We start from the raw sequence: 144,179 nt of genomic DNA on the forward strand, positions 1-144,179 counted from the left end.
ACAAACAGACGTTACCAGCTTGAAGAAAATTCTAAAAAAAATCATCGCTTTCGATGTACTAGCGACGTCTGTTGAACACATTGCACAAAATGGAATCCTTGCAATCATATCAAGTAATTTTTTTTCAACTGAAGCCCCAATACAACTACGGCTGTAAACCTAGGGGCAGATCACTTTCAGAATGTATTACAAATTTGCTTCAAATTAGAAAAAAATGCATTTAATTTCCATTTTTGCAACAACTTTGCACTCCTTCGCACAAAAGATTGTTTAACAATCGTCCTTTGCTGATGTTTTGTTGAATGTAGGGCTAGTTTTTTGTAGGGTTTTGACGTCTTACTTGCAACGCAAAATGCATTATGAATTTCTATTTTGATGGAAAGAAATGCATTTAATTTCGCTGATGCGTCACAAGTGCCCACCCTGCATGCCAAATGCAAGATAATAAATGAATGGCGGGACTATTTTACAGTTGTAAAATTTAAAGAACGAAATAGAAAAATTGTCGATGTCGCATACTACGACTTCGCATGAAATAATGATTGCAATGGACAAATTTAAAGAATGCAGAGTAACGACTGTATTTCAATAACCCATAATAATTATTTATAGTTCTATGTTTGGGAAATTAAAACGGTAAAATAGTTTTTGTTTTGTTTGAGGAAATTAATTCTTGTTGTCGTTTCATTGTTTTTTGTTTCATTTTAGTCTTCTTTACCGTCGCTCTTTAAGAATCCCACAGATTACCCCCCCCCCCCCCTAACACGAGGCGTTACTAATGGCATTACTGCGCAGAAATGTCACTTTTAATGGTCATGTAAGGACCTTTTACTTCATTTTCCTGGTTGGCATTTACTTTTACTTCTTGTAAGTACAAAATAACGCATACGATTCCGTGACACCACATTTTCTTTCAACTTAAGGTTTGCTTCTATCTAGAGTGCAAAGTATGCTCGATGTGCTGGAGTCATACAGATCTACACCATAACGAAACCTAAATATACAGTTACTATCATTCATAATAATTCCACGACTTGATGTTGGGTTGAAACTGATTACTAAACAAGTCTGATTGAAAATGGTCTGAGCGTATCTCTAGTTTTCGTAGTACCTGCACTCCGCCAATTGCTCCAGCAGATCCGGGGACCAACAAATTCGAATCCATTGCATACACCTAGTCAGATTCGATACATCGAATCAATTAAATTACTAACATCCTATTAAGTGCTTACTCGGCGATCGGCATCGTGTTGTAACTTAAGAAATAATTGTGAAAAACTCCCGCCTTGGGCACTTCGACAAGAATGAATTTCACATTTCCGGCCCATTTTGTTTGTTTTGGTTTGCATGAGATTAAAAAGACGGCAACGTTTTTGGGTGGGTGCGGAAACTAATGTGGTTTTCGTTTGAAGCGAAACTGAGTCAGTTCCTAACCCCAACTGCTGTCAAAATGTATGAACTGACAGCAGTTGGGGTTAGAACCTGACTCAGTTTCAGGTTCAAGCGAAATCGCCATAAGTAACTCATTTAGCTCTGTGTCAAAATCTCTTCACTACCACCACGCTCGCCGATATGGCGCATTTTTTGTAATTTAAAACGACCGTTTTTTCTACGAGTGATGAAAATTCATCTCGTGTTACGTCTTTTTTGTTTGTGATACCGGGTTGATGCAACTGACACTGAAAATCTTTCCTGAGTGGGACTAGATCACACGATGAATAATTTTTGAGACCAGAAATCTTACCCTCTGCATCGCCTCGGCGATCGGCATCGTGTTGTAACTTAAGAAATAATTGTGAAAACTCCCGCTTTGGGCACTTCGACAAGAATGAATTTCACATTTCCGGCCAATTTTGTTTGTTTTGGTTTGCATGAGATTAAAAAGACGGTAACGTTTTTGGGTGGGTGCGGAAACTAAGTAACGCATTTAGCTCTGTGTCAAAATCTCTTCACTAACACCACGCTCGCCGATATGGCGCATTTTTTGTAATGTAAAACGACCGTTTTTTCTACGAGTGATGAAAATTTATCTCGTGTTACGTCTTTTTTGTCTGTGATACCGGGTTGATGCAACTGACACTGAAAATCTTTCCTGAGTGGGGCTAGATCACACGATGAATAATTTATGAGACCAGAAATCTTACCCTCTACATCGCCACATCAGTGCACCAGCGTCGCGAAAAGTCAAGATTATTCTGTCCAACTATTCTTCGAGAAATTTTTTTTAAAATAGGTCACGATTCAATCAATGACAAGTAAACCTCGCATTGAAAATAATTTTTGTGTTTTCAAAAAACTAGTTCGCGCAAAAAATATGGCATTATACTCAAATGTCTGAATATGCTTAATATTTTTATGATTCTAGTTCATAACTTGATGATACATTAATTTGTATTAACTTTATTGACTAAAAAAGTCAAGAATTGAATGATGTGCAACGATTTTCGTAAATTCTCTTCGTGTTAACGTGATATTTTAGCCTTGAGTTTATCGTCGGATTTTTTACACAGAGTCACGTGTCTTATAGTTTTCTTAATTATTTCACGGATTTGAATTGTGGCTAAGTAATGTATTTTTGATGCTTAGCGCAGTTTCATTTAATTCCGAACATTACACTGAATCTTAACAAAAGAATAACAGGGTTACAGGTCCTGGTAGTTTCCTTGTATCTAATGCTCGCGCCTATGAGACTGGTTGCTAGCATTTGTACACAATATCTCACATAGAAATTTCAAAACCAAAGAGCATAGCGAATAATCCATGAATAATAGTCTGAGTTCCTTAAAATTGTTTTCGTAAGTATATTAAGATTATGTGGAAAATTAATTACTTCATGAACTATATCATGAACAGTTTCACGAGCTCGACGGGTAATCGTGTCTAGCATACTATCATGAATCGGTTAAAAAATCGATGAATAATACACTGTATTCCAGTGAAATTGATTACGTGCAAAGATTAAGATCAGGCAAATTATCGTAAATTTCATTACTTATATCTTGAAAGTGGAAGTGTTTTTTTTTTAATTTGTGGACATTTCCACGCGCACGAATGGTGAATTGTAACTTATATGCTCGCAATCATAACCAGTTGACGAAGCAAGAATGGATCCATGAATTGTATTCCGAGTGTCGTGTAATGATTTGCGAGAAAATATCAAGACTTTGTTAATGTTGTGATCTAATTCACAACCACTAATACCAAATAAACATCAATATATGATTAATCATGAATCAGTTAACGTCGTATATTCGGACCATAGACAATGTTTCTAGATTTGTGATTAAAATTTTGAGCCAACGATTGTCGAGTTCGCGAATTGTCGGCGTGGGAAAAAAGCATCGGCGGCGCGCCGCCGGTCTACCTTTCGGCGTCGGCGTTTGTTAAAATTTACCGGCGGCGGCGGCGTGGCGTGGCGGCGCACAGGTCTAATTGGAACAGTTTTTAAATTCAAGATGGCGACTTCCGGTTGAGCAATATCCTCGATAACCTTAACAATATGGGTATTTTTGGAACGGGCTTGACAAGTAGATACTGAAAATGGACAATTGGAACCTTTTCGAAATTCAAGATGGCGACTTCCGGTTGAGCAATATTCTCGATAACCCTAACAATATGGGTATTTTAGGAACGGGCTACAAGTAGATGCTGAAAATGGACAATTGGAACCGTTTTTAAATTCAAGATGGCGACTTCCGGTTGAGTTCTCGATAACCCTAACAATAAGGGTATTTTTGGAACGGGCTTGACAAGTAGATACTGAAAATGGACAATTGGAACCTTTTCGAAATTCAAGATGGCGACTTCCGGTTGAGCAATATTCTCGATAACCCTAACAATATGTGTATTTTTGGAACGGGCTTGACAAGTAGACGCTGAAAATGGACAATTGGAACCGTTTTTAAATTCAAGATGGCGACTTCCGGTTGAGCAATATTCTCGATAACCCTAACAATATGGGTATTTTTGGAACGAGCTTGACAAGTAGATGCTGAAAATGGACAATTAGAACAGTTTTTAAATTCAAGATGGCGATTTCCGGTTGAGCAATATCCTCGATAACCTTAACAATATGGGTATTTTTGGAACGGGCTTGACAAGTAGATACTGAAAATGGACAATTGGAACCTTTTCGAAATTCAAGATGGCGACTTCCGGTTGAGCAATATTCTCGATAACCCTAACAATATGGGTATTTTTGGAACGGGCTTGACAAGTAGATGCTGAAAATGGACAATTGGAACCGTTTTTAAATTCAAGATTGCGACTTCCGGTTGAGCAATATTCTCGATAACCCTAACAATATGGGTATTTTTGGAACGAGCTTGACAAGTAGATGCTGAAAATGGACAATTGGAACAGTTTTTAAATTCAAGATGGCGACTTCCAGTTGAGCAATATCCTCGATAACCTTAACAATCTGAGTATTTTTGGAACGGGCTTGATAAGTAGATACTGAAAATGGACAATTGGAACCTTTTCGAAATTCAAGATGGCGACTTCCGGTTGAGCAATATTCTCGATAACCCTAACAATATGGGTATTTTTGGAACGGGCTTGACAAGTAGATGCTGAAAATGGACAATTGGAACCGTTTTTAAATTCAAGATTGCGACTTCCGGTTGAGCAATATTCTCGATAACCCTAACAATATGGGTATTTTTGGAACGAGCTTGACAAGTAGATGCTGAAAATGGACAATTGGAACAGTTTTTAAATTCAAGATGGCGACTTCCGGTTGAGCAATATCCTCGATAACCTTAACAATATGGGTATTTTTGGAACGGGCTTGACAAGTAGATACTGAAAATGGACAATTGGAACCTTTTCGAAATTCAAGATGGCGACTTCCGGTTGAGCAATATTCTCGATAACCCTAACAATATGTGTATTTTTGGAACGGGCTTGACAAGTAGATGCTGAAAATGGACAATTTTGAGATTAAAGATGGCGACTTCCGGTTGAGCAATATTCTCGATAACCCTAACAATATGGGTATTTTTGGAACGAGCTTGACAAGTAGATGCTGAAAATGGACAATTGGAACCGTTTTGAGATTAAAGATGGCGACTTGCGGTTGAGCAATATTCTCCATAACCCTAACAATATGGGTATTTTTGGAACGGGCTTGACAAGTAGACGCTGAAAATGGACAATTGGAACCGTTTTGAAATCCAAGATAGTGACTTCCGGTTGAGCAATATTCTCGATAACCCTAACAATATGGATACTTTTGGAACGGGCTTGAGAAGTAGATGCTGAAAATGGACAATTGGAACCGTTTTGAAATCTAAGATGGCGACTTCCGGTTGAGCAATATTCTCGATAACCCTAACAATAAGAGTATTTTTAGAACGGACTTGACAAGTAGATACTGAAAATGGACAATTGGAACATTTTCGAAATCCAAGATGGCGACTTCCGGTTGAGCAATATTTTCGATAACCCTAACAATATGGGTATTTTTGGAATGGGCTTGCCAAGTAGATGCTGAAAATGGATAATTGGAAACTTTTCCAAGTTCAATATGACGATTGCCGGTTGAGCATTATTCTTGATAACGAACAATATGGGTTCTATTTCCGTCATGCACTCGTCAACCCTATCCCGAAAATACCCATATTGTTGAGGTTATAGATAATTGGATTCCAAAATAGTTCAATACATCGATTTCCGTCATGCACTCGTCAACCCCATTCTTAAAATACCCATATTGCTGAGGTTATAGAGAATTTATCTAAACCGGAAGTCGCCATCTTGGATTCCAAAATGGCTCAAGACATCTAATTTCCGTCATGCACTTGTCAACCCCATTCCTAAAATACCCATATTGTTGAGGTTATAGAGAATTTATCTAAACCGGAAGTCGCCATCTTGGATTCCAAAATGGCTCAAGACATCGATTTCCGTCATGCACTCGTCAACCCCATTCCGAAAATACCCATATTGTTGAGGTTGTAGAGAATTTATCTGAACCGGAAGTCGCCATCTTGGATTCCAAAATTGCTCAAGACATCGATTTCCGTCATGCACTCGTCAACCCCATTCCGAAAATACCCAACTTATATTAGTAACAATTAACTAAGAATACATAAGTATACTACTTCATGCTGAAATATACAAACTCAAACTTTCCAAAAAGAGTTCGTTATTTCGAATTTAGTTCGTAAAAAGAGTTACGTAAATCGAATATTACGTAAAAAAAAGAGTTCGTAAATGGAGGTTTCAGTGTACTAACTAAAAGTGTAATCTACTACCCTGAAATTTTTCATTGAAAACCGACATTTGCATCGGAAACAATGTCACCCACACCTGTGACCCAGAATTGGACACGCCTCTCGTAGCTCATAGAAATTTAAACCCTAACGCCCCGGTTGAGCTTGTGATTCGGCGCAAACATTCCACTGACATTGAATCAACAGCAGATGGGACGATGTTCGCTGCAAATGGTGGGAAATACTCCGACCAAAAGACACAATTGGGCATGCTTGAAACCTTCCGAACCATGCGTAAAATAGCTCTTATCATTCCACCCAGCTGCGGTCGGAAAGAATTCCCGAAAAATCAACCCACACGCACTCGAGACTTTGAGTAGCATTTTACCGGGCAATCGAAATTCCACTGTCCAGTTTAATGATGCTGATCAAGACGAGAGATGCTGGTGATGGTAATGAACCTAACCTAGCAGCCATGGCTGCTGCTGACTGCCGTAGTAGATGGAATCAAATGGGAAATTGATCCGCAGCGGATCCGAAACCATACGCAAGCAAAGAAGAGGGAATTAAAAACCTATTTACCATCCCGGGGTAATCCACGAGAGAAGTTCAACAACAAAATTTTATCATTATCCGCCTCGGCACTCAATGCCTCTTCCCGCGCGCATTCCCGCAACCGGTGGGGATTTATTAGGTGGATCGGATGTGGGAATGGAAGGTTTTTTTCAGATTCGTGCAGAATGAGAAGCTGATTATTTTTCTGTATTTTTCCTACAATCTCTTCCGCAGCTGTGAGTTTTTCGATCGATTCTAATTTCTATTCCAGCAGCGGTGAGGTTTCTAGCACTTCACGCCGCATTCCGCCGGAGCGATCGATCGATGGAGCTTATCGATGGGAATCCGATGGCTGTCGGGTTTAGTCGATGGGCTGCGAGAGATATATTATTCAACCACCTGTTTTTGAGCGTGCAATACTTGTTTGTTGGTTTTTTTTCTCCCATACAAACTTCAAAATAAGCTCGGCACGTAAGTATTCATCAGTTTGCACTCAAATTGTACAGATAAATTAAAAGGAAACGGTACGCTGCTAAAATTTAATAGTTGGGTTTCCTAGTACGCGGACTCCTACTACGCTTCTGAAGTAGAATACTTCTAACGTTTTAATACAAGGATTTCAAAAATGTCTGCTAGGAGAAGTTTTCGAATGCGTGTTCATGATAAAAGATTCACTACTATTAGCATCTGCACCGAAATTCAAAGGTTGAAGATCCACTCCGTCGACCATGTGTTCTTCAGAAAGTTTCTTCAAATTGGCTATCCCTAAATGGTCAAACGATGATGCCAAATCTTTAAATCATTTGTTGCTTTGCCGACATGCGCTTTTAAATCTATAAGTGTTCTTAATACTAACGTCACCATTTTCAAAATCAGCGAACTCAATTCGAGCAAACCGAAAGGTTTGATTGTAATTCTGAAATGTGGAGAAAAAATAAGGTAAAAACTCGGGCGAATGACCACCCGGTTAAAGCCCTCAATAAACAAAATTACAAAGGTAAAAACATTTTTTTTCTCTACTGAGGAGAAAATTATTTAAAACCATTTTTGCGCGTGAAGAGCACAAATTAGTTATGAATTTCCGTTTCTACTTCGTCTCATCAGAATTCGGCACCAACTTAGCGACAGAATTAAGTTAGCGCCGGATTAATGCTAGCTCCAAAAAACGAAAACACCATTTGTGTTTCTGAGCAAATCCCTAATGCTGCGTGATGCCCCACAAGAAAAGGAGTTCTGGTTGAGCTGAGGAGAATTAATGAAATCGAAACTTGGTTTGGCTTAGCATTACCAAGCCAGTGCAATACGCCCTATTCTATACATCTCATTAGTGGAGAAAAATCAATATAAAAACTATTTTTTCTCCACTAAGGCTAAAATTGTTTAAAACGATTTTTGCGCGAGAAGAGCATAAAACCAGTATCTAAATTAATTGAATTTGCGTTTCGACTTCGTCTCATAAGAATCCGTCACTAATTTAGTGACATGACTAAGCTAGTGCTGGATTGACCTTAACACCAACAAACGAAAATACCATTACTGTTTCTAGGTTCATCAGCTTAATCAGAACTCTTTTTCTTGCAGAACATCACGCAGAACTAGGGGTTTGCTCATCAGCACAATTAGTGTTTTCGTTTTTTTTGGAGTTACCCTCAATCAGGCTCTAGCTCAGTTCTGTCACGGATGCCGGATTCTAATGAGGAGAAGTCGAAACGCAAATTACATAAATAATTTGGTTTCTGTCGTGTATTTCCAAAAACCCGTCCCATATACCTATACAATGTCAACCAAGCTGAACATTTTATCTCAGCTCTATTTTTTGCTATACGTATAGTGACATCATCTATGTTCCACATATCATGAAATGCCCTAGCATCACAAAACATATTCCACATAGCTCCAGCATTCTGTACATTGGAAGACGACGAGTTCTGGCATTTACCCGAACCTTCCTAATCGCGTTGATACTGTCCAAGTGTAGCTTATTCAACAGAACACGTACCATGAAATGAGCAAGCCTTCCGATCACTTTTAACATTGTACCTGATGTACGCTGGTTTTCATTCTGAATGACCTGCTCAGGGATGCGAACGGTACCGGAAAACTACATTTTTTCCGGTACATTTACATTTGCACAAGCCGTACAGCCCGCTACAGCGACGCATCATTACTGCTCTTGGCAGAACGGTAGCCAAACCGAGTACACTGTTCCGTACAGCAGTAAAATACATTTTTGTTTTGCTGCCGTACCCCGACTGCTCGGTGAGAGAGTGGCGTAGTAAAGTTTGTTCTCTCACTTTGTACACTTTTCTCTGCATAGTCAAAGGGAGAGGCCCGCACACGAAAGCGTTGATGCCGGTAGTGGCGTAAATGAACCACATTCATTGTCGTAGTTTCCCGGGCCCCGTGATGGTGGAGGAACGCTATGTGGGAAGCTGAGCTGCAAGCAACCGGGCGGGTCATATGTGGTGGATAATGCTTAGTCGCGATAGCAACTAGTTGTGATTCGCGACCCGAACCAGTAGCGGGGGCTGACTGCGGGTGTGGTAGGACGAGGTACACAGCAAAAAAAATCATGTAACTTCACGTCTTGCCAGATGCACATAAAAGGAGCGTCCTAATTCACATAAATTTACATTTTATTACATGTAAAAATGTGAGGTGTTCGGCTTTTTCTATGTCATTCAGTCTGAGTTTTACATCAAAAGAGTCACAATATTCAATTTTACATATCATAGCATGTAAAATCTTATTATCGGACAGAAAAATACGTCGCTGCGTTGTTTACGTGAAATGTAATTTTCATTTTTTCTAAGAGTGTAGTGGGCCCTACACGTTCTAGGCCTAAATACCACATGCCCTAAAGCAGCTCTGATAAGGCGAGCCAGCGCCGCCTTTAAATAAGCGCTTAGCCCAAATCTCTCTCCTCCCGTGATCCTTCAGCGTTACTGCAAGGCCTAGCTAGACGCCCATAAAAATAGCATGCTCAGGAAGATCAACAAGAAATTTCGGATGGACAAAATTGGCACAGACGTACGCAACGGAAACGGACAAGAGACTGGAAACTTGGGACATGGAACTGCAGGTCGCTTAACTTTATCGGGAGCACTCGCATACTTGCCAATATAGTGAAAGACCGCAAGTTCGACATTGTGGCACTGCAGGAGGTGTGTTGGAAGGGACCTTCGGTGCGGGTCTTTCGCGGGAACCACACCATCTGCCAGAGCTGCGGCAATACACACGAGCTGGGAACAGCTTTTATGGTGGTGGGGGAGATGCAAAAGCGTGTGATCGGATGGTGGCCGGTCAGCGACAGAATGTGCAGATTGAGGATCAAGGGCCGGTTCTTCAACATCAGTATAATTAACGTGCATAGTCCCCACCTCGGAAGTAGCGATGACGACAAGGACGAATTCTACGCGCAACTGGAGCGTGAATACGATCGCTTTCCAAGACATGATCTCAAGATCGTCATCGGTGACCTTAATGCTCAGGTTGGACAGAAGGTGGAATACAGACCGGTTATTGGAAAGTTCAGTGCCCACCAGCAGACGAACGAGAACGGCCTAAGACTAATCGATTTCGCCACCTCCAAAAACATGGCCATAAGGAGCACCTTCTTCCAGCACCGCCTCCTGCACCGATACATCTGGAGATCACCGCAACAAACAGAGACGAAAATTGATCATGTTCTGATTGATGGACGGCACTTCTCGGACATTATCGACGTAAGAACCTATCGGGACGCTAACATTGACTCGGACCACTATCTGGTGATGGTTAAACTGCATCCAAAACTATCCGTAGTGAACAGTGTAAGATAGCGGCGCCCGCCGCCGTATAACCTGAACCGACTGAGGGAAACCAACATCGCGACAACGTACGCGCAGCATCTTGAAGCAGCGCTGCCACCGGAGGAGGAGCTCATCGATGCTCCCCTTGAGGACTGCTGGACCAGGACTAAAGCAGCCATAAGCTGAGAGCGTCCTGGGATACGTACAGAGGAGTCGACGGAACGATTGGTTCGATGGCGAGTGCCAAGAATAGACGAGAAGAATGCAGCACGCGCAGCGATGTTGCTTCAAGCCACTCGTCAGAACGTGGAGTCATATCGACGGAAGCGCAAACAGCAGATTCGTCTTTTTCAGGACAAAAAGCGCCGCCAGGAAGAGCCTGAGAGAGAGGAGATGGAGCTGCTGTATCGCTTTCAGGAAATGCGGGCGTTCTTCAAGAAGCTGAATGACTCTGGCAACGGTTTTGTCCCGCTGGCCGAAATGTGTATAGACGAGGAAGGTGGCATCTTGACGGACGAACGTGAGGTGGTCAAAAAGTGAAGGCAGTACTACAATGAACATCTGAATGGTGCCGACAATCGGGCGTTCGAGAAGGACGATTATGTCAGTGTCGCAGCTGACGGGGATGTACTGGCCCACTATGAATGAGGTTAACGAGGCTATTCAACAGCTCAAGAACAACAAGGCAGCTGGTAAGGATGGTCTAGGAGCGGAACTCGTCAAGGTGGGTCCGGAGAAACTGACGGAATGCATGCACCGAATAATCGAAAGAATCTGGGACAGGGAACAGCTACCGGAGAAGTGGAAGGAGGGGGTCATCACTCCGATATTCAAGAAAGGCGACAAATTGGACTGTAAAAACTACAGAGCGATCCCAATGACAAATGCCGCTTATAAAGTGCTATGTTCCGGCACCTACCACCGCTGGTAAATGGATTTGTCGGGAGTTATAAGGCCGGTTTCATCAACGGCAGGTCAACAAACAACCAAATCTTTACTATACGGCAAATCCTCTAAAAATACCGTGAATACCAGGTCCCGACACATCACCTGTTAATCGACTTTAAAGCCGCATATGACACAGTAGACCGTGTAGAGCTATGGAAAATGATGGATGAGCTTCCCTGGGAAGCTGACAAGACTGATTAAGGCTACGTTGGATGGTGTAAGGTGTTGTGTCAAAATTTCGGGCGGCCTATCGGGTCCGTTTGAAACACGCAGGGGACTAAGACAAGGCGATGGGTTGTCCTGCCTCCTGTTCAATATAGCGCTGGACGGTGTAATGCGAAGAGTGGGGTTCAACATGCGGGGCACGATTTTTACGAGGTCCGGGCAGTTCGTGTGCTTCGCTGACAACGTGGACATAATCGGTAGAAACAAGGAGACGGTAGCAGATCTCAATACCCGACTGAAGCGTGAAGCAGCACGAGTAGAACTAAAGATAAATGTGTCTAAGACGAAGTACATGCTGACTGGCGGAAACGATCGCGATAGGGAACGCTTGGGCAGTCGTATTACGATCGACGGCGAAAAGTTCAAGGTAGTTCAAGTTCATCTATCTAGGCTCATTGGTGACTGCGGACAATAACACCAGCCGGGAGATCAGAAGGCGTATTATCTGTGGAAGTCGTGCTTACTACGGGCTCTACAAATCTTTGAGATCCAGGAAGCTTCACCACCGCAGGAAATGCGTTATGTACAACACAATGCTAGAGGAGGATCTGCAAGCACTCGAAGTCTTCGAAAGAAGGGTGCTGAGAACGATCTTCGGTGGTGTGCAGAAGGATGGCGTGTGGAGGAGAAGGATGAACCACGAACTTGCGCGACTCTATGGTGAGCCAAGTATCCGGAAAGTAGCTCAAGCCGGAAGAAGGGCGGGGCATGTTGTGAGGATGCCGGACAACAACCCTACCAAATTGGTTTTCATCTCCAACCTGGCAGGTACAAGACGAAGAGGAGCGCAGCGTTCCCGGTGGCTGGATCAATGGGAGCAGAACATGGCGAGTATCGGACACCTGGGAAGTTGGAGACAAGCAGCAACTGACCGAGTGACGTGGCGGAATATTGTGGAACAGATTAAATCATGTTAATATGATGTATAATCAGGAAATAATAACATTGTCGTAGTTTGTGATTAAAAATATTAAATAGATTAAAAATATTAAAAATTGTAAAATAAGGAAAGAGAAGCTGTACCGCTCGCGTCTAGTGGCTGTACTGGGGGCAGTATTTTTGTCATGTTACTGCTTTGCTTACAGGCTGCCGTACAGCGCTGGGCGTCCTGCCCTAGCGAACGACAGCAGTGTCGTATGAGAAAGGAGAATGTAGGCAGACAAATTACAATTTTGCATCCTTGGACCTGCTTCACGCACACTCATAAATCGCCTGGATTACGAGCGGTGATTGGTTTCACCACCTCCACCACGTTTGAAGCAACACTCGACAACTTTCTTTCTTCGTTCGGTTCTTAGTAGAACCACAGGTTGAAATGATGACCCGAACTGGCAGCTTTCTCTGCGTCCAGGAATAACCGTGGAACGGCCTCAACCGACATTTCTTCCAACCCCTGATTTCTCAACACGGAGAAGACGATAATAGCGTGTTCTAACTTCAGTTTGGGTTAGCAACAAACAAGATATAAACTACTTCTCCCATAGTTTCGCATTGACGAATTAGTTCTTGATGACAAGGAAACACCTCTTTCAGCGATGCATATCTCGTATTACCCAAAGTGTAAAATTTTGAGCAAAGGCCAATCATAGTCACCCCTTGGCTGATAAATCTGTTGTAGCTAGTCCATAATATTCCTGGCTTTCTGGCATTGAAGAACATGCCACAGGGGTTCTTCTTTCAATGCCATCCAAAGTTTATTCACCGCAGCATCATCGCCCTTCAGCCTTTTATCCAATGAGGCTTTTCGCCCTATTTCTTCCGAGCAGCAGTCACCGGCTGACCAAAATCTTCTTCCATTGAAATCTTGTTCATAGTATGCAGCTTGCCTCTTTTTTCAACATGAAAATTAATTCCTTTCTCCTTTGAACAAAGGGACAACCACTCTATGCATACGATTCTTATTTTCTTTAGGAACAAAAAGAACAAAAACAAATTGCAATATAATTATTAACTCAATTATCTCAAAGAAAACCACCTTCAGAGCCCATAACCTATTCAAACCTATTCGCAAGTGATGTTTAATATTTTACCTTAACACATCGTTACATGCCATTTTGTACAGCATCTTAGCATATATAGACAATGACACTATTGAAGTAAAGCTACACGACCTGGCATCGCTTACTAATGCTGATGTCAATGATATTTGGAGAAACTTCTTACCTTGCCTTCGCAAAGACGTTCGTGTGGTAAGTAGTAAGCCATGCCTAATTTTAATCGTAGTAAACCATGCCTAATTTTAATTTTTATCAGGTTTGTGGAGAATTAAGTTCACGTTATGGGGTTTCCGAACACTATGCAGTCGTTGATGCAGCGGTGTCTTTTGATGACTCCTTCTCGATAACAAACATTTACCCAATTTGTTGAACTGAGTCGTTTGGTTCACAAGACTAGGTTCAGGCCTCTGAAAAAATCTTCAAAGTTTGAGGGTTTCTGCACGTTTCATTTAAAATACACATTAAAAAATCAAAACCCCCATTGAGAATTTTCTACCCATGGGCCTGGGTACACCTGACTGTCTATCCCTCTATTTGCTGTTGGTGTAGGCTCATTTTACCGTGAGCAATCATGGGTATAATAGTGAATCAATAATCACTCAATTTGTTGAACTTTGTTGGTTTTTTTTCTATATTATACCGAATGGAAGGAAGTAGAACAAATTGCACTAGAGGGGTATTATAGTAATTTCTATCGATAATTTAGGGTATAATAAGCTTTCTGCTAAAGTGCGGTAGCGAAGTGAAGTTGCCGAATGTTCGATCGGATATTCGCAGACTGGGACGAGATAGCTCAATCGTTACGAGGGTTTAATCCAGAAAAAAAACTCCAGAATAAAGTACATTCCTACCAGATAGCCTCAGGCCAGTGGAATGGATCTACCATGTTCCGTGACATCATCTTATTTGTGAGTCTAATTCATAAAGTTCGTGTTTGAACTGCTTCATAAAATCAGCAGAGCGAATCTCCTGGTTTGATTTGATATAACATTCTCCCTTCTTTTCGTTATTACGTATTTCATGCTTATGTACCCTACGGTTGGAAATCTAAAGATGTAATCTGCTGTTTGGTAACAGAAAAATTGTCTACGGGATTATTAGATCCACGAACATATGGAAAATATAGCACTAACCAGTTGCATTAACACTCCGAGCACCAAACCGGAACGCTAATTTGAATTGCCATAACTCTACACATACTAAAAATTATTACACTTGTGGATAACCCCAAGTTTGTAGATGTGTTTAGATGCCCTATGATAAAAAATCGGTTAATTTTACGAAATGAAAATTCAATTTTCCCGTGACAGATTTTTTTACTTTCTAAATGTACTGCATGTATGCAATGCACAACGCATTTTTCCAGCATTGCTAAAGTCCTAAAGAAACATGAACAGTGCATACATACAATACATTTTTTGTGTAAAAAAAAACTTTTTACAAGAAAATATAATTCTTATTTCGTAGAATTAACCGATTTTTAATTAAGAACAATCCAACAATCCAGAGTTGCGTCGAAAATGTTCGGTTCTATTGGAGAGCAGTGGAAATATAGGAAATCAAAATAGCGTCACGACTAGTTTTGTGGCTTGGGGTTAGGAGTGTTAGCAATGCTAGGAAAATGCGTTGGGCGTTGCATACATACAGGAAATTTTGCGGGTGAAAAACCATGTCTCGGGACAATTGAATTTTCGTATCGTAATGCTCATTTTAATCCTTGTGGCATCTTAACGCTTCTACAAACTTGGGTCTATTCATGGTTGTAAAAATATCAAGGATCTTTTGAAAAGCAGTGGAAATATAACAACTTAAAGTTAGCGTTCCGACTACTTTTGAATCTTTGGACTCCACATAACTTTTTCGGGCTCGTTGTCGGAGGCGTTCTTATGTTGCAACCCCGACCTTGAAGGGTTCTTTTAGTGTCAGAAGGGGCTGCAATTGTCTAGTACACTGAGTATCGATTACTAAAGTCTATTGAAGCAGATGACGAAAATTGCGCAAACCGTTTGTGGTGCCCAAGCTTTTTTCACTGCACGTGTAAGGACTTTATGGCAGAGACGAATTTTAATTTTTGTATCGTAAAGAACGCAAGCAATACAAAACGTTGCCGAACCAGTAAAACAGACACGAACAATAAGCAACATAAGCTAAGCAAAGCTTTTCAACGTGTGCTTTATGTTACTATAAAGTAAAATAATGGGATTATGGATAAAGCCAAGGTAAAGCTTTAGCGATCAGTATTATGCCCGGCGGGCATTCTTTGAACCGTTTGACAGCGTCATTCAGAAAACCGACTCACATCTATAAATATTCGAAACGTCACTTTGACAGCAATAGCATCATTTTCGAAGATCGACTGCAGAAAAAACAATAAACATTCCAAAAACAAACCCCTTCGAAGGGGGGTGGTGCCATGGTGGTGAAGCAATCGCTTGGTATTGGTATTTTTTTCAGCCAGCCCTGCCTGTTAGATCGGCGGTTGATTTCAGTCTAATGGTGCGTTTCGAAAGTAGTATACGGTTTCGCGAGTGGTTTTAGTATATAGACGCGTCCTAGTGCATTTTCCAGTCAGCAGCTATCTACATCACAAGTTCACCCTACCAGGTTGGACGGCTCACGTGTAGAAAACAGTAGGCTGATCTCAGCAGTGGCGCGTGGAAAACTGATTGTTGGTACTCTTTGCGGATGCCAAATTTTTCCTTCCATTGTTTCTACTGGATGTTTTCGTTTGATTATCTCACCCGCACGGGTGACTGGAGTGTTTGCGAGTGTGAAATCGTAATGTGTTCTCCAGTAAAAGTGCAAATTTTGTAGTGTGCCATGGAAAAAGAAAATTGCTAAGTCTAACCGTAAATATCGAGCGAAAGAAAGTTCCGTGAAAATAAATCAAGCGGATTTTTTCCGTTCCCAACAAAACGCACAACAATCTGGAACAATGTCGCCTGCATTCCTGGCGGTGATTGCCGTCATTCTATGTATTTTGTTCCGAATATTGAATGTCAGCAGTCAGCCGCAGATTCCACATCTATTCTGCCGGGATGGTCAGTTCATGGAGTGTTTCAACAAAATCGCACCGATGCTGAGAGAGCCGTAAGTATCAACCGGTGTGAATTGGATTGTTTGCTTTTTCCTGATTTCTTTTCGTCGGCGTTTATCATGTCGTATAGCTGGATCGAGGTCGCGAAGAAGCACACCAGCAACACGAATGTGCAAAACGACAATCATTGTGTGGCGTGACTCACAAAAGTTTGCTTATTTCAGAAGCCAAACAATCCAAGACATAAAAGTAACGCTTTTTTTTGCAACATATGGTGTACCAATCGTGGGTGTAGGTTTTGTTTTCTATTTTCGTTACCTATATTATCCATGCGATTCGATAACTCGCATACAAACAAACGAACGGCTTGAGGAAGTATGATAATGGTATAGGCAATCAAATGGAATTCGTAGATGGTATCATGAAGGTGATAGTAAAAATGATGCGAATGGAAGTTATTTTTGGTAAAAACCTAGCATCAGATCTGTTTTTGTATTTTTGTTCTGCGATTGCAATAAATCTTGTTCAAATTAATCTCTTTGCATCTTCTTTTTCTTTATTCGGCTGGTTATGTTTCCTTTTATTACCTTATCTTAAATTAGATTTATACTAATACAACCAACTACATGTTCTCTCATCTACACTCAATCTTTCCCATTCTAAATTTTCAAACGCTCGTGGCATTCGCGATAACACAAACCTGGTCCCAAACGTGACTATGCAATTTTGATCATCATATCCACGATCTCACCAACATTAAACAGTTCGTAACTAAGTGAACATCTTAGCACCTATAAATTTACAAAACCGGTCTCAAGCATTAAAGCATATATTGATTCTTCAATTCAATTCCTCATCCAACTAATGCCGCTGAAGACGGTGCTTCTAATCTTCTGTTTCCGCTTCATTATCGCCTAATGCTTCATAATGGGACGTAACTGGGGACAATTTGGTAACTTCTGCTTTGGGATGAACTGGACTCCATTGTCGTATAATTGTAATACAGCCTTGTTGTAACGACAGCTGACTAAGTCTGTTCAAAACGTAACGGGATCGTCTAAATGAAGAGTAACATCCATTTGTTGAGGCACCTTCTTTACTTTCGAATTCATAGTGTTATCTGTCAAAAAAACGCTGTTGTTCATGCCACATTAACAAATCTCTTACTAATTTTTTTTTAACTTATCCACGATAAATTTGAACCGCGGAATTTGCGCTAAATCGGCTATCGCATAGGTTTCATTGTCAATCAAAACACATCCATCAAATGTTTAGCATTTTTTTAACCCAATCATATCCGAATGACCGCAATTGACGATACACGGTTCCATTCCAAGGCTTGATTTGCAACGTTCTCAACGCCGACAGCACAATTGAACGGGCGGCTGATCCGATCCAAAATACAATCGTTGATGCAACAATTATAACATTTTGTCGAAAATATTTTTGGAGGTAATATTTCAAAATAAATCTGGAGGCTAGGAATATTTTCAAACAAGACACGATTTGTATTTTATAAATAAAAGATTCAGGTGGACAATATATGAGAAGTTTCCCAGAATTTTCGAAGAAAAAACATTGGTATATTTATTTGGTTTTTCTACCGGGTAGATATTTATTTTGTCGTCTTCTGTAACAACCCTGAATGTTTTAGCATTCGTAAACTCACAAACTAGGTCTAAAGCGGGAACATACAGACGCAGTTGTTCGCACAATACTGCATCGGTCACGTCTGATAATCTCTTTCTTCGGTCTTGGTAGCCAAGGTCCATGCCTTCAATTGGCCCAATAAAAAAAATTACGCTCATTTTTACTAGACAACAATCAACATTGCTGTCCGCTCACGATCATTCAAGAGCATGCGAAATGCCATACGATAATAAAATCTAATTCATGCACGCAAAGTTACATACACGCCAGCGCAAGCGACCAACACGTTAAAATACCAACGCTGGAGCCCTTCGCGATCATCCACGCACACTTACGTCCCCCAAATGTACGATAACATCCTGGTGACTAAGTGAATGTTTTAGCACTTCTAAATTAGCAAACGCATTCTCAAGAGTGCGCCTACAAACGCCCGTGTTTACGCAATCATGAATCGGTTACGTCCGGAAAGCCTAACTCTCGGCTCTAGCAGCCTAGGTCCATGCCTTCAGTTGGACCAATAAAAAATGACGTCTATGCCCACAAAACAACACTTTCTGTGGTGACATAACCGTAAACTTTAGTGATGTGGTAGAAATCTATCCTAGCATCTGAACCGTACACCGAAATTAAGTATCAGATTCACGGTCCGCGCAAGATTATCCAAGAATACACGCAAATATGCGAATGTACACACGGCTATAAAAGCTAAGTAACATATACGCTATAACACGTTAACGCACAAACGCTCGAGCCCTTACCGATGATACACAAGATCGTGAAGTTCCTATGCCCGCACATATCTGAACCGTACAATGAATATCACATTCAGAATCAATGCAATGATTTTTTTTTCAATTTTGAACAGCACAATGCTCAATTTTTTGGTCAACATGTTTTTTTTGTAAAAAAAAAGAAAGTTCCCCTGCCCACGGTTGAGGGGTTTGACGGTATTGCAAACATCGTCAGGCATATTGCGTGCATCAGTGCTAAAGAATAACTGCTTTAAGATGGTTATTGCATTACGCCTTGATATTGGTGCATCGAGGAGACCGAGAGGGCATTTGCGCCTTTTTTATGTTCTATGTTTCTTCATACATTGCACCTGCGCATACAAACGCTCAACCACTGGTCTGTGCGTGGTAATGTGGCCGACTGGCGGGTCGTCGTGCATTGACTTTTACTGTGTGCCGTGTTTGCAAATATTGTTCCACGATTTGATGGCAGTATTCGTGGACGGGGCTCACAGTGGGAGCCAGCGATGTCAGATCTACGGAAATCTCCGTAGATCTACGGATTTGGAGGTTTTCTACGGATCTACGGATCCGTAGATAAAATCTACGGAAATGCATTTTTTTTCTACGGAAATCTACGGATTTATCTCAGTGTACTTTTGAAGAAGGTTGCCAATGATCGACAGTTATTTTTTCTGTTGGAAAATTATCTTAACAAAATGGAGAATCCGCAAAATCACGTTGTACGATAATAAATACCAGCGATCGAAAATTCAACTCGAGAATATACAACCTGCTTTATAAAACGCCTTCCAAAAATTATACCGCATTTCGCCGATAATGAGTCGGGGAAATTATATGTAGTTCAAATCAATAAATCCAGTAAAAGTCGTATTGAATAAAATTTAATTTATTGTCTCATCTACAAATGATAAATTGTTTATTTCAAGCAACGTTTTCTCCTCTCTGTTGATGAATCGATATCTTGGATCCTGATAACTGTTTTAATTCGTATATTTGATTCGTGCACGTAGCTTGACAGCTGATTTGTCGATCGATTGGCGCTGGTTCAGGTAAAAGCAAAAACGACACTGAGCATCGTGACAGGTGTCTTTGATAGTTGGAAATATTGGTTGACCAACCTCGGCGCGGCCCGATGTAAATATGAATATCTGTAGCACTTTTTAAGACGAAATGCTATTAAGAAGCACAACTGGAAATCCCGAATGGCAAGCTGGGTATTTCTCCGATGTCATTGATGTCAGGACCTTCTGAGAAACGAACGTCGCCTCTGACCATGTTCTGGTGGTGTGTGGGATTTGTACTTGACCAAACTAGAAGGCGAATGCTTACAGCAGTTATACGTAAAAAAAGGAGCGATATGGTCGTCCACATCGTACGAATGAGGGTACAACAAAAATGAGGAAAGCTTTGCCATGAATGACACATGACAGCGATCAACAACACGAGAAGGAAAAACTTTTATTACTAAAGCAATTAGAGTTATCTAAATCTGTCCAGCAACCATCGTCACGTTAAAAGTGAATATGTGTATTGCCAGATATGACGTTAATCTCATTCAGCTTCAACATGTTCGAAATTTGGCTCTGGTATGCATAGCTCGTACCTCACTAGATCAATTTATCTACAGTAACAGCATGACACATCTTTATGAACAGGATTAAGTTAAGATTAAGGTCCCCGCCTACAAGGAGGGCGGTGCAATCGACGGAAGACTACATGATTTGTCTCCTGATGGCGTTATCCGTAGATTCATGTCGCAAGACGACGAAGTTGTCGCCGATAAAGACGTATTCAGGTATTTGTACCCCATTTCCAACGCTGTCCGGGTTGTGAGAATGCGGATAGAACACTCCATTCCTTTCTTCGTGACCCTAGAAAATGGAACCAACTTGCACATATAACCAACAAGCTGTTACGTTTCAATTCTACGAACAACTATGGAAAACACTGGCATAAAATCTTTCTTTTGTTGCCCATTTCTGCTGCATTAACCGCAACCAGGATTCAGTTTCAACGCCTTATTCATTCTTTAATCTGCATCTTGACTGAAGTTTAAAGCAGAGTCTAAAGCCTTCAGCTCGGAGGCAATATTAATGCATTCACCCACCAAAACATTCATGTGTTATAAATGAGCTCTGTGAAATTAAAAGCAGAAGGTGGCATCTGATACATTTTCGAAAAAAAGTGAATTGTGTAATCTATGAAGTTGAATTTGAATCGAAAATAACTGAATGAACGCGCTGCCTCAAACGAAGTAAGTGGTCCAACCAGCAACGACAGCTAAACCAGAATCTTATATTAAATCATCAACGATTACATCCAGTACTTTTATAGCAACAAATAGCACCGCCAAACAAGATGCAAATGGTAGATAAAGATTCATCAAATTGCATCATGAAAAAAACGCTACACACAACAACACATCGGGATGTTTTCTCTTGAAAATGTGGGAAAAAGTAGTTTAGAAAGTATTTATTACATTGTGTTTTATCGCTGTCAGAACGACGCTGAATCCCTCTGGATAAAGACTCGTCACGTCAATCGTTTGTTTACCATTTATCTGTCAGTGTCATTCCAATCGAGCAGAAGACTTGTCAAATGTTGCATCTGATGAATGAATTTTGAAATCTATTGTGATAGTGAGTTAAAGTATTTGGAATAAATTTCTGAATCGAATCTCTAAGGCAAGATAAAACATATAACTTTTATCATTACGGTGCCTACTAAAAGCTGCTTTAACCATTGCAGCTATCCGTTATGTTGTAATTTTCTGGTAAATCACAGAACCGAACCCATTCCGCATGAAGGTTATAGTTTACCGGGAAGCGAAAAAAAGCCAATATTTTTAAATTATCGACGTTGCAACTTTGCGGTAACTGTAGTATACAAGTCAACTAAAGCTAACGCTGTGACAGTGGTGCTAGTTTGCAGAAAACCATTTTATTTAGTTGGGATAAGATGGCGAGGCTTTATTCAGTAATTCAGCGTCTTTAGCTGTCAGTTTTTCGAAAATTGGAACGAAAAGCAACGTCGCGAATTCATTTTGCGACACTCATCGGGACATCGGAAAACAATTGGGAATCGTGCAATCAACCGTGAGTCGTATGATTAAAAGGTACTACTAAACTGTGAGCATCGAATGGAAGGAGAAATGCAGGCAGAATGGATGTTCTATTAGTGGTCAGGATCACAAGCGTGTGGTGAAAGAGTTTAAGCGTAATCCAATGCTTCGGTCAGGGGTGTGCCTAAAAAGTTGAATCTGTCCAAGTCTTTGGTTCAGAGAGCCAAAGGCCGGGAGGAACAAAGTACAAAGTGCAGAAGGCTCCAAATCGTGACGAACGGAAAAATATGGTGGGAAAGTCCTGGACGTGAAAACTGTACACCCAGATGCTGACGAAGCCTCATTATCTCATCATGGATGATAAGACTTGCGTCAAGGCGGCCATTCTGTAGCTTCCGGGGCAACTATTCTTCACCACCCAGTCTGTTTCCTCTGTTGAAATAACCCGAGGGTCCTGCGATCTTCTGGCCGGATCTAGCTTCGAGCCACTATTCAAATGTTGTCCTGGAATGGTACGAAGCCAACGGGGCTACTTTCGTATCCAAAGAAATGAACCGGAACTAAGGCACATCGAAAAATACAGCAGGCACTACGGAAGCATCCCAAGGAGGTCAAATCTGAGGAAGACATGAAGAAAAAATGGGTTTCCGTACAGGAGAAGCTGAAGCTAGATGTTGTACAGAAACTAATGAGGGGAGCTAAGCGTAATGTGCGAGCGTAAAGTTGTGGTGTTGTAGTTGAATAAAATAAATATGCCAAAAACTTACTAATGGGTTATATTGAATTGTCTGAGAGTTTGAAAAGAATCGGACAAACTTGGTAATTTTTTACAGCGTTTTTTCCGTGGTGCAATTTGATGTGGGACATTTCGGAAGGTTTCACGACTGTAGTCAGCAAATCGAAGAAGCATACAAAGCCAACCGACCGTTAAATTCAAGGCAACTGCTGCGTTGTTAGCATGGACGAAGTGACGACCAAAGAAGCAGACTGAATGACCGTCAGGCATTGCTACAAATGCCCCCCACAAAAAAGCTCTGCGCGCAATAGTTAATTGCGCGCGAGGGAAATACTACTAGCCTATTGAAAAAATCTTTATCTTTATTTGTTGTAAATACATAAAAGGCAATGGCTCCGCATTGAATAGCGTCATATAAACGAACAATATAAAAAAAAATTGGGATAGCACAATCACCAATAAGTATTAAGAATAAGTACCCAGATGGCAATAACAGAATCCCGTTCGAACATCCAAAAGTCGGGAGTGACAAGCAGGACGAAGCATTCCACTGCATGATCCTCAATATCGCATAACAGTCCTCAATATCGCCTATGAATACCCTGTTCTGTTTAAGAGACTGCGCCCGTTGGCTGAATCGGGTGACGGTGAATACCAAAACAGACGACTTACGATGGACCAGACGTTTACTCTGCAATATATCTTGGACAAATTTCGAAAATACGACAAGCGGACTCACCATCCGATTGTGAATTTTCAGGCAGCGTACGATTAAGTGAAACGAAACGAAAAGGGCAGATAACGATGGTTAAAAAAGAATAACCAGAGAGATATCTCACGTTAAATCGGTTGAAACCAAGCGATGGGATTTCAAATTTGTTGTTCCATATAACGCTCGAAGGTGCGCAAAGTTGTGCAAAGGAACGGAGCTAATATCACGATATCTCACAATTACTGGCATAAAAAATATTTTGAAAACTTGTATTCTTACTGTAGAACTAACAAGAATGGTTCCTGAACGAACAACATGAGCGACGTTAGAACCCTCGACTAGACTAAACAATTCTATAGATATTGTCATATATAATTTGAAGCTTTGCAAGGACAATGTGGACTAAAAAAATACTTTTCATCCATTGTGTAATATAATTTTAAGAAATTTTTCAGCATTGCTAATTTTTAGTTTACAAATAGGCCTTAACAGTGCGTCTTGAATAAGTCGGTTGGATTGCTATTTTAAAATGCTTTTCACTGCTGTTGTGTATTGAAAATGCTGCCTAAATATCAATTCATTAATGAATATAATTTTAACTTGGAATTGAGTTTGGGCACACAATCCTTAAATGGGGTGAAAAATACTATTGAGTTCTGCAAGATGACGACACGAATGAACTCTTGCTGAATGGAGTTCACGTTTGACAATTCTCGGTGGTTTGTTTACTTTGTTAGTTGCGTGAGTTCGAGTGCAACGGGTGCTCATCTGTCACATTCGAACTCACGTAACTCCTATGTAAACAAACCACCGAGAATTGTCAAACGAAGTTCATCATTTTGTGGGGTTATGCCGGTTGGTGTAAAACCTAATTTGGAATACTTTTGTTTCTTTGTTGAGTGCAGAGCAAATCTACGGATTTAATGTCGCGAGAATCTGGCATCGCTGGTGGGAGCCATTGTGTGTCCATTTATCGGACGAATTCGTCATCGTGCATATACTAATTAAATTAATTTAATAATTAAACCTATTAGTTGTCGCTTTGTAATAATCGTAGTTTTTCGTACTAGTTCCCAATTGTTATGTGCTAGTGGTATGTCTATCTATACATGTGTTCGTCTAAGTATTTGTGACAGTTGGGCCAGGGAATGGATGCAGAAAGAATTGGCGTATATGATAGAATAGTGGCTAATATTTCTGGTGATCAATTTGTACATGTGGTTCTATTCATTCGGGAAAGTCGGATTGGATAAATTAGGATACAATGAATTTACCTACGCACGTGAGTCATCCATTCCCGGCCAGCATAGCATGATGAAAGTCTAACAGCATGCAATTGACGTTAATGGTAAATATACAACATTTGCTGCATTTAGACGAGTTTGATTGCATGTTACATGTGTGTTTCTATTTTACTTCATTAGTCATTAGTCAAACATCTATTAGTTTGCTTTTCCATTACTGATGCATACCAAAATAGTATCGGTAAATTTATACACTTCTAATCAAGCTCTTTGCATTTTTTTTCTTTATGCCGAATGTTATGATTCCTTTTATTGGTGTATATCTACTATACGCTATCTATACTCAGATAGGTACAAACGCTCGTGGCCCGCGCGCTAACACAAACCTGGCCACAAACGCTACCACGCAATTGCAAAAATACACACTTATTTACGCCTGCGATTTCGCCTACATGAAAAAACCCCTGCAGTTAAGTAAACGTAGCATCTTTAAACTCCCAAACGCGGTCTCCAACATTAACCCACCACTCGCGCGATCATAAAACGGTCACGTCCGGAAGTCTTACCGGGGTCCTAGCAGTCTGGACTAATGTCTTCAGTTGAACCAATCCAAAAAGTGACGCTCATATTCACTAAACAACACGTTCCATGGTGACATAACCTGAAATTCTAGCGATATGGGAAACGGACTCCCTTCTACCATCTGTACCATACACTAAACGCGCGCGATCAAACAAGAATACACGCTACATCAATATAAAATCGAAATTATACACGCGAAATCACATACACGTGACAAACACGCTAATATACAAATTCTTGAGCCCTTCGCGACCATCCACGGCTCCTACACCCGCGATCTCGTAAACATCCCGGTGCTGAAGTGAATGTCTCAGCTCCTATAAATTTTCAAACACGGTCTCAAGCGTGCACTTAAAAACTGCCGCGGTTGCACGATCATGAATCGGTCGCTTCCGGATGTTTCTATCCTTGATATCAGCAGACTGGGTCCATGCCTACAATTGGACCAATAAAAAAAGAAAGCTCTCATATCCACTGGACAACACGTTCCATGGCGACATCACCGGGAACTCTAGTGATATGGAAGATCTCACTTTCTTTTAGCATCTGAGCCGCACACCAAAAATAAAGAATTAGATTCACGGTCCGTGCGCTATTATCTAAGAACACACGCGAATATGCGAAAGGCACACGGTTATAAAATAGAATTTATACACGCGAAGTTACATTCACGTTAGCAACACGTTAACGTACAAATGCTCGAGCCCTTCGCGATGACACACGCGATCGCGAGTCCCTACGCCCGAACATACCTGAACCGTACAATGAATATCACATTCAGAATCACGGCCCGCTACAATTGGCCTAAAGCAGTGTTTTAGTGGGCGCCATTGCCTGTCTCGTCTGCAAATTGTAGTATGTTATTCTGACGGGGATCCCTTCCGAGAACTTAGCTCTACAGCTCCAGTAGGACTCGAAAAAAAGCATACCACAATACATTTTTCTTCAATAATCTTTTTAGTTTTGGATTTCAGTTGAGCGGTTCGGCTTGGAGAGCGTTTACCGCAAACCTCTGCCAAAAAAACTCGCTTCGGGGGAAAGGCCCTAACTCCGACAACCTTTCAATCCAACTTGCTTTTTTATCTTCGATAGTGCTACCAAAGAACGGTCTTTTACTTTTTCGATGTGACATTTCCTGTCTTGGCTGCAATTGTAGTAAGTGATTCTGACGAGGAGCCTGCCGAAACCCTAGTTCTACAGCTCCAAAAGGACAAATCTCAGAAAAATACAAATGTGCCAAATACGCGGTGGAAAACCGAGTATATCACGACTGTGTTCCGATTTTATTCCACAGGCAAAAACGCTATGCGTGTAAAGTACATTGTTGATTTACTTAGAAAACACACGCGATAAGCTAATGCTATCACATAGAAAGTCGTTCATTTTGATACATGAGGATGATTTTTAAAAAAGTCGAAAGTTTGGTTTATAAGCGGACCAAGCAATAACGTTGAAGATAGACTTCAGCGAAGTTATTGGCAAAAGTATGCTTTACAGCTTTGCCAAAGACATTATTTTAGTAGGTATATTAACTTGGCAAATTTTACTTTTGGGTAAATTAATCAATAGTATCACAACAAATATAAATTTGTGTCACTTTCATAATAAAGTATTTAAGTTATTTTATAAAAAAAATGCATAAAAAATATTCCCTTTTCCACCAAATTTGCCATATTTTAAAACTACCTATTAGAATGCTGATTTTGTACCCTTTAGTCAACCATCAAGATTTTTATTCCAAGTTCATTTTTCAAACCACTGCTACTAGTTGCTCACTTACGAGGGCTTCTATAAACATCAGTTTAAATGTTGACAACTTACCACTGTTCATAGTAGACCTCGAATGGCTTCCTACTTTTCCTCAGTTCCGTAAATATTTTCGATAACAAAATATACGTAGAATTAAAAATTTCCTTCTTCCAGTATTTGCAGCTGACATCCATTGTTCATCAGAACTGGTATAACTTGCAATCGATTGGTGTAAGAAATTCTGTAGGTAACCGCAATGAATTCAAAGTTATTTGCCGGAAAAATAAAATTTCTGTATTTCTACGAATTATTGGAATTTATTAAAAACATTTTGTGCTACCATAAATTGTAGCTGATATCAATTACAGTCGACTTTTGTATTAAAATGTATAGGTTATCACAATGATCCCAAAGTTTTTTTTTACAAATTAAGTGAAATGTCTGTATTTTCACGTGATTTTGTGATAGTTTTAAAGCATATAATTTTTTCTTCTAAAGATTATAGCTTGTATCAATTGTAATCCATTTGTGTATAAATGTATGTATGTTTGGCATCGCATTGAATTTAAAGATATATGATAAATAATCAAAATTTATGCACTTTTACGAAGTTATTTATTTTACAAATATCGCTTCTTCCAGAAGCTGAAATGAAATAAAAAGGATAGGTGAGTAATGCAAATCCCAAATTATACACAGAATTGTTCAAATAATCTAGTTAATGTCGCTCTTTAATCGGACTACGGATAAGCGAGTCATTTTCTACGGATAATCGAGACTACGGATAGAACATATTATGTGACGTCATGCTCGATTACCTCCGGCATTTGACATGTTCAATTGGCTCCGTTCAGTGTCTCCGCCTAACTATACTGTGTAGGTGAAAATACGGAACAGTGGCGTAGCCAGGGGGGGGGGGAGGGGGGTTGGTGGTTAAAACCCCCCAAACCAAAATTAATGGAGTCGAAAAAAAATTATTGGTGGTATAAACTGGTCAAATCTTTTTTTTTAATATTTAAATAATTTTGGAAATACTACGATGAGATGCATATGAAAAACGGAATGCGGAGACGGCGTATGAGCAACGAATTGCAACAGTAGCTTGGAGAACCACCCATTGTTCGCTCAGCGAAGTTTAGGCGGCTGCATTTTTTCAGAATGGTGAACAACTCAGTAAAATTGTTCTAGAAACTAATCGTTCTCAACACGTTGCATTCAAAATCACTAAGCGTGCGTTGATCTCCCACCAGCATGCTCCAGGTCTAATGAGCGATTTGTAGAAGATTAACTTCATCCGGTGTCGTACATTCGTCGATCGAAGGGTTTTTCGAAGCCCAAGGTAACAATGTTCACCTGCTAGAATACGTTTCTCTGTTGGTGTCATTATTGGCTGTCCTTGGTGAGCTCAAATAAACTAGCTCACCCAGTAAACGAAGTGGCGGCTAAGCGGGTTAAAACATGGCGACAAGCGGTAGGAAACATTTTTCTAGGCAACCCGATGTAACTCGCCAACAATCCGCCCTAATTGTGTGGGTATCAACCAACGTGATCATTGCCATCGGTTCAACCGTCAGTCGGATGTACATTCCCACCATCGTCTCAAGATTGTGTGCAATAATATTGACGTTACCGACGAAGCTTAAAAGCTGAGCAGACTTCCGGAATGTGAATCCTAGCTCTTATTATCACACCTTACCGTAGCCCTTTCCGAGTTTCAAAAGGATTCGAAAGTATTTCTAATACTCATTACATATCACTCGATCTATTTTCGCTGGTCCGGAAATCCGTATTTGGGCATTATATGCCAGTTTTCTCAACGAACTCGCTTGCAAACGGTGGTTAGCGGTGAAAAGAAACCTTCAGCTATATGATTTCTCGATAACTATTTGCAGTAATCCCGCTTAACACCCTTTTTAAAAATCGGACATACTACTTCCTCCATCCAATCTTCCGGTAAAATCTGTGGAGTGCTCTATACAACGCCTCTCTTCCGTGTTTCAGCAGCTCACATGGCAGTTGATCATTGCCAGCGGCTTTATCAGTCCTCAACCCGATGATCACCTCATGAATCTTCGGTGGATCTTGCGCTGGGAATCTGTCATCGGCTGCGCATGTCCCCCGACTGATTCTTAAGATACTCTCGTCGTCTACTGATATTTCGATGTTCGTCATAATACACTTATCGATCAGTTCACACTCGGTCGTGAGAGAGTCTCCATTGGTATCTCTTTATATGTCAGCCTGTGGCACATAGCCTTGACTTGAGCGATTTACCTACTCGTAGAATTTTCATAACTCTGTACAGATGCTCCATCGCCTCGGTATCCCGATCTTCCTGTAGGCGATTTCGAATCTATGGATGGAACGCACATTTGTGATGCTGGAGAAAAATTTTCCGATCATTAGAACGTGGTCGATTTGGTTCTCAGTTTTTTAATCAGGTCATCTCAAAGGCGGGGTTCATATCGCTGATGAGGAGCATCACAATCTGCCGCGGGCTCCAAATGCGCGTAAAATGCATCTTTCTCATTCTCGGGTCACGCTTCGTGAGGGCAGTGCACGTTATCGATGCTATAGTTGTATAAATGGCCTTTGATTCTTTCTCTGATCATCTGGTACTTGATTACGCGTTGGCGCATCTTGCCCAGCACTACAAAGCTGATTCCCAACTTGTTTGTTGTGTCGTCGCTCTAATAGAATGTAACCGCGCGATGTCCGCTTTGCCACACATTCTGTCTTGCCAAGCAAAGTTCCTACAATGATATGTCCTTGAAGTTGCGAGTTGTCAGCTCATTGTGTAGGATTCGTTCGAACCCAGGGAAGCAAAAAGATTTACTGTTCGATATGCCAAGTTTACAATCGTAGTCCTGTTTTTGTTACAATCGTAGTCCTGTTTTTGTTCTCCGAAACGTGGTGTTTTCCGGATAGCTTGTTGGGTTTGACGCAACCTCCTGTGTCCTCGGACAGCCGCGCGGGGTTTCTTTGCCACCTCACGTATTCAGTTCTGTCTACGGTAGAGTTATAGCGCACACGCTCACTCGCACCTTCTCATTTTGCTTCTACTGCACAAGACGGTAGTACCCAGTCGATGCCGGGCTACAGATTAAATGTCATCAATGGACGCACAGGAAATCATGAGATAGGAGCTTGTTAACACTGGGAAGTATTCACCATTTGATGATCAACCTTCGAAGTTGATGGTTTCGAAATCCGTATGATATATTCCATTTCAAAATTCTATGAAGATATGAAAGGAATTCTTTTTTTTTTCTTATTTTTAAAATGGAATGGTAACCGCTGAACTGTTTTCAATATTTTATCAAATTTACATTATATTGAACCATTTTCGAAAAATCAACGAAACCAAATTTCTGGTTACGCCACTGGTACGGAATTTACTGAATTAATGATACATAACCTGGATTGCACAAAAGAGAAAAGTATAAAAATCGCGGTTTTGACCTTTTTCACACATATTGCTATCACTTTGCAAATTTTTAACCAATTTGAAAAAAAAATCAAATGGATTCAAAAAGTTGAAAGAATGGTCTAGAAACGGCATAAAATAGAATTACGATGTTTTTGAAAAGTGCAAATATTTGGAAGAGTGAAAGTTGAAAAATCGGGTTTTGGAAAATCATTATGAACAAACACAATTACAGTGAATCGCAACTCTCTCAAAAGAATCGTGGGTTCACTCGCCGACTCTTTTTATCGATTCTTGAATGCATCGTACATCTCTAGATGGAAATAGCTGCACCATTTCCTACCTCTGCTAAATACGGATGAATACGTCACGAGCACGACTTTTTACCACAAATCATATGACAAGTTATCAGTTTTTAAATTTATCGGTACGATGTTGCTACAGTGTCCTTTCATGTGTTCACCCTTTGCGTTTTAGGAACTAGATACTGGTCTAACCTCAATAAGGCATCTCCACGACTGTTTCGAGGTCGCATTTTCATATTTCTGTCTATTGCCTTTACCAGAAAACCGCACCTCGTTCGTACGAACGAACGGCAACGGAGGCGATGCAATAACAGAACCCTAGCGAGGTTATTTGAGTTGGTTTCACAAGAATGAAATAATTGTAGGAGTGCACTGAAGGTGATTCATGATCGTGCGTTTTAGTGGTATTTGCAATTGGCAATATGGTGCCATCACATTAGAAAAGAATATTTTTCTTCCACCTCGCAGTTATAACAGTAAATGGAGTCATTATCTATAGTTGCACTCAATTTATATAGTATAATTTAGTATAAAACGGCATACACTTTTAAAATTGTCACCCCAGATATTTGTACCTTCAAATGCGAAAACTAATTAGATACCTTACATGTTATGAATGTTATGGAAAATATACCACGGTGTGTATAAAATCATTATTAACAAAAGAATGACCATGAATTTGACATACGGCATTCGAAAGATACAGTATCCAAGCATCTACTCAATGAATTTCAAAATTATCCATCGAGAGATTCGAGAGATATGGCAATTTGAAGTTTTATGACACGTTCATAAGGCTACCAGCAAACACCCACGGGTTTGGTCCTATCTTTATAAACACTGTTTACTTATTTGGAAATTGGCATTCGAAAGATATACTAATCAAGTATATCACCTGAAAGTTTGAAAATATTTCATTGACGGAATCGAAAGTAATAACGATTTGAATGTGGTATGCGGCCATAGATGGGTTTTCTACCAGACTTCAAGCATGAAGCCATGTTTGTCCATTGACTATTTAGATCGTTTATACGTGTCTCTGTTTTAAAGAAAAACCTTACCATTTAATTACACAAATATAATGTACAAAGGTGTTATTTATATGCTGCGCTAAAAAAATATGAAAATAGGGTTGTCTACCTAACGTTAACTATAACGTGTAAAAAAATTAATAAAAGTTGGAAAGTTTACTTAAAAAGGCCATATTTCAGTGATTTGTTGACCGATTCTAACATTTTTTTCATTATTGAACAGGTGGACGTTTCATCACTCATTTTCATTAAGAAAAATATAAAATAGAGTTGCCTAACTCAAACAACAGTCAACATAATAATTCTCAACTATATGTATTATCATTATTTAGTCAATATTTTTATATTCAAATCGATGACCTATCGATTTCTGTATATTGGATCAGTGCAACGAATGCAAACTACAAATTATGGAAAATTAAAATCATAAATTCAATACATATATTCAAAAATATGAATGTATTTGCTGATTCACATCAATTTGTTTTATGGTACAGTTTTTGTTGAAAAATTTGTACATTCGTGATTCGCTGGCTGGGTTGACAGATGTCAAAAATTGGTCAAAGGGGATGTTATCAATACAATTGTATCTGTTTACATCTCTAACTATTATCAGTTTTATTGTCTAAATGAATTTAATGAGAGAATGTAACATTCAGATGCTTTTTAGTTCGACAATGGACCAACTAGCGGAGTCCAACTAAAAGCGGCCTCTGTTAAAAATTGTGCAACCAGCGAATCACGACTGTGTTAGTTTCAACATTTCATATATTCACAATTTGTAGTATACAGCAATTGCAGTCAACCTGTGAATAAAAATGGACAGGCCGTCATTTTTAATACAAAAATACTTACTAAATAATGATAATACACATAGTAGAGATCAATTATATTGTCTATTATTTGTGGTAGCCAACTCTATTTTATATTCTTCTGAAGGAAAAGTTGTTGATAAAATATCTACCAGTTAAGTAATGAAAAAAAAACAATTAGAGTCAGTCAACAAACCACTGAGATATGGCCTTTTTAATTAAAGATTTTAACTTTTATTCTATTTTTCTAATTTACACGTTATAGTTAACTTTAGGTAGGCAACCTTATTTTCATATTTTTCCAGCGCAGCATACTTTACCTTTTGTACATTATATTTGAATAATTAAATGGTATGATTTTCTTTAAAACAGCGACACGTATAAACGAACTAAATAGTCTATGGACAAACATGGCTTCATGCTTGAAGTCTGGGATAAAACCCATCTTTGGCCGCATACCACATTCAAACCTTTATATCTTTCGATTCCGTCAATGAAATATTTTTGAATTTTCAGGGGATATTCTTGATTACTATATCTTTCGAATGCCGATTACCAAATAAGTAGACAAATAATTTTTTTGTTTCTAAAGATAGGACCAAACCCGTGAGTGTTTGCTGGTAGCATTATGAAACGTGTCATAAAACTTCAAATCGCCATATCTCTCGAAATTCTCGATGGATCAGTTTGAAATTCACTGAGAAGATGCTTGGATACTGTATCTTTCAAATGCCGTATGTCATTTATGGTCATTTTTTGTTAATAATGGTTTTAGACACACCGTGATACTTTTAGAAAAATTCCACCAGAATTCTGAGAAGCTTTTCTTCAGAATCCTGCACTGGAGCTAGGGTTGCCACCCCTCCGGGTTTGACCCGGAGACTCCGGTTTTCGGGAGCGATCTCCGGACCTCCGGGTTTTACATCAATTTTTCCGGGTTTGGTGGAAGAAGAATAATTTCATTTTTTTGGAATTAATTGATTCTTTACAAAATATTTAAAAAGTCTAAGTTAATTATTACTCTGGTTCAGATTTATTTTGCCCGACTTACCTCGTTTCAAGGTGGAGAAGATGAGTTCATCAAATATTGCTGATTTCTTTCACAAAGCAATGAATATGAAAAACATCAAATTTACTACAAATTAAGAAAAGTAATATTTTGCTATATGCTACAATTCAAATGTAGCATCCCAGTAAGTCACTTAAAGTGATGTATAAAAGTCATTTTGCTGCAATTTTACCAAATCATTTCACTGTTAGTGGCGCTTATCACCAGCTGCACCAAGGTAGGGCAGATTTGTTCTCATCCAACTTACTAGGTCAACATCAAACGAGTTTTTTCCTTGTTGTTGCTACTCCTGCAGCGACCCTTAACTGTTGGCTAGGGGGCGAGTTTTGCCTCTTTGCGCCCCCGACCTCTGGTGATGAATAACCGACACCACATAGTGCTTCTCATGTGATGCCGCAGTCCCCTTTGCTCTCCTTTTCCTGTTAGTTATGAAGGAGATCAATGCTCGTTCGACTTATCCTCCACAGCGAGAGTAGCTGGTGCTTTTATTTTTTTGGTATTTAGTAGGGGAAGTGAAATACTACATCAGATTAAACCGACAAAACCGTTCTCAAATGTGAAAAATTTACAACTTTACTGTAATGTAGTAATAAAAAGCGATTAAAGTGCTCTAAACTGCCGAGCAATCGTTTTGATGCCAATTTCCGTCTAGTTCCACTCAAAATCCACCACCCCCGCCCCCAATTCAGTGAAAATCTCCGGGTCACAAGCTCTCCAGAGGTGGCAACCCTAACTGGAGCACTTAGCAGACAAACGCAAATATAGGGATAAGGATTTCACCAAACTGCTGAGATATTGAAATGCTTAGATAAATTCGATCGTCGGTTCCCCTACTCAAAGACTTACAAAATAGTTCGTAAATGAATTTTAAAATAAGTTCAAAACATTTCCCAGCCGCTCTGTCGGTAGTACATAAGAACTCATACTTCAAATTCAGGACTCAGGTGAAATCGAAGAGGACGAAATAAGTGGTGTAGTATAGGGGGAGTGTTCTGAGGACAACCCCCTCCTGGCCCCGAAATATTTTATGTATTGAAAAATTTAGTATGTTCGTCGAAAATGTGCATAATGTTTTAAATAAATCGATTGCCTTGTACGCAGCTTACCTGGGTTCCATTCCCAATTTCCAAAGACATTTTTCTAACCTGAAAAAAGCGAATCACAATTTCAAAACACTACAGGTTCTATAATCGAAATAAAAAAGCTCTAAGTTTCTTTTTAAAAACTACTCTTCTAAGAGTCGACTTCTTCACCCTCGCTTAACGTTTAAGTCCGGTTTAAAGTACTGGTGAACCTGATTTGAAAGTTATGAAAGTTGATATGAGAGCACACCCCTCCCCCGAATGTCTATTTTGATAGTTCCGTGAAGGACAGAAGAGGAGTAATGAGTGTTTTTAGTGGTTAGGCTCATAAGTGAATCCCACACAATTTCAAAACGGGGGTGGGCGTAGCGCAATTGGTAAATCGATTGCCTTGTACGCAGCGCACCTGCGTTCGAGTCCCGACCCCGCATATAGGGTTAGAAATTTTTCATAAGAGATTTTTCTAACCCGAAGAGGCGAATGACTTTAAGGTTAAAACCTCTATAATCGAAATAAAAAAAAAATTCAAAACACTACAGGCCAGCCGACATAAATAGCTTCTCAATCATAGCACAGCAACTCTTGAGGTAGTCGAAAACAGAAATGTAGTTACTGTAGAGCCGTATCGTGCACCTCTCGATAAAGGTAACAGGGCGATGGATAGTTCAGGGATGCCGAAAATCCAAGGGATCGGCGGTTTTTCCTATCAAAGAGGTGGTGGATAGCCCACACGAAGGCATCGTGATCGCCAGAATCAACAGCGCATTCATATGTAGCTGTTATGCTCCCTAACGCCATAGCAGTACAATTGGATGCTGGACGTACAAATTGTACTACACACCTAGAAAAAATCGTGTAAATTTACGTCTCCTGACCATGACATATAAGAGCATAAAAAATGACATAGTTTTACGCTTGATTTGAATTTTACATGTCGTTGAATTTTGCGAGACACGTAATTTTACTCCACATATGGCGTTTGTTTACAATGTTGAAGGATGTAATTTTATGACACTGCGCATGGAAAGCACATCTTTCATGTAAAATTAAACAGAACACTGTTATATTTCGTCACTTCGTCAATTACGGCTTATTAGATTGTGGCAAGTTTAGAATTACGTCAACGATATAATTCAGATTTTTTTGGTGTGTACTATGGTGACCTCGTTAGTCGGACGAACGCCGATTGTTATAGGAAAACGATTGGACCGTGGAGTGGGCTAGCTGGCTGACCAACGAAAGAGGTTTCAGCCAGGCTTGCGAACCGTTAACATCAAATTCGACTGGCACCGAATTGCATACAATCACAAACAGCCACAGGCACTGCTGCCACATGCTGCTGTAACATATCAGTGGCTTAATGAGTGCTGCGGGTTACCGCGAGAGGTATGACACACACGAGCGTTAAGCGGAACTCTTCACTTCGTTGCGTTCACCAACAGTAGCCGAAGACATTGCTGTTTCTGAGTGGTGCAGTGTATTAATGAACTTACACGGTATTGCCCAATTCGTTTTGAACTTGTTCTTCGGGAATGTTATGATTTCGAGATGTCATGACCGCCCAAGAGCGGAGCTGTTTCATAGCTATAACAGCGATGTCATAACATTTTCCTTCCGACAGCTGGGAGAGAACGTATTGGTTTTGCCATTAGCAGGACGTAAGGAGGACGGGCGCTAAAGTATAGTGAGAGACTGGTCACCTAATATAATATTCTTTTTATTCTCACTAAACATTTGGTTTTTTGGATGCATTACGTATGCTTATCGGGCTGGAAAATATCTAAGCTTATTTTCTGAAAATTCCATTTCTATTGGATAGGAGGCAAACCGTTCTAGAAATCGTGTTGCATCCTTGGCTGAAGTCCAAAATGAATCCACCAGGATATAAAAAAAAATTCATTATAGAACAATGTTTTTCAACCGGGGGTGAATTAACCCCCAGGGGTACGTGGGATTATGAATTATTCCGGGTAAATTTCAATTTGTTATCCTAATATTTCCATCGAATTATTGACTCTATGATATAGAGACAATAATTCGATGGAAATGTTAGTATAAGTCGAAATTTACCCGGAATAATTTATAATCTGACGTACCCCTGGGGGTGAATTCACCCCCAGTTGAAAAAACACTGTTAAGGACGACTCAGACGATACATCAGCTTCCGTCAACGTCAACGGAACGTCACCGTTCCGTCAGGATAAGTTACATGCAGTTAAATGGAGGCATTCACACACAACATCAACGGCACGGAACGTTTTGACGTATGGCACGTGTGAACGGGCGCAAGAGAAACGTATTTAACTTATCCTGACGGAACGGTGACGTTCCGTTGACGTTGACGGAAGCTGATGTATCGTCTGAATCGCGCTTTATAGAAAGCACGTCAAGTCGTGTGACTGGAAAGCTTTAAGCGCGATTCAGACGATACATCAGTTTCCGTCAACGTCAACGGAACGTCACCGTTCCGTCAAGATATGTTAAATACTTTTCTTTTGCGCCCGTTCACACGTGCCGCATGCCAAAACGTTCCGTGCCGTTGATGATATGTGTGAATGCCCCCATTTAACTGCATGTAACTTATCCTGACGGAACGGTGACGTTCCGTTGACGTTGACGGAAGCTGATGTATCGTCTGAATCGTCCATTAATGTTACATCATTTTAATTCTCTAAATAGTGCATTCAGGTAAAGATAAAATTATAAAATATTTTTTCAATGCAGTGTTTCTTGTATGTTCATAGACTCACCGCAATTATCAAGCCACTTTTTTATCAATCTTTTTCTTATAAGCGAAGCAAAGAGATTCATTAAACTGTAGTAATTTATGAAATATATAAATCCCTTCGGATTCATGACACAGAGCCACAAAATAAAAAAATTAATGTATTATGTAAGTGATCTAATAACGGTTGTTGGTTTGGTCCAATACAACACAAAATCACAATATTTGATCAATTTAATATATCCTCGAAATCTTTATTCAAAACCAAAAAACTATTTTTGGAACTTTCGGCACTAAAAAAACTACGCTTTTCAACTGATCCTAAATTTTTTGATTGTTCTTGAAGGACGAATAGACCTTTATAACGGTGTTATGTTATTTTGGGACAACAATATAAAAATTACCATTATTTTACGATTTTTTCATGAAAAATGTGAAAATTGCCCAACATTTTTACAAACAAGCGTCTTTGCTTCAATAAAAGTTAGAAAGAACATTTAAATCCGCATATGACAACCTTTTTATCACCAAAATCAGTTGGCAAAGTGACAGAGTTATTATTTTTTTCCTAAATTAGAAACTTTCTCGACTTTTTTTACAGCAACAACATGACATAATGCAAGATTATCTCGAGATAGACAATAAGATTTTGAGATATTGTTCCTATTTATGAAAGGTAGCTGTGGTAGCTTCCATAAAACGACGAATGCCATTTTCATGTACATATTTGAGTTCAGATATTAAAATCTAAATCTTGTTCAATAACAGTGACACCAACTGTAGATGACGCTAAATCAGTAAATTTAACTAGTTGATTTTCACTTCAGATGTTGGGGCGCCTGAAAAATATATGTTCCAAAATTTTTGGGCGCGGAATTTCAAATATATGTTTATTCTACATTTTATTGCATTAAATTGTTGATTTATTGGCCTAATCCTTTATAAATAAATAAATAAGGGTCTTCGTCCAGAAAAAAACAGCTTTTTAATGAAAATTTACATTAGGTACTCTTGATTCGCATCATTTGCAGTATCTGACACTATTAATCGGTCGAAAATATTTTCTTCGTGAGCAAATTATATTATATTTTATTAAATGTTGGACAATCCAGCTAAACAGTACTGCACAGTTGGGCAGGAACGAAAATTAACAAGACAAAATATCTAGCGCTTTGGGAGTGCATTTCTTTTAGTTGTTATGTTCAGCAAAGTATCTTGGTTTAAATCGATGCTATAAATATCAAAATGTAAACACTTTTACCTTTCAACATTTAATGGAATCTCAGTTCTGCAGTTTTGATATTTAGCAAAAATGTGTATAGTAATATAGTAGCTATTGTCTTAGAAAGTTTCAAAAGAGAGGAACTGTAAATTTCTGCAGTTGTCTCTCTTTATAAATTCTACTTATAAATAAAAGTCATGTTCGACTTTTAGAATAGTTTGCATGAACTGAGTATTTCGCCAATAGTAAAACTCATTATATGTCTATAAATTAGAGAAGGAATAATTATACGTTTCATCGACACGTGGCACGAAGACTAAAGTTCATTCAGTACAAGAATATTGATCAATTTTCAAGCTAGCTAAACATAAATACTTAAAAAACGGAGTATTTCATAACATTTGATTTCATTGCTTGAACTGTTCATATATTCAAAGGAAATGTATTCTACATAAGCATGTACAATCCATATTACTTTGAGATAGAATACATATATCGGCTCTCGATGGGTACTTGCGCATATAAATTCAATCAACTGTTCCAAACGGCTTACGAACTTGCACTGATAGACTAAATGCGTAGAATGCTGAGCTACTGTACGGTGTCAGCCTACCGAGAGGCAGCAGGAAGCGAAAATAAAGAAAACGAAAATTTCCGATGCACAGCGAAACGGGAATATATTATTGAGTGTTCTGTATGGGGTGAGTACCGATAGCAATAATTTCACTGAGCGCCTAGCGAAAACCGAACTGTGTAGCTCACCGGTCACAGCATGAAGAAAGGGTAGCTGTTTACCACAGCATGTCGGTCTTGGATTCGGAAGAAAAAGAGAAGTTATAGAAAAGAACGAACATAACATTCCGGAATGAAAATGTGATGAGATCCTTGACATTTTCAGTCGTAGCTGTTATAGCAATTTGCGTTCGGCAGCTGCCGGCAGTTATACTGCATGACTGTCTGCTGATTCGTGTCATTCTCCAGTACATTTCGCAAGCCTGGTTTCAGCTTGTTGGAAGCCCTGGCGAAGCTGGATGTAAGGCTGTGCAACGAAGGTTCCGCTAGCACATGCCTTAAAGGCGATCGGTGATCCATCATCGACGTAACATTCTGCAGTTCATCGCTGATGCATACTATACCATTGGTCGGTGGAACTGTACTGTAAGGCGTAGGACTTAGACAAGGCCCGAAGCAATTCGTACAAACAGCAACGCATCAGTTCCGAACGCCGGTAATTGGAGCCGAGGAACTACCGGCATCTAACGTGTTGGTGATACAAAAGGCTTTATACCCTCCGTGTTGCCTGCCTAAAAGCCAGAAGACGCATTCATATTGCAAAATCTGATCAGTTAGAGAAGAGCGTGAGAGTATATTCCGGGCGATCAGAACCACTTTTAACCCTAGAACGTTGCACTTGCGTTTTCCACTCTAGAACGTTGCACTGGGGTACAAAAGTACCCCACGTGTTTGATCGCAATTTTCGCAGGTAAAAATGCAAACAAAAGAAATGTATAATACATCATTTTATTAGTTTTTTAATTACGAAAACAGCTGTGTAAGTTAAAGTACGGAATTTATTGAATCAATGGTACATAAATTGGTTTGAACAAAAAAAGTGAAAAAATCGCGGCTTGGACGTTTTTCACAAAAATTACTATAACTTTGCGAATTATTTGGAACAGTGAAAGTTTGAAAATCGGGTTTTGGAAAATACCACGAAATGGGGTGGGAAAAAAATCTCTGACCAATAATACATTGATAATACACAACGTTTCCATTACAGCAGTTACTGTGCGCAAATTATACTTGCGAGCCATTTTTTTGTAAACCTATAAAAAATAAACAATAAAACAATACAAATCTGCAAAAATGAGAACGAATTTTTTCTTCCTAAAAATTAAATTAATTTAATGAATTATTAAAAACTGTTTTATAGCACTAATTGTTATTTACGTAGTAAAACAACCAGTATTCAAACTGGTATTGTCACGAGTCACATTTCCACTCACAACGCGAAACCTGACGAAACGCTAACAGATTGAAGACTATCATGGAGGGTCTCTTACTGAATCCCAACCGCATTCACGTCGATGCAGATAGTGGAAATGTTGTTGACATCCGGGTCTCCAACGACCGGTTCCTTGCAGTGAACAAAGCACATTAAGCAAAGAAAGCTCCCGGTCCGGTCAGTATTCCCTACGTAATACTGAAGACCGCGATCCTGGTGTTTCCAGACATACTCGGGACAGTACTGCACAATTGCCATAAAAAATCCAACGTGCCGTGACCGGTGGACCCTCAAAAAATTGAAAAAAAAATATTTTTGTTGATTTTTGTATGGAAAAGTAAAAAACATGATAAAATAAGCTTCATAAGGTTCTAGAGTTCCACGCACCAAACCTTACCTTTATTGTGCATAGTTTAAACAGTGAAAAAATGCCTGTTCGTGCATTTTGGTTTGCACCTTTCTTTCTTATACGTAGTCGAAGTTTGTGTAAAAAATGCAAAAATCTTCAATGACTTTGAAACGAATGAGTTTTTTACATAAAGTCTTCGACAATATTATGTAGTTTTGATACATACACATTGTGGGGAATATTCATACGTACAATTCCTCCAAAGACACCCTGTGAATGTATTCGATGGTTTGGCCTCGAGTGAATTAAGTTCACGTGTTTGGCGTTTCCGACCACTGTGCGTCGGAGGCCAAATGCGACACTGCCGGGATATATATATATCGTTATATAAGTGTAAACTAGGCTTACCACCAACCGCTCCCGTATGGCAGATGCAGCTATTCAAACAGGGTTGCTATGATTAATAATAAAATCCACTTGTTTTGAAGTCTTGCTGCTTCTTTAGTTAATAACTAATTGGTACTATAGACATTCAAAAAATACTAAAAGTGAGAATCTGATGAACAATTTCATTGTCTACAACTTCGTAGAATGCTATAAATCGACATAAAATCACCCGAGAAAGTTATTAAAATTTTATCAGTTTTTAGGTGTGTGCGGGGCCTATGGGTTAAGAAATCGATTACAAGGACTTACAAAAAAATGTCGGGTTTAAATGAACAGTAAATTCAGATAAATTTCAATATATACAAAGTCCCATTCTCAGCAGAAAAAATATATTTTCAGATTCCTCCGGGTCTTGGGCGAAAGTGACACATTATAAACAGGGAGGTGTGGAAAGGTGTTGTCCAAATTTATTCGATAATCGTATACCTTGTCAAGATGTTGATTGATGTCACTGATTTTATCATGCCTTTTTCATTTATTTTCTCGCTCTAGGAGATAGCTAATGTAAACTAGAATGACCCTTCTTCCTGATCCTATCCTGTCTGGTAAAATACAATAAGCTTAAATTCAAAGCTTTATATTTGAATGAACTAAAGTGAACAGTTCAAGTCAATGTAATAAACGGATTTTATTGCAATTTTGGGTTGAGAATCCTGTTTGTCCTTATCAACATTAAAAGAAAAATGGTTGAAAGAGAAAAAAAGGTCTTCGAGTTTTGGATCCATGTTTGTTTTCTTTTTCATTTCATCAGAATTTATAGATGTAGAGTTTTACTTGTCCTCAAATTTTATTTCCAAATCAAACACGCTTCACACAATCTTAGAAAAAAAAGAACAAAGCCATATTTCATAATTTCCTTTAAGAAAAAATTCCGAAGTCGTTAAACGTTGAACACGGATCACAAAAAAACGAACAAGAAAATATCAGTAAATTCTCAAAGTAATACAAGTCTGTTTATTGAAGATTTTCCTCATAACATGGGATAAGAGCAAAGACAACATATCAAGAAGACAGAGTTGCCAGTTCAGTTCTGAATCTGGAGACATTAACAGCAACACGTCTTTCGGGTAAAGGTGATACTTTCTATATCTACTTTTATATTGAGATCGCTATCTTCGTACAATAGACAAAACCTTTATTTCTCATTTACTCTTACGATATCTGTTCAATGTACAGCGATTCCCAAAAGTTAACAAACTTGAACATAAATCTCATCGAATTATTTTTTTTTGTCATTCATGAAACTGTCAATCAGGATTCTCAATCGAAATCAAATCAAATGACTGAATATCTAATCGAGTTGATCAAATATAAAGTTAAAATTTAGGCCAAATATATCCCACAAGATGCTAACGAGCAAAAAGGTTGATTCAAAATTATATCAAGCATGCTTCAGAATAAGTGAAGAAATAAAGAAAAAACGGTTTCATTTTGCTGCATTACCCAGCATCTTTCAAAAGTGTCTTAATTTCGTTCAAATTTTATCTACTCTTCTCTATATCTCCTTGCTCCTAAAATATCATTGATGCGCATAAAACGGTGGAATCTGGAATTATATTTTTTCCGCTTAAAGGTGGGACTTTGCTATCATTCAGGTTCTTCTGAGCACACTGTTAAAATAAGGCAATCCATTTTTTTCACAAACGAAAATGTTTTTGGAATAAAGCTTCTTTACCAATAGGCCCGTGCGAATTTAGAAACTTTGATAAAAATTTAATAGCTTTCTCTGATGATTTTAGATCGGGATGTAGTTTTCTACAAAGTTGTACACAATGAAATTGTCCATCAGATTCCCACTTTTGGTAATGTATTTGAACGTCAAAAGTACTACCTAGGGGCAAAAATGTGAAACAGTTTCATTGAAAAACCAAACAAAAAAACTTTAAAATAAAAAGTTGTTCGGGAACCCCCGACAGAATATTTTAATTTTACTTTAAAATGAAAGAGAAAAGCCGATTCTATTACATGCTGAAGTTTTAGCGATGCCGATTTTTTTCGAATAAAATTGTTCTACCAAACACACCGTATTCTACGAATGTGTTCAGTAGAAAAATACCTTTAGAAATATATAGTGTTCTCACGAATTAATTGATAAGGTGATTTTTTAAGAATTTATTTTCAATTTTAACCGATTCTCCATACTAATTTCCATATAAACTTTGAAATTTTTGGAGGGTCCGTAGACGCACCCGATTGCTATCAAAATTTGCACAATTACTAAGGGCCATAAAAGGAATCAGTAGAGCTTGGTGGAGCTAAAAGTCAAAAATTGAACCAGTCTAATATATACATCGTCTATATATATCGTCTAGCTGGCAGCAAATTGGTGTCAGTTACTGACAGGTGGAACACGAAACATTAAAATCCAACTTTTCAATGCCAATTATGTATTATGCCTATCTTGTTACAACGGCAGTTATTCGTGTTTATAACTTTGGAAACTACTCCTATCGATAGCTCAGAACCGGAACCGTTATCTTGAGACATTAGTAGTTTTATACTTCAAAAGTATACGGAATTAGATTACATCAAGTTTGACCAGAGTTGGAGTTTTATAAATTTCAACCATTTCCGCGAGACTAATTTGGAATGCCGTATCGAACAAATAGGATATTTTGCAGTAGTCCTACTCAAATATGTACAAACAAACACTGAAATTTTCATCGAAATTGATAAACATCACTACTTGTAGGGACAAACTTATTCAAATCTGGCTCGTTGTACTTCATATGAAAACCACATAATTCCATAAGTTCGTAAACAAACCTGTAGTTCGTTCGAGTAACAACAATAAAGATGCGGTTTTGGAAGATGGATGAAATATTCCGCAAATAAATGTGTTAGTGTATCTGTCTATCTCTCAGCAGTAGAAGCTAAAACAATCATATTATCAACTACATTGAAAACACTCTTAATAACAAATTTTGTGTCCAAGGTTTACCTTCGTTTGAAACAAACAACACAATTCAAGACAGCTGAAAGTGATTTGTTTCGAATTTCAGTTGGAAGCCTTTTGAGCAAACAGGTGTAATAATTTTGTGTTATTTTCCAAAATACGCACCAGGAAATCGATTCGTTAACTATGCGATCCCAATCGATGCCGGCAGTATAGTTTAATGCGCGGTACAAAAATGTTCATGAGACAAATATCGGGATATTAATTACTTGGTTGCGAGGAAGTAGGGTTTGATAATAACTTGTTTTTTAACTACGCACATCGTATTTTCTGTTTCCGTAGTAAAGTAGTAAAGTAAAGCATAATTTTTACGGATGCTTTTATTTATAAGAAAAAAAAGCATTCCTCATTCTACAATCCATAAAATGCACTACTTTTCACCTTTCGTTTGCGAGTTTCCCTTGTCACATCTGATGATGATGATTTGTTTGAATAATATATATCTCTTACTGTCGAATGAGATCAATGACCATTGCGGATCACCGCGGGAACCCAATCAAGTTTGTAGCGACCAAACAATACACGGTTTGATGGGTCCAACCAACTGAAGCTGAATCGTGAATAAGTCCATTAAGTCTCACTCTAGGAAAGCCGATGTTGATAGATACTAGCCATCATTTATTGAGGGAGTTATATCGAAGCGAAAGTAGTCATTTGGTTCGGCTAGCATGTGCATAGATTGATCAATGCTGTCACGGTAGCATGTGTTTAGCTACAATGTTGCCACGGTGCCAGCAGTATTTGCTTTCGTCGAGTGCTGGATGTGAAAGTGCTCGGCTGAACGATATTAATTATTAACTCTAGCGACAGAGGCTCACTTTTTTAACCTCACACGAAACATAGGAGTTTGGTGCTAGCTTAAAGGTTTCCCTTTCCTTTGTACATCCAATTAGGATGATTGTATGCCAAGGGAAATCAATTTTCAATTGGATGTATAGTATCAAAATTTAAATTGGACGAGTGTTACTCACGAGATTCTCTTCGTTTACTATCTGTTTTGTTGATATCTTGATCGTTTTAATATTTGCCTCTTAACTTTGCCTAATATAAGTTTAAATCAGTTCTGGATAATTAGTGGGAAGTTTTATGATGGTGCAGAATTATCAACAAGAAAAAAGTAAACAAAATAGACTCTTACATTTCTATGTTAAGACAAAGACAGAATCTTTCCTCTATTTGAGGAGACTATACCACTGCAGTCACTCTTATCTTTCTTGCTGCCTCTGTTAGTTGATCACGTTAATGTTAATTCCTCGGATTTATTATACGTTTGAAGTTAGTTGTATATTTGGTCTCATATGTCGTGTCGGCCATGTACTACATTATTAACCTATTGGAACAGGTATGTCATACCTTGATAGGATGCCTTTTGAAGTATCGTTGCCATTGGCAGAGAACATCTTCCAAGCTCTAGTAGGTTGTAGGCAGTAGCAATAGTTCGAGAATCACAAATGTTCTCAATCACTACACTTTTAATCTTTTTTCTACCAATACTGTCACTACGTTCTAAGTATTTTAACCCTCAAAGGGGCAAACTAAAATTGTGACTTTAAGAAGCATCGCTCTTAAGACCCAATGAAATCAATAGGTTCTTTTTTCATTTTATCAGTGAGAGAATCGAAAGCCCGAAAACTCTCGATTATTTCAAATTAAAAGTTCATTGATACTAGCGAAGACTGCATATCAAGAAGACTGGCAATCTGTCCAGAATCTGGAGACAGTAACAGCCACTTGCGGGTAAAGGTGGTACTTCCCATAGTGATGCACACACATATATACTTTTACATAAGGCTTCCTACCTTCCTCTAATAGAGGCGCTGTAATCTCTGTCGCTTCTCGTTTCTATGGAAGAAGGAAAGAGATATCAGTATTCTTAATATATAGTCTTCGAAACTAGAGAACTGTAACTAGCCAGGCTTCTGAGACCCCTTGCCTTTTTGAGGGTTAAAACCAATAGGGACAGAGTTTAAATCATTTCAATATTTTGCTAGTGTCGATTTATGATGAACCATACTATATGTGCCAGCATTTGATAACATATCCTACCGGAACGGAAAATCTGATCGAGATAAAACACGGTAACAACCAATTGTATTTTTAATTAAAGACAAAATGTGTGCACACTGATTCGGCTATGTTCAGAAGATTTTTGATCAAATCAGCATATATGTACAATACAGTGGTACGTACAATAAATATACCAATAAAACGTTGATTAAACGGTTCTGTTCCAGACCATATGCGTAATGTTAGAAATATTTTTGATTATTTCAAATATCTTTCTCTTTTCCCTTGAATCACTAAATAATCAAAATTACGCACTTGATTCGCTGTTCCCTAGAACAACTTATTCCATTTTCTCTGTTCCGAATTATCAGTTCAAGGAAATCGACTGTATTCGGCAATTAGGCCGACACTTTCGTCCATAATCACATTAAGTGCTACGAGCTTCACGATGAGTAAGCACGGTTTCCGTGCTATATACTATTTAATTACACTTTCTGTCGATTGATTCCATTATTGTTCTCTTCATCAAGTCTCGTGGAAGATTCATTGCAGTAGTGAAGCAACGAAAAGTGTCAAGTTTCTTCAATTACTTTTTTGATTCCGCTTTCCTATTTGAACACGTGTCAGTGATGGCGAAACGAGCCCCATTGTGGCCGCTTCGAACAATAGTTGAATTAAAATATAAAAGAATAGTTTTAAAGAATTCAGAAACTGAATTGATATTAGAAGAATATTTAGTAACATATAGAACGCAGAAACACTTTTTCCAACAACTAGTAATATCAAAAATTTCTAGGGTCGTCATACGGTGAGATAATATAGTCTTCACTAAAGGGATTGGAATGGTAAGGAGACGCCATGTTCCGTTTGGAGTTTCAATTCAGCTGTAGAAGCTTATAGTTCTTGAGTTCGGATTCAGGGCGGAGCATGTCGTTTCTTTGTTTTTTAATCTCTATAGTTCTGAAAAGTCTCCTATCTCGTGCCTCCACGCGAGTCTAAGTCTATTGATGACATTTGGCCTGCGTTAAGCCAAACCGAGCTAAGCGCAGGCACGTAGCCAGAGGGGGGGCTAGGGGGCTAAAGCCCCCCCCCGAAATTTTTCAAAAATAAATTTAAAAAACCGGTGACTTTTAACAAAACTTGTTGCTTATTTGGTTTGAACAAATTATTGAGAAAAAGTTAAAGAAGGCTATTTCTAACCACCGAAGGCAATGGTCACGAAATTCAGTGTGCTTTATGCTTTTGCTCGAGCCAGTGCGAAGCGAACAACAAAAAAGTAACTTTTATATTGTGTGCCTTGTCTAAAAAATACAAGAGACTGTTACTTTAATTGTAGCTGTAATAATCTGTCGAGATTAGTGATTAGCAGAAGCAAGAATTGGTGCTCCAGCCAAATGCGGTGATTATAAAATTATTGATCATTCGCATCCTGAAGGTGTAAATAGAGATTAGACTTTCGGAAACCGGCTCTATCCAGTTCTACCATGGCAGGCATTTAGCGCTCAACAAATTAGTGCAGACGAAACCATTCATTTCGCACAACTTAAAGCACAAGGTTGTGTGTGACAATGCTATAATTAAGATCCTTCTGTATATGGACTATGAGAAAATGAATGTTCCGCTACAAGATCGGATACCGCTTACTCGCAGATTAATGTCACATTTGGGAGAAATGGAATCTATTTGGAAGGGCAATTATTGAGGGCGAAAAGCAAGGAAGATATTCGCGAACATAAAGGCAGCAACTACGATGATGACACGGAAATGTACAATAGCGAGATAGAAATGAACTACTCCCCCCCAAGACATAGTTGGTGAGGAAAAAAATATTTCCTCGCCTCGTAAACAGGTTTCCACGTGCAATGGCTGTAGGACAACCACATAAACTCGTTATATTATTTTTATTGTTTACATAAGTCGTAGAGAAACTGCAAGAGCCTTATTCATCTCTGATCTTCTGTCAGGACGCATCGATTCTCCAGATTTACTAGAGCGAGTTAACATCCAAGCAAGGTCCAGAACGTTACGCGGAAACGTTCTTCTGAGAGTGCCGTTTCGACGAACTATTCAAACAGCTAATGCCGCTATCACGGGACTACAACGCCTCTTCAATCGTGTGTCGCACTTGTTCGACTTTCATTTGTCTCGAATATCATTGAGAAATCGATTCCTGCAGTTTTTTAGATGTAATTAGTTTAAGTTTCCATCATTGGGGCCGAGTACGGCCTGTTGATGTGCGTGATAAATAAATAAATAAATAAAAAAAGGAAATATATAAAAGACCCACGACCCAGTCTGTTATTTTTAAATGATAAGTTTTTGAATTGCACACAATTTTGAATTTCTGTATTAGGTCAGTGCACACTGTACACTCTGTTCTCTGTACACTACTCTGCGCTACACAAAAAGTATTTCAATTTATCTGAGAACGATTGAGCCGAGAATAGAATTTTCATTTCGCGTCATTTTAACGCAATACCATTTTTATTAACGCTTCATTTCATTGTTACGAGTAATTCGTTCCGTACTAATACACTGTTAATCCGTAAATCCGTGATATCTTCGACAAACGTGCAAAAAAAAATTCTTTTAAAAGTGGACCGGGCAAAAAGTGGTAAAATAATAGGCAATCACGAAGAGGGACTAAAATGTTGGGACTGATTGAATCTATAAGTCAATAAGTTGGGATAACAGTTTCGATTTCATGTCTTAAGTATGTGACAGTCTTTCGTTCCGTTTTTGCTCGTCATGGAATAAAATGAGAGAGATAATCTTAAATAAGAGAGCAAAGAGAGGAAAAAATCAACCAATCTAAATCGACTCAAGATCACTCTTCTATCTTTACTATACACTCAACACGAGTTCTTTCCGAATTGCGCTCTGATCTTCTCATTTCGTCTTCGTTGCGTTAGGTGCAACAACTTTAATTGAAACTTTTTCCCAAATAGTGATAAAACAAACATGTAATCAGACAAACATTACAACTTTCTTCAAGAAATCATACATCTCTTCCAATCTTGATGATGATTGAAAAAAATCAAGAGCTAATTATTTTTGTTCACAAACAAACCTATTACTAAACAGATTAGTGTTCATATTTGTTTAATGAATTGGCAAAGAGTTTTGCAAAAGTTTTACAGGAAACGGATAATTTGCTGTAATTTAAAACAGACAACTCTAAAAGAAAGCCTCGGCAAATTAGGTGCAAGTGCGATGTGTTCTCTTCCATGTGTCGGAAGCAAGTGATGCTGAAATTATTATCTATGTTTATAGTCTCTAGTTATTTTGGTGGTGTAATCAATGTTATATTTACCAAATTTTATGTAAATTAGAAGCATTGAGTAATCAGTGCTAAGTAATTTTCTTTCGATTTGTGAATAGATTCTGAGCAGTTTCGCTCAGTAGATTAAATTCTGGGTAGTTTCCATTAGTAGATTAAATCATTGAAATATATATTTGACATTGTCCAAAACCCCACGAATTCCGAAATAAAACCTTCAAATAAATAAATAAAACCAAAATGTTCAAATATAATATTTACTTAATCTAGGTAATCTTCTCAAGTTACAACGGTTTTGCAAGATTGTCAAAAGTCAATAGAGCTAAGGCATTCTTGCTTTGTAGTGAAATCAGTAGTTTTTGCACTCACTTTACATTTTGACTTTTACTATAGTTTTAGGGATCTAGGCAAATCAGTCTACGATATTTTTAATTCATAAGTACAATGATATAAAAAGTACCTAAAAAGAATCAACTTAAATAGATAAAAAGATAGTTATTCTGAGTTGCCTGATAATGTTGTCGAAGATAGTCTTTAACCCATTACCTATGAGAGTCAAATGAAAAAACATGTGTTTTTTTCAGGATTGTTTTGATTACGACATGATCAGTATCATTTAAATTGAAAATTTCATAAAGTCGAGTTAACGCAAACTTCGGATGAAGTCAAAGAGCTAGTAATAGTAGAAAGAAACCTGATCATGAAAATAGGAGTTGAACCTATTTTCTGCATCTACAAATCGCCTGCCTTATCAGAAGATTTGAAGCAAATTTCGACATTCACTTTGTTCGGACATTCTTTGCAACGGTAAACTTTGATTTCACACTGATATATTCCTATTCATGGGGACAACCTTGACGTTGGTTTCGTTCTTCTGATTAGCAAATGCGTGTAAAGTTTCATGAGACGGGTTTTTGGATATTTTTCTACTCATTCCAATTTAGCGTCTTCTACAAATTGTAAAGGTGTATCGAATGTGTAGCATTTTCAAGCAGCGTAGCATGCAGCGTAGCATTTTCAAGCAGCCCTTAATACTTTGAGCTCTTGACTATTCATTTTTGTAACTAGAGAAATTTCTAACTTGTAAATCAAAAATAATCAAATTTAATTCGTCGATGCACTATAGCCTTTCTTGTAACAGGCAACATATTATTAGAGTTTTTAGTGTCTATTGTCTTATTTTTGGAATTGTTTTCACTAAGAACTTTTCATAATTACGTTCAGTTTCCAGTGATTGTTTCAAGTCATCAGAATTAATACATTTATGCAATAATTTTTAAGCCCCTCCCGAAACAAAATCCTGGCTACGGGCCTGGCTAAGCGCCATAATTTTTTTCGTGTATTTTTCGTACCAAAATTAATTTTTCGATAACTTATCATTTACATAGAAAGTTAAAGAACACTGGCTTGCTTTCGTTTGCTATTTGGGTTCCCAAAACATAACAGATATTAGAGTTCCTGGTGCTACATTGGATGCTGGAGCGATTTTAGATAAAGTACCTCAAAATGGCGCTTGGTCCTCTTTGGCTTAACACAGGCCATTTGGTCCTTAGACCGGCGACGACTGTGTGCTATCATCCTTCTGCCGATAGTAGAAGAATGGAAGGGTGCGAACAGATCTAATCAAGAAAACACTACCATTAAAATGAATATCTGATCGGAAATCAGCCGCAACAAGACTTTAATCTGACTAGTGTCGACGATTGCGGATCAATACAACTGAAAATTCACCGCGTCGGTTTTCATTAATCTAATTTCATGTTCCGTTATTGCTAACCAGCCCGTGTATCAAGCTAACAATTCTTTATATTTCTCTTCAATGCTCGTTATTATCGCTCGTATACGTGTATTTTACAAATCATTCGATATGTAAAATAGGAAATACATACCTTGATTTAAAACATCTCGCGCTATCATAACTCTTTGTCTGTATAACGTGTTAACACTCGGTAGTTTTCAACCAAATAAATATATCGTAGAGAAGAAGTAGCGAATTCTGTCTAAATACCGTGATCCAGCCCATTACGCATATAAGATTAGCTTTTGTAGGCAATACTCACACGGTCGGCTGTGTGGAGTTCAAATTGCTTTTGTATAGGGAACATAGGATACTCTCGGTAGCAGGCTACCCAGAGTTTAAAAAGAACCTAAAACTAAAAATCTTTTTTTTTCGAGTGATTGTGTACTCGAATACTAACTAAACAGCTACATAATAAAATATTCTTTACAGGTCGCTTGCTTGGAGCGGATCCTAGACCTTATACTCTTCCAAATCACCAACTCCGCGACACCTATGGAAGAGTCTAATGAATCGTCGTCCTTCCGTTAAGTAGGTGGAGCATCAACACTTCCCGTCTACCTTATCCTTTATCCTTCTCCGTGAACGATGGAGATGGGGGCGGCCTGCAATGATGGCTATCATGTGTTGAAGTTTTAATATGGGTCGGATTGGTATGAATTCCTACTTACCACTTCCTAAGCAACTCTTATTAGATAATCAGCAGTCATACATGATAAAGTCAGTGTGCAATCCGCCAAAATCATCGTCACAACGTAACGCAACGCTTCTAGTAATATCAAAAAATTTCTAATTATTTTCAATTTTTTTATTATATTAGGTCTAAATCGAATAAATCGATCCTAGCGTATTTTGTTTAACAGTAGTTTCATGTTTTAAGTTTTGTAGTCAAGCAGGAGGGATTAGATCTTTCGACCCGTATCCAAACTGAACCAATTTTTCCTGACGTAAAATCAAATTAAAGCAACACTATTCTCATAGCGTGCTATTAAATTACAATGTAGACTTGATGAAGACGTTCGCCTAAAAAGGCTCCTTATAATCTGATACCATCATGACACCTAATGCCTGTTAAAATATGTATCAAATCATATGGAAATTCAGTGGAATTGCACGAGGAATTTCTAGTAAAATTTCACACAAATTTCAAATGAAATTTCAAGTGAAATTCCACGTAAAATTCCAAGTGATGCTCAGAATGAATTCCGCGTGAAATATCCGCGCAAGATTTCATGTGAAATTCCGTATGAAATTTCGCCTTAGATCCCACGTGACATTCTACGTGAAACTCAACATGAAATTTCGCGTGGAATTCCGAATGCCCAAAAGCTCAAAATAAATTCCCAAAAAAACCACGTCAAATTACACGCGAAATTTCACATAGAATTTCACGTGTAATTCCACGAGAAATTTCTCATGAAATTCAACGCAACCTTCGAGTGAAATTCCACGTGAAATTTAACGTGGAATTGTGCTGTAAATTTCGCGTGAAATTCTGCATGAACTATCGCGTAAAATTCTCCATAATATGTGAAACTCCATGTGATATTCCAAAATAACATTCCATGTTAAAATTTACCTTAAACTATGGGTAAAATACCGCGAGAAATACCACGAAAAATTCCGCGTGAGTTTCACGGCATATTTCAACGAGATTTCACAATTCCACATGAAATGCCGCGTGAAATTCCAATTGAAATCCTACTTTAAATTCAACGCGAAATTTCACTTGAAATCCCGCATGAAATTCTACTTAAAATTCAACGTGTAACTCCACGTGAAATTCCACATGAAATTCCGCGTGAAATTTTACACGAAATTCCGCGCGAAATTCTATGTGATATTCCGTGTACAACTTCACTTGAAATTTTACATTTTACACAATAAATCTCACGTGTAATTTCACGCGAAATATTACGTGGAATTTCACGAGAAACTGCATGTGGATTTTTTCGCGGGATTTCTCGTGGAAATCAGCGCAAAATTTCACATACCGAAATTTTACGAGAAATTCTACTTGGAATTCTACACAAAATTCTACGTGAAATCTAACGCGAAATACCATGCGAAAGCCGCGTGAAATTTATTATCATGAAATTCTGCTTGAAATTTCACGTGAAATTCCGCTAAAATCCTGCGCGAAATACCACGTTAAATTCTACGGACGTGTAGCTCAACGCGGAATTTCACGCGAAGATCCACGTGAGATTCGGCTTGACATTCCTCGTAAAATTGCACGTAAAAATCCCACGAGAAAATCCACTGAAATTTTGAGTAAAGCTCCGCTCGAAATTCTACGGAAAATGTCGAGAGAAATTGCGCGTGGAATCTCGCTTGAAATTTTACGTGAAATTCCAGGTGAAATTATAAGTGAAATTCCGCGTGAATGTTACGCAAAATTTTACCTGAAATGTCATGCGATGTTCAACGCGGAATTTCATGTGAAAACGTAGAATTTCACAAGGAATTTCACGCGAAATTTCACAAGAAAATTCACGTAGAATTTTGTCCTGAATTTCACGTGAATATACATCTGGAATTTTTTCGGAATTGCGATTTCACTTGGATTTTTTTGCGAAATTCCACACAGAATTTCACGTTGGGGTGAAATATTCCGCCGCCAAAAATACCGTTAGGACTACCCAGAAGAAGCTTCTGGTGTTATTAGGTGTAACGGGCTCCGGATAGCCGTGGAACTGACCAATTCAAGAACCTTGTCATAGAACTCTGAGATTTTTTCGAAAATATTTTTTGGAATATCATTCACATAAATTCGTACTTGTGACTGGGGTGGGGGCCCAATTGATAACGTAGTGACCTTTAATTTTTTTTTCATTATTTTAAATTGCAAAGAAATCGTATTTCTGGCCGGAACAAAGACCATTGGTTTCGCAGAAACATTTCGGAAGATCCGCAAAAAACTTCAGAGCTCTATGACTAGATTCATGAGTTGAGCAGTTATACGGATGTTCCGGTTCTTCCGGACGGATGATTTTCACGTTAAATCCAGGATCAGCATTTCAATGAGAGTATCAAAATCATTTTAGATGCGATTTTATATTAGCTTTCAAGACATTATCGCTTGTTCAATATTATAAGAAATATTATACCGCCGGAATCGGTATCGGAATTGTAATCCAGAACATCCGAGATCCATCGTATCATGTACAAATTTGATATATACATTCTCATTTTAATTTTGTTTGTGTTTATTATTAGTATTCCGTCAATAAACCAGTGATTTATGATGACGATTCTGCATACATCTATGTATGCCAAACATGACCCCATTCGGCACCGATTCCCACGAGCCAACCAGGTCAAAAACGGTAATATTTACCAGAAACTGAAAATTGAAACTCCAACAATTTGGGTACATGTTCATATAGATTTGGCTTAAAAACTGAGTTCGGAATCGGGGTCAATATGACACGCTAACACCTTATTCATTACACAAAAGTAACACCTAAAGAATGTTAAAGCTAACACTTTTAGAAGTTCCCAAGGATTATATTTATTTCTCATGAGTGGCGCCGTGCAGGCCCGATGAGAGGGGGAGGCCGCCAGGGCAACTGCACTGGGGCCCGGGTCGTATTTGGGGGCCCGCGGTTTGATCCGGAAGAAGGAAGAAGGAGTGAATACCCGTTTTTATCAGCCCCTTGGCGAATTTTAAGCTGATAAAATAGGGACATTGATAAAATCGGGACGCATATTTTTCTGTCATTTTAATAAACCGAAGCTCTTAAAATATTTGATTCTTAGATATAGCCTCGCAACCTTTTATGATTATTTTCTTTAAGTTCCCCTTAACGGGTCTGACAGCGCAAAATTTAAAAAAAAATTGACATTTTTATTTTTGCATTTTTCGGATCTCAAGATAAGAAATATATGCCCAAGAAAGGATTTACTCGAATTCAACTTGGTTCGTCTGCTAGAGCCCATAAAACTACCAACTATCAATTTTCATATGAAGCTGATAAAATCGGGTCAAAAAGCTGATAAAATCGTGGGTAGATAAAATCGGGGGTAGATAAAATCGTGGGCTGATAAAATTGGGTGCTGATAAAATCGGGTCTTCCCTGTAGTAATTTCTTTATAATCATTCGCTTTATTAAATTGTTATATGATAAAAGTATAAAAAATGCAAACTTTATTTGATAGTTGACATTTGTTAAAACAAACATTTTTGAAGGATTTGCCTACTTTGTGTACAAGTTAAAAAACGAGTTTTATTGCTTGAGTTGATGGAATACACTACAAAATATTGAAAAGCTAATTCAAAGTATTTTCGAAGAAAGCACTAGAGCGTCAAACAAAAATGCGAGCGTACGGACAAACGCATCCGTCCTCTTCTACGTTCGCTTCTTTGCTGGTGGTGCCGATTATTGGCTTAGAGACACTGGTCGTGATTGTTTTTGAGTGACTATTTGTTCGTGTCAGATCCATAGATATTGGTTTTGCAGCAGTTTGTAGTTTGGCATAAGATAACGGTGTGCTGTCTTCGGTTATAATAGGTGGGCTGTTCTTAGCTGGTTTTGCACAAAGTTTTCCGTGGTGCAGTGTCTTTTTGTAGAATTCGCGCATAGGAATCTACCATGGTTGCATAACCAGTATTGTCTGATGAAACGTCCCATTTTCGGTTGATCCGCATGAAATGGTTACGTATGAAAAAGTTGGATTTTGCCGTGCATCTATAGCGGAACGATTTTTAGTTTCTACGCTGGGCGAGATGAGAAGGTAGACTGACCTTAATTAACCGGTGATTAAAATGGATAATTGTTGTATTTTTATAGCACGTTCAAGGAATTTTCTTCTAAAAGTGTGAGAAAAAACGGTGACTTGGGGCTCGCCCAAGTAACCACGAAGCATTATGTAATGGCTTTAGATATGTTCTAAATTTTCATACAAAAGATATGCTTTACGGCTTCATAGTTCTATAGCGATGATTAAAGCACACTTAGTGTGCCAGAATAGAGCTAGTTCAGAAGCACCTTAATGGCTGTCAATGTTAATGTAGAGCCGTTTAAAAATAACTTTTCCTTCTTTATCGATGCATCAAAAGAAAATATAAACTTTCCATAACACACTCACCCTTCCGCTCTTCTTTCGTTTGATGTGCCGACTATTTAAATTGACGATTTAGAGCCTATAAAAAAGTGGTTCAATCCCCAGTCGAAAAGCTCGTCTCAATGTTGTATACGTGTTTGATCACTGATCTGGGCGAAGATTTGCTTGAATATTCGGTTTATTCCAAACTCTACCTAGACGTTTAGTTGATTTTTTTTCAAAGAATCGTGCAGAATTTGCATTTTGATTTTACGTTATTTACGTATTTTTTACAGACACAAAATGAGAGTGTACAGAGATTTTGATAAAATAGTGCAGTGACGCCACTCGTAGTCCAATTCTAAATGTCTAATTTAAACGTTAATTACAAAGAGTGGGTCTAACAGCCCTACTGATAAATGATAGTGTGACAGCTAGATTGCTTAGCATGAACAAAACGACAACAGAACACACAAAAATTCTCGTTTCCTTGAAAGAGATCCAATAAGGACCGAAACATTGGAGAAAGAGAGCAACGAGTGTTCTTGATTTTTGTTGACTGAAACGCCGATCTTCAAATCATAAATTGTCACAATAACAGTCGAAAGTACACTAATTTACGTTTATTGCATTATCATTTATTACAGGAATGCATACGACTTTAGGTGATTATTGAAATGCATAGGTATATTTGTTATTGTTCGGTGTCTCAAAGCACTATAAGAAGATTATATATTTGCACTTAGTTTTCTATAAAAGTTTCATAGCATTTATCTTCAAAAGCTTTTTAGTGCGATGTGTATGTTCTGTATGTCGATATAGTGCTAGGTTTAATGCTTCAAATTTTAGGTGCATTGAAGCATTAAAAATACTTGCATACGGCTAGTTAGCAATAGGAATGCTAACTTAGAGTCAATCTAGAGCTTTAAATTAGTGCTTATGGTTACTTGGGTGATCAAACGCGTATACCAAATTGAGACGAGGTTTTCGACTACGGATGGAATCCCATCCCAGGCACTAAATCGTCAATTTAATCAGTCGGCATGTCAAAGAAAAGAAAGAAATGAAAAGAAGAAGGGTGGGTACGTGTCGATAAAGAAGAAGGGTTGCTGTGTCGATAAAGAAGCGAAATTATTTTAAAAAAAGCACAGCTCTATTTTAACATTGCTGATAGCCATTAAGGTGCTTCTGAATTAGCTCTATTCTGGCACATTCTTTCGTCTTTTCCGACACTAAGTGTGCTTTAATGAGCTTTATAGAATTTTGAAGCCGCAAAGAATATGTTTTTTATGCGAATATAGAACATATCTAAAGCCATTAAATAATGCTTCGTGGTCTCTTGGGTATATTCCTTACCACTAACCTTACCGCTTCCCCAATCCTTCCCATCAGGAAAATCATGCAAAGACGATTCATGGCAAGGAACAAATCTCCGATCAACATGGGGAACGTGCTATTTGAGCTAGAGGCTACTGATTTCTGTTTCCTAGGAACAGGAAGCTGTCGAAATTCACCTGTCTGGCACGCTATCTGTGGATGTGGCAATATGAGTCAACCAAAGACTAATAGAAACTACGGACTCACGAGTTTCTCATGGCTGAAGAGGTACTAACTCATACTGAACTAGAGGGCTTAGATTGTAAAGGGCCCGGCAGTAATACAAGCCTTGGGGCCCGACGCGGCTGTCGACGGCCCTGGCACCGTGTCATAACGTCCGACGCACCATGCTGCGTCATAACATCCGAAAAGGAATGCCATATTGTCCCAATGGTGTACTTTATGACGCAGTGCCTGTGCGTCAAAATATCCTAATCAATGAATGTGTCATATTATCCCCGACTTTATGACACAATACCTCTGCATCATAGCATCCAAATATCAGTGTGCGTCATAAGATACCGGACATTATGACGCAGGACTACTTACGGACGTTGTAACACAAGAATGATTTCGCGCGCCCGGAAATTTTACGACGCTGCTAACAAAAAAAACCGGTGCTGTGTCATTAATGATGAATTTTCAAAGCAAATTTCAAATTGTTACCAAGATAGGAATACTTCACGAGTAAGGACAGGTTTGCTGTGGATGACCATTAAAACGGAAAAAGTTTCCGAAATTCGCTTGGAGGTACCTGATTTGGCAGGCCTATGCACTTATGGCATTCGTGACCAATGGCACCATGAACGGTGAGATTTACACAACTGAGTACTTCCAAAAACAGCTTTAACTGTATTTGGGATATGACGATCAAAACCCATGGTTTCGGTCTGATTTGGTGTCATGCCACTATTCGCAATCCGTACAGGAGTAGTAAGCGATAAATTCGGTGGATTTTGTGCCGAAAGGCATGAACCCACCAAACTGTCCTCAACTTCATCCTATCCGATTGGGACATAATGAAACACGAACGTTGGAAGACCAAAGGAGTGGTGAAAGACGAAAAGGAAATTGTTAGGAAGTGAAAAAACAGAGGAAAACGAACCAGAAAGAACTGTACAGACTCTGATCGAGGGCGTTCATTTCAAATGTAGAGCATTTTACTCAAACTTTTTCTAAAGCTTGACCAACGTATGAAAGTTGAAATAAACACATATACGGAACTATTGTAGAGCTTTGATTCAATTTCAATAACTATAGCTGATTTACCAGTCAATCTAAACAGTTGCAATAATCGTGCTATTATCCGTATTTAGTGATTTTGAGGGGTGTAACACAGAAAACTTCATAAATATCCAATAATATCAACATACAGATATATAGTCTTTCCAGTAAAGTTATTTTTTTTACATACTCCACCTTTTTTTAAATAAATGAAACTAAAACTCAAAGGGGTATTAATCACCAAATATCGCTATAAAATGGAAAACATTCCATGAACCAAATTTTCTGAAAATCCCTATATTAAAATTGAAATGTTTGGTACAAGACACGATTAGGGTGCTATCACAGCGCAACAGTTTTTTTGCGATAAAACAACGCAATCCGCGAACAATTTTACCCAATAAAAACTTTTCTTCCGAATCTACGTAGCCCTGAAATAAGAATTTAGCGATATGGTTGTGTCTTACAGTTACCAAATTCTATTCGATCGTTAGGTTCACGTTGCTAAACGACAACCTCGGGGTTTTTTTTACTTGCCGTCGTTTAACGTCCGCTTCCATTAATTGCTGGTGCGAAGTTAAGCCGTTCCGCCTTATGGATTATTGGCACAAGCAACGTGCTGTTACATAGCGTTCAATGGAAGCACCAGCCAGCAGTTTTACATCATCTGTTCACTGTTGAAAAAAATGGGGGGCAAAAGCTTATCACATTCCGGTGGATGCGTGAGTTGAATGATAATATAGTACGCTCGTGTCTGGTATTAAATATTTAATACAACGAATTTGATTATTTTGCTATATATTCGACAAAACTGTGCGAAAGTTTGATGTAATGCAGTGCTTGCATTTTGCACGTTTAACCCTCTAAAAGGCAAGGGGTCCGGCTAGTTACAGTTCGTTAGTTTCAATGAATTTATAATTTGAAATACAAATGATTTTGGCTTTCGGTTCTCTCACTGATAAAACGACAAAAAGAAGCTTTTGATTTCATTGGGTCTTAGGAGCGATGTTTCTTGAAGTCACAATTTTAGCTTGCCTTTTTGAGAGTTAACATTCGAGCTAGGTTTGGCATTACTGCCAATCAATCATAATTGACGGCAAATACTAGCAATTTGGAAGTAACCAAAGGCTTCGAGAAACTAAAACAAATTAACATAGTGTAAGCAAAGTTTATTCGTTCAGTTGTTGCTGGTATAATTGCATAAAAGTCCGTTAAAAACATAAAATGCTAAAGTTCGGGCGATTAAACGTTAGTAACTTCGATTTATTCATATTTCGTTCAGGATCTATGGTCTAAATAGTGATAAACTAGATCCAAACTTCAGCCGTAATTTCTGCTTCTGATTCTCCCTGTTTAAAAGGTAGGGTTAGCGCCTTCTGAGCCATAGATTTTTTAACTATATTTTTCAAGCTAAAATGATGCAGAGCTAATTTAAAAAAAAAATAAATTCCTTGAAATTGTTAATGACTATCTGGTAAATCTGCTCAAAGTCTCTATGAACACATTAACCATCGTAGGAGATTCCGAGTGACCTGAGCCAAGTTTCGAAATTATATTTACAACAGCTTCACTGAGATAGTTGACTCGATGCTTACAAATTTAGTATCCTGTATCCTGTGTAGTATCCTTATTGATTGTTACCGATTTTCGCTGTACTGGTTCCGGAGTTATGACCAAACGACCTGAACAATTTGGCTCTCTCATACAGAAAGAATATGAAATAACTTGAAAAACTTTCCATTAGAGGCGTGGAGTTCCGAAAGTCGTATAGCATTAGACTCAGTTCATCGAGTTCGCAAAATGCGCACAGCGGTCTCCCGGAACTAGCTGAACCGATTTTTTTTCAAAAACGTTCTCAAAGAAAATATGTTTGCATTGGTTGCTATTGAATTTCATTCAGGTCGGACTTCCAATCCGGACTTACAGGTAGATGAGTACGGTCAGATTGAAAACCAACACAGGTTTCACGGAGAAAATTGAACCAATTTTTCCTGACGCAAAATCAAATTAAAGCAACAACATTCTCATAGCCCGGTATTAATTTACAATGTAATCCTGATGAAGACGTTCATCTGAAAAGGCTCTATATATTCTGATACCATCATGACACCTAATTCCTGTTAAAATATGTATTAAATCATATGGAATTTCAGGAATTGTACGAGGAATTTCTAGTAAAATTTCACGCGAATTTCCCATGAAATTTCAAGTGAATGATTTCCGCGTGAAATTTCCGCGCAAGATTTCACGTGAAATTTCATATGAAATTTCGCGTTAGATCCCGCATGATATTCCTCGTGAAACTCAACGTGAAATTTATCCGCATGAAATTCCGCTTGAAATTTTACGTGAACTATTCCGCGTGAAATCCTATTTGAAATGCCGCGTGGAATTCTACGCGAAATAGTGCGAGACATTCCACGTGAAGTTCGTGAAGTGGAACTATACATTAACGTGAAGTACGTTAATGTATCACGATGTCTTTGGTAGAATATATTTAAACAAAAAAATCAGTATCGCTAAAATTCTCACTAATCGAAAGCTTAGATGCTCCTCTTTCATCTAAGCATAACTTTGAAATGTTCTATCAGGGGGTCTAGGGCATTTATTCTTTTTACATTTTGACGATCAATTTTTTAAGTAATTTTTCAATTTATAGCTCAAAACAGATATCTCCCTTTTGGGAGGTTTAATCAGTTAACACACACTGTCAGAGAAACGGATTTGTAACGTTAATGAAAACCTTCGGAGACACCATTTAGCCAGTTTCGCGTTGGTAATTAAATTTTTGAAATTCGCAAAACAAATCTTCAATTTACTTTTCTTCGAAATATACTTTTGCTCGGGGTTACTATGTAACTGATGTTACATTCAAAATTTTATCATTGTTTTGTTTTCGTTTTTAGTTTCGTTGAAACCCGAGTAACAATTGAAGTTTTATAGCATGCTACAAGTGCAATCTAAGTTTTATCAGTGGCTATAAAACTACCATAAAACTTCAATTGTTACTAGGGAAATTACGAGTTTAAAACACGATCGAAAGACTCTCCCTTTAGAAACACATCAGATCAGTGGTCCACATATTAGTCAAAAATAGTATTTTTCGCAAAATCATTTCATGTTCTGTTTTGTAGTCAGCAAAAAAATGTTTGGAAGCAGCAGGGTGTTATCTGTTTTTAAGAATTGTATATTTGTTCAAAGTAGCAATTCTATTATAGGAGATATAAGAAAGTTGAAATTTTAAAGTGCACTTTATCAAGTACTTCCCGATGATTAATCGACGAAACAAAGGATTTAAATACATCAAAGAATGGTCAAATGGTCAGAGAAATCTGAAAATTATATAATTTTGAATAAGAAAAGGGTCTGAAAAAGAATCCCGAGCAAAAAACTCTAATAACATAAAATATAAACAAAAGAGTATTGTTTTGCGGATTTGAAGAATTTCTAAAAAGTTCTGATAACAGGCTCATAACTCTATGTTGGCCCAAAAACTCATCTGTTCACGTTTTTTTCACAGCTCGATAGATGCAAAAAATTGTAACGTTTTTGAATAGTAGCATTTTCAAGCTAAAATATAATAATATTTTAGTGCGTTGATCGCAAATCCAAAGAGAAAGTATTCAAAATTTCAACCAATTTCGGAAGGATAATTCACAAAGATCTTTTATCTCACTTACCATTGAAGCAGGAAGCAGATATTAGGAAGTAGGAAGCAAATACTAGGCCAATGTTCTTATAACATATGTACTAACAAACACTGTAATCATTGAAGTTGACATACATATACATGACTTCTCGACCAAAGGGATGCTCGTTTGTGAAATAAGTTTTCTGAATTTAAATATCAAACAATACACATAACTATGTAATTGAATTCAACGAACACAATAAAAATGCATCATAAAATGAAAATTTATTTTCTGATATCAATTATTCATAGAGGTTAAAATGTTAGTTTTTTAGATCGACTCGACGTACAAATAAGTAATAGTATCCATATTATATAAACATAGATATTTAGTTTTCTAAAATAAAAAAGTTTCGTACCCTTAGGAAAAACAATTCAAAACTTATCTCGTTTAAAAGAGAACTAAGTCTCCGGATAGTGAGTACATCAGTGATATTGATTTGTTTGTAGTAATATTGTTCTACCAGAGACAAAAATATACCGGGTAAAAATATTATTCAAATTTGAAATGTGAATTAGCGCGAAGGTATTTATTAACGTAACAAGTCCCTCCTTCTGATACTGAATGTCTAAAGATTGATCCTTCTAAAAGTGAGATATCTTCAGAGAGCTATTCATTGAAACGCAGTCTTCAAAAATAATCTTCAAAACATTAAAAAATATAATTGTTCTAGACCCCCCGATAGAACATTTAAAATTTAGTCTCAGATGAAAGAGGAGTATCTAAGCTTTCGATAAGTGAATACATTCAGGTTTTTTTACGCGGTTTTTTTGGGCGGTATTTTTACGCGTTTTTTACGCGGATCTTGAAATTTGCGCGGTTATCATTTACGCGGTTTTTGAAATTTACGCAGTTTTCATTTACGTGGATTTTTTTTATTTACGCGGTATCCATTAACGAGGTTCCCATTAACGCGGATTCTTAAATTTACACGGTCTTCACTTACGCGGATTTTGAAATTTACGCGGTTTTCATTTAAGCGGATTATGAAATTTACGCGGTTTTCAATTACGCGGATTTTGAAATTTACTCGGTTTTCATTTACGCGGTTTTCAATTACGCGGCCTGTATCCCCGTGTAAAAAAACCTGAGTGTACTTCAGCAATACTGATTTTTTGTATAAATATTGTTCTACCAGAGGCACCGTGGTATAGTTCCACATGAAATTGCACATAAATCCCGCGTAAATTCAGCATGAAATTCAACTTGAATTCCCACGTTAAATTCCACGTGCAATCCCGCATTAAATTCAACGTGCCATTCCACATGAATTTCACGTGAAATTCCACATTCAATTTCACATGAAATATTACTTGATTTCCGCGTTAAATTCCACGTAAATTTCTGCGTGGGACTCCACGTGTAAGGCAACGTCAACTCCCGTGTTGCATTCGACGTGAAATTTGTTGTGAAATTCTACTTGTAACTTTTCGTGAAATTCCACGTGTAACTCTACGTGAAATTCCATCTCATATTCTGCGTAAAAGCCCAAATGAATGTCCACGCAAAAATCCACGTCAAATTCCACGCGAAATTTCATATAGAATTTTACGTTTAATTCCACGTGAAATTGCTCATGAAATTCAACGAAAATTCGAACGAAATTCCGCGTGAAATTCAACGTGGAATTGAGCGGTAAATTTCGCGTGAAATTCTGCATGAAATTCCACGTAAAATTTTGCACAACATGTGAAGTTACGTAAAATTTTACGCGAAATGGCATGCGATGTTTTACGCGGAATTTCATATCAAAACGTAGAATTTCATGAGGAATTTCACGCGAAATTTCACTAGAAAATTTACTTAGAAATTTGTGCAGAATTTCACGTGGATATTCATTTGGATTTTTCTCAGAATTGCGATTTCACTTGGAATTTTTTTGCGAAATTACACACAGAATTTCACGTTAGGGTGGAATATTCCGCCTTAAATTTTACGTAAAATTTGGCGTTAATTTCCTCGTGAAATTCCACGCGAAGCATCACGCGGAATTTTACGCCGAATTTCGCGCCGATTTTCATGTGGTATTTCACGTGGAATTTCAGCCGGATTTTCACGTAACATTTCAGCCAGAATTTTACGCGCAATTTCAGCCGGAATTTCACGAAGAACACACTTAAAACATGAAAACAAACGGCCAATAAATTGCTTGAAGCCGACTGTCAAAAGTAAAGTGCTATATGCCTTACGATCAAAATGAAGAACCAATAATCGTTTTGTCTTTCTCATATAGAAAAATTATGCAATCACTTAGAATTTCGACTTTTCAACAAAGGCCCGGAGGACCGTGTAGCGTGCGACATTCGATTCAAAATGTTTGTATGTGTGTCTGTGTCAAATGATCGCATTTATTTTTCTCAGGTTGCTATTGAATGTTATTTGAATCGGTGCACAGAGGAGTAACTGGGGTCAATTCCTGGCCAAAATTCTTTGTTACTGCTATTGCTTTTATTATGCCTTAATATGAACAAAAAATAGACTAAAATTGGTTTTTGGAACAATTTGACATCTATTCACCTACCAGTGCAGAGGTCATTTTTCTATATCCTGTTGAATACTAATAATTTCGAGATGATCTTTGTGAATACATTTGGTTTTCCAGTTACAAAAACAGTTGATCAGTTGAAAAAGGGTAAGAAAAGGGACGCCTGTGCATATTTTCATAGAGATACATTTTGAAAAACATAGTCCTTGGCCCTACAGCATTTCGGTGTACCTCAAATTACCAAAAATTTAAATATTTTCAAATCGGTTGGAATCTGTGGATCGGACAAGATCGGAAGAGTTCGAATGTTTTTCAGATAGCTGAAATCTACTTTTATAATACTGCTTCAACAACTTTGCCGGATCTCACCGTATAATGTACTTTCTTATCATTCAAATTTGGAATATAATGTTTAAAAAACTATTTTTTTAAAGTTGATGCAATGAACAACAACACTACTATTTTCAGTTGGTTTTAGCCTAAAGTTATACAAAAGGCTGTGTTCTTCTACGTTTGTAATAATATTGTCTTACTTAATACAGTGATCATCACTAGAAAGCGATATTGCTGGACATATAATTAAAATGACTAAAAAGCCCCTTAATCTATCACCACTTTGCATCTAAGCAAAAAATCTTTAACAATTTTTGAAATACTCCAAATTTTGCCACGTTATTCAGCAGGCGTTTAGGTATGTAAAAAAATAAAACGAAATAGAAAATCGAAAAAAAAAAATATTTTGGTTATTGGCCAGGAATTTGTTCTAGTTACTCCTCTGTGGTTCCGGAGTTAAGAGTTAAAGAGTACGGCAACACTTCAAATTACAACATTACGGGTCGACACAGCACTTGTGTAAGCTGTTGGACTTATTTCGACTAAACTGTAACGCTAGATGGATTATAACATTTTTTGTATGACCCAATCAAACGATAACTTACACTTGAACTATTTCAAGTTATTTGTTCTTATCGATCTCTGCACTTCGTCGGACGGGTTCAACAAACAAAATGTTCCGTCACTGAAGCAGGATCACACTCGATTGAATTATAAAGCCATATACTATTCTTATCCGATGTAGCTGACGTTAATGACACAGAGTCGAATTTTTTGGACAGTAAAGTGATAAAGCAATTTTTTATGAAATTGAATGAATAAAGCTACACCATTCATTTGACCATCTTGATCCCCATCCTTTTGCGGGGTTAGCAATCGAAACTGCTAACCCATGTGGCCAAATCTCTTGTCAAGGACAACCGATAGTATTAAACAACGTTGTGTTTATGCTTTCGAAGAAATTCAAAGAGGAATGGTTCTGAATTTTTAAAAGAAGAAAAATCATTGCTATATTGAGAAAACTGAGCAGTGAGCCTTTTTGGTTTATGTAATCAAGGAATAATCATTTAAAGACCCAATGTGGAATCTGTCAAAGCCCTGACAACATCACTTCACTCGCCACAGAAAGCAACCCGTGGTTTGACAGAATTTTCATAATAGGCTTTGAACCTCCGCCAGTCACGGAACATTTTGTTTCGCTCTTAAATCTTTTGTTTCTTGCAAGAAAACGACCGGATTCACGTGGTTGTGAGCCCTTTACTTTTTTACTCGATTAACACAAATAATCTATAAATCCCCAAAATAATCGAAAAATCAATAATCCATTATAAGCTTTCGGTATAATCGAGTAAATCGATTAGCAGATATGAATTAATCGACAGCATAATTCATGAAGCGTGTGCTACGCTAAATATGAAACCCACAGAACGAAAAATGACAATTTTAAAAATGTGTTTTGTTGACGACCTACATTTTTTTACCTAATCGAATATTGATCTTAATCGATTATCTTGGTCGAATCAATTAATCAATCTCTCAAATATTACTCGATTAACGATTATTTGCAAAACTCAGACATCACTAGCGACTACTTCGATCCGAGATTCTATATCTACTTATTGAACAAAGCACAGATAAATGCGATGCGTCATAGAAAGACAAATACTACAATTTCTACGCATCAACACAACCATGCGCGTGCACACTCGGACGCTGACGGTTATGCATTGCATTCCCAATAAATTGCCGGTCTATCTATTTGCAGACCGTGAGTGGTCTATTGGGTGGCTTTGGGGCAATGGCGTAAACAGTTCCCCGCCGAAAGTATAGCACTAAAATATTGAACCGCTGCTGTACCGGGGCGCACGCCTCTCAAATAAATCACGATGATAATGTAATGAACAAATCGGACATTTCGATAAATCTTTATCGCGTAATATATGAGATTGTGTGGCAAACGGGGGTAAGATTAAATTATTGTGAAATGTTTTGTGTTAGTCTTTTCATATCTACAGCACACTTTCCGCGTGGTAACAAGAAAAATGGCAGGAATTTTGCTACAGCACTGATTGTGAGGTTTTCGCAGTACGTCGTGCTGATTGAGCACAATTTCGGTGCTCTATGCTAAATATTTGTAATTGTACTCAATTTGTCCCCCATAATGGCAAGAGAACTGAATAGTTCTAGAATTCTTTCTAGTCAATATTTTCTTACAGTTGTTTTTAGGAGTGTGTCACCGTAAGGACTCGATTCACACTCATGTGAGTGTTAATGATGTTTTACTTCACAAATCTTTTCTGCAAGCGATAGCATGCAAGAATATTACTATTCTAGTCAAAAATTTTATTGATAGTCTCTCTATGTTTACTTTCTCCTTTTATTATTACGACGCAGTCCAGGAGTATGCGTTTTGACTTCGTTTGTTCAGAGCAATAGTACTTGACTACTGTATTAGACCGATACTAGTCCAAAATTGGGGAATTGCTCATTAGATCACATTTTTGGCACGATATAGTCGGAAAGTTATTTGCGGTATGGATTTAAAACTGAAGTAGTCTTCAGACAAATTGTTTTAAGGCGAATAATTTGTTTCATGGCACCACATATCAAACTATTTTCGCTGAAAAGGTATGATCATTTTTTCGCCAAAAATGAGTTTTCGGGTACAACAATATCACTCAATGGGGCAAACAAAACATAATACTTTTTCAACTATAAATATGTTCATGAAAAGAGTTATAATTAAGCAATAAATGTCTAATACGATTTTTTTTACATTTTATAAAATTGATTTCTATTCTATTCTATATATCTAAATAATCTATTTTTGATATATTAATTACTTATATCTTTTCAATAATAGAAGCTAGAGCTTTGGTGTGTTACAAAAAATATTCGTCTTCAAAAACTCTGAAAAGCATCTGAAGGATAGATTAGGAAAAAAGAAAACTGAAAAAGTTATATTGAAAATTGGGGTTTTCGTGAATTGACCCTTTGTAATATGTTTAAATTACTTTCACGGTGGACAATATATAAAATATCCTTTCATTTTTATGATAAAATTTTACACTTTACACACTTTTCTATTATTTTAAGTAGTTTGTAGGGTGGTTCTATTTTTATTAAAATCAGGAAATTAATTTTTTAATGGTTCGAGATGTGTGGCGCCTTCCTGAAAATTGAAGAAAATAAAGTTAAAAAAACTTTGTCGAAGACACTGGAACTTTATGACGCGTACTTTTCATTTTACAAAAAAAAATTACCAAGAAAATTGAGTGTTTCTTAAAAATTGTTTTATTTATATAACTCTTGCAGTTTTAATTTTTTCATTAAGATTACTTTGGAAATATTTGCAGATATTTTGAAAAAGAACAATTTGTCACAAACACCAAACCTCTAGTTTCTATTATTAGAAAGTTATATATACTTTTTACTGAAAATAATTTTTTTTAGGTAATATTGTGAGATATAAAAAAACATCGTATTTACCATTGTTTAGCGATTTTTGGGGATTTTCATTTTAAGTGCTTTAATCGAAGATAATGCTATTTGAAAAAATTGTATTTCTTATATAAAAGTTTTCAAAACTTTGAAACGAAAAAGGTTATTAGTTGGTGTTTTAAAGCAAATTATGCGCCCTAAAACATTCTTCAAGTTGTCCGAAGGGTACTTTAGTTTAAAATAAAAATGCAAAATTTATAGAAATATAACCGTTTTTCAAGAAACACCCTAAAGCTTACATTTGGTTTTCCTGTGCAATGACTAGTACAAAAGTTAGAGCTTGCGTATCTTCAGCAAATTGGTCTAAATTGTATTCTTCGACAACTTCATCGAAGACAGTAGAGCTCTATTTCGAACCGTTAAAAGTTTAATTTTAAATATTGCTAAAATGAAAACCACACTAGCTTCTGTTTAAACAACAAGAAGGGCCTTGCCAAGTACAACAACTTTACCAAACATATTATACGGCTAAGAAATTATTTTTAGCAAGAAGATAAAATTTCTGCTAAATTTACATTCTAGATCTCTGTGCGATTGTGCATTGGTTGGCGCTATCGCATGGCGGGGCGCAAAGCTCGCGGAGAGTCGTGAACCACTATTAGCGCTGTTGGTAGGATAAGGTTTACCATACCGTATTTGGGACCAGCGGTGGATTATCTTCGCCTGCTGGTCACCTCCTCTCGGCTGGAGTAATCCACCGCCAGGGACCAGTTGAGTAGTACGCGATGCAGTACCGAGTTCGAGTCATCGGAGCGCCAGTGAAACGGAAGCCAGACTCCACTGGAATCGGCGGACCGACCTCGACACCCTACCGGGTAGCTCGTGAGCAGGCTAGATCCACCGCCAGGTACAAGATCGAGTAGATCGCGTCGAACAGCCGGGAGCTGGTCATTGGGGCGCTAGTGAACCGGAAGCTACGCATTACCCTGAATCGCTGGACAGACTTCGAAGCCTACGGGCTGGTCCATTGAGTAGGCTAGGTCCACCGCCGAGGACTAGTTCTCGATAAAGCTCAATGGCTCAAGGAAGCAGATATGGGTATCGGGAGAAATTCCTCCGTCGGCGAACTCTCAGTCGGAGTAGGGTTAATTCACCACCGGACTATCCAAGTGGATCGCGATAAGGCTGAAATCTGAATGACTCTCGGAAACAGGAGTTAAATGGCTCACTGAGAATCCGAAATGGTTGCGGGAAAATCGTAAGCAACAGAAAAAGGTGTGATGAAAGCATTTACGGATTTCAACGACTGTATACCATACGATCAGCCGTCGGTCGTGAAACTAAACCTCAACTGACATTAGTCATCATTTTGACATCAGCAATGAGAACTGTTGAATTTCAGTGGTTGGTATACTGGTTGAAACGGTTTTGTAACGACTTACGAGATTTTATCCAGGCTGGAAAAACGTTACAAGCTAAGACAGGCGTTTCAAGCTTAGACCCAAGCTAGCGTTTCAAGTTTTGTGCCCAGGCTGAGGCTGACAAAACACCAGCACTAGATTATTGCTTTCAACAAAAAATCAGTAGACCCGATTATGAGCTAGACGAAATTAAAAAATCTACTACTTTTTTAGTTGAAATTATGATGTATCGGTATTCCATGTAGAAACGCTGAAATTGACGACGAATCATCGATAACCTAAGACAAAAATTGATACAATTATCAAATATAGCGATTAGTTTTCTATATAGTTTCCAAGTTCTTGCTCCAATTGTCAAGTAGATTGAAAAAATCTCTGCATCAATAATCACTTAACTGCAAAACTAAATTACATCTTAATAGTAATCGCATTCATGTAAACAGTACAAATGGCAAATTACCGCTTGTACCTGAACTCTTAGACTAGATCCATCGTAATAGTCTGTATTTTAGTCAGATTTAAGTACAAGCGCCAATTACATATATTATTGAATAAAGGAAGATTGGAGACTAAAATGCATAGTCGGCATTTGGTAGTAAACTCTGCTAGAATGATCATGAATTTTATGTAAATAAGATCAAAAACCTGTTTTAATCCAGTTGGAACGTTTGTTTAAGTTGGAACGAAAATCGAAAAAAAATTTTTTTGAATATTCTGAAAGTACATACTTTTGAAAATATCTGTGCGAAATTTCATCTAGATCGAAACACTAAATTTTAAACTACAGACGTTCGCAGCGCGATGGTTCTTCCGCGTATGAAGTTAACACAAAACTTTAAACGCAATTATCTCGGAACTAAGTTGTTTGAAAAGTACCTTTGCGGTGAACGTAATATCGCAAAAACCATTCGTGTACTTGAAAGGTTCCTTTTTCATCCAAAAATTTGTGATTCAGCCTGTTTATACGATATGAATTGTCATGAATTTTTATTTAAAATTTTGAACGCCACAAAACTCAATTTTTTGGTTAACATGTTTTTTACAGGAAATTTTTTTATTGGTGAACCGATCCGTTCAAGTACACCACAATACATTTTTCTTCAATAATCTTTTTACTTTTTTGATTTCAGTTGAGCTCCAAGCTCGGCTTGGAGAGCGTTCACCGTAAACCTCTACCAAAAAAACTCGCTACGGGGGATGGGCCATAACTCCGCCAACCTTCAATATTTTGTTTAATTCAACTTGTTTTTTCGAACTTCGATAACCCAAAAAAATTCTGAACGGGATTAAGTTGGTCATGTTCAGAGTGATTGCATATCCTTTCTATATGAGAAAGGCAAAAATGTGCTAAAGTAAAAAAAAAAATCAATGCTTGTCAAAAAATTATTTTTTTCATTTTTATATCAAATCTCGACGTTTCATGCATTCTAAATACATTTGGCATCAAAAATACAAATTCGATTTCGAAATTTTCCTTTAGTCCCCCGTTTGAGCATTTTTCCGGAACCGGAAGTCCAATCAATAAAAAAATAATAGCAGCCGATGGGAAGATTGTACCTTTCATTTGAGTTTCATTTAAGTTTGTGCAAATCGGTCCACATTTTTTTCCACATACACAGATACACACACATACATACACAAACAGACATTGTCCGATCTCGACGAACTGAGTCGAATGGTATACGGGCTCCGGGCTGGGATTAAGTTGTTCATGTTCAGAGTGATTGCATAACCTTTCTATATGAGAAAGGCAAAAAGAGTCTGAGTACTTCCGAAGTGTCAACGCAATTATGCACAATGCTCACATTAAATTTCCCTTGATAGTTTTGAACTTTTTCATCTAGTATACCATGTCGCATAACGAAAAGAAAAACTGCTCATTATTTTCCATTCCCATGGGTGGCATCTCACATAATGACCGTCTCTATCAACACACTTGCTAGTAATTTTTTTCCATTTAATGATTAGAGTGTCTGGCCGTTGTTTGCGCTGTATCATCGTCAAAGTCACTTGTGAAAACTATATACCTACCTAGAAATAAAGGCCGAAATAAAACTGGCTGACTCATTTGAAAACAGAAAGCAATTGTCTCTGTCGAATAACGATGGCAATTTATGTACACTATCTACTATCGAGTAACCACTCAAAGCCCAACTTCGAGAATTTGTATTATATTTATCGTGTATAAATGTTTTTAAGTTGATTACCTGTAATCAACACCTAAACTACAAATTAAAAATCTCAAGACAACTTCTAAAACCGTTAGAAAAATATGAAAATCTCGTAAAGCCATCATTCAAAAAGCTGTTCAATATTTAGTTCAACAGACTTAAGAAACAAGCAGAATTAAATTGATTCAAGTGATACAAATTTAAGCAGTTGGTCCTTAATGGGTCGAAAAAGGTTGTAGCATGAACAAGAGCATCGTTTTATCGCCGTCGTTGCTTGAAAAAGCAGTGTGGAAAGTATTTACCGAAAGTAGGCAAAAACAATAAACATCAGGTTCAGAGCATTGCAATTATAGATATAATGCATTCGGATCCGGTCTAACTCGACGAATAAGAAAGAGGTTTTTGCGATAAAGACAGAGGTCTCTGGAAGCCGATCTAGGCGTACTCTGATAGGTAATGTACTTAGGCTTCACCCAATGGTTTATGCAAATTTTGGAATCAGATAAGTCAGTTCTCTCAGGTTTTTCGAACTAGAAATGTTATTTTCTGTAACAATTGGGAACCATTTTTAAACTGTCAAACCAATGGCCATGAACTATAATTCAGAGTTATGGTTTATGTTGATGACACATTTCTTATCTGTTCAACCGACATTCAAATCCATTGTATTTATAGGGACACCATGATCACGTATGCTTCAATTATCGCCGTTTTTTATCCAATCTGGGCGAGTTTACGTTCCGTGCGGGCATGCCGTTGGCAGCGCCATACAACGCTAACCTTTTAACTATGCACTTGGTTCGTAATAGGTTGTACTATAAACTATGGATCACAAACCCATTAGTTTGTGTCACCAGCACCAATCTGGATTGCTTGATGCACAAGCATGACGATAGAAAGTTTAATCTCGTGACGACAGCTTCTTTTGTGAACAATGCCGGCAGTGGGGTCAAACGTGCAATCCACCCCAGGAAATGGCCCTGGTGGAATGGATGAGTGTTTTCCCAAGACTGTGTAGTGGAGGAATTAATTTATACGATAATGCAAATTCAATCTCGTCTGACCTTTGCTGGAACGAATCATGGAAGTCTTTCTAACAATGTGGTTCGGTGTTAATATACGTTCTGGTTTATCATTCCATCAAAAGAAAAATGCATACCTAGTCGTAGATTCTATCAACGAACAGTCAGCTCAACAAAACACATTAGAGCACGTGCTTGGTAGTTTTGAGCGGCCTGAACCACACGAATCCTTAAAACCGAGATTGTGATCTCATTCGTCAATAGAACAAACAAACCTCACTTCATCTATAGAAAAAGAATCTCACCACATTTACTTGTAAATCTTCCAGTCGTTTAACATGAACCAATTTCTCCCCTTTACTTCGCAGGTACATTCCAACACGCCTATGGGGCTTCAGCGGTCACATCCAAACAATAATCCACAGCATCGTAGGCCGTGTGAAGTGTCCCTGGCCACTAGGAGAACGAGTTTACCTCGCCCTCGCAGACGGATCGACGCTTACCTACGATTTGTATCAGCCGCTAATAAACACTGCCGAAGGTAAGACAATAATTGTGTTCTAAACAATTTGGCCCTCCAATTAACTGTTTTCTTTTTTAAATTCATTTAATACAGATGATATTACGGTTGCCATCTGTCCTGGGATCGGCAACTCTTCCGAATCAGTATACATACGGACTTTCGTCCATTACGCACAATGTCACGGTTACCGATGTGCCGTGCTGAATCACATCGGAGTTCTGGACAGTGTTCAGGTCACTTCTAGTCGTATTTTTACTTACGGTGAGTAGAGTCCGAATCTAACATATATTGTACAATGTACAGTCATAGAAACTAGTGTTTATCAACGAGATCACAATCAGTCCCATAGAACGTGGAAGAAACATGAGGTAAAGCGTATATGGTATATTGGATTTTGCTTGTGAAATCCAAGAACCATCCCCGCCCCTAACAGCAATTGTTTTCATCCAGGAAAATACTATCGATTAGTTTCCCTAGTGATTTTTTATCAAGATAAACTTCATTCACACGCCAAGCATGCTGGTTCAAGGACACCAACAACATTGTTTTGAAATTCTAGGCATGAGTCAACTCTTGTCCTTGTATTTTGTCTCATATACCGACATAGAAGCTCGACTGCCTCGCATAGACGATAAGATCACATTGCTGGGGGCCGTTTTTGATTTGAAGTGTTTAACGAAACATTTTGTCTCAAGCTAAGCACAATGTTTCGCTTATTCGAAATTTGTATAAAGTGTTTGCAATTCGAATACGTACACCTCTAGGTTATTAGTTCTATAGCTTTCGAGATATTTGGAATTTAAAACGGTGGAATGACGAATTTCAGTACCGGTGCCTCACACAACCAATCAGTTTTCCAGTACGTATCAACCTCGGATCTGTTCATATGTCAGAAAATTCAGTCGATTCCTATTATAGTATTAATATCGGAATTTTGGTGGATTTCTGTCGGAATTCAGGCTGAAGCCTGCCCCGTTATTGACAGAAATCAACCGGAATGCCTAATTTTTTACTGGGTAGGTTAGATAGGGAAATGAAAAAATTAGAATCGATACGATGCTTTGTACCGGTTCTGATCTATGCCCAAACCCCGAGTCCGAGATAAACCACGGATCCGAACCAGTTCATAGATCCGAACTATCAAACTTTTTACCAATTTTCTTTAAACGGTTATAGTCTAAAAATAACAAATCCTACAAAAAAATGTAGTAGGAGTGATTTTCACAAAATTAGTCAAATTTTTGAATGAAAATATTGAAAAAATTCTTAATCGACTCCTGCTTTAAAAAAAATTGATCATAAATCATTGATTTGGATGAAATTTTGTTTCAAGATAGGTAATTAGGTTCCCTATCTACCGTCAAAAATTCAAGTTGGGCACTTTCAAGGAAAAAAAGTTATTTGAAAAAAAACTTCCTTGTCCAAACTAAATTTTTTCAGTGTATCGAAAACCAAACCAACAAAAGAGGAATTCCACGAAGATCCGTCCGAAAATCTTTAAAATCGTGACCGACCATCTTAGATTCCAATGAAACTTTACACGTTTCACCGTCATGCAAGACTAAATATTTTCCACAGGTAATAAGATTATTTTGACTCAAGAGCAACTTTTCAAAAGGGCGTAAACGTTTCTACGTGCATGAATTTCAAAATTTTTTTGTTCGATTACTGTATTTTATACAGCAAAACTATCTGAGAACAAGTTACAGGGAATGAATACTTCTGTCTGAAAAAAAATATACACTGAAAAAAATGTTTATGATAAAAATTTAAATTGCGAAAGAACCCATTTTCTTATATTTTTTTTTTTTTGTTACCAAAAACCTAAAGAGAAAAGAAACATTTTGAATGTGATTGCATGATGGAGAAAAAATCGGTAAAAAAGTTTTCCTAACAATAACTTCGTACATGTTTTTAAATTTCATACTAATAGACATACAAAATTGTAATTCTATTACAGAATATAATTCTAAGCACCATTTAAAATCAAAATGCATATAACAAAAATCTTCCAAAATGCGATAGTTCTCGAGATATTTGAAACTTTGCTCCTTCAAAAACAATTAATTCGTGTAATTATGCTCTTTTTAAAAGTTATTCGCGTTACCCCAGCAAAAAATGTCAAAAATTTAATGTTTATCGTTTTAAAGACGTAAAAGTAACTTTTTTAGTGTATTTGGATCCTGGAGAAGCTTTCAATAAAAAAGTTTTCCTAACAACAACTTTTGACATTTTTTTATAATTCTTACTATTTGCAGTCAAAAATACAATTTTCTTTTTGAATATGATTCTAAACGCCATTTTAAATCGAAATGCTCTTAACAAAAATTTTCTAAAATGTAGTAGTTCTCGAGATATTTTAACTTTTGTTTTAACAACACAATTATTTTGTTTTATTACGACCTTTTCATAAGTTAGTCGCGCAGTCTACTTTCTACTTCTGCCGCAGTCAGTAAACAACAGGCCTCTCGATCTAGTGTGCATTGTCTCGAGAACAAAGTAAACATCGGACTATTCTTGTCATCATGAGTAAAGTTGACGAAAAAACTCTACTCCGACCCAACGCTGCGGTCGTTGACTTTAAATTTTGTTTAAAACGACCGAGTTTTAGTGAAGATATAAATGCAACTTAGACTTACGGAAGTGTTGTACCTTCAGTATCATCATCTTCGCAGTGCAGTGTTAATATCATTTAACACGTTCGCACAAGCCGAGCGTTTCGTTTTGAAGAACAACTTAAAACACGTGGTTGAAAGTGACAACGTTGGAATTAAGATTCCCGTATATATTGAGAATGATTATTTAGATGTAAGGTTACATGACCTATCGCCTCGTACCCCTCCTGAGCCAATTGCAAAATGCATGTCGCAATACGGGGAAGTAAAATCCGTTACACCTGATACTTGGAGAAACTTCTTCCCGGGTACTCCTAACGGCGTTTTTGTAGTAAGGATGCGGGTTGAAAGGCCTATACCCTCCTACTTGACAATAAAACTCAAAACTCACGGAACTACAATTATGCAAACTACGCTATGCACCCATGAGGGGCAAACTCCTACGTGCAAGTATTGTAATCAGACAGCTCATCATGGACAACCTTGCGCGGAAGATGCAGAGGAAGATGCATCTCAGCCGATTGCCAACTCATCTACGGCAAACCAACCCAAAACAGAGTTTTCAATACCAATGCCTGAACCACAAACGGTGGCCAAATTTGTGGCAGCAGTTGCACAGACCATAATGACAACCACAAAAGAAGCATCCAGTACCGCAAAATGAACTGTAAGCAACATTAGCAAGGATAAAAATAACAGTGACGGATTCACGCTGGTCAGCAATAAGAGCAAGAAACAAGGAAAAACATCTGATCACGGACACCAAGCCGGCTTCGACCTGGACGTGAAAAACAAAAAAGAATTAAATGACCCCCCAGATGCAGATTGCCAGCAAACTCCGCGAAAGAAGGTCACCGCTCGCAATAAAAAGTTGCGCGCTCGAGATCCAGTATTATAATAATATTTGGTTGAATTTTTATTTTTGCATTTGTAAACATATAAAAGATCCACGGCTCCGTTAAGCTACCGCTATGAGCCGTGTCAAATAAACGAATTATAAAAAAATAAGTTAGTCGCGTTTCTCCATCAACAACAATAGGTTTTTCAAAAGGCCCGTAAACTTTCCTGCAACTTTCTCTTTGACATCAAGGCGATATTGTGAAACATTTTAAAGTTACATGAAAACAACCAACATATGATTCAGCTATATAGTTTAATCAACAGACTCTATGGTTGAAATATATTTTGGTTGCTTTCATGTAACTTTCAAATGGTTTACAATATCGCCTTGATGTCAAAGAGAAAGTTGCACGAAAGTTTACGGGCCTTTTGAAAAACCTATTATTGTTGATGGAGAAACGCGACTAACTTATGAAAAGGTCCTAATAAAACAAAATTATTGTGTTGTTAAAACAAAAGTTAAAGTATCTCGAGAGCTGCTACATTTTAGAAAATTTTTGTTAAGAGCATTTCGATTTAAAATGACGTTTATGTATTTTTGACTGCAAATAGTAAGAATAATAAAAAAATGTCAAAAGTTATTGTTAGGAAAACTTTTTTATTGAAAGCTTCTCCATGATCCAAATACACTAAAAAGGTTGCTTTTACGTCTTTAAAACGATAAACATTAAATTTTTGACATTATTTGATGGGGTAACGCGAATAACTTTTAAAAGGAGCATAATTACACGAATTAATTGTTTTTGAAGTAGCAAAATTTCAAATATCTCGAAAACTATCGCATTTTGGAAGATTTTTGTTAAATGCATTTTGATTTTAAATGGTGCTTAGAATTATATTCTGTAATAAAATTACAATTTTGTATGTCAATTAGTATGAAATTTAAAAACATGTACGAAGTTATTGTTAGAAAAACTTTTTTACCGATTTTTTCTCCATCATGCAATCAAAATCAAAATGTTTCTTTTCTCTTTAGGTTTTTGGTAACAAAATATAAAAAATTTAAAAAAATGGGTTTTTTCGCAATTAAAATTTTTATCATAAATTTTTGTTTTTTTAAAAAATGACACAACATTTTTTTCAGTGTATATTTTTTTCGGACAGAAGTATTCATTCCCTGTAACATGTTCTCAGATAGTTTTGTTGTATAAAATACAGTAATCGAACAAAATAAAATTGAAATTACACGTAGAAACGTTTACGCCCTTTTGAAAAATTACTCTTGTATCAAAATATTCCAATTGTCAGAGAATATCATGGAGATTCATACAGCGAACACACCTGCAAAGTTTCGTTCAAATCGACGATGGTCATATTTTGCGGTCGGCCGGTTTCTCATGGAATCCCTCAAAAATCAAAATCATCTCAAAATCCAATTTCCCAACTGCTAGTTGCCTGATACATGCAAAAAGTATCAGTAACGAATTTGGTATATCATCTGGGACTGGACTGGAACGAGGCCGAAGGGATTCGTTTAACGGAGATCTGGTACTAGAACACTTAGCGCACGACCAGACAACATGTTAAACATCGCGATAACCGCCACCACAAGCACAGAGACCGTTCTCCACGACCCCAATACACCGGAGATGGGCATTCCACGTATGATGATTGTACATAACCCGAGATATCACCCGAATGAAGTCATGACCCTCATCCATTCTCTGGGACCAAGGCTTGTTGATACCTTTGGGATTTCTGAACTTCCATCGCTCCACGAAATTTGCCATTTTTCGAGCGTCCTCTGAGAAGAAATATGTAAAAACTCGTTGAAGCTACGCGATCTTTCGTGAATATCACCTTCTAATGCCTAAATGTCCATCTTCTCATTATCATTCCAATCCAAGTGTCCACCTTCTCATTACCCGGATTGGAGCACTGCGAAAGAATTCAAACTAAGGTAATCTGCTATAATTTTTCAGATAAAGTACTCAAAAACCCCCATGTTTTCTCCAGGAAATACAAAGAGCGCTTCCCATGCTCCATCAAACAGAAAGCCTCCTGTAAATGTAACGATGTGGGTATGGTCGTTGATAGGTGAATATAAAACCATCAGTTTTGTGATGAGAATGTTGGCAGCACAGCCTCTTTTATGATTGCACTCACCATTACTGCCATAATAATTAGCTTAAAAGCGATGCATAGCGAACGACGAACGTTCCGTATATTCCAATCACAGGATGAATCGAATACACAACATAGGCCCTAGCCTCCAAATGAAACATTGTTTCTCTGATGATCCGTCCGTTAATCCATCGACGGACCGGTGCCAATAATCGCCTTTTTTAGCTTTCATCAAGTTTTTCATTTGCATTTGTAGCTCCGTGTATATTGGGATATGTCGAGAGATCATGCGGAGTCTCTCCACGGTAGGAAAACTTTTCATGATTCTCTCCGCATTTTCCATAGCGTGCCTTGTTTTTACAATGAGTCGCTGTAGGCCCAAATGTTTGCAACGACGGCAGTTCATGCCTCGCGACACAAAAAGGCGAACCGGTAGACTAGTCCCGACCAAAGATCAAAGTTTGGAAGAGCAGATTCGGCGAAAAGTTCGAAAGGAGGCTGATGGAAAATAGGTTGTTTTCATATACTCCTTGATTTTTCCTGAACGCAATTGCTTGCGAACCAGAATTTTCGCTGGCCGAAGCAAAGGGTTCTTGGAGGAGCAAACCCCATACTTCGCATTAAAGGCCCATGTTGGAGACTACAGCATCAATCTACTTCCCGGGCGGGTACATAGACAAGATACTTCTTCGTACACGGCCAAGTGGTACTTGGTTAAATCTTGCATATATCGATAATGTTCAATGACTTATCTTTGCCCTCATTCAAGTTTGTTATGAATATATACCAAATTTGTTACTGCTACTTTTTGCATGTATCAGGCAACTAGCAGTTGGGAAATTCGATTCTGGGATGATTATGACTTTCATTGGTTTAGTTTTCGTATTATGTATTTTTCACCGAAAAAATAAAGTTTGGAAAAGTTTTTTCCTTGAAAGTGCCCAACTTGAATTTTTGACGGTAGGTAGGGACCATAATTACCTATCTTGGAACAAAATTTCATCCAAATCAAAGATGGGGTTTTTTGTAAAGCGACTTGAAATTTTAAAATCGATTTTTTAGTGTAGAAGTCGATGAAAAATTTTTTCAATATCTTTATTAAAAAATTTAACTAATTTTATAAAAATCACTCCTACAACATTTTTTGTAGGATTTGTCATTTGTCTGAATATGATTTAGCGCAAAATTCGTCTATATCCTAAATTAGATTCATACCAACACTCACTAACATAATTAATTACACATTCTCTCATATACGTACAAACGCTCGTGGTCTTCGTCATAACACAGACCTGGTTCACAAACGCGAACATGCAATTGCAATCCATGCAACCTTCGTGTGTGTCGCCCTCCTATCAGACCCGTACAACATCCCTGCCGGCAACGACAATTGGGTGTCGGACGGGCCTGGGATGGTGGCAATCTGTACAACGGGACGGTTCCCGGTTCAATACTACGATTGAAACGCTCCAGCACAAGTTCAGCGAATGTACTCGAGTAGCAGATGCGTGGACAGTGCTGCAACGAAAGGCTGCGATAGTTCTGCGCGGATGGAGACTACTGCAGTTTTCAGATCTGATACGACCCACACTTGACGGAATGTCAAGAAATACAAAAACGTATTTGCTAAAACTTTTTGTAAATTATGTAAATTTTATAGACAGATGTAGTGTAGTTGATATAAATGAACTAAAATTTTATTTAGAAAATGATCTGTAAATAATAGACTTTAGTCAACATTAAAAAACAGTAAAAAAAAAGAATAAAAAAAAATGGTGTGTTCTATTGTAGCTGCTACGCTCCATCAAGGTGGCCCATAGAACAGTTCAACCAGATGATCGACAAGCTCTCAACAGACCTAGTGGGCCGGAAACCAGTAGTTATAGCGGGAGACTTTAACGCTTGGGCAGTAGAGTGGGGCAGCCGCTGTACAAATAGCAGGGGCCAAGCGCTAATGGAGGCGCTTGCGAAACTCGATACTGTGCTAGCTAACAATAGCTCCACTAGCACATTCCGTACAAACGGGGTGGATGCATGGATTGAGATAACATTTGCCAGCCCGAGTCTGGTTCCAGGCATGGAATGGAGGGTAGACGAAGGCTACACCCATAGCGATCATTTAGCAATCCGCTTTAGGATCAACTATGGTGTGCAGCATCCGAGGGCGGGAGATCCCTGTCAGGTACGCAGGTGGAAGTCCAATCACTTCGACAGCGAAGCTTTCACCGCGGCCCTGGGACTGGAGGCCAATACCGACAGTCTAAGCGGGGATGCGCTGGTAGCCGTTCTATCACGCGCGTGCGACACCACTATGCCTAGAAAAACCCTGCCAAGAAACGGCAGATGCCCGGTATACTGGTGGAGTGCCGAGATTGCAGCTCTACGGCCAGCCTGCCTCAGAGCTAGACGTAGGATGCAAAGAGCCCGCACCGAGGATGCAAGAGAGAACTGCCATGAAGTGTTTAGAGCTGCGAAATTGGCCCTTAACAAGGCCATTAAAAGTAGCAAGAGAGCGTGTTTCGACAACCTGTGTGAGAGTGCCAACGCGAATCCGTGGGGTGACGCCTACAGAATCGTGGTGGCCAAGACCAAAGGGGGCTCTTCACCCCCAGAACGGTCTTCGGATCGTTTGGTGACGATTATCGAAGTACTCTGCCCGTCTCGAGCCTCAAGTCCCTGGCCACCTGCACCACGAGACAGTGCGGGCACGGCCGAAATGGTGGCTCCGGTGACGAATGAAGAACTACTCGCAGTGGCTAATTCCCTAGCAATGAACAAAGCTCCAGGGCCGGATGGAGTTCCAAACAGCGCTCTCAAGGCAGCGATCATAGCGAACCCGAACATGTTCAGGCTAGCTATGCAGAGATGCCTTGACCAGTGCCGTTTCCCCGATAGATGGAAAAGGCAGAAATTGGTGCTGTTGCCGAAGCCCGGGAAGCCGCCAGGCGACCCATCGGCGTACAGACCAATCTGTCTGATCAACACGACTGGCAAATTGCTTGAGAGGATCATCCTCAACAAGCTAACTCCGTACGCAGAAGGTACGGACGGCCTGTCAAGCAACCAGTTTGGCTTTCGGAAGGGTAAGTCCACAGTGGACGCTCTCAACTCAGTGATAAAGACTGCCGAGATAGCGATCCAACGAAAAAGGCGAGGCATTCGATACTGTGCGTTAGTGACACTTGACGTGAAGAACGCATTCAACAGCGCAAGCTGGGATGCCATCGCGCTCTCGTTACACCGGCTTAGCCTACCGGTGGGTCTGTACCGGATCCTGGAAAGCTACTTCCAGAACCGCATACTGCTATACGAGACCGATGCCGGTCAGAAAAGGGTTCCGATTACCGCCGGAGTCCCGCAGGGCTCGATCCTAGGCCCGGTGCTATGGAACCTCGTGTATAACGGGGTTCTGAGACTGAAGTTCCCTCCTGGGGTCAAGATCGTCTACGGTCTACGGGGAGTCAATCCCTGAGGTAGAACTAACTGTAGAACACGCGATCAACACGGTGGAGGAATGGATGAGCGCGAGAGGCCTGGAGCTCGCTCAGCATAAGACGGAGGTAGTTATCGTCAACAACCGCAAGTCGGCACAACATGCAGTTATCCATGTGGGAGAAGTCGTGATCACCTCACAGCGGAGTCTGAAGTCTCTCGGAGTTATTATAAACGACAAGCTGACCTTCGGCAGCCACGTCGACTATACATGCAAGAGAGCGTCGACTGCTGTTGCGGCTCTATCGAGGATGATGTTCAACAGCTCAAAGGTGTGCGCCAGTAGACGTAGGTTACTGGCCGGCGTTGCCGTATCCATCCTCAGGTACGGCGGCCCGTCAGGGTCAAGAGCATTGAGGGTAACTAGTTACCTACAGAAACTGGAGAGCACCTACCGCGTGATGTGCCTCAGAGTGATATCTGCCTACCGCACGTTATCACACGATACATCCTGAGTGATAGCGAGCATGATGCCAGTCGGGCTGGTCATTCGGGAAGATGAGGAGTGCTTCGAGCTACGTGGAAATAGAGGAGCCCGCGAGCGCACCAGGGTGACCTCGGCCGCCAGATGGCAGCGTGAGTGGGATAACTCCTCGAAAGGCAGGTGGACCCACCGGCTGATACCTAACATATCGAGCTGAGTGGGAAGACCCCATGGGGAAGTTCACTTCCATCTGACACAATTCCTGTCAGGCCCTGGCTGTTTCCGACAGTACCTCAACAGGTTCGGGCACGCGGAGGTCCCAGCCTGCCCGGACTGCCCAGGTGTAGACGAAACTGCCGAACACATACTGTTCGTATGTCCTCGTTTCGACGTCGAAAAAAGAGCAATGCTTGACGCCTGTGGCTGGGACACAACCCCTGATACCCTTATTCAGCGGATGTGACAATCGGTGGAGAAGTGGAACACTGTCTCGACTGCAACCACCCAGATTGCCTGTAGGCTACAGGTAATTTGGCGCACCGAGCAACAGACGATGGGCACGACTAACTAGTGATTGGTTAGTTGGAGCGAAAAAGGTCGAGCACAAAAAAGTGAGTGAATGGTCTATCCATGCTGAGGCAGGTTTGGCGCAGCGACTGGCAACTGCGTAAGGGGTAAACCCAGCCACCCCGAAGCAAGGCAGAAGAGCGAGTGTATAGGCGTATATGTGGACTGCCTCATGCCAAGATGGGAGGGTCGTAGCGTAGTATGTTGGGAAGTATGGCGTGGCAGAGGAGTGAAAGGGTGAGTATCCAAGTCAGTCTCACACGGTATGTTAAGGGTGAGCACAAAAGTCAGCCTCACATGGTATGGTAGAAGCAAGCACAAAAGTACGCCTAGCAAGGAATGAAAAAGGTGAGCACACAAGTCAGCCTCGCATGGTATGTCAGAAGTGGAGCCTAAGAAAAATGTCCCACATGGGATGCCAGGGGGAGCGATAGGGGTATAATAGTGTGGTACGATCGAGAGTGAACCAGGTGAGAGGGTGAGCATCCAAGTCAGCCTCACATGGTATGTTAGAGGCGAGCACAAAAGTAAGCCTAGCAAGGAATGAAAAAGGTGAGCACACAAGTCAGCCTCGCAAGGAACGAAAAAGGTGAGCACAAAAGTCAGCCTCATGTGGAGTGTTAGAGAGTGAATCAAGGTGCGATAGAGAGAGCACCCAAGTAAGCCTCATACAGGACGTATGAACGCGTGAGCGAGAGTGAATGAGTACATCAAGTACAGCCATCCCCCCAGAAGTAATACCGAGAGGTAGTCGCTGGGGGGAACGATGGCGGAGCCCAATGGAGTTTAGTCGGTATTAATGGCAGCGTCATCATTCGAGCCCGGCTTGCCCCCAGTGCACCCCGTGTGGTAGCTTGGACAGCTACTAATAGCACATTGAACACCCCGGTAATCAAGTGAACGTTGTAGCACCTATAAACTTACAAACGCGGTCTCCAGCATTAACCTACCGCTAGCGCGATCCTGAATCAATCTCTTTCTCGATCCTAGCAGCCTAGACTCATGACTTCAGTTGTACCATTAAAAATGACGCTCATATTCACTAGACAACATGTTCCATTTCGACATGACCAGGAAGCCTAGTGATATGTGAAAACGGGTTCTCTTCTAGCATCTCTACCATACACTACAAATTAAGCATCATATTCGCAGTCCGCGCGAGATCATTCAAGAATACGATCGAATATGCAAATGGCCACATGATTATAAAATTGAATTTATGCACGCGAAGTTACACGCTAGCGCCAGCGGCAAACACGTTAACATACAAACGCTCAAGCCCTTCGCGATTCTCCACGCACACCTACGCCCAAGATCTAGCAAACATGAAAACACCCCAGTAGCTAAGTGAACGGTTTAGCACGTATTAATTTACAAACGCGGTCCAAAGAGTGAACCTACAAAGGTCCGTGTTCGCGCGATCATGAATTGGTTGCGTCCGGAAGTCCTATCCTAGTGGCATAGGTCCAATGCCTTCAGGTGGACCAAACAAAAAAATGACGCTCATGTCCACTCAACAACACGTTCCATGGCGACAAAAAAACCGAATTTATTCACTTGAAGTCACATACATGCGACAAACACGTTAATATACAAATGCTTGTGCCCTTTGCGATCATCCACGCACACCTGCACCCGCGTTCTCGCAAGAATGATAACATCGTGGTGATGAGATGAACGTCTCAACACTAATAAATTTTCAATAGATCACTTCCGGAAGTCCCTATCGTCGGTACCAGAAGTTTGGGTCTACGCCTTCGATTGGACGAATTTAAAAAGCTCTCATATCCACTGGACAACATGTTCCATGGCGACATGACCGGGAACTGTAGGGATATAGGGTAACTCACTCTCTGTCATGATGTGAACCGTACACCGAAAACTAAATGGTTTCGTTTTTTAATTTCACCGAGAAAAATCAATAAACCAAGCACACAAAATTCTCTTGCTAATATACTATTGTATCTAAGCAGGCAGAATCTCTTGGTATGCATGCTTCCTCCTGCACACAACAGCTGTGAACGAAAGCAACTGCGTATTCTCTGGACTCTCTTTAAACTGAGCACTTCTTAATAATTTAAACTAATTGCGTCAATTACCTTCACGTAACATCATCTGTGTTTCTATGCTTTATCCGACGGCAGGCCACACCGATGATTACTCGGCAATGATTAGCAACCTGTTGAAGAAGTACCCGACGACCAACGTCGTCTCCGTAGGCTTTTCGTTGGGCGGTAACTTGATATCCAAATATCTAGGCGAAACAGAGCGACCAACCAATATCATCGGTGGTGTTTCGATTTGCCAGGGGTACAACGCTGTCATGTAAGTAACGTGCTCTATTAGCTCGTAGAACGGCTCGTATGAAGCCAATCAAATACCGTTTTTCCTCTCCCATTTCAGTGCCACCCAATGGTTACTCAAGTGGCAAAATTTCCATCGCTTCTATCTGTACGTTCTGACAGAAAATGTGAAAAGTATTATCATGAAGCACCGGCACGTGCTTCTGGCGGATGACATCAAGCAGCGGTATAAGTTGAATGAGCGTGATATCGCCGCGGCGGCCACGCTGCCCGAGCTGGATGAAGCTTACACACGGCGGGTGCACAACTTCAAAACCGTCAAGGATATGTACAGTTGGAGCAGTTCGGTTAACTATTTAGCTAATATTAAGCGACCAATGGTGTTTGTGAACGCGAGGGATGACCCACTGGTGCCGGATGTGCTACTTTCCTCGATCAAAGAATTTTCAAGTAAGCTTTATTATATGATAATAATTTGCAAGGGTAGTGTGAAAGCAATTAAAAATTGAATTGATTTTCATTATCCCCTTAATTCCAGCAACATACAACAAATCCTTGTACATCGAACTGGCTAACGGTGGACATCTAGGATTCTATGAAGGCGGCCTTATCTATCCGAACCCGGTTACATGGTTGGACCGAGCCCTTGTGGCACTAATCGGTGGCATTGTGATGTCACACAACGATCTGTTGGTGGCGAAACAGAGCGCTACTATTATCTAAGATTCGCTAACATTCCCCTCGCCAACTTCCAGCTACTGTTACTCCAACAACCGAATCACCGACTGGTTGCACCGATGGCTGTCGCCAGTTTTGACGATACCATCGACGCCTTCGCTTCGTGGTGTTTTCATCGCGTTGCTCAAACTGCTCCTTTCCACCGTTCGTCGGCGGAAATCCGTGTTCACATCAATTTCCTCGTCCGTAGTGACGACACCCGCCACGAGGGAGTAATTTTATTACACATATTTAAATCTTATTTTACGGCTTGACTCTTGACGACATTTGGCGAAGGGAATGGAGAACTGGACAACAAATTTGTATATCCATTTTTAAAATAGCACAATATTAAATGAGTTTATCGTAGCTTAAAAAAAGTCCAGTGTTAAAAATTGACGAAATGTCGCTAAAATCATAAATCGTACATTGATGTGCCCTTTGTTAAGCTTTTTACGAATCCATTTTTGAATCTGATTTTTAAGAAAAACTAAACAAGTGAGAACGTATCTCTACGAATAAATAAATGTACTATCGATAATCGATAAATGTTAGTAGGATAAGTTTTGTAATGCATACACATGATACATTGAAATTCAGACTCAATTTTCGATATATTTTCCATTTTAGTATTCTTGAGAATCCAACAGTAGGTACTACCTAATAACTATACTATTATAATACGCCTGCACCAAGAACCGAAGTGAAAGAAGCCAAGTTTTATGTCAGAAAAAATACTATAAGTCCTAGCTGTGTCAAGATTAATCTACCGTTAATATACATTTTGGGTAGTGAAATAATACTATGTTCTCCAAAGTTTCTTTCGTTACAAAAGGTTTGTTAGAATAGCTTCTTAGGGTGAATATGAGAGTAATTTCTATGTATCACACCATCATTTGGTCGACATTAAGTCAGACCGGACTAAGTCGCAAAATCCTAAAAAATGAGATTATTATAGCATTGAATAAAGAATTTCTTCGGCTTCATTCGACTTTTGCAAGATTTGAAATATGTTATAATAAGCAAGAATTAGGGCAAAAATTAATTTAAAATTATAACGCTATAAGGATGCGGAGATTCAAACTTTAAACTCGTTTTTCTCGAAATCAATACAATGTCACTTAGTTCAGTTTGATTTAACACCGTCCATTTGTATTTCTCCTAATTATTATTATAACAATCAAGCTTCTGACACAGAGTATATGTTGTAATACTATCATTATGTTCATAGTTATTTAACGAATATTAATTAAATTTGCCTGGCTGTGATTTCAACATTCAATTACGCTACTGTACATGCCAAATGAACATACAAACAAGAATCAAAAGAATTTCTGGCACAATGTAACCGATAGCGTCTATTATTTTCGAAGTTTCATCAGGATTAGAAATCCTTTCTCTTGACATTCAATTGTTCTCGGCAGAATAATGAATATTAGGCCATGTATCCAGCAAGAATCCACACTATCAACTTTTTGGAATAAATTAAAGTTTAAGGGTACATGTTCCAATACCCACCAGTTTTAAAGGTCCCATTAAATCGACGATCACCCATTGGTTGATATAATGCCGCATCAGCTATTAACTTACTCAGGTCAAACAAACAAAGCGTATTTCTTCCGCAAAACTCCCCTGGTATCATTGTCCGGTTGATTAGATCAACAGTGATCAAACAAAGCAAAAATATAATTAATTAAGTAGTTTATCAGTTAAGCGCCACCAGGGGTAACTTGGCCCTATACCCACTGCTCTGTCCTCGATATATTGTGATGTACGTTACGGAATATTGTTGGATGACACATTATTATACCCAAGTAGAAATTTTCGTCCCGGCAACCACTTCATAACTAGTTTCCCAGAAAAAAAAGTGTCAGAGTTATGGAGCGGTTAATGAAACAAAAATTGCTACTTGGGTATGATGTGATGGCTGGAAAGCAGCTCCGCCATGCCAGTTGCATTGACTCCCAGATTGGCAGTTTTCAAATCCGTTGGTTTTACACTATGTAAATATTTAGAAAATTCCAGGTTAGTTGGATTCTCAGTAGTTGGCAAACGTTATGTTCTACTTTTGTTGATATTCGCCAAGATTAGTCAAGCATTAGGAACTGTGAATAAGCTTGTTGTGATAAATGTTTTCAAAAGAACAAAACACGGTTTCGAGTAACAATTAATAGAAGTAGAATTCCGATAGTTTAACCACATAACTTCTTATATCAAAAATTCCTTTTGTTAGTCATGGATTTGTTTTCGACTTGGGCTCATTGGTACCTAGCATACGAGCATGTTATTACAAGTGATCCAACTGGTCTCAAACGTGCACAGGAAGTTTTGATTGCTGATATTATAGCGAAATCGAAAAATGGTTCGGCTAACAAGCCAATGTGTTGCAAAGCAAAATAGTCTTTGTTACACGACTATAACGCACTTTCCAGAATGTATGAAGGTAATGTTTTCTTATTTTTCTCTAAAGGTTAGATTATAAGAGCTCTAGTTCATTTAAAAAAAGTTAAACGCCGTCTAAACTATTGCTTCGTTCAAACTGATTTAAAGTTTGGAATACGTTGAGTGGTCAACAATATCTCTACACTACAATTTCTCTATGATGAAAACGGATTCGATAGTGAATTGACTAAAGGGTTGATGGATTTTCTAAATCGATGAAACGATCAGGCGTATTTCTCAGGCCCCAGATATATTTTTTTTTTCATTTTGCAAGACGCTGCTATCCAAATTCGAAAGAGAAATATTTAAGGTATGTGGTATATTGAACTGGTGCAGTTTATTATTATGAGTTAATATTTTAGTTTTTTGTTTCTAATCTCGAAACTATTGAAAATATATTTTAAAAAATCATTATAGTACAATAACATGTACAGGCTAACACGGATATAAGGTTGCCTTATCGTATCTAATATAGGTTGTCACCTGGGATTGTAAAGAAACAAGAATAAAACAATGTCAGATCATCTTGTGTATGAGAAAATATATTTCTAGGTTCAAAAAATGAGATGAAAACACAATATGATTGTGCACGCAAGGACGGCTTCATATGAACAAATATGAGAGAATTTTTCCAGTGTAAAGAAATCTATAATATATACCTCGGTTGAAAATGCTTTTAGTTTCTATAAACCGCAGATAACAGTTTCATCGATATTGAAAATAACTCAATTCACTATCAAATGACCTCACTCATAGGGATCCCTTATTCGTCTCATTGTTTACTTTAGATTTATTTCTCGAGTAACATATGATTAAGGTGTTGTAGCCAACTGTCAAAATTCCCGATAAACCGTAAATCGCTGATTAGTAGTAGACGAAGAAGAAAACCAGTCTTTAGCATTATATGCTTAAAGATATGATCGAGAAACGGTTCGTCCGGTACTTTTCCTCAAAGTACAATGTGATAGCTAACTTTAAGGCCATGATTATGTGTTACTCAAGATTTCATTGAATAAGCAACCAAAATGAATTGCGTTGACATCGTTATCAGTAACAAAATTGGAGTGAAAAAAGTGAAATACACGTGCTTGAGCGTTTCAAAAATCGCTTCCTTTTTCATACCACCATTTTATCCAATGCGTTAAACAGAAGTAACAGAGTAGCTAACTAATATGTAGGCTTAAATTAACAGGATGATAAGAGGGACTGAGAAGAATGGGAGCTGTGTCGTGAGAAACCAAGTATTCGTGCACATAAAGAACCGTTATGTTTGTGTTCTGTGTGGTAGATTATCACAATCAAACTGAAATTGTAATTCATTCCCAATCAATCAGCTGCGGAAGATCGTACCTAAATCGTATAGTACGTACAGTTCAACAGGCCCAACGAGCTTGCATTACAACGTAAGCCTTTTGTTATTCGAATTAGTATCAATGTTTGATCACAGTCTACAACCTATTTAGATACAAACAAATAAAAAACTATACGCAGCAAGGTACTATTTAGCGAACAAAATATATTCCTTCATATATTTAATAACCTATCGATGTGTACCCATAGTAAATTAAAAGAAAACAAAGGCAGAGAGGAATTTTGTATCATCCAAATTTATAGTATATTCCAAAACAGAGCATAGAAGAAGACATCATGTTTAGTAATGTATGCCCGTACATTGATTGGATGCATGCATGACTGCAAGCACAAACAACGCAACTACTAAATGTATAGGTTTTTGAACATGCAGGGAGACAACATTTCACCAAATATATTGTAAAAGAAAATGAAAGTGGAATGAAGAATGTTACAAACTCAACTAAAAGGCATTTTTGCAAGCTAGCTTTAATGGAATTGAGATGATGCGTGAGATAAAATCCAGTATAGTGACGAGCGAATTACTAAAATAAAATAGTATAACAATGTGCTACTTACGTGTGTGCCGTAGTATGTCTATTTTCATATGATAATATCCCTGTTAACCCTAGAACGTTGCACTGGGATACAAATGTACCCCACGCCTTCTTTGGAAACGTGTGAAGACGAGAATTCGGCATTTACCGACCTGGGACTAGACACTCTCCACAATTCAATTTAGAGTTCCTAGTAAGAGTAGGAAAAGGTGGTATAGCCAGTTGGTTCTATCACATTCGCCCGAATGACATTCGCCCGACAGTCATTTACCCGAATGACGTTCGCCCGAAAACCATTTACCAGAATGGACCATTTACCCGAATGTCATTAACCCGAATGGACCATTTACCCGAATGCCATCAACCCGAATGGACCACTCGCCCGAATGTCATTAACCCGAATACCACATTCACTCATAAGCAGAATATAAAATGGGTCATTGTCTAGTTTACTGACTTTAGTGATAGAAGTCCGACTTTAATGCGGTTTTTTGCCAAAAGGATGTATTTTAACCTAAATAAACCAAATCCGAGCGGGAAATGTAAAATCTTTAACCAAAGTTTGATAAACTGAACAATAACAGGTGAGCTTATACAGCAGAGCTAGTCTGATGCGGCTTGGCCGCATATCCGAGGCCAAGGATCCGAAGCGGCGCAAAGCCGCTGAGGTTCCGTTGGACGAGGCGTTGATCCACCCGTCGCCGGAGTTATAAGCAAACCTGTGATCCTCTTGTTTGCCCGGTTTACTCAAACATAGGGGCTATAGCTAGTTTAAAGCCGACTGAGCGGCAGCGAAGTCGGACAGTGCCCCAGAAAGCGATGTGGCGTAGCCACATTAGTCAACCGTACACTGACCAATGTGGCTATGCGATATCGCTTTTAGGTGTACTATCCGACGTCACTGAGGTTCTGTTGCCAACGCCACAAATGCTCTTCAGGTGCTGATGCATATAGGACGCAGTTGTCAGCTCGAGCGGTGAAATCTTGTGATAAACCGGACAAAATAATAAAAAATCTTTCGGAAACACCATCGATCGAGGTAAATATATATTTAGATGTTCCGTTAACGAATTGAATCAACTAAATTAATAATTATATCTTGCATGGTGGAAGTCCATTTGGTACAACACCGTTAGTAAATAGTAGCTCATAAATGTTATGTGGCGAAGCTAGTGTGATGCGGCTTTGCGACAATTAACGAGGTGGAGGAACCGAAGCGGAGGTCCCTACTCGGCAAACCTGTGATCCATTGGTATGCTTGGTTTACTGAAATATAGGGGTTGATTCCTTCTTTAAATATGAGCAGTTCTTTGAGTTTGTATACCAAATAGCCCTCGCAATCAAACCGGTGATCCACTTGTTTGCCCGGTTTACTCACACTTAGGGATTGATTCCTTCTTTTAAACATGAGCAGCTCTTTTCCCACAATTAGGAGTTTATTGCTTCTTTCAAACATGACAAATCCTTGGATCTGCATGCCAAATAAGTTTGCAAAGAAACTGTTGATCCACTCGTCTGCCCGGTATACTCAAACATAAGGGTTGATTCCTTCTTTTAAAACAAGAGCAATTTCTTGAATCTATATACCAAATAGCTCTACGTAATATTGGATTTCGAGACAGGATGATTCTTCCACCTAATTCACGGATGATTCTTCCATCTAAACCAAAGTTTTTTCAGAAAAATAAAACAACTTGGTCTTCAGACAAAATATTCGGAAGATCACAGAATACAACTAATGTACAAACAAGTTGTTGCCTTGGCTTTCTTACCCCATCAAGGTATTCCAATGGCACTCGAAGAATCGAGGAAAAGTTGTCCAAAGGCTCTCGACGATTTTTTGGATTATATTAGTAAAAATTGTATTTTTGGTAGGAAGGAAACTAATTAAAAAGTTTCGCGATAACCCTTCTTTGCCCCCCGCTTCGTGGTCAGTTTTCGAAAATGTATCGACAAAGATTCCTAGAACCATCAATAATGTAGAAGACTAGCACAAGAAATGAAACGGTTTGTTCAGCCGTGGAAATTCTATGGTGTGTTGAAGCAGTTGCAGCTTGAAGAGAAAAACCCTAGTACGTATGTTTTACGTACACTACAAGCGGTACCAACAGCTAAAAAGTCTAAAAAGAACTCACGAAAGGATCTAAAACTGGAAACCCTAGTTAAATCATACAAACCAGGTGATTGGATTAACTATTTGACTGGTATAGCTTTAGTGTTAATTTCTTCATAGCATCAAATGTAATAAAATTTGTATTTCATCTTAATAAATTAATTTTTTTCGATTGACATTTCGATGTTTTTCGGGTATATGGAATTCGGGCGAATGGCATTCGGGTTTATGTTGCATTCGGGCGAATGTCTTTCGGGTGTTCGTGGCATTCGGGTGAATGACATTCGGGTTTATGTGACATTCGGGCAAATGTCCTTCGGGTAAATGGCTTTCGGGCGAATGTCATTCGGGCGAACGTGACAGAATCAGCCAGTTTGCTTGTAGCCTTCGTGGAAGCAGGTGTCAAAGTTGGCGTGGGGTACATTTGTACTCCAGTGTACGGTTGCCGTTAGCGTTTCGTCAGGTTTCGTGCTGTCAGTGGAAATGAGTCTCGTGAAAATACCAGTTTAAATACTGGTTGTTTTACTACGTAAGTAACAATTCGTATTATATAATCGTTTTTAATCATTATTCAATTAATTTAATTTAATTTTGAAGTTGAAAAAAGTTGTTCTCATTTTTGCTGATTTTTATTGTTTATTTTTTATAATTTTTCAAAACAATGGCTTGCAAGTATAATTTGTGCACAGTAACTGTTGTAACAGTAACGTTGCGTGTTTCCGATGTATTACTGGTCAGAAATATTTTATTCATTTCGATTTCCACCCCATTTCGTGGTATTTTCCAAAAGCCGATTTTTAAACTCTTCCAAATAATTGCACTGTTTCAAAAATATTGAAATTCATTTATTCCGTTTCTAGACCTTTCTTTCAACTTTTAGAATCGATTGATTTTTTTCAAATTGGTTGAAAATTCGCAAAGTTATAGTAATTTTTGTAAAAAAAAAGTCAAAACCGCGATTTTTTCAACTTTTTTTGTTCAAACCAATTTGTGTATCATTGATTCAATAAATTCCGTACTTGCACTTACACAGCACAGCTGTTTTCGCAATTAAAAAACGAAAAAAACGGTGTATTATACGTTTCTTTTGTTTTCCTTTTTACCTGCGAAAATTGCGATCAAACTTTTGTACCCCAGTGCAACGTTCTAGGGTGGAAAATGCAAGTGCAACGTTCTAGGGCTAACAAACTTTATAATAAAACCGTGAATAACAGGAGTAATCGTTCAAATACGGGCGATACACGATTGGGAAATTTTTTCTAACTCTTATACAATAGTGGACACAGAATTAGCAAACTCATATTCCTCAACACATGAAAAACAGATAACATTTATTTATTTATTTATTTTATTTATTTTTCATCTCACCTACATGGTCTACATGAAATATAGAATGAGGAAAAGCCCATTTGGAGAAAGTCCATAGAACACCCTCCAAATGCGCGTAAAAACATTATCTTTTCACATATACATATTAAACAATATTGCACATTACATTACATTACATTACATTATGTTGAACTTAATAATACATCTAACAAATCAAAATCACTATCTAAATCACATCTAATGCACTAAGTTAACAGTTTAAGCCTATTTTTGAAAACATCTCTTGATACAGAAAAGTCAAAACATTCATACACATTATTAAAGACACTACACATCGCCCTTATGAGTTCGTTCTGTCCATAATCAGTACTTTGATAGTCAAGTCTTAAAAAATCCCACGATCTTAAACTTCTAGGGGGCACATTTACATTAATTTGCGAGAGTATGTTATGTTTATTACCTTCACCAACAGACCCCTTAGCCCCAATGGTGGTTGCTTAAACTAATTACATTTTAAAATTGACAACATTTTCGCTTTTATCGCATTCCGCGTCCGGTTGAAGTCAAAGGCCGTCGCCACACTGTTAAAAATTCGCTGGAGTCCGGTAACAGCGCTCTGGCAACCATAGTTGGTTCTCCTGAACGGAACACGCAGAAGAGAGTTATTACGTAGAGCTCGAACGAGGGCTTGAAGGTCCAGGCGTCCGAGGATTGTAGGGCAATCCACTCTGGCAGAGAGTAAGTCCGAGACGAACAGGCTCTGAATGTTTCGCCTTTTTGCAAGGGTGTCTATGTCAAGCAAGCGACATCGGTCAATGTAAGGTGGTAACTCTATCGGATTGCGCCATGGCAGAGATTTAAGAGCATATCGGAGAAACCTAGCTTGTATTGCTTCAATTCTATTAATCCAGATATTCGCATACGGGCACCAGATGACAGCCGAAGCTTCCAGGACGGAGCGAACAAGAGAGAAATACAGTGATCTCAGGCAGTACGGGTCAGTAAACTCTTTGGCTATTCTTATTATAAAACCGAAGTTTCTGTTAGCTTTTGCAATGATGTGGGAATAATGATCTCTAAACGACAATGTGGAATCCAGCTGTACACCAAGGTCCCTAACAACTGACACTCTTTCAAGTGATTTCCCCGAGATAGTATAGCACCACAGGGGGGGTTTTTTCTGCGTGTGAAAGATATTACTAAGCATTTGGATACACTAAGTGTCAACTGATTTCGAGCGCACCAGTTACAAAATTCATCAAGTTGACGCTGTAGTTCAATGCAGTCTAATTCAGATCGCACAATGAGAAACATTTTAAGGTCATCTGGAGAACAGTAAGGGTCCGAGATTGCTACCGTAGGGTACACCTGATAAATTTATGAAGTTTCAATCTTAAATACGTTTATTTAGGCCCAAATGCTTCAGCTTAACGAGGCCGATAATTCATTTTTTTAATTACATGTCACATGTTAGTTGGGGAAGGGAAAGCCGTATTTAGGGGCGGCTTGCTCCCCTCTTATGTAAGTAAAGGAAAAAGGTAGGAAGTGGAATACATATTGTGTAATTGACATCGTCGTTTGCTGATTGATCATTGTGGCGGATATGCACACTTTGTTGTAGTGTTGTAGTTTCCAGCCTGTAATCGCAGGGGCGAGGGGAAGGTCGATACTTCGGATAATTATTGGCACTCTGATGCTGTCATGATGTTCTCTATATCATCTGCATGTGAGGTATGTCATGATGTTCTGGGTAGACGGTTATCAAGAAGGGTATGCACCGAAGACTCGTGAAGCAATGCCATATTGTAGATACAGGGATAGGCTGGTGAGATTCTACTGTGAATGAGAGAGGGGAAAATGTATCAAACTTGGACATCAATAGTTTTCAAAAAGATATAGATAAGAAAAATATAGGGGTGGTCACGGCTTGCCAGGACGTCCCGGACTGGCACATTGGGTGATCTACCTCGGGCCCGAAGGGAATCTATTAGTTGGGACCTGGCAACACAGTACTCTGCGCACAGCCAAACAACATGCTCGATGTCGTGATAGCCGTTCTCACAAACACAATAATTACTTTCAGCAAGCCCTATACGACGGAGATGCGCGTCAAACGAGTAATGGTTGGACATGATCCTTGACATCGTACGAATAAAGTCCCGGTTCACATCCAACCCCTTAAACCAAGCATTCGTTGATACCTTCGGGATAATGGAATGTAACCACCGTCCCAGATGCCCATTGCTCCATGAGGTTTGCCAACTATCGAGCGTCCTCTGACGAGAGGTACTGAAAAATTCATTGAAGCAAATTGGTCTTTCGTAAGTGTCGCCTTCTAATGCAAATGACTAATGACTAAAGAGTCCGCCTTCTCATTGCCCGCAATAGAACAATGTGACGGGACCCAAACCAAGGTAATCTGGTAAGATTTTTCAGATAAAACACTCAGATATTCCCGTATTTTCCCCAGGAAATACGGTGAGTGCTTTCCAGGCTTCGCCGCACGGATGGCCTCAATGGAGCTGAGACTATCCGAAACGATGAAGTAATGGTCTGAGGGCAGGGTGTCAATGATCCCGAGAGTATACTGAATGGCAGCTAATTCTGCGACGTAAATTGAAGCAGGATCATTGAGTTTGAATGAGGCAGCAAGATTTTCGTTGAAGATACCGAAGCCTGTGGACCCGTCGAGAATTGATCCGTCAGTGTAGAACATTTTGGCGCAGTCGACTTGATGGTATTTGTTATAGAAAATATTTGGGACCACTTGTGGGCGAATATGATCCGGAATTCCACAAATCTCTTCCTTCATGGATGTATCGAAAAATACAGTTGGATCAGAAGTATCTAAGAGATGAGCACGGTTGACGTTATACGTAGATGAATTGATGTTCTGTGACATGTAATCGAAGTACAAGGACATGAATCGGGTCTGAGAATTAAGCTCGACAAGCCTTTCGCAATTTGCAATCACCAATGGGTTCAGAATATCGCATCGAATGAGCAATCGATATGAGAGGTCCCAAAATCGATTTTTCAGCGGAAGAACGCCCGCCAGCTTTTCGAGACTCATCGTATGGGTCGAGTGCATGCAACCCAAGGCAATACGCAAGCAACGATGCTGGATTCGCTCCAGTTTGATGAAGTGTATGTTCGCAGCGGAGCGAAAGCAGAAACATCCGTACTCCAACACTGATAATATCGTTGTTTGGTACAGCCTGATTAGGTCTCCTGGATGGGCACCCCACCATGTTCCAGTTATTGTACGGAAAAAGTTGATCCTTTGTTGGCACTTCTGTTTCAGATACCTAATGTGACATCCCCAGGTACCTTTAGAGTCGAACCGTACCCCGAGATATTTGAATGTTGAAGCCTGAGCAATAGTTTGATCCATTAATTGAAGCTGTAGTTCAGGCCCGTAGCCAGGATTTTGTTTCGGGAGGGGCTTAAAAATTATTGCATAAATGTATTAATTCTGATGACTTGAAACAATCACTGGAAACTGAACGTAATTATGAAAAGTTCTTAGTGAAAACAATTCCAAAAATAAGACAATAGACACTAAAAACTCTAATAATATGTTGCCTGTTACAAGAAAGGCTATAGTGCATCGACGAATTAAATTTGATTATTTTTGATTTACAAGTTAGAAATTTCTCTAGTTACAAAAATGAATAGTCAAGAGCTCAAAGTATTAAGGGCTGCTTGAAAATGCTACACATTCGATACACCTTTACAATTTGTAGAAGACGCTAAATTGGAATGAGTAGAAAAATATCCAAAAACCCGTCTCATGAAACTTTACACGCGTTTGCTAATCAGAAGAACGAAACCAACGTCAAGGTTGTCCCCATGAATAGGAATATATCAGTGTGAAATCAAAGTTTACCGTTGCAAAGAATGTCCGAACAAAGTGAATGTCGAAATTTGCTTCAAATCTTCTGATAAGGCAGGCGATTTGTAGATGCAGAAAATAGGTTCAACTCCTATTTTCATGATCAGGTTTCTTTCTACTATTACTAGCTCTTTGACTTCATCCGAAGTTTGCGTTAACTCGACTTTATGAAATTTTCAATTTAAATGATACTGATCATGTCGTAATCAAAACAATCCTGAAAAAAACACATGTTTTTTTTCATTTGACTCTCATAGGTAATGGGTTAAAGACTATCTTTGACAACATTATCAGGCAACTCAGAATAACTATCTTTTTATCTATTTAAGTTGATTCTTTTTAGGTACTTTTTTTATCATTGTACTTATGAATTAAAAATATCGTAGACTGATTTTCCTAGATCCCTAAAACTATAGTAAAAGTCAAAATGTAAAGTGAGTGCAAAAACTACTGATTTCACTACAAAGCAAGAATGCCTTAGCTCTATTGACTTTTGACAATCTTGCAAAACCGTTGTAACTTGAGAAGATTACCTAGATTAAGTAAATATTATATTTGAACATTTTGGTTTTATTTATTTATTTGAAGGTTTTATTTCGGAATTCATGGGGTTTTGGACAATGTCAAATATATATTTCAATGATTTAATCTACTAATGGAAACTACCCAGAATTTAATCTACTGAGCGAAACTGCTCAGAATCTATTCACAAATCGAAAGAAAATTACTTAGCACTGATTACTCAATGCTTCTAATTTACATAAAATTTGGTAAATATAACATTGATTACACCACCAAAATAACTAGAGACTATAAACATAGATAATAATTTCAGCATCACTTGCTTCCGACACATGGAAGAGAACACATCGCACTTGCACCTAATTTGCCGAGGCTTTCTTTTAGAGTTGTCTGTTTTAAATTACAGCAAATTATCCGTTTCCTGTAAAACTTTTGCAAAACTCTTTGCCAATTCATTAAACAAATATGAACACTAATCTGTTTAGTAATAGGTTTGTTTGTGAATAAAAATAATTAGCTCTTGATTTTTTTCAATCATCATCAAGATTGGAAGAGATGTATGATTTCTTGAAGAAAGTTGTAATGTTTGTCTGATTACATGTTTGTTTTATCACTATTTGGGAAAAAGTTTCAATTAAAGTTGTTGCACCTAACGCAACGAAGACGAAATGAGAAGATCAGAGCGCAATTCGGAAAGAACTCGTGTTGAGTGTATAGTAAAGATAGAAGAGTGATCTTGAGTCGATTTAGATTGGTTGATTTTTTCCTCTCTTTGCTCTCTTATTTAAGATTATCTCTCTCATTTTATTCCAAGACGAGCAAAAACGGAACGAAAGACTGTCACATACTTAAGACATGAAATCGAAACTGTTATCCCAACTTATTGACTTATAGATTCAATCAGTCCCAACATTTTAGTCCCTCTTCGTGATTGCCTATTATTTTACCACTTTTTGCCCGGTCCACTTTTAAAAGAATTTTTTTTGCACGTTTGTCGAAGATATCACGGATTTACGGATTAACAGTGTATTAGTACGGAACGAATTACTCGTAACAATGAAATGAAGCGTTAATAAAAATGGTATTGCGTTAAAATGACGCGAAATGAAAATTCTATTCTCGGCTCAATCGTTCTCAGATAAATTGAAATACTTTTTGTGTAGCGCAGAGTAGTGTACAGAGAACAGAGTGCACAGTGTGCACTGACCTAATACAGAAATTCAAAATTGTGCGCAATTCAAAAACTTATCATTTAAAAATAACAAACTGGGTCGTGGGTCTTTTATATATTTCCTTATGTAAACAATAAAAATAATATAACGAGTTTATGTGGTTGTCCTACAGATCTCGCGCAAGCGCTTAGCCATTGCACGTGGAAACCTGTTTACGAGGCGAGGAAATATTTTTTTCCTCACCAACTATGTCTTGGGGGGGAGTAGTTCATTTCTATCTCGCTATTGTACATTTCCGTGTCATCATCGTAGTTGCTGCCTTTATGTTCGCGAATATCTTCCTTGCTTTTCGCCCTCAATAATTGCCCTTCCAAATAGATTCCATTTCTCCCAAATGTGACATTAATCTGCGAGTAAGCGGTATCCGATCTTGTAGCGGAACATTCATTTTCTCATAGTCCATATACAGAAGGATCTTAATTATAGCATTGTCACACACAACCTTGTGCTTTAAGTTGTGCGAAATGAATGGTTTCGTCTGCACTAATTTGTTGAGCGCTAAATGCCTGCCATGATAGAACTGGATAGAGCCGGTTTCCGAAAGTCTAATCTCTATTTACACCTTCAGGATGCGAATGATCAATAATTTTATAATCACCGCATTTGGCTGGAGCACCAATTCTTGCTTTGCTAATCACTAATCTCGACAGATTATTACAGCTACAATTAAAGTAACAGTCTCTTGTATTCTTCAGACAAGGCACACAATATAAAAGTTACTTTTTTGTTGTTCGCTTCGCACTGACTCGAGCAAAAGCATAAAGCACACTGAATTTCGTGACCATTGCCTTCGGTGGTTAGAAATAGCCTTCTTTAACTTTTTCTCAATAATTTGTTCAAACCAAATAAGCAACAAGTTTTGTTAAAAGTCACCGGTTTTTTAAATTTATTTTTGAAAAATTTCGGGGGGGGGCTTTAGCCCCCTAGCCCCCCCTCTGGCTACGTGCCTGCAGTGTAGTTGCGCTGGTTCACGCTTTCTAGAAAATACGACTAGCTCGGTTTTCTCCGTGGAGAACTCGATACCCAGCTGGAGAGCCCAAGCAGATAAATTGTCCAAGGTATCTTGCAGTGGTCCTTGCAAGTCAACGGCTTTAGGACATGTAATAGAGACCACACCGTCATCTGCAAGCTGCCTTAGCGTGCAGGAATTGACAAGACATTCGTCAATGTCATTCACGTAAAAATTGTAGAGGAGAGGGCTTAGACATGAGCCCTGGGGAAGGCCCATGTAGCTAAATCGTGATGTCGATAAATCGCCATGCTAGAAATGCATTTGTTTTTCAGACAACAGGTTTAGCAAAAAGTTATTTAAAATTGGCGAAAGACCATGCTGGTGCAACTTCTCATAAAGAATGTTAATAGAAACTGAATCGAAAGCCCCCTTAATATCCAAGAATACTGATGCCATACCCAATTATCGAGGCGAAACAAGATCATTTTTTCGAATAACTTCCGGATACAGGACAGCATCGCAATCGGACGATACGAACTGTGGTCGGAGGCTGGTTTTCCTGGTTTTTGGATGGCGATGACCCTCACCTGTTTCCAGTCATGTGGGACAATGTTACCCTCAAGAAACCTATTAAATAAATTCAACAAGCGTCTTTTGGCAGATTCTTCAACAAGTTGAATTTGATTCTATCTGGCCCCGGGGCTTTATTGTTACATGATAAGAGAGCAAGTGAGAACTCCACCATCGTAAACGGTGTTTCGTTCGCGGTATTGTAAGGCGACGCGGCGCGGTAAATCTTCTGTGCCGGGGCGGAATCCGGACAAACCTTCTTGGCGAAATCGAATATCCAACGGTTTGAATATTCCATGCTCTCGTTAGTACTGTTTCGGTTTCGCATACGTCGGGCCGTGCCCCAAAGAGTGCTCATCGATGTTTCTCTTGTTAACCCGTCGACAAACCGGCGCCAGTAACTGCGTTTCTTAGCTTTCATTAAATTTTTCATTCGCTTTTCTAATATCGCGTACATTCGATAACTAGCAACTAACCCGTCGTTCCGGAAGGTTTTATACGCGGCAGCTTTGTCCGCGTACACGTCTGAGCACTCTTTGTCCCACCACGGGTTGGGAGAACGTTTTTGGGTGTTCACGTCGGGTACTCGTTTCGTCTGAGTTTGAATCGCGGTATCGAGAATCGAGTTGGACAAAAACTTATATTCTTCCTCCGGGGGAAGTACCTGTGTTGAATCGATAGTTTTGGATATCTCAGCAGCGTAGCTCTTCCAATCAATGTTTCGTGTGAGGTCATAGGGAACATTGATTGGTGCCGATGGTCTTGAACCAGTGGTGATTGCAATTACAATTGGTAAGTGGTCACTACCGTGGGGATCAGATATTACCTTCCACTTGCAATCTAACCGTAGTGATGTCGAGCATAAAGATATGTCCAGTGCACTTGCTTGCGCAGGTGGTCTAGGAATCCGTGTCATTTCCCCTGTGTTCAGAATTGTCATATTGAAGTTGTCACAAAGGTCTTGAATTGTCGAAGATCGATTATCGTCGTATAGACAGCCCCACCCCGTACCGTGAGAGTTAAAGTCTCCAAGAAGCAGGCGGGGCGAGGGAAGGTGTTCAATCACGTTGGAGAATCTTCGATATCCCATCATGGCCCTAGGAGGAATGTAAATAGAAGCAATGCAAAGATCTTTGCCTTTGATTGTTGTATGACAAGCGACAACTTCAATGCCTGGCGTCGAAGGGAGGTTGATTCGATTGAAGGAGTAGCACTTTTTGATCCCTAAAAGTACCCCTCCATATGAGTCTTCTCGATCCAAGCGGATAATGTTAAAATCGTGGAAGTTGAGGTTTATATTAGAAGTTAGTCATGTTTCACATAGGGAAAATGCATCACAATGATTGTAATTTAGCAAGTGTTTTAATGAATCAATTTTGGGGATAATACTTCTGCAGTTCAACTGTAAAACAGTAATCAGATCCCTGATTCCGTCTAATAAGTTAGCCATCGAGGGATACGATCGCTGAAAGGAGGGGCCATTGTTCAGTCAACTGTTTTAAAAATGTTCTTACTGTTGGTAGAATAGCAACCAGCAAGCTTTTCATAGGATCGGTAATGTTGAAAGCTGTGAATATCCAGTCCACAATGTCAGAAAATTTAAGGAATCCCGTTTTAGGTTGAGTTTCTGACTGTAAAATTGGAGCACTTTGGATTTTTGGTGCCCCGGGGAGTGCTGGGAACTCCTGGTTGTATCTCAATTTCCCAAAACCAGGAGGTATTATCTTCGGATTTGTACCAGCACTTCCAGTTGATGAATTATTTTTATTTTGTACCCTTGTTTGGGACAACCTAGGACCCTTACGAGGAAGTTCAGGTGAGTTTTGATTAGGTCTTTTCCTAGAGTTTCCAAGCGGAGCCAAAGAATGTCCCTCGCAAGGGTCGTTAGAGGCGTTATCGTTGGCAATAGAGCGAATGGGTTTTCGGAGATAAGTGGAACAGCTCTTTTAAGCATTTCTGCGTAAGAGCGTCTGGAGCGATCTTTGGCGGATTGCTTCAGTTTATCCGCGCGAAGTTTGTACGTTGGGCATGTCAGAAGTGCATGTGGATTCTCCCCACAGTAAACACACTTCTCAGCGGGCCTACTGCAAGTATCATCCGCATGTAGTTCCCCACATTTACCGCACCGTTGCCTGTTGCTACAGTAGGTGGCCGTGTGACCTAGCTGCTTGCAATTGGAACAATTCATGACCCGCGGTACAAACAGGCGTACAGGTAGACGAGCTTCTCCCACTTCAACGTAGCTCGGAAGTGCAGATCTGGCGAAGGTTACGTGAAACGAGTCTGATGGATAGTAATTCCCATCTTCGATGGACTTTGAGTGCAATTGTTTGCACTCCAAAATCTTAACTGATTGAAGGTTAGGGTCCTTAAAGCGGCCAGCCCCATCATTCATCAGATCATCGACAGTTAGACCCGCATCACTTACCACACCGTCAATCTCCACATCACGAGAAGGGATGTAGACGCGATACTCCAGCGTAAAGAGGCTATTGCTAACGATATCATTGGCCTGTTTCAAGTCAGTAACGACTACGCGCAGTTTATCTGACTGAACCTTTTTAATCTCGGTTACGGCCGAGTAACGTTTTGTCAGCTCGCGTGCAACAGTTATGCTGTTTAACGGTTTATTTTTGGGCCGAAAGTATACCACCCAAGGACCAGCGGATCCATCCTGGTAAACCTTGATTCGGGGGGGGCAGTGAGACATTGGGGGGAAGTGGATCGACCATAACATTATCTGTCTCCGAATCAGATATACGTTCCTCTTCCCCATAAGATTCGTATTCGGAGGGTGATCCTTCTGTTTGTTCCATTTTGTTGCGGGAGCAACACGCTCGACCGCACTGTTTAACTTAAATCAAAATAAAAAATCAAAAGCAATAAAAAGAAACAAAATCGATAAGAAAAGTAAAAAACGAAACACTTCACCAGTTGGTTCCTGACGAGCTGGAAGGTGAATTGATCCTTCGTTTGTTTTATCCGTCACCCGCGTGACCTTCACACAGTAGAGAGCTGATATAGCTCGTCTAAACAAAGCCGTCTTTCAGGCAAGAAAACTGTTTAGTAACGCACTTCACTACACTACCTTCACCGATATCGCAGGTAATAATTATCACTCGCGGGACTGTTTATTAGTAATGCTTTACTGCAGCCTCTGCCACAGCAAGCACCTTCGTACTACCGAAAAAACTAAACCACACCGGAGAGAACAAAAAAGCACTTGTTTCCCGGTACAAAGTTGGGTTACGAATGAAATTTATGAAGTTATGTGATTCGATATTTCCTGGTTTAACAGATAGGGAACGGCCAACAAGATATGATTTGAGCCACTCAGTAAAGTTCTGCGAGGCACCAAGCCGCTCTATCTTTGCCAGTAGAAGGGAGTGATCGACGCGATCGAACGCTGCTTTAAGATCGATATAGATGGTATCAACTTGGGCTCCAGGTTCTATACTTTTAATGCAATGCGTAGTGAACTGTGTTGATCTACCTGGATAAACCCCATGTTGAACTGTATATATATATATATATATATATATATATATATATATATATATATATATATATATATATATATATATATATATATATATATATATATATATATATATATATATATATATATATATATATATATATATATATATATATATATATATATATATATATATATATATATATATATATATATATATATATATATATATATATATATATATATATATATATATATATATATATATATATATATATATATATATATATATATATATATATATATATATATATATATATATATATATATATATATATATATATATATATATATATATATATATATATGTTTTGACTTCGCGGAATAGCACATCGCTTACAAGAATTTCGAACAGTTTGGAGCCTGCACAAATGGAATTTATGCCTCGATAATTTGCTATGTCTTGTTTATCTCCTTTCTTAAAGACGGGAAACATAACCGACTTTTTCCACAACAGAGGAAACGTCGCTTGCGATAACGATTGGTTGAAGATCAATTTTAGAGGAGCGCATAAAGCACTCGCACACCTTTTCAAGATGATAGCAGGGATCTGGGCCAGCTGATGTCGAGAACTTCAACTTTTCAATGGCAGCAATAATGTCTTCATCAGAGAAACGAATAATAGCTAGGTTTATCACGTCACAAGGGACATCACAAAGGCTGGCTTCTATCTGTGCTGTTGTAGACGGAATGGTTTCAAATGCATCCGAAAAGTGTTTTGCAAATAATATGCAGATGCCACTGATCGTGCTAGAGCTTTCGTTTGCTAGGATCATGGTAGTAGGAAGTCCACCCTCTTTACGTTTTCCATTTACAAAGGACCAGAAACGTTTTGGGTTTCGCTTAAGGTCTGACTGAGTTTGTATGATATGTCTAGAGTAAAGGAAACGGTTATAGGCTTTGTAATTGTTGCTCGCGAAAATGAACTCCTGCTTAGTGATGGGATTCCGTCGATTAGTATAGGGTCTGAGCGCCGCTGCCCTTTGTCGTTTAAGTTCACGGAGTCGTCGGTTGGACCAAAGCGGTTTCGATCCAGGACGCGGGGCGGGGACATGTATTTTGTAGTTCTGTTGCATCATTCACATTGTTCGCGTTATTCAGCATAGTCACCCAGTCTATAGTTTGCAGCTAGTGGTTAAGACCGACAAAATCAGTTTTCGCGAAATTGAACTCCAAATCTTCGTACATCTCGTCAAAATGAATATGCTGTGGACATGCAAGTCTAACAAGAAGTGGAGGGTGATGTGAGTCAATATCAACACGCGACTCATCCGCCTGATACACTCGGCAATTCGACGATGCTTCTTCGTTAATGAATACAAGATCGATTTCGACCGTTTGTTACCGTACACATCTGCCGCATGTTCAGAAGAGACATTCCGTCCAGTAGATAAATACTAGATCTAGATAAAGTTGAGTCAGAGGGGTCGGCATAAGCATAGCCGGACGAAGTACTTTTCCACACTATTCCAGGCTGATTGTAGTCTCCGAATAGTAAGTGATAAGCATTGGGATCAAGTGAATTTGCAATATCAAGCGCTGCATCGATATGCTTCTGAATAAAGTTTGCATCTTTTGCGGAATCTGGGGGGAGGTATACAGCACCTACACAGATATTTGATCCATGGCTATTGATGTTCATCCAGAATTGCTCAAGACCATTATTGTGACTTATTTTGTGTTTAGACGATAACCGATTTGAAACAGCGATCAGAACACCACCACCCCTTGTTTTGCCTTAAGCAATTTTATCACGATCGTTGCGATATACCGTGTACCTAGGACCGAATAACTGTAGCGAGTTTATACCGTCGTTCAGCCATGTTTCTGTCAGCACAATAATATCCTGATCCGCATCAGATGTGGCCACAAACAGCTCGTCGATCTTCGTGCGCAGTCCTCTCACATTTTGGTAGTATATTCCTAGCTAGTTGGAGATGAGTCACCATCGGACGGTCGGGCAGCCGAAACAGTCATGATGTCATCAGGGTTTGAGCGGTTGATCGCTAGACGAGTGGCGGTAGCGGAACCGGAGCTGTATCGTTCATCGGTTAACTGGAAGCGGAGATTTCTTTGAGGTGGAGCAGTATCGAGTGTAGCTTCGGGGGGACAAATACCCTCCTTGGCTTTACCTGGAGAAGTAATCGTGGTGTCTGGTCTGGGATGCTGATTGCTAGACGAGTGACGGCAACGGAACTGGGGCTGTGTTGTCCATCGATTGGCTGGAAGCGGAAATTTCTTTGAGGGGGAGCAGTATCAAGTGTAGCTTCGGGAGGACATATACCCTCTTTGACATTACCTGGAGAAGTAATCGTGGTGTCATCAGGATTTGGGTTGCTCAACGGTAGATGAGTGACGGCAGTGGAACTGGAGCTGTGTTGACCATCGATTGACTGGAAGCGGAAGTTTTTTTGAGGGGGAGCAGTATCGAGTGTAGCTTCGGGAAGACATATACCCTCCTTGGCAAAAAAATGTCATTGACTTCATTTTTGCCTTTCTCAATAGAAAGGTATTGCAATTGCTCTGAAAACCGACTTTTTAACGGAGGCCCGGAGGGCCGAGTGACATATACCATTCGATTCAGTTCGTCGAGTTCGGCAAATGTCTGTGTGTGTGTATGTATGTGTGTATGTATGTATGTGTGTGTGTATGTGTGTGTGTATGTGACCAAAAATGTTACTCATTTTTCTCAGAGATGGCTGAACCGATTTTGACAAACTTAGTCTCAAATGAAAGGTGAAACATTCCCATAGGCTGCTATTGAATTTCTAATGGATCCGACTTCCGGTTCCGGAATTACAGGGTGATAAGTACGAACACGCAGAAAATGTCGATTTTAATAAATTCTGCAATGAATGTATAAAGGTGAAAAATTTTCCAAAATATGACCACAACTGCTTCGATTTGTAGTATTAGGTCACTAACATCCATTCAAAGTCTATTTGGCCACATTGGCCACCATCCTCGGTTCCGGAAGCCCCGGCGGAAGTATCTAAATTCAGAATAACAGTCACATCGGTTTCTCGGAGATGGCTAGACCGATTCGACTAAACTTGGCCTCAAATGAAAGGTATTGCGTCCCCGTAAATGGCTATTTAATTTCATCCCGATCCGACTTCCGGTTCCGGAGTTACAGGTTGTGGCGTGCGATCACATAGCAAATTGTGATTCAAACCGATACTCCGATGAAAGCAAAAAAGGTAAAAATTTCGCTAAAATGTCTCTCAAACAACTTAAATTTGCTGTTCTAGGTCACCGAGGGCCAACCAAACTTTCGTTGACTACATTAACCACCATAGACGGTTCCGGAAGTGCCCGGGAAAAGCGGCCATCTTTCAAAATTTTCGAACTCACATCAGTTTCCCGGAAATGGTTAGGCCAATTTTCACAAACTTAGTCCCAAATGATAGCTATAATATCCCCATAGATGTCTATAAAATTTCGTACGGATCGCTTATATGGTTCCGGAAATATAGACTAAACCGTCCGGTCACATATGAAATTCCCATATAAGCCGAAACTCAAATTTTTTTTCAAAGGGGGGACCACATGAAATTTCAGAAATCGAATTCGTATTTTTGATGCCATACATCTTTAAAATGCATGAAACGTCGAGATTTTATGTTACCTCGAAAAAAATTTTTTTTATAAAAATCGACTTTTTGGGACTTTGCCGATTTCGCACCTTTTTGCCTTTCTCAATAGAAAGGTATTGCAATTGCTCTGAAAACCGACTTTTTAACGGAGGCCCGGAGGGCCGAGTGACATATACCATTCGATTCAGTTCGTCGAGTTCGGCAAATGTCTGTGTGTGTGTGTATGTATGTGTGTATGTATGTGTGTGTGTATGTGACCAAAAATGTCACTCATTTTTCTCAGAGATGGCTGAACAGATTTTGACAAACTTAGTCTCAAATGAAAGGTGCAACGTTCCCATAGGCTGCTATTGAATTTCTAATGGATCCGACTTCCGGTTCCGGAATTACAGGGTGATAAGTACGAACACGCAGAAAATGTCGATTTTAATAAATTCTGCAATGAATGTATAAAGGTGAAAAATTTTCCAAAATATGACCACAACTGCTTCGATTTGTAGTATTAGGTCACTAACATCCATTCAAAGTCTATTTGGCCACATTGGCCACCATCCTCGGTTCCGGAAGCCCCGGCGGAAGTATCTAAATTCAGAATAACAGTCACATCGGTTTCTCGGAGATGGCTAGACCGATTCGACTAAACTTGGCCTCAAATGAAAGGTATTGCGTCCCCGTAAATGGCTATTTAATTTCATCCCGATCCGACTTCCGGTTCCGGAGTTACAGGTTGTGGCGTGCGATCACATAGCAAATTGTGATTCAAACCGATACTCCGATGAAAGCAAAAAAGGTAAAAATTTCGCTAAAATGTCTCTCAAACAACTTAAATTTGCTGTTCTAGGTCACCGACGGCCAACCAAACTTTCGTTGACTACATTGACCACCATAGACGGTTCCGGAAGTGCCCGGGAAAAGCGGCCATCTTTCAAAATTTACGAACTCACATCAGTTTCCCTGAAATGGTTGGGCCGATTTTCACAAACTTAGTTCCAAATGATAGCTATAATATCCCCACAGATGTCTATAAAATTTCGTACGGATCGCTTATATGGGTCCGGAAATATAGACTAAATCGTCCGGTCACATATGAAATTCCCATATAAGCCAGAACTCAATTTTTTTTTTCAAAGGGGGGACCCCATGAAATTTCAGAAATCGAATTCGTATTTTTGATGCCAAACATCTTTAAAATGCATGAAACGTCGAGATTTTATGTTATCTCGAAAAAATTTTTTTTTGTGAAAATCGACTTTGCCGATTTCGCACCTTTTTTCAGTTCAATATTACCGTGGCTGTTTTTTTTCAAAATTTTAGAACTCGAACTCTTTTAATGAATATAAACAACGCACACATTCTCGTGATTCATAATTGAGAAAGGCACAATTGCACCGCTAGGTGGATTAAAATAGGTTTTTTTCTATACGACTGAATCTTCGTGAATTGGAGTATTCTCTGATGGTGAAAACGGAGCTTAGGCTTATAGAAGTCGGCTATCTTCAGTATCATCGCCTACGCAATGCAGGACGGATATTCCACATGTTCAGGCCATAACGTTAACTACAAACGCAGCATCAAGCACCTCAACTTCAACAGGCAGCACTATTAAACTATTAATGGGTAGGCGACTAACAAATGTTTTCCTATCACGAAAAAAGCGTAATGGAAAGCTGCGTGCTCGAGATATGACTAACATATTGTTTTTTTACTTGTTTATATCTTTAGTTAGTTTGCGGCTACGTTGTCATCCCAATGACAATGACAATGAATGCTAAATAAACTAATTATTAAGAAAAGTGATAGCATTCTAGGACGGTGCGACATACCACAATAGATCAAATATCTGGTCGCAGTGGTTAATGTACCCAACAAAGGACGGTGCGATTTGTCCTAATATTCGTCACTCTTTAAACTGCCGTTATACGCATAATTGCCCCATGTATATAGGAAATCCCGTGGAACATGAGACAAATATGCGTATAACGGCAGTAAATATAATGTTAGGAGATGGGTTTCCAAATCCGACGCTTCCAAATTTACTAAATTTTTAAATCGTCTATAAGATATATTTTGTCACAATGACGTGCCCTCTCTTTGTCAGCCGGCTGGAGCCGCATTTGAAGATAGGGTGATGAGCCCATTTTCGCCATTTTTCCTATTATCACCTTACCCATTTGAAACCGTTAGATAGAGCAGTGTCTGCCATCTTCGTTCAACGCATTGAGTCAAATGGTAGCGCAACAATAGGGTCACTCGATTCAAGTTTTCGTTGAGCTCAAACACGAGAATTTCACTGTTTTCAGCGCATTTGTGTTATTATATTGGTTCTTAACAACGAAGCAAAGCTGTTGATGTCAATTTTTACGTATTCCATTGATTGTAGGCCTAGAAATTAATGAATTAGTGAGGTACCCTGCTTAGTATGGTGAAAATAGGCACTTTACCTATCGTTAAATATCTTTCTTCATAAAAATGTTTTTGCAATCCTTTGCATCGTAACTCATGCACCGGAAAATCACAACACATAAAAAATAGGGATAGACATATTGTTTATTCAGCAAAGTTTCTTTCGTTTGATTTTTTAACTTTTTGAAATATTGCGTAGGATCGTTTCACAACACCGTAATCACAAGTTTGGTAATACAAAAGAAAATAAAAAAAAAAAACCAAAACAATGTTGCGAAAACGCTGTATATCTAGACTAAATACTAGTTCTAAAATGATTTAGGGAAACACCATATGTTCAGGCGCAAAATTGTTTGTCTTTCTAAATACTGCTTTAGGACCCTGATATCGACAGAAGAAATTATTTTGATATATTGATTTTTTAATTATCATATAAATATCACCGTGAAAAAAACATATCAATATGCGATATAATTTTGATAGCTTTCTGTTATGCCTTGCTGATTGGGTCGGTACAACTTTCTGTCGCATTGGGTATAAGGAAAGGCAATTTTTGCACTGTTTCATGCTAAAATTTAGCTACATTTTAGTGAACTGAATCACGCATTATGTCTCTTCCTCTATTCAATAATACAATTTTGTTGACAATTTTTCTGCTAAAACACAATTAAACAAGCAAGTTAAACAGCAATAAAAACAAGCACTGCGCCTAATCTAGCAATACTTCTATATCAAAACAGAAATTTTTTTGAGTTTAAATGTACCAGATAGCACGTTGTACCGCAACAATGTTAAATATTTTACACAAATATATTTTCCACTTATCCACTAGTAAACAATCCTTACGTAGGCATTTTTAATTCCATATTTCAACATGGCTAACCACGGAAAATACCTGTTCACCACATACGTATTGATGTGTCCATGCCAGTTGAAATACCACCGAAGAACAGCGTAATTCAGCAGAATTTCATGTATAACTAGAATTATGTTCAGCATTATTCGACTGTACCAACCGAGCTCTTTGTACACTGCTTTGGAAGTATCATGCGGTTCATTATGCCAGTAGTAGTGACCGGGAGTGTTCGAAAGACGTCTGGTCAGAAACATGAACGCATCATACTCCATAAAGGTACTGAAGCACCACAAGCCGTCGACCATCGCTTTAGTCATGTGTTTGAAATCAGTACTGGAAACCTGCAGGGCCGGACGTATAATCAGCTCGTTCATCACCTCCATTCTGCGCTTCGACTGAGCGACGCTGTCTGTGCACAGATTGTATCTGAAAAACGATTGTAAACTTAATATTTTACTACACGAAATCAATTCTAACTTGGTGTAAATTAGATTACAACAACAAGAATAAAGGATCAGCAAGATTGACTACTATTGGTGGGATTATTGGAGAATGATTGATATATCTTATTTTTCAGTGATTCTCCTATTCTCGAGCCACATTTTTGCTACTAATTGCCCAGCTTGACTCACCGATCTTGAATCCCAAGCATATAACCAATAGTTCTCCAAAAATGAACGAATCCTTCTGCACCATCTTCATCGTATTGAATTCCTAATTTTTGGTGGCTTATCATGACATACCTAGAATGCGTGGAAATTTAACTAAAGTAATCATCACAGGAAAGAAATTCAACGACTCACCCAATAAAGCCAAACTGGGTAATTGCCATAACTTGTTGTGATATGAGCATCTTGGAGGTTTTTGCGTTGGCTTGCTTACTACTGACTACATGGATTCGGCGTACGTATTCTAAAGATTTCCAGCCGCTGAAAAGGGAAAAGTACGATTACAACCGACAGAATAAAACTAATATCAGCTCAAAATATGCTAAAAATCCATGGATTAAAGAGCAATACGGATCGAAACCAAATTTGGGATTTCAATAGAACGGGCTTCCGTACCGTACTGTAACGTATTTTAAAGCACATTCTTCTTAAACTAATAAAGAAACGAAACTACTTTTTTGCCTTTCTCATATACAGAAAGGCTATGCAATTAGTGAAAAAATCGATTTTTCAACCGAGGCCCGGAGGGTCGAGTGTCATACACCATTCGATTCAGTTAATCGAGATCAACAAATGTCTGTGTGTGTATGTGTGTGTCATTTAAACTCACACAATTTTCTCAGAGATGGCTGAACCGATTTTCACAAACTTAGTTTCATCTGAAAGGTATAACGCTCCCATAAGCTTCTATTGAATTTTTAGTTGATCCTAAAATGCAAAAACTATTTATAGAGAAACAGCAAACAAAAACTGGTTTTGTCTTCCTAAACTTTGAACATTAACAAATATTTCAGATTACTAGAAGATCGTAAGCCTCAACTTAGAAATGGATAGAGAATTGGCAAGATAGCTATGAGTCGTGAACGCGAAGCGTAAGAGATAGAGAAGGGTGGGGAAAGCGCGTGTGGAGTGGTAGCTAATGGTTAGTGCCGTGAAATAATTTTTATATATTTTTCGATATTTTGATTCCTTGCATTCTTATTACAAATAATGCAACTGGAAATTTTTTCACCCTTGCCAGTACAGTGAAGACCCGATTTCATAAGCCGCCGATTTTATCTACCCCCGATTTTATCAGCTTTTTGACCCGATTTTATCAGATTCATATGAAAATTGATAGTTGGTAGTTTGATGAGCTCTAGCAGACGAACCAAGTTGAATTCGAGTAAATCCTTTCTTGAGCATATTTTTCTTATCTTAGAGATACGAAATATGCAAAAAAAAATATTTTTTTATTTGCGCTGTCAGATCCCCTTAAGGGAAATATAAGCTAAACAATCAGGAATGGCTATGAGGCTATATCTAGGGACTTAAGAAGAATATTTTAAGATCTTCGATTTCTTAAAAAGAAAGCAGAAAGGGCTGATAAAAACGGGTCTTCACTGTATAACCTAAATCCTGTAAAAGAAGTCAAATTTTTACTAGAGCTTTGGGATTCAAAAATAAAGTTGCTCTCGGTCCTCCACACCTATAATTTGCATAAGTATTATATGAGAAATATATTATCACACTATTAGGTGGATCACTTTGTGATCTGTGTATTAATACACCATCCAACATCTACCTCACTGCTGAACGCAATGCTTAATCCAAGGGGTAACATCAATTCTGGAAGAATTTTCAATTTAAGGTGAAATCACACGTTATACTGTCTTTGAAGTAAACTTACGTATGAAATTTTGAGTCTATTAATTATTAAATAAATTCACAAAATGTTTTCGGAATCGATTTCCTTGAATCACGTAGATGTGTATTCCGTTCGGTTTAGTCGGTTTAGTCGGTTTAGATCGGTCAAAATCGATTTAGTTTTGCCCCCTAAAGCACCAGTTAACCAACACTCTTAATCAGTCTTCCCATGAACATCGACAAGTTTGCACCCATGTACAAAATTTCGTGCACGCGTTCAACCTCAAACATGCTTTGCCTTTGTGTACAGGTTCGCATCGAACATCGAACCCAAGCGAACGATGTGCAAACTTAGGTTTAAACACCGTGTACGTACACCGTGTGCGTACATAAGAAAGCCACACACAAAAGAGAATGAGTCGATGCTAGTGATGATGGGTGAGAGAAAGAGAAAACTAGTATCAAGAACATGTGTACGTACATGGGGTTCGGTTGTGCAGACGAACATGTGCTCGTGTTTTGGTACGCATTAGCGCGTTCGAGTTTGCACACGAAATGATGGTGTAGGATGAGCACAGAACTAGAGCGAACATGGTGTTCGATGTTCATTTGGGAAGATTGCTCTTAAGGTTGCACAGAGAATGCGCAAAATTCGCAAACGAAAAAAGCAGTTTTTTCCACACCGTATGTCAGATCTTCATAAAAATCAATCAGCGTATGTAGAATGTTGTTACAGTACTGCTGATTGATTTTTATGAAGATCTGACATACGGTGTGGAAAAAAACTGCTTTTTTCGTTTGCGAATTTTGCGCATTCTCTGTGCAACCTCATTGTTAGTTATTGACAATTAGTGAGGATCGAAAATATTAAATGTTTAATATTTCCACCGTTCGTGAACGGATTTTGACAATCTATAGCTTGTTAGAAAGACATTTTTATTTTTTTTACATGTGCACGTAGCGTGATTTAATTGCTTCGTTCAAAAGTTATTTGCTTAAAACATGTTGTGCTTCGACAAAATCACCCATATCTTAGAAAATAAACAACATATGAAAAATAATAGTGTCAAATTGTCACGCTAGGCCTTTCATTTGAAACTAGTTTTGGTAAGGTTCAGCCATTGCTGTGATAATTACATGACATTAGTGCACATACACCTAAAACTCGGCCCACTACAAGCAATCTCATCATCATTGCTGCTGCACTGCATTTTGTTTTGTTTCATTCTTTAATACTAATATATTCAAATCCTCTCTGCGTCACGCTCATGTTTCATCTATTCTTATATAATAAGAAGGGTTGCCTGGAAGTGTGTAGCACTTCGCTTGTCATTGTATTGCGCATCAAGCAAAGCGAACACAATGTGGATAAAGACGAGTTTCCACATTCCGCATTTGAAGATTTGCTCACACTCGGCTAGCTTCAGAGCTGGTGGGGTATTTCGGTCGGTGTTAAATTGAAATTTCTTTTCTATCACGGACGTCAACAGCTAGGTAGCGACTGTACAAAACATGAACTGTGCTTCCCTTCATGCACAAATTATCCATCGTTGTTGAAATTATCCATCGTCCAACAAGACCCGAAAAAATTAATGTAAAACCCGGCGGCTTGGAGATCACTCTTGAGAACGGGAGTCTCCGGGTTAAACCCGGAGAAGTGGCAGCCCTAATCAAAACGTTAGAAATCTGAGTAATCTTTATCTATAACATATCTATCGGTTTGGGCCTTGCTTATCATAGAGTAAGGTGGAGCAAATAACTATTGGTAGAAAAGCACTAGAAAATCGGCATGATTACAAATTAATACTCTCATCACACATCTTCAAAACGTAATACTAGATATCTCTTGGTTTTGCTTGTAATCCGAGAAATAATTATTTTCTTATGAATACTCAAATGCGCACTTTTACCCCATGGTCGGGGCAAGAGTGCGCATAGCACGGGGCAAAAATGCGTACTAATTAAATAGCCGATTTATTACCGCCCATAAATTAAACTAATCAATTTTAGGATATCCATCCCCTCTTACTCTTCCTTCATGATCAAACAGTCATCCCTCGTAACATCATTTTTTGTCACAGTTGGGTGGATCACTACAAGAATTCTTGCGAATATGCTATTTATATTGGAAATACATCTTTATTTACATATTCATAGTTTTTTGTTTCTTTTTTAATTACTCTGAGCTTTCGGCACTCTATATTTTCCCTTGGAACCAGTTATGCTGATGCTTTTGTTCCTAAACCGCTCATATCAGTCGTAATTTGACCGATGAGCTCGCAGTTACTGAAGATGCTAGTCCCTTCTTTAAATCATGGAAGAAATAGTTCAATTTTTATATAAAAAGGTTCATTCGCGTCTTTTTATTGGGACGGATATGCTATGCGCACTTTTACCCCACCGTCAGTTTTTTAACTTATTAAATTGTTACGAAAATTGCTGAATTTTTTTCATCAAATCAAATATATCTCGCAACGAACCATATGTTGAAGATTTTTAGGGTATTGTAGTTTTATAGATCCTGATTTACTCAAACAGCCAATTTATGATTCCCAAAATTCAAAAAATTGCATAAAAGCAGCGAAAAATGGTCCTTCCCCCTTAATTTCAAGCCACTATATTCAAACCTTTCATGTTTATATGTGCGATTAGTTGACTTAATGATATACTAAATCCATACAGAGTTGCCAGATTCTAGCGCTTGTGTGCTTCTAAAAGTCCTATGCACTCTTTTGCCCCACGCGCACTTTCACCCCACCTTAGGGCATGTTCAGGAGTGTTTCATATTATCATCATAATATGTTGAATACTTACTTGGAACCTGGCTTCAGCTCTTCCCAGTACCAGTTAAGTGTGTGCAAAATTGTCAATACGTAGCGTCTGTACGCCGTCTCTGGCACGGACGATTTGTTCGTGAACATCAATACATCCAGAATGGCCGGTATGGCAAAGACGGCAATTAAACCACATAGTGCAGCTGTCATGGTGCCAGCCATATTTCGAATATAAAATTGTTGACCTCTGGAAAAGAGTTGTTAGTTTGTTGCATGTGGGAATTTTTTTTGAGCTACCTAGTCAATTTAATACGCACCGTTTAAATTTTTCTTCATCATACCATGGAGGCAAATGAATCTCATAGGTGTCAAGATCGACATCGATTGGTATTGTGCCAGCATCATTCAGTAGATTTTTTATGTAATTTAATGCTTCATCTGCGTGTGTGCAAACCATTTACGTCAATACGAAACACAAAGAAGTGAAGAAATAGCCGAAAAATGATTGATCACTAAATATTTGACAAGAACAATGAAACATTGAAAATTACCGTTTTCAGATGCATTATTTGACTCGCCTTTATCGGTCATATCCATACAAGCACGTGAGATTGTTATGAAAATAAACGCACTGTAACTGGATAAACGAGAGGAGCTCAAAACCAACACTGTCTATTAAGATCAACACAACAAGCAACTGAGTTCGACGTAAATTTACGTCGAATGCTTTCGATTCAGCGAGGTGATGTGAGATAAGAGGTAGAGGGCAACATTGTTCAGATTCTAGAACCTGTTTATACACAGCCATGTAATTAGGTTTCCTGCTTTTGAAGTTTAAGAAATGAATAAAAAATTAAAATTGAAAAAATAAATAGCATCATAGTAATAATGTTATCTTCGAAATATTGACGGTTATGAAGAAATCGCGAATTATTGTAGGTTTTGTATTTTTCATGCATATATGCGAAAAAAACTTGTTTTTGTACCGAATAATACAGGGTGATTGCAATATGTTTGTGAAGACACTGCTAGTTAAAACGTATTATGACTATCTTGTTGGCGGTTTTCTTATAGCTAATTATTAAAACGTGCTTCAGCTCTGCAGTATGTACGCGTTATAAGGGTAAGGTTAAGGATACAAAGAACAGCGGGTACATATTCAACCAAATTAGTTAGGGGAAGTTCGGGCGGCTTCTGTTAACGGTCACAACGGACCGGATTTTCCAGAACTAAAAATAATATTGCGAATCTTTTCTTAAATCCACATCGTGACATATCAGCCATGCGCCGCCAAGCCGTGCGCCAAATCACGCGCCTATTCACTTTGCATTAGGGCAAGCGAAAAACCGATTTGACATTTATTTTTGTTTCGTTCGCACTCATGTGTGAAACATATAGCAACCAATCGACGAAATGCTAGTTTTTCTCGGGATAGACAATACCAGTTTAGAACAAGACGGGATAATATGAAGATAAGGATAAGTAGGTTAGTGTTAAATTAACACTATGCACTGCCTCTAAACACGTTCTTTTGCTTCGTTGTAACGGTAGTCTCAATGCCTTGCGTTCATGCAAGAAAAGTCTTGCTGATTATTGTCGAGATTGTATCGGGACATCGAGTTCATTGCCCGATTCCTACAAATAGGGTAAAGTGCCTATTTTCACCCAATTAGGGAGGGTGCCTTACTAATTCATTAATTACTCGTCCTACAATCGGTGGAATGTGTTCAAATTGGCATCAGCAGCTCTGCTTCGTTGGTAAGAACCAGTAGGGGAAAATGAGGCAATATGAGCACCCTAAGGTTGAAGGCAAATATATCTGCAGCAAAACATACAAATAATCCCAAATTGCCCTCTATTGGTAAAGTAAAACAAATTCTTCATATGCAGTTACTAAACATGCTGAAGAAAATTAAAAATCTTTGAAAATAACAGTTTTTTGTAAAGATCGATTTTTGGCTTGGTAAAAAGCTTATAGGGCAATATGAGCAATATTAAGAGGTAATATGATCAGGCCGCAAAATATTATATTTTATTACAAAATTTCAAATTTCTTTTAACTTATAATTATTAAGAATCCTATTTCCCATTGATTTAGTGACATTTAGTTGCCTATGAAATTCATCTTATAGTTTTTAACATCATTTGCGTAACTATTAGAATCAAATTTCCATTTTGTTTAAATCATATTTTTGCGAGTAATTTTCTCAGGCAAATATTATTATTCATCGTTCGTAGTAGCTTCAGGTATAAAACGATTACATATGGATAACTTTTCGGAATTTAATGCATGAACTCATATGAGATTTGGGTGCTGCTCATTTTGCCCCATGCCGTAAAGCTATTTTTGCAGATATTTTTGAGGGAACTACAAAGTCTTGTTAAATTATTTTTATGTTGAAATACTTAGAAAGACGTTAAATATTCCGAAGATGTATGCATTTTTCAATTACCGCACACATACGTCAGCGTGACGAATGAAAAAAAACTCAAAAAAAAACGAATGAAAAAAAGTCACGTAAATAAAAATAAAGTAAAAATAGCACACATACGTCATGTGAATGCTTATTTCATATATCTTGAATCTTATAACATTTTCAGTTCTTTGACATTCCGTCAGATTTATGTTTTTTTGGTGATTTAAGATTTGTTTTAGATCGCAATTGAAGCATTACATCATCTAATGGTGACTGACCGAGCATTCGGGCAAACAAAAAAATCGAAAAATGTTCATAGATTCTTGGAAAACGGGGGTGCTCAACTCGCCCCACATGGCGATATTGCCTCACTTTCCCTATTAGTGTGTTCAACGAAACACTCCAAATGCGCGTAAAATGCATCTTTCTCGTTCTCGAGTCGCGCTTCGTGAGGGTAGTGCACATTGTTGATGCTGTAGTTGAAGAAATGGCCTTTGATTCACACTACACACATCTTTTCACTGATCGTCTGCTACTTATTCATGCGTTGTCGCATGCCAAGCACTATACTGTCGTGATACGCATAGCAGTCCCACCTGCATAGGAAACCCATAACAAATAGGACTGCTATGCGGACAACGGCAGTATAAAGCTAATTCCTAACCGGTTTTTTTGTTACCTCGCTCTAGTAGTCTAGTAGAATGTAACCGCTCGATGGCCGCCTTTCCACACATTCTACTTCACCAAGCAAAGTTCCTACAATGCTATGGCTTCGAAGTACGAGTTTTCAGCTCATCGTGTACGATTCGTTCGAACTAAAGAGAATAGAAAAACAAAGAGATGAGTTGTTCCTGTCGTGATTTCTGGTTAGTTCAATGTGCTGCGGTGGAAGCGGAGCACGAGATTGCTGGCCTTCCATAGCAATTGATCACGCTAATCCGGTCGCTCGCTGGGCACGGTGTACTTTTTTCGGTCCTCCTGTAGTGGCAACCAGTTGACGCGCACACTACGCGCGAATCGGCTCGTTCACTCGCCTTCCGCTAGATTGGCTAGGTGGTGTACTGCTTCGCCTCTGCTGCTGCTGGGTAGGTTGGATGGTGTACTGCTTCGCTGTGGTTGCTAGTGGCAACCCGTTGACGCGCTTGCTACGCGCGAATCGGCCCGTTCGCTTGCCTTCTGTTGGATTGGCTGGGTGGCGTACTGCTTCGCCTCTGCTGCTGCTGGGTTGGTTGGATTGTGTACTGCTGCTGCTGGGTTGTCCGTCCACTAAGGCGATCGATGTTGGAATGGCTTTCTCCGCGCTGTTACAAACAGCTTTATACATGCGCGGACTCGCGCTTGCCGTTCGAGGGATGGTGGGTGAGGTATCGCGTTGCTAAGGGCAACCCGTTGACGCGCTTGCTACGCGCGAATCGGCCCGTTCGTTTGCCTTCTGTTGGATTAGCTGGGTGGCGTACTGCTTCGCCTCTGCTGCTGCTGGGTTGGTTGGATTGTGTACTGCTGCTGCTGGGTTGTCCGTCCACTAAGGCGATCGATGTTGGAATGGCTTTCTCCGCGCTGTTACAAACAGCTTTATACATGCGCGGACTCGCGCTTGCCGTTCGAGGGATGGTGGGTGAGGTATCGCGTTGCTAAGGGCAACCCGTTGACGCGCTTGCTACGCGCGAATCGGCCCGTTCGTTTGCCTTCTGTTGGATTAGCTGGGTGGCGTACTGCTTCGCCTCTGCTGCTGCTGGGTTGGTTGGATGGTGTACTGCTGCTGCTGGGTTGTCCGTCCACTAAGGCGTTCGATGTTGGAATGGCTTTCTCCGCGCTGTTACAAACAGCTTTATAGGTGCGCGGTCATGTACTTTACGTTCAAGAGTTGGTGGGGAGGCAATGGATTGCTGCTGTTGCTAATGGCAACTTGTTATCGCTGGGGACAGTAGGCGACGCTTTCTCAAGTGGATTTACAAGGCTGAAGAATCAATTGACTTATTTGACGTCTAGGACACCAACACAGTTGCAATGTGTATAGACAACATACATATAACGCTATGTTTTCAATTCGCCATCTGATTTAACCTCATTTGGCAAAAAAACTACCCGATTTAACCTCAATCTCGCACTAACACAACTCCACATAGATTAGTCAATTACGAACCGGGATATTCATACGTTGGGAACAATCTTTCAGGATTCTAGAATAGCTTGTATTTATATAGATATTTTTTTTTTATTGTTTTATTTCACTGCTTACTGCTACAATACTCCTGTCTACTACTCTTAATACAATATTCCACACAGCATATTTTCTGATATTCTTATTTTTTTTGCTATATTTATATCAATTCATTTACTTGTTATTCTACGACAACTTCTGTGTGATTTTTGAGTGCCCCGAGGTTCCTATAGATATCCTTTTCTGTTCCGGTCAGCTACAAGGACCTGTTGAATAACTTTACTATAATGATAGAAGTTTTTGGTTAATTAAATAATAATATTTTTACCTGATCTCCATTTGCTGATCATGCACACATCTTGAGTTAAATTCCCAGAGTATATTTACATTCTACAGCTTGTTCTGTTCTTGTGCAATGAAACTCTCTTATTCGAAGATACTATAAAGAACCATATCTTCAAACCTACATGGTTTCCTTATTTTACGTCTTGGGCGATTAATTTTATCATCCCCTACTTTTACAGATTATCAAGTTCGATTTCTGAATGCTCAAGCTCATCGTCAAATTCAGTGTTATTTGTTCTCACAACATGTCCTCCTTGAGTAATGTTATCAGCAAACTCTTCCAGATGTTCAGGCACTTTCTTAACGTCTTGGACATTGCGGGAATACTGAACACCACGCTCGCTTCGAACGACAACTTTGGCTCCATCTCTAGCCAATATTGTGAATCTTTCCTCCGAAAATGTTGGGTCTGATTTATGTTTCTTATGTGTTGCCACTAAGACCGTGTCCCCTGCTTTGATGTGAGAATCCTTAGCTCCTCTACGTATGTCGGCATACTTCTTACTTTGCAATTTCGAGACCGCGTCCTTTTCTCGAATGTCGATGCGGTCTAATGAGTCGGAAGATTTAGTTTCCCAAAGACAAGGAAAGGTACCGCGACATTTCCAGCCTACTAACAATTCAAATGGGGTAACTCCCAGACGAGATAGGGGGCGTACTTTATTATGTGCATGGACATAATTCTTCAGCGCAGTTCTCCAATGCACATTGTCCAATCGAGCAGCCGCCAAAGCCTTTTTAATGCCGCTATTCTGCCTTTCTACCGCACCATTGGATTGAGCACTCAAGGGTATGGATTTGCGAATCTTGATGCCCTTATTTTCCCACGTCTTAATGAATGTGTCGCTCTGGAATGGTGGCCCGTTGTCACTCTGTATCGCAAGAGGGTACCCCCAAACTTCGAATATTTTGGCCAGAGCAGCGTTTGTTGTATCTGCGTCGATCTTTTTTACTTCAATAACATGGATGTACCTTGAGTAGGTATCTACTACAACCAGAAATTCTCCGTAGCCAAAATCATTATCTGAGAAAAAATCTATTTGTAGGATTTCCCACGGGCCTTCCGGTAACTCTCTAGTCGTCAACGGAAGTGGAGCATTTTTCTTCGAAAGTCTTAAACATGTTTCGCAGCATTCTATGTACTTCTGAACCTCCGCGTTTAATCGCGGCCACTAGAAGTGATTCCTCAAAATCCGTTTCATTGACGCTGCTCCCATGTGACCTTGATGTGCTAGTTCGAGTGCTCTTGATCGCAATTTATGTGGTAATAAAACCCGATCATTTTTGAAAATTAAAGCACCCATTAAACGGAAATACTTAGCATGGCATTCGTATCCCCTTAGTTCTTTTTTCCATATTCCTTGCTTCAGAGATTCTCGAATCTCATTCTGTTCCTTGTCCTTTTCCGCTTCTAACTCAATTTCATTCCAGTTCATTCCCATATTTCCTGAATCCAAGACGAAAAGTAGATGTCCTTCAGAGGAATCATCGAATGATTCGATCGGTTCACTGGCAATCACCAATCTGGAAAGCGCATCCGCGATGTTCATATTCCCTGGGATACTTTCAACGGAAAAATCATACGACTGTAGACGGAGTGCCCACGCTTCTGCTCTCGAAACAGATCTTTTGCCGATTCGATGCATGCCACCAAAAATAAACTCATTTGATTTGGCATCTGTTCGAATCTTAAATGTCTTACTCATCAGATAGTTGGAAAATCTTTCAACCCCCCAAACCATTGCTAAAGCCTCTTTTTGTGTGTGAGGATATTTCTGTTCTGCCGAAGACAATGCTCGTGAAGCGCATGCGATTACCCTTGGGTTAGAACTGTTATCGAATTGGACTAGTACTGCCCCTAGCCCATGCGGTGAGGCATCAACATAAAGCTCAGTTTCGTCTGCTGGATTGTAATAGCCAAGAGTCTTGATCTTCGTCCAAGCAGTGCATGTCAGATGCTCAAACTCTAGATCCAAATCTTTCGACCAGTAAAAATGATCTGCTCTAGCTAATTCTCTCAAACGCCATGTTTTGTCAGCTCGATTGTGGATAAATCGATCAATGTAATTGATCAAACCAAGAAAGCTTCTGACTTCGTCTTGAGTCTGTGGTCTGCGAAAATTTTGGATGGCTCTAATTTTTTCATCTTCCACACTCCATCCAGCGGCAGAGAGCTGGAACCCTAAAAACGGTACTTCTTTCTGGTTTAGCAAGCATTTGTTTTCATTGATCCTGACGTTATGATCCTCTAATCGCCTGAATACTTCTTTGAGGTTTGCATCATGTTCCGCCTTCGTTGTTCCGAATACTAACACATCGTCCAAGTAATTGATAGTACCCTTACATCCCAAGAGAATGACTGACTGCATAATCTCTTGAAATATATCGGGAGCATTACATAGACCAAACGGGAGTCTCCGGCATCTATATAGTGCGTCTCCAGAGAAAAAGTTAGTCAAATGTCGACATCGCTCATCAAGTACCACGTGAAAGAAGGCATTTTTGAGATCTATGGTTGAAAACCATCTTGCTCCATGCAGTTCCATCAGTATGGCTTCAAAAGTAGGCATCTTAAATGGCGTTCTGTGGATACATTTATTTGGGCCTCGCAAGTCAACAACAAGACGAATATCATTTTTACCTTTCGGTACAACTAACAATGAAGAACAGAAGGAGCGATCCATGTCTTCAGTAACTGGTTCGATGATTCCTGTTGCTAAAAGCTCGCTAAGCTTTTGTTGTGCCAATCTTTTGAAGCCTGCTGGTATGTGTGTATATACGTTCCTAGCAGGAGGCATCTCTTTATCATAATGCAGTAGTACGGGTGGTACGTTGAATTTTGGAAATTCCTCTACTGGTGAGCTTGTAATTGAATTCATCATAGCCAGCTCGCATTTCCAAATGTTGACATGACCTCCAACAGGTACTCTCAACCCTACGTCCAATAGACTGTACCGAGCAGCTGTGTTGAAGCCCAACAATGATCTACTCTCTTCAACAACATAAAATTTTTCCAAGCAAGTCGGCCTGTCCTTAGACACGTGCAATTTTGCCGAAAACGTTGCTACAACGCTGATCTCCCCTTGTGAAGCATATGCGCGCAGTGTTTTGTCAGATGTATACTTTAAATCATGTAGCTTTCCAGCTTTAGAGTTATCAGAGAGTATCGCATTCAATGTGTTTTTCGTGATGGTATTTACTTGAGCCCCTGAGTCAATGAAAAATACTACACGTTTACCAGCTACGCGTCCAACAACAAAAGCATCCTCCTCTGTTGGTGGATCATAATCAGGCACTGCATTTATGAACGGGTCAGTAAAACAATCAGTAGATGAAGATTTAAGCAATGAATCATCTATCGCCTGGAAAAAATGTTTTGTTTTGTTTTGTACATTCAACTTAAGCTTGTTTAAGTTTCTTCAAGAGAAAAGCTATCTTATCTAATTTTCCTTGAAACAGTTTTGAGTACAAGAATTATTTCTCGCTTTATATTTACGCTTGTTGTCGATGTAAACTGTCTTTTTTTTCTGAACTACGTTGGATTAGGTTCTAAAAGATGGGTGAAGTGCATCCGAATCCCAGCTAGAGCAACGAATAAAATTTCAAACCAGGACTTTGAGAAACGAAGCGAAAAGAAAACCAACATCCAAGCGATACAATTAAGAATATGAATGTTTTCTCTAAAAAAATGTACCAAGCACTCTAATAAAAAACCAATTTCTTTATTCAACGAAACTTAGATAAGATAAGCTACAATTCAATTGAAATTTATTCAAGGTCGTCATTATTCATTACCTTCTCCTCATTTTCTTCGCCATTTTGCATTATTGCCGCAATTTTCGGTTCGGGTTCTTCATCTCTGGTTTCGTTATGCGGACGCTTCTGTCCAGCTCCATGCTGCGGCACAGATATGCAAGCACGAGCTAAATGCCCACGCCGCCCACAATTCTGACACACCTTGTCTAGATTGGGACAACGAGCAGGACCATGGTAGATGCTAGCGCATCGCCAGCATGCGTTCTGAAGGGGTCCTTGTGGGCGAACTTGTCCACGTCGAAGTGTTCCTCTTCCTCGTTGGGTGCCTCTCAACCTAAATGCTGTACCCCGACGAAACTGATCTCGTGTATCCAGACGTTTTGAAACAGTAGCTATTGTCACGTTGTTCTGGCGGTTTAGCTTTTGATATTCTTCCTCGTTGAATAGCTCCATCTCCCGATCGCGTACCAATGCGATCAAGCTGTTCATGTCTCCTTGGGAAACCCAGTTTCTGTGAGCCAAAACTCTCACACGGCTATCGATGGTCCCTTTGACGATAGTTCGTACTAACGCCTCCATTTCTTCCTCGCTCTTGTAAGCACACAGCTTTGCAGCAGCTGCCGCACGTCGCACGAATGAAATATTTGATTCACCGCTATGCTGTACGGTGTTCATTAGTTTTGCACGTTGCCCAATAATGTAAGTACGTGATCCAAAATAATTATCCAATCGAGAAATGGCATTGGAATATGGCATAATGCGTTCGTCGGGCATATCTGATGTAGATGATGTTCCTTGCATCACATCCAGTAATTTTGGATCTGCCTTTATCCGAAATATGTCCATTTTAGCTCGCTCATCGGTTGCATGGACCAGATTGAATGACGCGTTTAGTATTTCCTTCCATTGTTCGTAGGCTTTTTTATCTACCTCCGTCTCACCCTCCGAGGGTTTGCATTCTGGGATATTCAGGGAGCCAAGGGACATATTGCTCATTGTCGTTAGCAAGGATTCGTTTCCCGCTGCAGTCGTTTGCTGTTGCCCGGCCTCATGGGATTCGAAGTTCAAATAATCGTTTTCTGCTGTGCTTAGTTCAACTTCGTGGAGCATCTGCTCATTTTCGGAACGCATTCTAGCCAATTCAGATTTGACTGCCGAAAGCTCCTCCAAAAGCATCTTCCTTGTGATTTTGCTTTTTGATTTTCTGTTGGAACAAAAAAGAAATGTACCAGTTCAGTTACTCTGTCTCGACTATCAGAGTCCTTATAACACATATTTCAGCATATTTGCATTCTTGAATACCCTGTCTCAACTACCAGGGCATCATTTCGTTTTTTTTTTAGGAAACTGTCTCGACTACAGTTCCATTTACTCGATTGCATGTTTTCAATTCAACTGATATATTATACTTACCGGGTGAGGGATGATTCGGTTCTCGTACCGCCTGCGCCATTGTCGTGATTTCTGGTTAGTTCAATGTGCTGCGGTGGAAGCGGAGCACGAGATTGCTGGCCTTCCATAGCAATTGATCACGCTAATCCGGTCGCTCGCTGGGCACGGTGTACTTTTTTCGGTCCTCCTGTAGTGGCAACCAGTTGACGCGCACACTACGCGCGAATCGGCTCGTTCACTCGCCTTCCGCTAGATTGGCTAGGTGGTGTACTGCTTCGCCTCTGCTGCTGCTGGGTAGGTTGGATGGTGTACTGCTTCGCTGTGGTTGCTAGTGGCAACCCGTTGACGCGCTTGCTACGCGCGAATCGGCCCGTTCGCTTGCCTTCTGTTGGATTGGCTGGGTGGCGTACTGCTTCGCCTCTGCTGCTGCTGGGTTGGTTGGATTGTGTACTGCTGCTGCTGGGTTGTCCGTCCACTAAGGCGATCGATGTTGGAATGGCTTTCTCCGCGCTGTTACAAACAGCTTTATACATGCGCGGACTCGCGCTTGCCGTTCGAGGGATGGTGGGTGAGGTATCGCGTTGCTAAGGGCAACCCGTTGACGCGCTTGCTACGCGCGAATCGGCCCGTTCGTTTGCCTTCTGTTGGATTAGCTGGGTGGCGTACTGCTTCGCCTCTGCTGCTGCTGGGTTGGTTGGATGGTGTACTGCTGCTGCTGGGTTGTCCGTCCACTAAGGCGATCGATGTTGGAATGGCTTTCTCCGCGCTGTTACAAACAGCTTTATACATGCGCGGACTCGCGCTTGCCGTTCGAGGGATGGTGGGTGAGGTATCGCGTTGCTAAGAGCAACCCGTTGACGCGCTTGCTACGCGCGAATCGGCCCGTTCGTTTGCCTTCTGTTGGATTAGCTGGGTGGCGTACTGCTTCGCCTCTGCTGCTGCTGGGTTGGTTGGATGGTGTACTGCTGCTGCTGGGTTGTCCGTCCACTAAGGCGATCGATGTTGGAATGGCTTTCTCCGCGCTGTTACAAACAGCTTTATAGGTGCGCGGTCATGTACTTTACGTTCAAGAGTTGGTGGGGAGGCAATGGATTGCTGCTGTTGCTAATGGCAACTTGTTATCGCTGGGGACAGTAGGCGACGCTTTCTCAAGTGGATTTACAAGGCTGAAGAATCAATTACGAACCGGGATATTCATACGTTGGGAACAATCTTTCAGGATTCTAGAATAGCTTGTATTTATATAGATATATTTTTTTTATTGTTTTATTTCACTGCTTACTGCTACAGTTCCGTTTGGAATTCCAATTCAGCTATATACAAGTTTCAAGGTAAATTGAAATTCCAAATGGAACATGCCAAGGAAGCAAAGTGACTTACAGTTCAATGAGACAAGTTTTCAATCGTATTCCTAATTTCGTAGCTGGGGCATTGACCGATTGTTCCGATCCTTGTTGGGCTTGGCCCAACCTCCTGTCTCGTCGAAGGACAGCCGTGCGACATTTCTTTGCCACCACTTATTTTTTATATATTTTACTTTGTATTTAATTATATTGTTTACTGTAACTGCTATAGTTTCCTCTAAAACTCCACGGAATAAGTCGACAAGACATCGACTAAATATGTTCAATATGTTCAATTAGTTCATTAACGTCATTAAGCCATATGCTGTTTTTGATTTTTTCCGATGCAGTTTACATTAAAGATACGTAGTCGAACATTATTTTCATTTTTGTACGCAAAACAAAAAATAAAAATAATTTTATAAAATTGAATTTTTACTACCACACCTTCCATTGAACTACCTTGAAAAATGCTAACCCCTTGTGGCCAAATTCACTGTCAAAGAAGACCGATAAGTGTCAAACGAGGACGGCTTTACATTTTCGAAGAAAATCAATTAAAAATTATACTGATGTTTTAAGGGTTAAACTTATATATTAATGCCTTTAGAAAGATGAGCTGTATCGGGTTAAATATTAAAAGAAGAAGTTTATTCTTCATTCAATGAACCAATTTAAAAATACCACCTGGTAGAAATGAGCTGTACGCACACGAGACGATTGGACACACGTCACAAAAAATTATTCACTATGGATTTTATTCTATACCTATTACAACGCGGCAACAGCAACAGAGTTGGAATAGACAGAACAAAATCAATAGTGAATATTTTTTTGCTGTATGTCCTGTCGCCTCGTATGTGTACAGCTTTAAAAGGAAAACTTTTCCTCTTTTTATTTAAAAATGCTGTGATTGATTTGTGCAGGGAACAAATAAAGAACTTTGAATTCATATTCGAAAAACTTACGTGTTTGGCTGTTCTGTTGTTTCTTAAGCCATTTCCTGTAAGGACAATTTCTTTGCACAGTGTACATTGAAACCCGTGAATCGTATGGCAAATAATGTGAGAACGAAACATGCATAATTTAAAAAAGAATCTTGTTATCTATCGAATTGGCTCACAAATCAGCTATTAGGGACAACAAAAATGAATTGATTGTATTCTCTCTTGGTTTGGATAAAACTTTCTATATAAAAAACCAGTTAACTCATTTTCCATTGCGATTAGAACTTTCTTCACCTGATAAAATATGTATTAAATAACGTCCTTTGTTTTGTGGGAGTAGACTTTTTACTACCTACTATGGAAACGTGTCAAAATCGATTATTGATTGGAGAAACCTCTCAAATTAAGTTTTTTTTAGCGAAAGGTTCCAAATTCACACATAGAACAATAATTTGCGAGAACCTATGAACACTTTCAAACTTTGTGGAGAGGTCTATTGTTTATGAATAAGAACTTATTTTTAGATTTTTTTTTAAATTAATTCAATTTATTGTATAGGAATTCAAAAAAAACGAAGTTACCGTTCAAATAAAAAATAAAGGCAACGATGACCGTATCATTATCCAATGATTGTTAGTCTAGAACACCTTAATATACTCTATCCTGATAGCTATTATCTTGTGGTCGTGCCTGCATTGTATTGACCATCTGCTGTTGGTACTGCCGCATCTGGCAGGGTCGCCTCGGCGGTGTCAAATACTCGAACATACTCTGCGTATGCTGTGACAGCATTTTGCTTAGATCACAGGGCATCGGGTCGGTCCAGAAAAAGTCATGATTAAGAGCCGAATCCGCATCGATCCGTTCCTTAGGATCTAGAATCAACAACTTATCCAGCAGATCCACACCGTTGGGATCCTTGACGTACGGTCGCAGCCGATCGCGAACCTTTCGCTTGTGCCCCTGCGGTAGTTCCATTTTCTGGTACAGCTCGAGGCTTTCTACACCGGGCCAAACTTCCGGCGTAAACGATCCGCAGAGCTGGGAAATGAAAATCAGCTGTTGTTGTTCCGTTGCTCCCTGCATAATCGGAGAACGGGTCCACATTTCGGCCATTATACAACCAGCGCCCCACATATCGACAGGTGGTCCATAGTTACGATCACCGAGTAACAATTCCGGTGGTCGGTACCATAACGTTACCACACGGTTGGTATAACGATTTGCTTGGCCGTTTTTGGTGATGCTAAAGGCACGGGCTAAACCGAAATCCGCAAGCTTCAACACTCCAGTCTTCGTGATAAGTACGTTCGCAGCCTTCATGTCACGGTGTAGAATCTGGAATGTGGATATTGCAAATTTCATCAATCGTGCTGAGATAACCCAGGAAGGCTAACCTTATTACTGTGAATGTAGTACAGTCCGTTCAGCAGTTGCTGCATAACCTTCTTGATCTCTCCCAAACTAAACTTTACATTAATATTCGATAACAGCCCTGCCAGATCATGTTCGCAAAAATCAAACACGAGATAGAAAGTAGACCGGTACCTATTGTTGGCTGTCGCCTTGGTGCGGCAAATTTCAATTAAATTAACTACGTTTTCGTGTTTCAGGAGCTGTAGAATTCGAATTTCCCTCAAAGCAGTGATTGGAAAACCTTCCTTCTCGTTGTCCATTAGAACTTTTTTCATTGCTACAAACTTTTTGTTGGATTTCTTCTCACGCGCCTTGAACACTTCCCTAGAGGCAACGATGAATAAGCGTTGATTAGGCCAGTAAAGAAAGCCACAAATGAAAAAAAAACTTACCCGAAAGTTCCTTGTCCGATTTTAGCTACTTTCTCGTACTTGCTTGATTCATCGCAGTACGGAAAGTCGTAATCTTCAATGTACTTTTGCTTCTCCGCCAGGCTAAGAACTGTACTGGAAGTGGACATTTGCATTCCGGAGGAATGTCCCTCTCGTCCGGAAGAGCTCATATCGACAGATATGAAAATGCAACGTCTCGATTGTTACCCAGATTTTTGTCAGGAAACAGAAAATGGACGCGAGAGAAGAATCCACTAGCAAAACTTTCGCGCACGTCAACTTGCAAATCGTCAACAATCAATGTATTGTAATGAACAGCTAGGGGGAAACGTTGTATTTGAATGGGTTAGTAACCGAAAAAATCGAAGAAGGAAATTGAAGCGTATTACGTCATAAGTTCACAGAAATCGAGCGGGTCACATCTGCATAAAAACAACGCATTGGTCCACAGTCTTTTTAACAGCGATACCAGCCACTGAGCCAAAAAATCATATACATTTTAAGTGAAAAAGCACGTAAATATTAAAAATGATCGATCACGTTAGATTCATGTGCAACTATTAACATTAATACCTACATTGATGAATTTCAAATACTATACCAATGACTTTCAACTATACTATACATACATTCTATGTGATTGTCACATACCTAAGTGTTATGTGTAAAGAACATGAACATTACGTGAATATACGATGTGAAAAAAGTTGACAGTTTCAATATGGTTTCACGTATAGTAACAGTACAAGGCAAAGGAAATACGATCGGAGATCCTCGAATACTTTTCTGAAGGTATTTAAAGGTAAATTCAATCGATTATGTACAAAATGAGCAATAAAAATAAAATGAAATTATATTTCAGAACGCGGAAACGGACACAAACTGTAAGCATTGAAGGAACTAAACAAACTGCGACGAAGTTTGCTGATTTTCTCAACGCAAAGGAAGCATGATAAGAGAAACTTTTTTAGTTGCTGATAGTTATGCAAATGCTATTAACTATAAACAGAACATGTAAATATAAGATGCATTATAATAAAATTCCACGCCTATGTATTTATTCACCGTCTTCCACGCTTTTTAAACACATAAGAAAAGCATTTGAATGCTATTTTAAATGCAGCTTATCATCACATGAAAAGCACATAAAAATTATATGGATTTAATCTAGAAAGTATGTGAAATTCATATGGAAGAGAAATGAACCTCACTTAATATATACGTTAGGGTGGGGCATTGTTATATGGAAAAACGTAATCATAGCCACATCAACCGAGCACAGCACTTTTTTGGTACCTTTTGGGGTCCCAAACAACAGTGCAAAATTTGGGGTCGATTGGTGTTGACCCGGCGTGACGCATTGCGTTTGAAATTTGTATGGAGATTAGTATGGGAAAACCTTCATTTTTGCATTTTTAATTCTACAGACTACAATTCTTCTTGTAGTATGTCAACAAATAGATAGAAGTATAGTCCAGGATATGCTGAACAACTTTGCCGAAGGATGTATGGTGTTAGAATATCTCTAAGCCAAGTTATAGCTGTTCAAAGTTCAATATATCGAATTAAATGCCAAAAATCATTTTTATTGCCAACACTGCGGGTGTACCAATGGTATTTCATATAGCATTCCAAAATAACATTATATATTTTAGATTTACCACATTGGTATGTTTGGATGAAATATTCAAAAGCCTTAGCTCAATTTCATGACCGTAGGTAGTTGAGCAATAGGGCGTAGTGTGGGGTGAGGGGGGAGACTTTATTATGTAGAAATTCGATCTGAAATGTTGTCGAGTTGGAATGTTCAGACGGATTATTTCAAAACAATTACACAATATCCTACGCATAATAGTAACGTTGAAATAAAACATACTGTATCCTTTTGCCTCGACTTTTATCAATAGAAGTTACGTTACAGACTGAATCAACTGATGTCGAGTTGATATATCAGAGGATTGCATTGATTATATTTCAGTTTAATAGGCACTATGATTTGATGGGATGCTCTTTTCGATGCTGTTCGATCACCTGAAGCAAAAAATGATGTAGGGAACTGGTGCATTCCATGTTGAAATCCAGAAATTAGCTTCACGCCTCGTGATCGAACAGCATAGAAATGAGCATGCTATCAAATCATGCGTATTATACCGAAATATAATCCTCTGACATATCAACTCGACATCATATGATTCAGTCTGTAACATAACTTCTATTGATAAAAGTCAAGGCAAATGGATACAGAATGTTTTATTTCATCGTTACTATTATGCGTAGGACAATGTGTAAATATTTTGAAATAATTCATCTGAACATTCCAACACGACAACATTTCAGTTCGAATTTCTACATATTAAAGTCCCCCCCCCCCTCACCCCTCACTACGCCCTATTGCACAACTACTTCATGAAATTGAGCTAAGGCTTTTGAATAATTCATCCAAACATATCAATGTGGTAAATCTAATATAAATAATGTTATTTTGGAATTCTATATGAAATTCCATTGGTACACCCGCAGTGTTGGCAATAAAAATGATTTTTGGCATTTAATTCGATGTATTGAACTTTGAACAGCTATAACTTGGCTTAGAAACATTCTAACACCATACATCATTCGGTAAAGTTGTTTAGTATATCCTGGACTACACTTCTATCTATTTGTTGGTATACTACAGGAAGAATTGTAGTCTGTAGAATTAAAAATGCAAAAATGTAGGTTTTCCCATACTAATCTCCATACAAATTTCAAACGCAATGCGCTACGCCGGGTCAACACCAATCGACCTCAAATTTTGCACAGTTGTTTGGGACCCCAAAAGGAACCAAAAAAGCGCTGTGCTGAAAAAACGACATTTTGCCCCACCCTAATATACGTGCAGTCGACACTGGTTTTAATTAGATTGACAATAAAGTTTTCTATGTGTGAAACATGTAATATTTATGTGAAAAGTGTTATGGAAAATATTTATATGTTTTCGCATGTGATTGGTAAGTGATAATTATTTTGAGTGAGATGCAGATCTACTTTTGTTTATACCCAGTAAATGAAAAGGCGGCTTGGCGGATTAAACTATACGCTGGCGATCGGTAGGTTATTGAAACTTTGTTCTAGGCTACCCGCCGTAACTTGCCGTTTACTGTAAAAGTAGTGTGGGGTACGTTTGAAACTTCATCTAAACACATAAAAATGTCTATTATTTTACAATGCAATTACCGGTGGCATATAAAAACTATTTGCTGGCACATAAACCTAATTTGTGTATTTACAAGAAATATTAATTCTACATTCACGTTTCATAACTATAATACACATAAAACCCGATTCTATAGCATTACGCACATATAACTTATGTGTGTGCACGCACAGTTTATACAGTTGACATATAGAAGATGTGTGTGCACGTGATAACGTTAGCATTTCTTCTTCATATATATTTTAAGCGGTTTGAAGCAAATAGAATTTAGGGTAAACGGGTATAATACGCCCCACCGGGGCAAAATGCCCCTCTTTAACTCCCCGGATTCCTGAATTATCTAAAAAGTAAAAATGACTGATAACAGTATCGTTTCATGAAATCAACATACTGAGTTAGTTTGGTATTTTTAATATGTTGCAAAACAACAATATGCACAAAAGAGCTACTTTGATGTAAGCTCCCACTTTTTCCAATAATATTACAACCAATTACAAACTGTCGGATTTGATAGAACTATTTCAAGTAGCTTACTTGAATCTCTATCTCAGTTTTTAGCTTGGCTTAAAACTATGTGTGCGTAAAGAATTATTTATGCATTCACAACACCTCATCGCTAAAACGCATCACCCATTGTTGTAGGGCATACTCACTGATTGCTGTGGAGCATATCATACATATTACACTTTAATCGGGGGCATTTCACCATGGGTAAAAGAAAAAACTAGAGCATTGAAATCTATAGGGACAGATCACTTGTGATGCATTTTTAAAAATCAGCGAAATTAAATGCATTTCTTTCCATCAAAATAGAAATTCGGAATGCATTTTGCGTGCAATGTATTTTGCGTTGCGTGTAAGACGTCAAAACCCTACAAAAAACAGCCCTACATTCAACAAAACATCGAACAAAGTGGATCAGCGTAGGACGATTGTTAAGTAATCTTTTCTGCGAGGGAGTGCAAAGTTGATGCAAAAATGGAAATCAAATGCATTTTTTCTATGGAAATCAAATGCATTTTTTCTAAATTGATACAAAATAGAGTGATCTGCCCCTAGATTGAAATGCATACTTGTATCAGGATGTTTTTAATAAAAAATGAAACGGGTACTACTAGCTAATATAAAAATAAATTAGAGTAGTTGGTGCGGAGATCATAGTGTCGAATGGTGAAATATAGCTATTTTTGCTTGAGGGGGGCGTATTAGACCTGGTTACCCTACGAATTTTTATCAGTGTACCCATTTTTTTTTGCAAAACCATTCAACACGGGTTCAACAATGAACGTCTGCTGAACGGTTATTTGGACGTCGTCCAACGAACGTCCTTCATTGGACGATTTTGCAACCGGCCGTTTGTAGGGAGCGCAGATTCAATCGGTTATTAGTTTTGAGCAAGAATTCTGCAGAAACCAGCCAAACTTCATCACCTCTAATGGTTACTGACGAATTTCGCGCCAACTCGAACAAATGTTGGCAGCACCTTCTCAGATTTTAATGAAACTTTCTGTACATGCGAGTTTTGTCACAAAAGCCACTTTGCATACTTTTGGGATTTTCGATTGATTGACACCGGTGTAGTGGATTGCACTTTCTAGCAGAAATGTCAATGGAACATACCCAGTTTTCTGCACTTCTGCTAGAAAGTCCAAAAACGGTACAGTTTCAGTGCACTCCACTACACCGGTGTCAATCAATAGAAAACCCCATTTCCACATAGATCTTTCATTAGGGCCTAAATCACAAATGTAAACAAACTGCGTTTTCGCTATTATGACATTATGCAACAAAAATACTACAAGATTGAGGTGAAAATTAGTTAAAATGGTTTTTAGTTCGATTTATAATTAAAGAAAACAAAACGGCGAAACATACATTTTCTTCGAGGTTTCGACTTAGGCCCTTATTCTCATATGGAATATAAAGGCTAAACTTACATTTTTAGACAGAACCGGGCGTACTTATTATGCAAAAAATTATTCTTTAAACGGCGGTTCTATTATATAAATGATAAGCAATATCTACTATAATCATGTCTATTCGATAGTTGTTGCACATAAACATTCGAATATTTTGATATTTTCATGAAATTTGAAGAAAGGATGTACGCACCCTTTCATTTGCATTGGGTTTATATGCGCCCATTTGCTGAGCCCTATTAAAAAGTATACTGTCAAGCTCGCCCATTTACCCAGCCCTACCCAGCAAGACAAAGTCAGTTTAGCCCATTTACCGCGCCCTTCTGAAAATTGTGTTCACGGTTTAGCCCATTCGCAAATCGTGGTTGCTGAAGGGCGAAATCACGACTGGAATGCAAATTGGGCGTAAGCATTTTTTTAGTTTCTACCCACTAAAAGCACATAGGAATTAAATTCTTTGTTATATTGTCATAAGGTTTAACGAAAGATGCTTCCGGAAAAACATTTAATTTTTATTATTCCGGAAAAACATTTTAATTTATACCTACAATAAAAACTGCATTTAGAAAAGCATCGCCGAATATTGAAACTGATTTTTCTCCATTTGAGTACATTGCGACTTAGGCCCTAATGAAAAATCTGTGTCGAATTATTTTCAGCAATTGGCGATTTGCGGCAAAACCAAAATTAGTCATGCGACACCTATGATTCAGCTCATGAACTGGCAAAGTGATACAGTTTGCTTTTTTTCACCCGTAAGTGAGTCGTAGCTTACAACAAAATCTTCATTATCTTCTCGGAAAAAGCTTACCACAGCCAAAATATGAATGAAACGAGTAAGAAATTTAGTTTTATTTGCAATTATTCTGAAATTACAGCCATTTGCAATTATTTGACTCATACATTTCTTCGAAATGTAATCGGGGTATTATTGTGGTTATAAAAAATCGTTCCATAAATAAAGTTGCAACTCGAAACCGAGACCCAATCAGTACCAATGTCAAACTCCTTCATATTTTGAACTACGTAGGAGATTCAGTGAAGACTATCGGAGAGAAGGATCGGCCAACGACACGACTAGACACTGGCAATCCAAAACTGTATCGAAAATCGGACTACCCCTCAGTGACTCAGGTAACTGGTAATGTCAAATGTGACATTAAGTTAGAGAATGCATGAAACTAGCAACACTGAATAATCCGTTGTTATTTTTCAAACAACCTGTGGCAACCAATGGTTACGCAGGGAAAAAAATATTTTGACAACAAAACATACCTAAAATCCTCCCGAAAATTATTTAATTAGTTGAATCATTTCCGGTGTCTCAAGTAATGGAATGTTGTAGTCTGCGTGGAAGATTGCAGATTCTTCCAAACACTACCAATGAGTACACAGAACAGCCGACATATTTTGTTGCGTTATTAGTTCTACACGTAAGTCACTGAAGAGGATTTTTTGGAAAAAATCCATCCGCAAACGATATTGTAACAGTTAAGATAGTCCCAGCGAACCAATCGCGTGAAGCGGCAGGGACGGTCACCAATCACAAAATCCCCAGTATTTAACTATTTCCGCAAAACGATAGGCCCTACTGCAAACTACCCTTCTGAACTCTCCCGCTTAAGCGCCAGTACAGTTCAAGGATGTACTGCGGTGGAGCGTGTGTTTACCAGCCCGGCTAAACCTCTCAGGGCAGGTCAGGTACGAACTACCACAACCAACTCCAACTACAGGAAAATGAATTCAACGATACAGTCCAAAAAATCTTAACCCTCTACCCAATGATTGCCCGAATTGTGAAACGAGGACTATTGATATCTACAGGACGGTTTATTTTTTTTTGGCTAGACATAATTTAACCCTTTCACTTATTTCTAGTTGGATTTGACCTGTTTGTTTCCGCCGTTTATGTTGCTAGTCGGTCCAAGTACTATTTAGGTACTGCTATTCGAGCCCGGGATTCTATGCTTCGACTTGGTCGTCACCAAGGAGCGTCCCACACCGTTTTTTCGCTCTTCGATGGGTTCCGGAGTTCGACGGCGGACTATGGCGGCAGGAGCGTTACTCGAATCAGCGAGGTCCGTGATGCCGACCAACGGCGGCTGATGAGGATGATCGACATGTACACGATGTGGATCGGAGGGACTTTTCTGCTTTTCTGACTAGAAAAAAAACCTTCGCCTGACTGAAAAGACTGCAAAAAATACAGACAAGTGCAGTATAAGAAATAAAAGTCATACCGTAGACGACGCACAAGAATGGTTTCTCTTCAGTGTGCAATCGAACATGAGCTCAAAGGGCGTTTGTAGGCCTAACAGCTTTGCCGCAGTATGTACACTGATGGGGATCGTGTGTCGTCTCATATGGACATTTCTGTTACCAGATCGTGCGAAAAAATTGTGGTAAATTTGCCCCTTTTTTATTTCGATTATAGAGGTTTTAACCTTAAGGTCATTCGCCTCTTCGGGTTAGAAAAATCTCCAATGAAAAATTTCTAACCCTATGTGCGGGGTCGGGACCCGCACCCAGGTGCGCTGCGTACAAGGCAATTGATTTACCAACTACGCTACGCCCAGCCCCTGGTAAATTTGCCCCGAAACATTCAAATTAGACAATAGTCTGTGCAATTTTTTTGGTTATATACTATCATTACAGATATATGGTTTACATTTCAAGTGAATCTCATTTATATGAATTCTTGAAGGTACTCCCACACTCTTCACAAACGTGCTTTCGTTCTTCATACAGTGACACAATCTCATTTTCGTACACCGCTGTGCGGAATGCTTATATGTATTTTACAAGTAAAAAATTAGTTCACGAGACATTTTATTTATGTAGAAATAGTTTACTAGACAGCATAAGGAAGATACAATAATTATCTTTGTACTACAAATGCTCATTTTTTCACAAAAAGTCATAATTCTAAAGATAGTCAAATATACACGCAATCTCATATTCGTACAGTACGCATATTTTTTCAAAAATCAATTGAAATTTCTGTAATAAATATTCAATGTGGTACCTTTTGTTTGTAATTACAGTTTTCAATCGTATTGGAATGATAACCACCAGTTTTTGTGTGCATTCAACTTAAATTTTATCCCATTCTTCTAAATAGTAGTTTCTAAGATCATTCTCATTATAATCCGGATAGTTTTGTACTTTTTATCCAAATACTTTTTCTCGTCCTGGTTGTGGAACTTGACGTAGTACTGTTTGATGTTATCGAGTAGAGATGCACTGAATAGTACTATTCGGCTTTCAGCCGAATACCGAATATTTAATGTTTAATTATTCGGCGTACCGTATATTCGGCTTTAATCAAAATCGGCTGGTATTCGGCCCGAATATTCGGTCAACCGAACATTCGGTCGACAGAATATTCTGTGCATCGCTAGTATTTTGTATATATGTATTTTATTTTATTTTGTTCCTTTTAAATATTTCATGAATATTAGGATATTACTTATCATATTCGGCCGAAAGTCGGTTTTTATTATTCGGCGTACCGTATATTCTGCTTAAATTAAAATCGGCTGGTATTCGGCCCGAATATTCGGTCGACCGAATATTCGGTGCATCTCTATTATCGAGTGATTCTTGCTCCCGCGCCTGGCGAATCGGATTGGGTACGATGTACTCGGCAAACTCCATCACCTCGCGCTCGTACGTGGCCAAGAAGAACACCGACCATAACACTCGCCTCGTCCAGTACAAAAAGGGAAAACTAGGTCGTACGTCCTGAACTTTATACCCCAGTCCATTAGCTTGCCGGGTGTTCCGATGATATGATTAGTCAGCTTCGCCCCTTTGACGGTCTCCTCACCGCGAACGGCGTAAGGAAGTTTGATTTCCGGACAAAAATTTGTCATTTTGGCAGCTACTTCCCCCTTCTGAATTGCCAGCTCATACGTGGGGAAAGGCAAATCACCTGCAGATAGTTTTTTAACTGATGGACTCAACAGAGCATTGCCAGCACGAAGACAGCGGTTTTTCCTATTCCCGACTGACTCTGGGCGATTATATTCCGTGGCGGACCGGCCAACAGAGTAGGTAGAGCCATCTCCTGAATCTTGGAAGGGGCGTTGAAACCCATCGCATAGACTCTCTGTAGTAATTCCTGCTTCATGTGCAAAGCTTCGAAAGTTTTAACCAACCAATCGGCGAAGAAGAATCCTTCCGCTGCACCTCCAGATCCAGCTTTGATTCTACTAGACCTTAGCGAACATCTTTCATTAGCAAACTTGCATCCGCCGGGCTAAAAGATTAGTCATGGATAATTTTAAAGCTGATACAGAATATTTCGGGAGAAAATTTAGAATAGGACGTAAGCAACAATGAGATTCTCTTTGGGGTTTTTCTCTTCTGTTTATTACTCGGTCGTTTCAATATTTAGTACTCAACTCTTTGCCTAATATTTTAGTAAAAACCATCGGCTATGTACTGGAAAATTAGTGCAAAGTGTTATAGTGAAGTCATAGGGTAACAGGGGTATTTTGGACCGCTTTAGGAAGTCATGAGAAAAAAATCTGAAAAAATACGGTTTGGCTATTTATTCTGGATCATTCAATAGGCTAATATGTAAGGCCTTATCATTTTTTGGATATGTTGTATTCTATATAGTCAACTAAACGTAAATACTTGGGAAAAATGATAAATAGTGAACGCGCATTTTTGTTATTTTGGACCAGTGAATTTTATTTTGGACCGTAAACAAAGCACATTTTGGACCATTGACTTTCCTTTGTGCCATTGCTGCAAACATATTTTGGACCGATCTCGAAACATATTTTGGACCATCCAAATGTTCACATATCTTTCTTTGTATGATGAATTTGTACATGATTGGGTAAGAAGTGCTTTTCTGGGAACAAAAAGAGAACTTTTTTTAAATGCAGAGTAGATATGCAACGAGGTGTCAGAGTTAATTGGGAGCATGGCGATAATATGTTATCGTTTGGAAATAGCTCACATATTTCGGACATACTTAAAATAACAATTTCAATACATCTGATTACTTTTTTCAACCTAAAATCGATATCTTATGTATTTTATAAGCATAATAACGTTATTTGAATGATTGAAATGTATATACTTTAGAAATAATAACTCTTCGATGTTGGTTACAACAATACCACCTCCTCTTGATTTTGGACAAGATCAGCTGAAATGTGAAAACACGATCAAAAATTTTCAATTCAATGCTTCCTATTAAACCAATTTGCTCAGAATATAACGGGAGTTGCTTTCTAACATGATAATTTCAGTGTTACATTAGCAATATTTCAATTTGTTATGAGCTTTGAATGGAAAAATGTACAAATCATCGTCAAGTGGTCCAAAATATGGTACTGGTCCAAAATACCCTCGTTACCCTAATAATCGAAAGAGAAAGTAAACAAAGAGAGGCTGTCAATGTTCCTTATGTCCTAATCAAAATTTTCTGCAGATTTCGACTTACTTGAATGCCTCTGCATCTTCCGCGGAGGAAGCTGTTTCTTCATTTTCACTTGCAGCTTGTTTTTCTTCAGGAGCTGCTAGAGTCAGTAGCTACCGAACTCCAAACATCAGGTGCAGCTTTGGTTCTACTGCCGGTGGACTACGTTTTTCCGCATTCTCTTTCTCTGGACTGCCAGCCGCCGGCTCTGAATCCTTATCCTTGGTGATATGTACTCAGTTCGCTAACCTATTTGTATTAAAAATACAAATCCCATCCCAATGATCGCTTCAAAAATAGGTTATAACAAAAAAACACCAAGTGCAGAAATTTCTTGATCCGTCGTCTTTTTGACCCAGTTATCGGCAGCGCTTGCCATCGTTTCGATCGGGTATTAAAATTCAATAGCAAGGTACAAAGTATGGGAAATCGTCCTGAATCAGCACGGGTACTGTCCCTCGGGTGGTTTATTCCTTGCAATTCGCTGAAATTTTGACCAGAGCGACCTTGCGGAAAAAACGATGCCTTCTTTTGCCTGCTCACTTCCCTGCCATGAAATCGATGATGAGCGCTTATTCCAAACGGTTAGCCGATTGAATATGACGTGCCATTATGTTTGTTCTGTGAATTGATAAGGACATCTAGATATGCAAAGGAATGTTTGGAGGAGGGATGCTACTGGTAAATACATACCGAAAGAGAAAGTCCTTTCCGAGCATATTGATGTTGTGTTTTCTGTTGGCCCATTATCACTGCGTTCTCTTGCTGGGTGATTACCATGATATTATGTTGTTGGTGCTCGATCTGAAAAAATCATAATAAAAAATATCCGTAAATGAGTGAACTCGAGCTTTTTAAAGAAGAATAGGGTATTACATTACAATGTACACGGTACTGATCCTTTCGAAATAAAAAAAGGTAATAAAAATGTCTCACCTTGAATATTTTCTTTCCTAGCTGTTACGGATGTTGGTTGCTAGGCTATGCAAATAAACATTAAGAAAATTGAGACAGTGTTGCGCGAGAAATTCATATTTTATCATTACCGAGGGGTCGCTCAATGTACTGGTAACTGGCGATTAATTTCGTGAACACTTTTTTTTCGGAATTTTTCATGAAGTGTCAGGTCGTGTCGTTGGATCGGCTGTGCATGATACAAAGCTGACACTTTCCTATTAGCCGGATATATTCTTTCCTCGCCTGATCTGGAGAGTTTCATGAATTTACACCATCTCATGAAGGTTTAGCTTAACTTAGGACGAATGGGAAATGCTGTTGCGGTGGCTACGGTGCTCAACAAATTACATTTCGAAACAGCGCGCATATAGCTCTGCGAATAATATTAGAAACCACTATGTTTTACACTCTTTTCGCAAGATGTTTACTCATCATCTTATAAAATGATGGTTTTCCTTCATTGTCATAAACAATTATCAACAAATT

The 144,179-nt window shown here is 38.9% G+C and overlaps 3 protein-coding genes across 3 annotated transcripts; 1 reads left to right on the plus strand and 2 right to left on the minus strand.

Moving 5' to 3' along the window:
* The first annotated feature begins 16,124 nt into the window (after positions 1-16,124).
* LOC131681558 (abhydrolase domain-containing protein 2) lies at positions 16,125-91,946 on the plus strand. The gene is made up of 6 exons (XM_058962395.1): positions 16,125-16,821; positions 74,353-74,525; positions 74,601-74,768; positions 86,714-86,894; positions 86,973-87,322; positions 87,411-91,946. The coding sequence occupies exons 1-6, from the start codon at positions 16,667-16,669 to the stop codon at positions 87,593-87,595; spliced, it is 1,212 nt and encodes a 403-aa protein (XP_058818378.1). The 5' UTR covers positions 16,125-16,666; the 3' UTR covers positions 87,596-91,946.
* Positions 91,947-112,893: 20,947 nt separating this feature from the next.
* On the minus strand, positions 112,894-118,744 carry LOC131681561 (uncharacterized). The gene is made up of 6 exons (XM_058962399.1): positions 118,564-118,744; positions 118,330-118,450; positions 118,053-118,259; positions 113,748-113,873; positions 113,577-113,687; positions 112,894-113,370 (listed from the first exon to the last, which is right to left on the minus strand). The coding sequence occupies exons 1-6, from the start codon at positions 118,607-118,609 to the stop codon at positions 112,917-112,919; spliced, it is 1,065 nt and encodes a 354-aa protein (XP_058818382.1). The 5' UTR covers positions 118,610-118,744; the 3' UTR covers positions 112,894-112,916.
* Positions 118,745-130,910: 12,166 nt separating this feature from the next.
* Positions 130,911-132,478, minus strand: LOC131681563 (cyclin-dependent kinase 9). Its single transcript, XM_058962402.1, has 3 exons — positions 132,182-132,478; positions 131,771-132,113; positions 130,911-131,711 (listed from the first exon to the last, which is right to left on the minus strand). Exons 1-3 carry the CDS (start codon positions 132,349-132,351, stop codon positions 131,022-131,024), a joined length of 1,203 nt encoding a protein of 400 aa, XP_058818385.1. The 5' UTR covers positions 132,352-132,478; the 3' UTR covers positions 130,911-131,021.
* Positions 132,479-144,179: the final 11,701 nt, after the last annotated feature.

This window comes from Topomyia yanbarensis, chromosome 2 (genome assembly GCF_030247195.1).
Source record: "Topomyia yanbarensis strain Yona2022 chromosome 2, ASM3024719v1, whole genome shotgun sequence".
NCBI classification, from domain to species: Eukaryota; Metazoa; Arthropoda; class Insecta; order Diptera; family Culicidae; genus Topomyia; species Topomyia yanbarensis.

Coding starts and splice junctions, on each gene's coding strand:
- LOC131681558 (XM_058962395.1), top strand. CDS start 16,667: ATGTCGCCTGCATTCCTGGCGGTGATTGCCGTCATTCTATGTATTTTG. Junction 74,526..74,600: donor GCTAATAAACACTGCCGAAG/GTAAGACAATAA, acceptor CATTTAATACAG/ATGATATTACGGTTGCCATC. Junction 87,323..87,410: donor CTCGATCAAAGAATTTTCAA/GTAAGCTTTATT, acceptor CCTTAATTCCAG/CAACATACAACAAATCCTTG.
- LOC131681561 (XM_058962399.1), bottom strand. CDS start 118,609: ATGGATATGACCGATAAAGGCGAGTCAAATAATGCATCTGAAAACG. Junction 113,874..118,052: donor GAGCTGAAGCCAGGTTCCAA/GTAAGTATTCAA, acceptor TTCCCTTTTCAG/CGGCTGGAAATCTTTAGAAT. Junction 113,688..113,747: donor ACCCAGTTTGGCTTTATTGG/GTGAGTCGTTGA, acceptor CACGCATTCTAG/GTATGTCATGATAAGCCACC.
- LOC131681563 (XM_058962402.1), bottom strand. CDS start 132,351: ATGAGCTCTTCCGGACGAGAGGGACATTCCTCCGGAATGCAAATGTCC. Junction 132,114..132,181: donor ATCGGACAAGGAACTTTCGG/GTAAGTTTTTTT, acceptor CGTTGCCTCTAG/GGAAGTGTTCAAGGCGCGTG. Junction 131,712..131,770: donor ACTACATTCACAGTAATAAG/GTTAGCCTTCCT, acceptor TCCACATTCCAG/ATTCTACACCGTGACATGAA.